Source organism: Nothobranchius furzeri, chromosome 16 (genome assembly GCF_043380555.1).
Source record: "Nothobranchius furzeri strain GRZ-AD chromosome 16, NfurGRZ-RIMD1, whole genome shotgun sequence".
NCBI classification, from domain to species: Eukaryota; Metazoa; Chordata; class Actinopteri; order Cyprinodontiformes; family Nothobranchiidae; genus Nothobranchius; species Nothobranchius furzeri.
In genome coordinates this window covers 197093-341271 of record NC_091756.1, presented here as the reverse complement: position 1 = coordinate 341271, position 144179 = coordinate 197093, and the positions used below count along the sequence as shown (strand labels likewise).

At 42.9% G+C, this 144179-nt stretch overlaps 4 protein-coding genes and 1 long non-coding RNA gene across 6 annotated transcripts; 2 read left to right on the top strand and 3 right to left on the bottom strand.

Annotated features, from left to right (window-relative positions):
* Positions 1 to 7624: 7624 nt before the first annotated feature.
* Positions 7625 to 35571, top strand: LOC107376074 (uncharacterized). The gene is made up of 2 exons (XR_011516802.1): positions 7625 to 7746; positions 35135 to 35571. It is a non-coding gene; the product is annotated as an uncharacterized lncRNA (long non-coding RNA).
* On the bottom strand, positions 30963 to 34166 carry LOC129152316 (uncharacterized). The gene is made up of 7 exons (XM_070545400.1): positions 34142 to 34166; positions 31995 to 32111; positions 31748 to 31927; positions 31599 to 31676; positions 31451 to 31522; positions 31191 to 31373; positions 30963 to 31119 (listed from the first exon to the last, which is right to left on the bottom strand). The coding sequence occupies exons 1-7, from the start codon at positions 34164 to 34166 to the stop codon at positions 30986 to 30988; spliced, it is 789 nt and encodes a 262-aa protein (XP_070401501.1). The 3' UTR covers positions 30963 to 30985.
* A 6559-nt stretch (positions 35572 to 42130) lies between the features above and the next one.
* Positions 42131 to 45078, bottom strand: LOC139063508 (uncharacterized). The gene is made up of 2 exons (XM_070545470.1): positions 43824 to 45078; positions 42131 to 43716 (listed from the first exon to the last, which is right to left on the bottom strand). The coding sequence occupies exon 2, from the start codon at positions 43706 to 43708 to the stop codon at positions 42131 to 42133; it is 1578 nt and encodes a 525-aa protein (XP_070401571.1). The 5' UTR covers positions 43709 to 43716; positions 43824 to 45078.
* A 17562-nt stretch (positions 45079 to 62640) lies between these two features.
* On the bottom strand, positions 62641 to 69996 carry LOC107372812 (uncharacterized). Its single transcript, XM_070545469.1, has 8 exons — positions 69855 to 69996; positions 68775 to 69073; positions 67749 to 67909; positions 67515 to 67611; positions 66667 to 67002; positions 66415 to 66568; positions 65127 to 65236; positions 62641 to 62967 (listed from the first exon to the last, which is right to left on the bottom strand). Exons 1-8 carry the CDS (start codon positions 69994 to 69996, stop codon positions 62641 to 62643), a joined length of 1626 nt encoding a protein of 541 aa, XP_070401570.1.
* Positions 69753 to 130468, top strand: adgra1a (adhesion G protein-coupled receptor A1a). 2 transcript variants are annotated; one of them, XM_070545321.1, is made up of 7 exons: positions 69753 to 69972; positions 70131 to 70334; positions 82677 to 82804; positions 91240 to 91363; positions 102361 to 102512; positions 126852 to 126947; positions 127037 to 130468. In XM_070545321.1, exons 2-7 carry the CDS (start codon positions 70332 to 70334, stop codon positions 128508 to 128510), a joined length of 1977 nt encoding a protein of 658 aa, XP_070401422.1. In that variant the 5' UTR covers positions 69753 to 69972; positions 70131 to 70331; the 3' UTR covers positions 128511 to 130468. The 2 variants fall into 2 exon arrangements, with proteins under 2 accessions (XP_070401422.1, XP_070401421.1); XM_070545320.1 differs by lacking the exons at positions 69753 to 69972; positions 70131 to 70334 and having other exon boundaries at positions 82668 to 82804.
* The last annotated feature ends 13711 nt before the right edge of the window (positions 130469 to 144179 follow it).

Genomic DNA, 144179 nt, shown 5'->3' with positions numbered 1-144179 from the left:
TAATCCGAATAAGGTTAAGAACAATGCTTTGAATTATGGAGGGTTGTTGCTGCCATCTTAATTTTAATCTTTAACTTTAAGTTCCAATACTAATCTTAATCAAGACTTCTTGTGTTCAGTCCTGATAAGGTTAAAAACAATGGTTTGAATTATGGAGGGGTGTTAGTACCACCTTAGTTTTATCTTTAACTTTAAGCTCCAACTCTAATCTTAACCAAAACTTTTTGGGTTTAATCTTGATAAGGTTAAGAACAATGTTTTGAATTATGGAGGGTTGTTACTGCCATCTTAAATTTAATCTTTAACTCTAAGCTCCAACTTTAATCTTAACCAAGACTTTTTGTACTTAGACTTGAGAGGGTTACGAATAAGGTTTGAATTATGGACGGTTGTTAGTGCCACCCACCCACCTTAATTTTAGTCTCTAACCCTAAACTCCAGTTCTAGCCCTGAGGTCCGTGGGTCTAGTACGTGATGACTTTGGTCTTTACCTGTAGGTTTATTAGTCTCCTACCTACCATCTGCCTAAAAATCTAACCCTCACCCTAAAACCCTACTCTAACCCTAACCCTAAGGTCAGTGGGTCTGATGCGTGACTACATTAGCCTTTACCGGTATGTTTATTAGTCTCCTACTCACCCTACACCTAATAATCTAACCCTCACCCTAAAACCCTACTCTAACCCTAAGGTCAGTGAGTCTGATGCGTGACTACATTAGCCTTTACCGGATAAATATTTTAAACTATGGAGGTCGGTTAATGCCATCCACTCACCTTACTTTCAGCCTCTAAACCTGAACTTTAGTTCTAACCCTAATTAAGATTCTGGTGCTTAGTCTGGCTCAAATTATGAATAAGGTTTTGAAATATGGAGATACTTTAGTGCTACCTGCCCATCTTAATCTGCAATTTTAACCCTAACCCTATAAATTATTCTAATAGAGCACGGTCGAATCATTACGCCTGAAGCGTTATTTTAATTATATGGGGTCTGAATTTTACGATGAACTGCGTGAACATAAGTCCAGGGTTACAAAGATATGCGCTACCACATACGGTTCTATGCTTTAAAATCCTGTGGAATAATAACAGATTCAAATAATTCTAACACATCAGGGTGATAGGATTTCTCTTTGGACCAGCTAGAACCATATTAAACGTGACTTATTTATATTACAGGAAAGTTCTGCAAAGTCCTTTACTTAAAAATGGAGTGGAGACCACATCACAAACTATGCTTTCTCCCTGCTCACCTCTTTTACTCTCCCATTCCCTCTCTGGCACGAAGGATTGGGAATTGGGGGAACCAGGTTTAGCCTACTCCGGCTCGGATGTGTTTGAGCGTGACACCACGACACCACATCTGTTACCTGGACCACATAACCCCTTTAGGTTAGGGTTAAAACATACACAGGTTTATACTTGAAAATACGGTTAATACCACACTACAAATTGTGCTGTTCTCTTTCCCACCACTGTTCCTCTCCCATTCCCTCTCCCACACTCAGGACTGGGAATTGGGGGAGCCAAGTTTAGCCTACTCCGGCTCGGATGTGGTTGAGCGTAACACTACGACACCATGTCTGTTACTTGGTCTCTACCAAATCTGGGTCCACCTTGGTTTCCTCCTTGTTTCCTCTGGTTCTCCATTCTGTTCTTCTTCTCACTTTTTTCTTTATTCTGTTTTTTCATGTTTTTCTACTTTACTCTTTTACTGTTCATTAAGACGAACCAACAACTGGAGGGGAGTTCTAGAGTGACACGCGACGGCCCGTGCATTGCCAGTGACTCCCTATTCAACTGTTTCGGTTAAGCTACTGATTCAGGGGGAACTCACTGAGATTTATCTACTCCATCTACTCCACCTAACCCTAACTCGACTCTACTCAGAGAACCATCTGCCACTCTTGTTCCCAAGGTCTGGTTTGAAGATGGGGAGGGATAGAGCTTTCTCAGTGGCAGGACAAAAGCATTGGATCAAGCTTCCTCTTGGTAATCAGGGCTTCTACCTTTGTGGTGGTTTTTAAACGAAGGCTGAAGACCTACTGGTATGCTCTTGCTGTTAGCTTCTACCTGTTCCTATCTTATGCAACTTGACTTATTGCGTTCTTGTGCTTTTGCATGTTTGTTTTTATTTGTTATGTTATGTCTGTTCAGCACTTTGGAGGCTAATTTGAAGTCTATAAGCATTGGCGGTTTTAAACAGGGGCCCACAGGGGCCTGGGCCCCTATAGAACCGGCCCTGGCCCCTGTGCTGAAGAGATCGGAGTTTTCTTCCCACGCTGCCTCAGAGACGGGAACTAATGCGCTGCAGCGTTTCACACGGAGCCTTTAGAGCGCAGCACACTCTGTGGACAGAACTGTTTACCCGGTGGATTTTTGAATAAAAGATAAAAAATAGTTTAAATGGGACCCGAAGAAATTCTTGAGCAAGACTAATGGAAAAGACGCAAAGAGACGAAGGTAAGCAATACAGTTTATTTTCCTGACATCAGTGTTTTGATCGTAGTCGCGCGTTTCTGTCATTTACTTTTAAGTTCCTAACTGAGTCTATCCACAGTTAATACTGATTTGTTGTTCCTTTGTAACATTAACTGTAACAAACATGAAGTTGCTGCATTTTAAGCCTTAGACACGTTGAGATTAGATCACAGTATTCATTTATCTATGACTCTCTCGCAGCACTGACTGGAAGCATCAGCGGCCATGAAAAGAAAAAGGGACATTTTGTCCTTTTTTACCGCTGTTAATAAAGAACAGCGTAGACAGAGAGAGGATGAAAGTCACGAGGGAGCTGAGAAGCAGGATGAAAGAGAGAAGGAGGAGTTGGTTGGAGAGGAACCAGAGAGGTCAGAGGCTGTCCACCCTGAGAGTGAGGAGGAAGATGTAGGCTGTGAGGGAGAGAGTGAGGAGCAAAAAGAGGGACATCTTCTTTCATGTGCACCGTGTACACTACCGTCAGGTTTGAGGGTGTTGAACAAGCCCTCTGTGATTGCAGCTCATATTGTGTGTAAAATGCATTTGAGGCATGCTGACTCTGGACCAAAATTTCTGTTGTTTATATTTAATAAATAGATAAAATAAGACTCTGAATTAACTAATTATGACTTTATCCTCATGCTAACATTTATTTTCTTTCAGATATCAGCAAGTGCAAGGATGACCCACCTACTCAGCCTCATTTGAGGGCATTTCCAGTGACATTAATAGGAGACAGAAGACACAGCTTTCAGCCAAGCTGGTATGAAAGTCATCCTTGGGTTGAATATTCTGTTACTATGGACTCTACTTATTGTCATGCATGCAGACATTTTAGCTCGCCAAGTAGCGCAGGAAGTGTGTTTGACTCACCATGTGGATTTAGGAACTGGAAAAAAGCAACTGGGGGGGGGGGGGGGGGGGTTCAGTACGTGCAAAGTACTTTTGTTACGGCTTTATATAATGCTGTTCTGTGTGTGTGTGTGTGTGTGTGCGTGCGCGCGTTTGTGTGTGTGTGTGTGTGTGTGTGTTTTGACTACAAAAAGCACTGCACTAAGAAATTGTATTGTGCACATATTTAATTTATTTGAATGTTTATTTTTCATATGTACAGTACATGTAGTCTTCAAATAAAATCACAAACTATAATAATCAACTAGAATTATTTTTTACTCAAGTCTCGTGTTGCGTTGAAGCATTCAGAATTGTTATCTGAGTACCATAAAAACATGCCAGTTTTACTTTCACAAGTAAACCATTACTGCATTCACTGTAATAGTTTACTTGTTCATTGTCTTTACTCATGAATTTATTTGAATCTTATTTTAGTAAAATACAGCTGTAAAAGATCATAGATGAAAAAAGTAAAGGAAAATTTTTGATAAAGTTGATCCCCAAAATATAGTAAAGATAGAAATGAAAAAGAAGAGAACAAAAAAGTGAGTAGTTTCACAGTACTAGGAATTTCCGTTGGCAAAATTGTGCACAAGCACAAAATTAGTCATATGGCAGAGACAAAAAACAATTTTGATATTGCCCTAATTTTTCCCTTTTTTTGTCTTGCGCCCCCATGAAAAAATACTGGCCCCACTGTGGCCCCCCCTGGAAAATGTGGTCTAGAACCGCCCCGTCCCCTTAAGTAGAACTGTGCCTTAGTTCTAATGGAAATCACCTGTGTTGCTGCGCGCGCGCACACACACACACACACACACACACACACACACACACACACACACACACACACACACACACACACACACACACACATCGATGTTCAAAGTCATGTTATCCTTGAGAAATGAGGAAAAGGACATCCTGTTATGTTTCCTTCGAGCTGTATAGGTGGAAACTCCAAGCCCACAACAACAGGAATGGGCCGGCTGTTCCCCAGCAGACAAATCCAGCAATGCAGTCCTCAAAGGAAGACTCTGTGGAACAACAGACTGTTGTAAGGCCGTAGAACATGCAACATGTGATCTTATGATCTCTCTCTGAGTGTTAGGGGAACACAGACCCAAAACAAATAGATTAATGGCTCCATCTGGTGTGCAACAGAAGCAAAACATGGTCTAGACCAGGGTTGTTTTCTGTTTCTTTAAACTAACAGGTCTGGTTTGAATCACTGGATGATTAATAAGCGTTTATTCAGGTGAAGAGGTGATTAAGTCATTGGATCAGGTGTGTTGGAGCAGAGCACTGGCTCTCCAGGGCCAGGCCTGAATAACCTAAAGTACCATGCTTTCGTTCTTTTTTAAACACAGAAACAGTTTTGTTTACCTGTTTGTAGCTACAGTTTCGCCGACGGCTTCCGGCTTCTTCAGGCTGACGCTGATGGTGGCGCGTCACTTCCTTCTCCGTTTATCTGCGGGCAGCAGAGGACGTTGTCGCCCTCTACTGCCCGCTCTCCCCTCTCCGATGATGCAGTCCCATGCGTGGTCCAGCGTGTAAACTCCGTCGTCCCTGTTCATGGTCCCACATCCACGTCTCCTTATCTCGATTGCTTCCTTGATCCATCTTTTGTATTTTTGTTGTTCAGTGGTTATGATCCGTGTGCTGTCCCAGTCCATTATATGGTTTTCTCTTAAGCAATGATCTGTTACGGCTGACTTTTTTATTGTACTTTCTGCTTCTTCTTTTGCTGCTCTTGTGTGTTTACGATTTGCCTCTTTCTCGCACTCCTTTCTGTGTTCTATTGTCCGTGTATTGAGTTGGCGTCCGGTTTCTCCTATGTATGTTTTATTGCAGAGTTTGCATGGGATTTCGTAGATGACTCCACATTTAAGTCCAGCTGGTATCTTGTCTTTTGGGTGTACTAGTCTGTTTCTAACTGTTGTGTATGGCTTTGTTGGTGTGTTTATGTTGTGAGGCAACTTCACACCAAACTCATGGGTATGTAACATTTCACAATACAAACTAACAGAAGCAGAAGAGAGCATATTAAAGAAAGGTTTAAACTTTGCAGTCACACCAAAATAAATACCATATGATGAATTTATTGTAGCAACAGAACTAGCATGTCAACAGATCACAGATGAGGGAAGGAAAACAGAACTCAGAAATAACGTAGTTGGGATATTAAAAAACAGCCAAATTCAACACAGCAATATTACAAAAGAAGAACAATCAGCCATGATAGCTTTATCCAAAAATGAACAGATAATTATTCTACCGGCAGATAAAGGAAGAACTACAGTAGTTATGGACAGAGAAAAATATAAACAACAGATGAAACAGATGCTAGAGGACAAAAATACATATGAAATACTTAAAAAAGATCCAACAGAAAACATTAAGAAAAACATGAAAAAATTACTGAAGCCACTGCACGAAAAAGGCAAAATAACAGAAAAAATGTACAAACACTGGATTCCCACAGCAAACATAACACCAAGAATATATGGAACACCAAAAATACACAAACAAAACACCACTTAGACCAATAGTAGACAGCATAGGTACACCAACGTACAACATGGCAAAAGATATCAGCAGAATCATCAGCCCGTTATTAGGAAACACAGACCAACACTGCAAAAACAGCATAGGACTGGTAAAAGAACTAAAGGAAATTACAATAGAAGACAACGACATACTCATCTCACATGACGACACATCCCTGTTCACAAACACACCAACCCAAAAAACCATAGACATAGTAGTTAACAGAATCAGACAGGACAAGACTTTACACAAAAGAACAAACCTCACAGCAGATGACATAGCACAACTGATAGCACTGGTAGCTAACTCCACTTACTTCACGTACGATAACACAACATACAAACAACTGGAAGGCTTCGCCATGGGTAACCCGTTATCAGCCACCCTGTGCCACTTTTTCATGGAAGACCTGGAACAAAAAGCCATAGCCACCGCCCCCCCCAACTGCAAAATAAAACTATGGAAACGCTACGTAGACGACATACTGGAAATCATACCAAAAGGTCAAGCAGAAACACTAACACAACACTTAAACAATATTGACGACACGGGCAGCATAAAATTCACTTATGAGTTAGAAACAGAAGGCAGCATAGCATTTATGGATATGAAAATCACCAGGCAGACCGACGGGACCCTGAACATAAACACATACAGGAAACCAACACACACAGACCAATATCTATTATGGACATCAGAACACCCCACCATACACAACATGCCAGTAATCAGAACATTATATCACCGAGCAAACATAATAACAGAAGAGAGAGACCGTAAACAAGAGGACAAACACATACAACACGCTTTAAAGACCTGCGCATACCCGACATGGGCAATAAACAAAGGAAAACAACAAACAACAACAGAAAGCAAAGAACAACCCAAAAAAAGAACCAGAATCCCAGAAAGACAAGAACCAAAACCAGTGATAACCCTACCATACATCAGAGGCATAACAGAAAAAATAAGAGCAACAATGAAAAAACACAACATAAACACACCAACGAAGCCATACACAACAGTTAGAAACAGACTAGTACACCCAAAAGACAAGATACCAGCTGGACTTAAATGTGGAGTCATCTACGAAATCCCATGCAAACTCTGCAATAAAACATACATAGGAGAAACCGGACGCCAACTCAATACACGAACAATAGAACACAGAAAGGAGTGCGAGAAAGAGGCAAATCGTAAACACACAAGAGCAGCAAAAGAAGAAGCAGAAAGTACAATAAAAAAGTCAGCCGTAACAGATCATTGCTTAAGAGAAAACCATATAATGGACTGGGACAACACACGGATCATAACCACCGAACAACAAAAATACAAAAGATGGATCAAGGGAGCAATCGAGATAAGGAGACGTGGATGTGGGACCATGAACAGGGACGACGGAGTTTACACGCTGGACCACGCATGGGACTGCATCGTCGGAGAGGGGAGAGCGGGCAGTAGAGGGCGACAACGTCCTCTGCTGCCCGCAGATAAACGGAGAAGGAAGTGACGCGCCACCATCAGCGTCAGCCTGAAGAAGCCGGCAGCCGTCGGCGAAACTGTAGCTACAAACAGGTAAACAAAACTGTTTCTGTGTTTAAAAAAGAACGAAAGCATGGATTTAGAAAGACACAGCAAGAACACACCTAAGATGAACCTAAAGTACCGGTAGTGTTTCTCAACTATTTTTGATTTCTCCTGACAGAAGAGGAATGGAATCCATCACAGGACCTCCAAGCAGGGCGGTGGTGGTCTCTTGTGCCCCCTACCCCTACGCAAACATCGAGACCATTTGAGACATGTTTATTGGGGTTGTGTGCCTCCAGGTGAGAACCACTGGCCTAAAGCCTCATTTAGTACATTTATTTTTAATAGCACTCGTCACAGACACAGAATCACAGCGCTTCACACAGATAAAAACAAAATAAAACATTAAGTCATGAAATCATAACGAAGTAGATTGACATCAGAAAAAAGTATAGTCATAGAATTATCCATCCTCCCATCCATTTCCAGCCTCTTGCCCAGGGTTGGGTCATGGGGGCAGCAGCCTAAGCAGGGAGGCCCAGACTTCCCTCTCCCCAGCCACATGGACCAGCTCCTCCGTGGAATCCTAAGGCGTTCCCTGGCCCGCAAAGAAACATAGGGTGTGTCCGAATCCATGGGAAGGATGCTTGTAAGAGTGCATTTTGAGGTCGATGACATCACAGCGCAGCGACGAGTACTGTCTGAATTCCAAGAATACTCATTCTTGCGTCCTCAAATGTGTCCTCGCTCCGCCCACATTTCGAGGACGGGTCTGTTGTATCCTTACAGAACAAGGCTATCCCAGCATGCTTTGCGCGCCGGCTGTGGATTTTCAGCAGGAAGAGAAAATGGGGAGAGCTACGAAGTTTTAAACGTAAGTTTGTTAAAAACTAGCCGTAGAAACCTAAGAAGCTTAAAGCGGTTCAGTTTATAAACATTTTTCGTTTGTATATTTGTTTTTTAAATTACATTTTGGGCAGAAATCAGCCAGAACGAGATTGTTTCGCGGGTCCCAGTTATTCCTCTGTGTGTGTGTGTGTGTGTGTGTGTGTGTGTAATTAAACTTGTCATTTGTTTTAAGGACAACAGAGCAAAGAAGCATTTTTATTAAGCTTAGAGGTGAAGAGTGAAGCTGTTTACACACAACCACAGAAGTTCTTCCTTGTTCTGCTGTGAAAAGTTTTACATTCAGGGATTTACACAGCTGGCACATTTTAATGAAGTAAAAATTGTTTGTGTGAAGAATATAATTTTTATCTTTGTGTAATGCTCTGTTTGAGGAATTTCAGTCTGGTTTTAGAGAGTATCACAGCACTGAAACTGCATTAGTGAGAGTTACAAATGATATTCTTATGGCCTCAGATAAGAATCTTGTGCCTGTTCTAGTCTTGTTAGATCTCAGTGCTGCCTTTGACACAGTTGATCACAATGTTCTTTTAGAAAGACTTGAACATGTTGTAGGGATCAAAGGAACAGCGTTAGGCTGGTTTAAATCCTACCTGTCTGACAGATTTCATTTTGTAAATGTACAAGACAAATCGTCTTCATACTCCAGGGTTACTTGTGGAGTACCACAGGGTTCAGTGCTTGGACCAATTCTTTTTACTATATATATGCTCCCAATTGGTAAAATCATTAGACAGCATGGGATAAACTTCCACTGTTATGCTGATGATACTCAGCTATATTTATCCATTAACCCTGATGAACCTAATCGGTTGGGTACATTACAGGCTTGTCTTGAGGACATAAAAAATTGGATGACTCTAAACTTTTTGCTTTTAAATCAAGACAAGACGGAAGTTCTCATCTTTGGACCAGAAATCCAGAAAAGGAAATTGCTTAGCCAATCACCTGACCTTAATGGCATTACATTAATCTCCTAGAACAAAGTAAGGAACCTTGGTGTTATCTTTGACCAGGACATGTCATTCAAATCCCAGGTTTCACAAGTTTGTAGGTTTTCCTTTTTCCACCTTCGGAATATTGCTAAGATTAGAAGCATCCTTTCCAGGAGTGATGCTGAAAAACTAGTTCATGCATTTATTACATCAAGACTGGATTACTGTAATTCATTACTCTCAGGATGTCCACAGAATGTAGTTAAAAGTCTTCAGCTTGTCCAAAATGCTGCAGCTAGAGTTCTGATGAGAATTAAAAAGAGAGATCATATCTCTCCTGTCTTAGCTTCCCTACATTGGCTACCTGTTAAATTCAGAATAGATTTTAAGATCCTTCTTCTCAAATATAAAGTTCTTATTAATCAAGCTCCATCATACATCAGTGATCTGATTGTTCCATACGTTCCTAACCGAGCACTTCGCTCTCAGACTGCAGGTTTACTGGTGGTTCCCAGAATATCTCAAATTAGGATGGGAGGCAGATCTTTTAGTTATCAGGCTCCTCTCCTGTTGAACCAGCTCCCAGCTTTAGTCCGTGAGGCAGACACTTTGTCTACTTTTAAGAATAGGCTTAAAACATTTTTATTTGATGGGGCCTATGGTTAAAATCTGATGTTAGCCTAAATCTGGACAAGTGGGGGAGTAGAGGGAGGTGGAGTGTACAGTCGGTAAAGACGGCTCTCCCTTGCCCTGCCTCCAATATGCCTCCATCTAAAAGGCTAGGTTATCCAGAGTTATCTCTGTAGTTATGCTGCTATAGGCTTAGACTGCTGGAGGACACACTGACCACTTCTCACACTCTACTGCTTTCTTCTACAGTCTGCTTTTTAACTGTATTATTTCCTGCTATTTCAGCTGTTAACTTTATTTTCTCTCTAAGTGTTTTTCTCCCCAGAAGAAGCTACAACGATGTTCTGCTGAGCTGTGGTGGCCTCATGGAGGGGGCCATCGACTAGCACACTGCTGCTAACCACTTAAACATTCTCCCTCTCCTGATAATAACTTTTTGCTTTCCTTGACGTTTGATGTGCTACTACTAGTTTACCCGTTTAATTATAGATTCACTAGGATAAATACAATAAAGTTTATCTCTCACCAAATAGAATATTTACTAAGACATCACAATATAACTATAGACACGTGTGTGTGTGTGTGTGTGTGTGTGTGTGTGCGTGTCTGCTTTGTCTTCTCCATCCCCAGTGAGTCGTGGAGGATGGCTGCTTATACTGAGCCAGGATTCTCTGGAGGTTTCTTCCTCTTAAAAGGGAGTTTTCCTCTCCACTGTCACTGTATGCTTGCTTAGTATGAGGATTGATGTCATTTGCTGGGTTCCTTATATAGGAAACATTATTTCTGATTGGCTTAATGAACTGTGAATTGGAATGTTTATTATGTTAAGTGCCTTGAGACGACTCTTGTTGTGATTTGGCGCTATATAAATAAACTTGAATTGAAATTGAATTGAATTGAATTAATCGCCACATATGTCTTTTAGGACATGTGGATCGGTCTACTCCATCATGTGACTGGAGAACATGAGTGGCCTCTGGATGCTTGTCAGCATGATCCTTTACTAGTGACAGAGAGAAAGATTGGATTCAGAAAGGCTCCACTCCACACAAAGCCCTCAGTGACATCATTCTCAGTGAACACTGGCTGAAAGAAGTCCCAAAATATTTTAAATTCAGGTACTGTATTTAATTATAGCTATAAATAATAATATAATTGTTCTAAATGTTAAATTCTTGTTTTAGATCTACAGCAAATTTATATGAGGCCAGAACAGTCTCAATAAGAATTAAGTCACACAACGTTTTCCACAAATGCACACGTTCATTCGGAAATCCACATTCTGTGTTTCACAAATATAATTCGGAGGAACACAAATGCACACGCTCATTCGGAAATTCACACTCTTTGACTCATAAATATAATGTGAAAAAATGAGTCACGCAACATTTTCCACAAATGCACACGCTAATTCTGAAGTTCACACTCTGTGGTTCACAAATATAATTTGTAAGAATACTTGTAATATAAACTCAGATCATACGAATTGCTGAACGTGCATTCACGGACAGCTTCTCATTTGTGAACCTTCCTGCATTCGTGAGAGAAATCGGTGTGCTGAATTTTGACTCTCCTAACGTCGCAGGTCAACAAACGTCACCATTGGCTAATGAACCTGTCAATCAAATATATGCTTCTGCCAGGGCTGTTCGCTTTCAGCCAATGGCTTCTTATGTTACAGAACAGATCTGCTGTGCGCATAAGTCGGACACAATTTCCTGCATGTGTAGCTCGGGGGTGACGATGGATGAAGATATCGCGTTAGCGTTCATACTTGTTTAATTTTCAATTTTAATTCTGGTGCCTGTTAGCAGCTGAAACACATCCTCACGTGCTTGTGGATATCATATATCGAATATGAAAACATGACTGTAATAATAAGTAAAGGTTAGCAGCTGTAGCTTCAGTGTGCTCATAGGAAACATGACAAAAGAACACAAACCACATTTCTCTTTATGGCCTATATAGTTGTCATCATTAACGTTACATGATTTACAGAATACATGTGAACAACTAACATTTCATGTTCTACCACCGGATGTTTGGATCAAAATATGAACCAATCAGATCTTAGATCAGGTGAGAGCCAGGCGTTTCCCATCATGCCCAAGGTTTTGCAGCCAAGGGAGAACAACTGCAGCGCCTTGCTCCAAAATCTGCGGCCGCCTTGATCTCAAGTGGTTATCGTTGCCTACGTATGCATGACGTCAGAGCAAGTCGGCGTCAAGTCGGACACAAATCTAACCGGTTACATTACATTACCAACGCTCCACCATATGGGTGGCCTCTTAATAATCTTATTCAGAAAAATTATGCATTTTTACTAAGTGAAAGCAAACCCGTTAGGGGCAGAGACCTCTTGAAGCTCATATTAAACATTGTCTGCAGAGAAGGTAAGAGAAGCTAGTAAATCATCCGGCCTATTCCATGGGAGTGACTCTGAAAAGGAGCAAAAGCTCCAGCTCTTTATCTTGGCAGGTGTCTCTATTCTCCTGTGTTCAGGCTTTTGGTTACATCAGTTACTTTTCCTTTTAATGAGCTGCATATTTCTAACACAGCCTTCAGTGACATCAAGAAAAAAAAATAACTTTTTAATTGTAAAAGACATTATTCTCATTCTGAGAACAAATGAACAAACTGTGTGTGGGTATATGTGTGTCCAGTTGCAACTTAACACAGACTCAGAAGCATTGAGAATCTTCTCACAACACCTAATCATCCCTTGATCAAAAAACCAGTAGATAGAATCTTGTCATGTTATTCCATTTAATAAGTAGACGGACGGAGGTATAGTACAAGTTTTCAAGTGTAATGAAGATGATCGCAGGGTAACACAGTTCCCCTTAAATGTTGAGCAAAAGTTATGAAACGAGACAAAATTCAAACAATAACATGTAAAAATAAATGGATCTCCTGATAAGTAGGTGCTTCACCTTTAAATGTTTTTATTAGAGCTGGATACACAGGAAGATGTATGTTACTAAACCAACACTAGCAATGATAGCACATTTACATTTTGAAGAATTGTAGCATAGATGAAGTGAACAGCAGCCTTTTCAAATACATTCCTGGTCTAAAATAAATCAGGCTGACAAAGACTTTAAGGAAATACACAACTATAAATGAATTTAGACATCTATTTTGGGGTCTATCCTTTAGCATTTCATATTTACAAAGGCAAATCCCTTGAATAACAATATACAGTACATTAACCTTAAAAGGGACCACTCCTTCACTTTTTAACTTCCTTCCTTCCTGTCTCATTAATTGTTTTCTTTCTTCCTAACTCCCTACCTTCTCTCTCCTTCCTTCTTCACACATGTAATCATCTAGCCTCAAGTAAGTTCTCAACATACTGGACAGTGTGAAGATATATGTCCACTCCCAAAAGAGTCTGAATGTTGCAACGGATTAATGTTGTCCTGCAGTTCCAACATTTCATGATCTGAAAGAGGACTGTCCAGTAGAGAGACATTGATCCCAGGATGAGGTTCAGTCATGTATCCATTCTCCTCCCATTCAATCTCTGGTGTCGGTATACCCTGGAAAAGGAAAGTGTGTATGAGCATTGTGCATAATGAATCTCAAGAAAACACATTTAATAAAGCCCTATCATGACCTTTTAACAATTACTTAACATCAATGATGTCAGGCAGAACCTAGCATCTCCATTATTTCATAAATTATTATTTTTTTAATTAATGGGCTACTTTTATGTTAAAACAGCAGTGAGAATATCACATCTGGAAGGTCTAAATGCCTTGCATTTTGAACTTGCAGATGTGTCATGACTTTGTAATGTCATGACATTATAGTTGAGTGTCCATTTCAGTAGAGGTGCACACAAACAGAACTGTAATTTCAACAGCCATTTTGTCTTGAATCCAAGAAGCATAGAGCAGAGGTAGATTATCAAAGTGTTGAACATTTGATTTTTAGTTAAGGATCAACTTGACATGTGATCAGTCATTTTAACAGAACATACATCTGCCCCTGGATCAGAAACAGGATTCAGAGCCTGGCCCAGATGCCACAGCTGATTTGGTGTCATGTTTTCCTCTGTCCTGATTGGATGGTTGTCCCACGCATCTCTAAAGACATCCAGGCTGGCCTGGATGCGAGACAAGAAAATATAGTGGCAACAAAACAGGTGAAGGATGTTACTGATGTCGAGCAAGTCTTGGTCTTCCAGAGAGTGCAGGATGTTGTAATATAAACCAGTAACACTCATGAAGACATCACGCCACAGGCGCTCGATCCTGGATTTGGAGGGGGATTAAATAAAAGAAAATTATAACATACACACACATTTACATGTCCATACATCCGTTTTCAACTTGAGTTATCTCTTGAATGGTCGCAGGGGGACTGGTGCCTATCTCTAGCAGTCACAGTGTGAGACGAAGGGTGCACCCTGGGCAGGTCAACAGGCACAGGCACGCGCGCACAGACACAAAGCTTCCAAATTAGGTTAAACTCACCGTTGATAGTGTACACTTTTTCCTGCAATGAAGCTGTTGGTGTCAGTTCCACAAACTGAGAACATTAATTCTGCAACACCTACATTTTCTCCGCCATGATCTCCTCTCACCATGAAAAAAAAAAACATTAGAATCTTGCTTCAAACATTTTTAATGCACATCTATAACAATCTACATCAATTTGAGTCTCACAGAAATTTCCTTATGTACCTTGCTACTAAGTGAGTAAACAATGTGGCATTATTAACCCTCTGCTGGGGAAATATTTTTGAAAGAGGGAAATGTTCACCCCCCCCCCCCCCCACCCCCCATAGATTTTACTATATGACCTCAAATGGCATGTTATCTTTGGTCAATAACACACTTTAGGCAAAAGCAGATTTGTAACAGGGTAACAGAGGGTAAAGTTGAGAATAACATGAATACCTCAGAGGAAAGCCATGCTCATTCACAGCTTCACTGAAGAAGGCAAGGTGGGTGTCTGCCTGGTTGTTGTCAGCTACCTTCAGGTACATGATCTATGTAATTCAAGCACAAACACTCTCATATGACACATTTTTATAGGGGTCAAAACAATCAATTACCAAATGAAAGGTACAACAGCCATACAATAACATGTTAGATAATTAAATAAGTTAAGATCTGTGAAAACCAAAAATAGCAATTATCTTCTATGAAAATATCTCAGTTATTAACGTTCATGCTTTGGAGCAGAAAAAGTTCATGACAATTAAATATTTCAAGCTCAGTTCGCTCCACTCTGATGGTCACCTGTTCCAGCCAGATACCTTCTTTCTAGGCGTTCAAAGTCGGAAACTCGCTGAGTAAACTGGGTGCTTAGAGGAGTATCTTCAGTTGTTTAAGACTGAGGGTAACGCTGCACACGCTGATTCGACTAGCATGGATGCTAATGATGTAAACATAAAAAAGGGCTTGCTTCGTCTCGGGCGCTAACGCCGCAAAGCACTATGGGATTAGTAGTCTTATTAGCAAAATCGCCCGGCGGGCCAGTTTAATATTATATATTTGATATTTGATTTCGCGGGGCAAATAAAAATAGACCAAGGCCTTGAGTTTGACAACCGTGGCCTAAAAAATGGTACCTAGATACGCTAACTAAACAAATGTTCACTTGAGTTTAGCTTGATGTTAAACTAGATGAAGAATGGACCAGACTTCACGTAACGTCTGGACTGAATTTAACATAAAACATTTTACTTGATCATGAAGGACGCTTCTACTCATAATTCTATAACATTGCATAAATTACAAAGAGGGAATAAGATAAAACTATTACTCACAGATCGTGACCGGTCCATCCTGCTCTGCCGTGTGAACTGCAATGCGCATGCGCACAGCAGATCTGTTCTGTGACATAAGGAGCCATATGATTGGCTGAAAGCGAACAGCCCTGGCAGAAGCATATATTTGATTGACAGGTTCATTAGCCAATGGTGACGTTTGTTGACCTGCGACGTTAGGAGAGTCTCAAAATTCAGCACACCGATTTCTCTCACGAATGCAGGAAGGTTCACAAATGAGAAGCTGTCCGTGAATGCACCACACAGATTTCACTCACAAACGCAGAAAGGTTCACAAATGAGAAGCTGTTCGTAAATGCACATTCAGCAGTTCGCATGATCTGAGTCTATATTACAAGTGTTCTTACAAATTATATTTGTGAACCACAGAGTGTGAACTTCAGAATTAGCGTGTGCATTTGTGGAAAATGTTGCGTGACTTATTTTTTCACATTATATTTATGAGTCAAAGAGTGTGAATTTCCGAATGAGCGTGTGCATTTGTGTTCCTCCGAATTATATTTGTGAAACACAGAATGTGGATTTCCGAATGAACGTGTGCATTTGTGGAAAACGTTGTGTGACTTAATTCTTATTGAGACTGTTCTGGCCTCATATAAATTTGCTGTAGATCTAAAACAAGAATTTAACATTTAGAACAATTATATTATTATTTATAGCTATAATTAAATACAGTACCTGAATTTAAAATATTTTGGGACTTCTTTCAGCCAGTGTTCACTGAGAATGATGTCACTGAGGGCTTTGTGTGGAGTGGAGCCTTTCTGAATCCAATCTTTCTCTCTGTCACTAGTAAAGGATCATGCTGACAAGCATCCAGAGGCCACTCATGTTCTCCAGTCACATGATGGAGTAGACCGATCCACATGTCCTAAAAGACATATGTGGCGATTAATTCAATTCAATTCAATTTCAATTCAAGTTTATTTTGTTTATACTGTTCTGGCCTCATAAATTTAGAAGCGTTTCACAACCATCTCCTTTGCAAGCAAAAGATTCAGTTACATCCCACCTGTTTACGAGGCACGGATACTGCTTGCTGCATTGGTGTCATGTTGTGGTGAAGATATCTAACCCACGACATACAGAATCAGATCAGAGACGGGGTGAAATGTTTAAACAAGGATTTATTAAAGGAAAACCAAGGAAGCAGCATAAACGTAGCTGAGTTCTTGCACAAGGACGCTGGTGCGGGAAATCTGTGGACAGATCGGAGTTAGATCCAATATGAGGAGGGAATAAGGAACCGGACTAGTGCGGAGGGCTTACGGTCTGGAGAGGAGGGAACTAGTTTGAGGGGGGAGTGGTCCGGTCTGGGTTGAGAGGCTTTGCAGGGACTGAGATCCAAGAAGTGAGACGTGGAGGGAGCTGAGCTTGTGGAGGTCCAGGAAGTTTAGGTGGGCAGCTGGAGGTGGTTCTGGCCAGGGGAGAGGCTGAGAGACGAGCAGGGGTTGGAGTTCAAGGTGGTTTGGGCTCCAGAGTTCTGCCAGTCTAAGATGAGTGTGAAGGTTTGTCTGGAGACAAGAGCAGGAGGTCAAAAGGCAAAAATCCAATATCCAAAACTCATTTAATTCTTAAAATCCAAATTCCAAAAACACATCTAATTCTCAAAAGGTTAAAGAGCTCGAATAAGACATACAAGTGGCTGTTAGAAGGTACCCAGGTAGAGTAATCATCCAGCGAAGTGTAGAAGTCTCTCAGCTGCTTAAGTACCCCTGGCCAGCTGATGAGCAGATCTGCTGCAGCTTGGTCAACCTCCAGACACGCCCACCTGCAGAGGGAAAACTCAAAGACAGGGAGTGACAGCAGGAATACACCTCAGACCGTGACAATTGGACTACAATCACCACTCACATCGAGAAGTGAAGAGGAGAGCAGATGGATCGATACAGTATGTATGTATTTATTTATATTTTAAATGAAACATACACTCATGAATTCATAATTCACTGGCCCAGTTTTAGTCATTTTTTATTAACAACTTCCTCAGATGAACAACCACAACGCTCCTAACTGCGCTGTACAGTGTCCAGCTCAGATGTTCAGATGGGAATCTTTTTTTGAGTGATTTAGCTACGTCTGCGATGTGCGTAGAATAAAATGTCAGTTTGTCTGCATGCGTCGGGGTAATTCTTTCTATTCTTTCTCCGTCAAAATAAACGGTCAAATACGGGAACTATCCGGTCAACACAAGCCCTGCTTTTAACTGTTCTGTTTTCTTGTGAAAATTGTTGCAAATAGATATAATTAAACTTGATTAACACCAGAGCCAGGCGCACTGCGCCGTTATCTCCGTCGCTGTAAATGAGGGAAAAACAAAATGATCGGATCCTTTTCCGACCTTCCCCACCTACAAAGTTTAATTACAACAATCAAACGTGACAGAGCCGGGATTTGTATTCTGAACAGTCTAAACATGTTTTAAAAAGAAACGTATGACAAAAGTGGCGCCTGCTCAGTAAAACCACCAACAGGGTGAAAAATATCTAAATATTGTCGGCAGAGACGGGCTACAACTTCTGGATCCACTTTATATAAATTGTTTTATTGATTATCTTCTTATGAAAGATAGCTTTGACGTACACGAGCGACGGGTACCGGCTGATGTCACCTGTTGTGAGCAGCGCTCTGCTGTCTGAGGGTAGGCCCCGCCCACAACGCCATGGCTGCTGTGGCTCCCAGTGTTTTCTTTAATGTGGGAAATGGGTAATAATGGCTCTTTGATGGGAACAGGTTGCTGACCCCTAGAGAGAATTATAAGATACCTTTCGTCAAACTTTTTGACAGGTCTATTGTTCTTTGACCTTTCTGACCTTTCAGTCCTATTGTTCATTTGACCCTTGACCTTGCCCCCCTTTCCTATCATTAATCAAATGGACAGGTGTATTGTTCAATCTTTGCCCCCCCTTCCGTATCATTAATCAAATGGACATGTGTATTGTTGATCGTCCAGATGGGCTAGACCCCCCACGCCGCATCATCAATGGCGTATTGTTGAACGTGTCCAGATGTCCATGATTCCCCACGTCATAGGCTAATGTGTGTAATGGCGTGTGAAGTTTCTTATTGTGTTACCCATCGGTTCCCACAGCCCCCCTCCCTTCTGAGTGTAATCCTATTGTGTATAACTCTTTAAAAGCTCAGATCTGTCCGAATGGTGAAAAGCCGAGCTCTAAGAAAAAATGATGAACCACGAGGAGATGCATGAAGCACCAAGCCACGAGGAAGAGGTGCATACTACATCCGACGCTTCAACTTCAACTCAAAAAGTGAAAGATGAGAGCGTGGATATGCCGCTGTCAAAAACCATGCTTTGTGAAAAATCCATCGCTATACATCAGATGCCGGCTGGAATTGGTGCCCCCCGCAAATCTACATTTTACATCTGCAGAGTGCAGGTTCCTCCTTTCGGCGGTAAAGAGATCTTGGAGCAAATATGGCAGTTGGAACCTTACGGCTATACCGGTAGTTTTGGGTACCGGTTCAGCTACGACACTAAGGAACTGTGTTTAATCCAAGATGTGGCTGAGGGCGAACCTCTTAAATCCTATTTATCAAACTCACCAGCGGTTCTCTCCTACAACGATTGGGCTGTGCTCAGGCTGGCTGTTCCACGCAAGGTGCACAGAGATGATCCTGAGAGACCTCGTCCGCCTGTCAATCGCAGTGGGCCGCAAGCTCTTCCAACGTTGGATGAAATCCAGAACGCTGTGACAGCATTCAGCGCTTCATGGGAGGGGGAAGAGGATGCTGATGGAGAGTGGATGTTCAAGGCCTCGGTCCGTGTGAGAGGATTTGAGCTCTTTTTTGTGCTGGAGAATGTGCATTCTGTATGCGGAATTTACCGCCTTCTACAGGTTGTACCTTTCGAAGCCTGGTGTGAAAAAATAAATGAAGTGGAGGATCGTATTACTTCATTTTTTCGTACCAGCCGCTGTTGGAACGACATTCTGACAGTGCGAAAAAAGCTGGAGTTCTAAGACCTGCCTTAGGAGGAGGAGGAGGAGGTTGCATCATCATACCACGCCCCCCACCCAGCACTAGTTATAAAGAGCTTACAGTTAGAAACCATTTCATCCAGACGATCTAGGCATCAGCATGACGGGGTTCTACAATCAGACGACCCTTAAAGACCTTTGGAGCCCACCACCGAGCTGGGTACTAACGGATTCATCACCACCGAGATACAACACCAGTCCGAGGTCCAGATCGCTACCATCACCACCACAGCCGAGATACAACGGCAGTCCGAGGCCCGCATCGGCACCATCGTGTTTTCCAGAGGATAACCTACCACGACTCCCCACCATCATGGAGGTTCCGGAGAACGTACCATTCAGGCCCTGGGTCGATGGGGCTGATCCACCTTTGGTGACATCAAACCCTGAGCCGCCGCCAGGTCATGAGGAGGAGGAGGAGGATGTGCAACCCCTCGACATCCAGAGCACCGATGAGGAGCCTCACCGTCTGCCTGACTGGGTGTTTTCAGAAGACAAAGTAGACCGTGTGAAAATGGGTCTTCTTCACTTGGTCAACATGGCGATCAAAGCTCACTTACCAACCATCTGCCACGGATGCAAGATCGATCACCCCAGTCAACGGCAACACGAATGTCTTTACGTAGCTGAAAATGAATTATTTTACGATTTTCACTTTACGGACATTATTCGCAGGGTTTTAACACCTAAACTGATTCCGGCTCTTCAAAGTTTTCTCAGTCTGCACGGCTTCCAGTCTCTGGACACTGAGATTCTGTTCACCATGGCTGTGACGCAGCTGCACGGATTCAGGGCTGTGATGCCCATTCACAAAGACATTTTTCCGGTGTACGATCGCCTGTCCAAAGCTGACCTGGACGCGCTGTCCGGGGTGGTGATGGAGTGAGCGAGCTGCGGAGGGTCTCTTCTACAACTTTATTATTATATTTGACGACAGTATGATTAGTTTTTAGTTCTGACTAGTGTTTAGATTATATTTGTAGACTGTGTGATTTTATTCATTATATTTGACGGCTGTTTTTTACAGTATGATTAGACTGTGTGATTATATTTGATGACTGCTGTTTTTTACAGTATGATTAGATTGTGTGATTAGATTGTGTGTACAATTTATGAAATAAAAAGAACTAATGAAAACAAATGTGCATCATTTTTGCCAACCATTCATCAGAGATGGAGGAGGTAATGAAAAAGGTTTATTTTACACCAGAACATCAGGGTAGTTACGGTGGTGTGGAAAGGTTTAGAACCGGTTTACAACAAGATATTGGGGAGAAAGTTTCATCGGATAAGGCTCGCGATTTTCTCTCAGAACAAGACGCCTATACACTTCACAAACCTGCAAGAGTTCATTTTCCGAGAAATAAGGTTTTTGTCTCAGGGCCGCTAAAACAGTTTCAAGCTGACTTATGCGACATGCAGGCCTTGTCAAAATCAAACGACGGCTTTAATTACCTATTAACCGTCATAGATGTATTTTCAAAGAAAGCCTATGTACGAGCCCTGAAAAACAAATCGGGGAAAGATGTTACAGAAGCTTTTGCTTCAGTTTTGAAAGACAGCGGTGTCCCTAAAAAATTGCAAACGGATTCCGGTAAAGAATTTTTTAATAAGAAATTTGAAGCCCTCATGAAGAAACACGAAATTGTGCATTTTGCCACAGCCAGCAGCGTAAAGGCCAGCGTTGTGGAGAGATTTAACAGGACTCTAAAAGGTAGAATGTGGAGATATTTCACAGCCAAAAACACCCATCGCTACATAGATGTGATTCAAGATTTGGTGAAAGGTTATAATCATAGCTACCACACTTCTATCAAAATGGCCCCCTTTGAAGTTAACACGGAAAATCAATGGCAAGTGTTTCGCAACCTTTACGGGACCACCGCACCGAAGCCTGCAAAGAAAATGAAGTTTAACAGGGGTGACGTTGTGAGAATTTCCAAACTCAGAGGTGTTTTTGATAAAAAATATGAGCAGAGTTTCACGCACGAGCTGTTCACAGTGGACCAGTGTCTTCATCGAGCACCGCCGGTTTATAAACTCAAAGATTTTGATGGGGAAAAAATTGAAGGGTCATTTTCTGAACCCGAATTGCAGAAAGTAAACTTATCGACCGAACGATCCTTCCACGTTGAAAAAATTTTAAAGCGCAGAACTTACAGAGGCCAGAAGCAAGTTTTTGTTAAATGGCTTGGCTGGCCTCAAAAATTTTCCAGTTGGATTAAAGCCTCAGACCTGCACGACGTTTAAAAAAACAGATACAATAAAAAAATGGATCTGAGACAAGAGGAGGGTTTTTATATCACATTGCCCTCTAACGCCAGTAACGAAGTGTTTAAAAATAACACGATTGCCAGTTACAGAACCGATCTAGCCCGTCACATCAATCTCAATGGCAGGTGGCAAGTGGGACTGTCTGAAATCACTTACGTGCACTCGTGGTTTAATTTACCGAACGATCGTGCGTTTGTTGAATGGCGACGAGTGAAAGAACCTAAGAAAATCAACAGAGCTCCGATTACTCCCGGATATTATAAAGCTATCCAAACACTTAGAATGGAATGTGAGACTGCTATGAGAAAGATTGATCCTGATTTCTATCTCATTCACAGATTCCCCGACCCCATTCTCAAATATCAGATCGGTGATGAAATAGAATTTAGATTTTTAGCGCCTCTGGCCTATCTGTTAGGTTTCAACGCGGGTGAGTGGTTGACGCCTGAAGGTACTTCAGGCCTCGATGAACCGATCAAATCGGCGCCTCACCCACCCGATTTAACAGGCGGTCTATATCAGTTTTACTGCTACACGGATGTCGTGACCGAGCAGTTGGTCGGGGACGTCTTTGCGCCTTTATTACGTACGGTGAAAGTTGAAGGGACCTTCGGTCACACGGTCACTCATGTGTTTAATCCTGTGGATTACATCAGCGTTTCTACGAATCATATAGAAAGCATTCATATCGAAATAAAATCTGATCAGAATGAGCCGATTCACTTCTTATACGGAAAAACAACGGTGAGGCTTCATTTCAGGCCCGCACATCAGAGAAATACAATAATATAACGCTCGTGAAACAGGGTGAGAGAGTCAGTTACGCTCGTACGTCTTGCAGACATGATTTATCACCTGCAGAGAAACGATCCCAACCATTTTATCAATTATTACGTCACTCAGGCCGGTCATGGTTTACCAGGTTTTAGCGGTGTTCCTTATATTTACGGACGTGGCTTTGGATCGATATTTTCAAGACTGTTTCGATTCATATCACCTTTTGTTAAAAAAGGATTTGCTCTGGCTAAACCGCATCTCAAAAAGGCCGCTACAGGAATCGTGTCAGATGTGTTGACGAGAGCCGTCGGTAAAATCAATGACCCTAATGCCCAAAAGGGGTCAGGCCTCATGGTTCTGTCGAGGCGTGTTCACAAAAGACCCCCCGGCAGGCGTTTAAAGACATCTACATCACGAAGCGACCGACGCATCAAAGCTCCAGTTACAAAACGCAAGCAAAAGAGGAAGAAGTCTCGTCAGACAGGCTCTGATATTTTTTAATCATGTCACTGCTCCACAGCAAATCGTCAGAATGTACGCTGAGTGAACTGGATCTCTTCACCGTACCCATGACGCAGTTGTCTATCGAAGATAAGATCTACAGCGAAATTTTACCCATAGCGGCCCTGACGGACGGCGGGCCTGTAGAATTTTTTGTCCCCGGAGATGGAGAAAAATATTTGGATTTAAACGACACTCTTCTATTTTTGCGGGTGAAAATTACAAACGATGACGGCAGCCCGCTAGATGATGGTGCTGCCACCGGTCTGATTAATTACCCGATAAACACGATTTTCTCACAATGTGACGTGGTTCTCGGCGATCGTCTGATTTCACAGTCCAGCGCCACACACCCCTACAGAGCGATCATCGAAACCCTGCTGAACTTTTCTGAAGCGAGTTTGAATTCCCAATTCAGCGCGGGATTGTTCTTCAAAGACACCGCAGGCGCGCACGATTCCACCGTTGTAATTAACGGACGCAATTTAGGCCTTAATCAACGAGCGACTTTTACAGAAAACTCCAGAGAAGTGGATCTGATAGGACCCCTGCATTCTGATATATTTTTCTGTGAAAGACTTCTTTTAAATTCTGTCAATCTCAGAATTAAACTGACACGCGCGTGTGATGCTTTTTGCCTGATGGGGGCGCGTGATTCCACCTACAAGCTGAAACTGCTAGGTGCATCGCTTTTTGTGAAGAAAGTTAATATTTCACCCGCCGTACGTTTGGGTCACGAGTCTGCTTTACTAAAAGCAAACGCCATGTACCCGCTCTCACGCGTGACCGTCAAAACTTATTCCATTCCACAAAATTCGAGGATATGTAATCTGGAGAACCTCTTTCTCGGCGCCATTCCGAAATATATCGTCTTAGGATTAGTGGATCACGAAGCTTACACAGGACGTCGAGATCTTTCGCCTTTTAATTTTCGCCACATGAATGTGGAATATCTGGCGTTGTCCAGAGACGGAAAACAGATTCCATCGAAAGCCTTCCAACCTACTTTTTACCAGGGAACATCGGTCAGAGAATTTTATAATCTGTTTACAGCCACTTCAAGACAATTGAAAGATTTGCCTCTATCGATTAATAGGTTGGAATATCAACAGGGGTATACACTCTTTGCCTTTAATCTGAACACAGCGGATGACTCGGAGGCGCTTTCAACCGTTTCCACCGGCAACCTGAGGATGGAGATGCGCTTTGGAGAACCTCTGAGAGCCACGGCTACACTCATTGTGTATGCGTGTTACGACTCCATTCTGGAGATAAACTCAAAGAGAGAGGTATTGGTGGATTATTATTAATGGATAATCACGAATTGGACGGAATATTATCGAGCCTGCTGGGAGATTATTTTGGTGGCGTGTACGCGTCTGATCAGCTGTCTACCGTCCCAAAAAACATTCGACTACCGGCCTACTTTGTGGTAAACACTCATCCTGTCCATTTACCCGGTGAACACTGGTTGGCGCTAGCTGTGGAACAAAATGGCCTCGGGACATTTTTTGACACTTACGGTCTATCGCCTGAATTTAAATATTACCCTGAAAACATCCTGAATTTTCTAACAGAACGTTGTTCACGAATACAATATCAGGATCGTCAGCTACAGAGTTTTGCATCCGACCGTTGTGGCCAGCATTGTGTTTTTTTCCTGTGTCATAAGGCTTGTGGACTTTCTCTGAAACAAATTCTGTCTAAATATCATAAAAATGTAGATAAAAATGATGCTATGGTTTATCATTTTGTTAAAAAATTTTCAAATTGCATCAAACGTCATGATGTATACTTCACACAGGTGAATTGTACTCTTGAAATGTTTAAAGAATGTCACGGACTGTGAAATTTGTTTTGAATAAAGTTTTATTGAACAAACAAGAGAGTTAAGGTGTAAAGCTGATCCATTTCTTCAAAGTGGGGACATCGCTCCAGCTTGGTGATAAAATGATATTTCTCCTCGGTTTTTTCTTTTTTTTTCTTCAAAACACCGTCTTCAGAATCCGGAAGCACAATCCCTCCGTTCCTGAGTTGCGTAATCTGACGTTTCGCTAGCGGATTGGACACGATAGATAAGGGCACATTTTTTTCTACTAGAGTTTTTAGGAAAGGAGTCCAACCCGTCGGTTCTGATTGTGGATGTTTTTTTAACGGGTTGCTGATGCTTTTAATCAAGTCAAGGATGTGCGATCCTTTCTGCACATCGCCTTTATATTTAAACTCCCCCGTCGGAGTCCAGTTTAATCGTGTCATTTTCAGCAGGTACTCGGCATTTTTTCTTCCGCGCACAGGAAGATTCTGTAGCGTTTCATTAATGAGTGTGTCAGCTGCTGTTTCTACAGCTGACGTAGGCTCAGCCGTCACAGTGGGCGGTTCAGTGGGAGGTGCGCTTTCGTGTAATCCGCTTCTCATCAACTTTAAATAACGCTGAAGCAGCGCATTGTATTTTTTAATTTTCTCATACGGCGTTAATCCCGTCTCCTGCATAATTAATTTCATTTCAGAGTCAAGATTCTCTTCAGCCACGTCCCGTATCGTAGGTTTAACAAGCTGACGTAATTGTTGGGGGGTCACCATAAACATTTTTTGAGAAGCCATCGTTTATTTCCTTATTAAGCCACCTATCAGTTCGCCGATCAGAGGCGCAGCGGCTGCTAAGAGTATGGGTAGAAATCCACCTTTCTGGCCGACTAAAAGCTTCTTTTTTTTTTAAAAGGCTAGTTTTGTTATGAGTCAACTGTCTGAGCAATTCTTTGCTTTTAGACAACTTTTGAAATTGACGCGGCGACAGACGTATATTTCCTTTGATCACGTTTAAAGCTATCTCGCACAAAGCCTTCAGAACGTCCTCGGAGCACCCTTTTAAAACCTCCCGACGTTGGCGAGGCTTCATACGTGACAAAGCACGTAGAATCTTGGCGTTGCGTTTTATCCGGGCTGACATGGCTCTGTTTTAGACAAATACACCGCAGTGAGCTGATCCGGAAGTAAACCCGTACGGAGACGGAAAGATTCTGGCGTTTCCGCTTTTAAATCCACAATTAAATAACCGTACGGTTCTGACGTAGCGTCTTGAAAACTCTCCATGAAATATCTTTTTTGGGTAGGATATATTTGATTTGCTAAAACATTGATTTGCAATTTGTCTCGAGGGTTTTTAAACAAAATCAAATAATTGGTGTTTAAGCTGATGGAACGACTATGTTTTCCTTGATGAAAAACATTTTGAGTGATTAAAATGACGCTCATATTTCTGTGATGTCTCAGCTGCGTAAATAATTTTAGCACTCCAGGATGGCTGGACGTTTGAGACATCATGTCATCCAAGATCACCAAGTGATTATGACCCGATGGAAATAAATCATCATCCTCGAATGAAAGCGGGAGACCTTGAACGAATCGAATACTTTTATTACAAAGATCATCATACATAGGTTGATAAGATGTAAAAAACCACACGATGTTTTCAGGCATTTCAGTTAAACATTGCATACAATTTTCCAAAATACTTTTTACAAAAAAGGTTTTTCCACAGCCTGACGGACCAGCAATTTGTACACTGAATGGAAATTTTAGTCTAGCGTCAAAATCAGTTTCCATTTTTAATACCCAAATGGTTCTGTACTGCCGTCAGCAAATAACCTCCGCTTATCAAAAATCACACGAAACCTTTTCACAAATGAAACATTTGAGAGAGTGAGACCTTTTTCATCTCTCTTGACGATCTCCTGCCGAGTTTGCAAAAATCTTCCCCTTTCTCCAGACACGTACCCCTCAACCAGCAGTGCTAAGCTGTCAAAATTGATGTGATCAGATGAAATGAATGACTGTGTGATACCCTTAGCCTTTAGCACCACCTGCTGGCGGTCCCGGGTTTTGTAAGCATACGTTTTTGGACCGGCTGATGCAAATTCCGTGATGGAATCGCCGTGCAGTTCATCGGTTAAATCCCCCAGCAGCGGTCCTGTTGGTAAAACACACTCATTCTCTTTGACAGAATAAATTATAGAATCTGTATCGTAATAAATGACGCGATTTCCCAGTTTGTTCAACGCATTTAATAATTTCAATCTGGCATAAGTTGTGGTGAATGCAGCGATAAAAATGTTGTTGCTTCTGCCAGGAGTCGTTAGGCATTTTTCTGCCAAACTGTGTTGCACCAGAACGGCTCCTGAAGTGAGAAAACTGAAGAATTTAACATTGTATCTCCCTGAAAACAGAATGTCAAAAAATTCATCAGGTTTTTGAACAAATGTGGTTTGTACAAGATCATCTCTTTGACCAAACTTTCCCCAGAGTGAATTGAGACATAATTTTGAAATGGCACGCTTAGCAGGATTGTGCTGAATCTTAGACGCATCTAATAGTATTCCCTGACGAAGTTGGTAGTCCTGAATGTATTTTCTTTTCGACTCATCGTCAATCAATCCTTCAGGAAAACCAGACGCTTGTTGTTTCTGCTTCAAAAACGTGTTAATGTAACCTGCGAACACATCTTTACTGCTTTTCTCAAAATCCCAGACTTCAATCATTTTCACCAGACTGTAACCTGAATCCAAAGCGTAATTGAACTCTACACTCACCCAAACGCCCGTCAAAGCTCGTTGAGACGCGCTGTGTGAACAAGAATCAGATTGATTATTCATTTCAGCGCATGTGCGACACAGTGTAAAAACGAGTTTACCTTTGGATGTTTTAAAAGGCAGAACAGGGAAAAACAGTTTTCTGGGTGGCAAAACGACAGCTTTAATCAAACCAAAATAGTGACTCGGATCTCTGAAATTTTTAACATGAATTTTGGGATGGCCTATGGGGTAAGTCTGTGTGGCGTTTACATAAGGGTACAGGCTCGTAAAATCCACATAGTGGATTTTTTCACCGCTCTGAGCAGAATGCCTCAGCCGAACCGGACAAGTTCTGCCTCCATACAGGGCTTCACGAGGTAAAAGAGGAGCCGGCGGTGGATCAAATCTTGAGACAAACCTTTTTCACGTCCGGATCAGTTTTTACCATCTCCTGCCAATCATGTTCCCAAATGACATTCATTTTTAATCGATGCACAGTTTCCAACGACTGAAGCTTTTCGACGGTTTTGTCATAAATTTCACCAAAAGTGATTTTTCTCAGAGGACATATGGATGACTGTAAGAAACATTTTGGACAGCCGTGGAAAAAACAACCCATATACTCAAACCCTTGCTCGACGCCTGAAATCACAGCATATCCGTCGAGATAAAAATCTCCCACTTTATACTCCCCCAAAGGCGTTTAAGCGTGTTGAATGTCTACATTTTGACTGCGTGAAACCCATTCCAACCACACGATGCTTGAACTTGAAAATGGTTTTTGTTGCGGTCGATAGCCGAGCGGACAAGGAATGGCCAATGTGTCTGGTTTTAGGAATTTTGATCTAAACACACGCATGCAAGCTGAAGCGATCGTGACAGATTTCAGCGGGTCGATACCTGTTTCATTAAAAAACTCCTCTGAAAATACCGCATGCTTTACGCAGAATTTCCACATCGTTTCTACAATAAAACACGGCCTCCTTTCTGAAATCAAACAGCTGCTGTTTAGACACATCGGTGTACCATTCTAAAAATATTTTTTTATGCTCCGGAGACATTTGTTCAAACCCATAATGGCTGACATCTGGGTAAGGTCCTTTATAATTCAGATGTTCAAGCGATGAAAATCTGTGAGGAAAATAACCTTTAGTTTTATCTGTAAAGCCCAAAGCAGCTGGAAGGTTGGCTAATTTCATCATGAGGAAACTTAAGGAATCAATGAATCTCAGCCCAAAGTCTGGATCGTGAAAACTCAGTATTTTACAGCCTTGCATGAGTATATTTTTGGGAACAATTTTTAATTGACACATAGCGCTCAAAATTATATAAGCATCAAATCCACGCGCATTGTGTGCAACAAATGTATAATTGCTGAATTTAGGACGACACATCTGCATAATAAAATCTTTAATGCAATCTAAACCAAATTTCTCCCAAACGTCGCCTGAATCGGATTTTGCACAGATTAAAAAAGGTGTATGCACACCGTTCTGATCCGTAAACGTTTCAGTGTCGTAATAAATAACCTTTTCCGTTAAACCGTCATCTTTTTTTTCAAGCTGAATAAAACAGCGATGATCATCCGTGACCACCGACTGTTTGCAAACGATGCATTTGGTCGCTGAGCAAACGTGCTGTGAACCATTTCCACCCATGGCGATGTAATAAGTTTGTTTACAAATGGTGCATTTTTTAAACATTTCGCAAGGAGAAACTAACCTGTTTGCTTGAGGCCTTAAAACAGGTGTTTTGTGAGTTTGAAAACATATTACATTTTGGCATATTCGATTACAATCAGAACATGTGATGAGAGACGTTTCTGTTCGTTTGCATAAATCGGTATTACATACGCGACAGAACCATTTACAATGATGTCCGTTCATGTTATTATAAGCGGAAAAGCACCATGAACAAAAATATTTGGCTCCTAAGAAACCTTTAATATTTTTTATGCCGTAATAATGTTGATTCAGTAGCAAAATGAACAACGGATTTGACCGATCGCTAAAATCTGTTTCAAATTTAGAAATGATTCTGTTGGATCTGTAAAAAATGATTATTTTTCTTTGAACAATATTTTCAAATTGAATCACGTCGCTAAATGAAACGGTTGATTGCTCCTGAAGCCCTGCCTGTTGATGAATATTTTTAGCCACATTCAATAATTCTGTATCTCTCGCTGAGGGATTTAACAGTCCGGCTATGCTTAGCGCAAAACACAACGGCTGATTGGCCTCTGGAGGGCAAATGAGATGGTTTCGTTTTTTATTGACTAATTCGTGATCCAGAATGGTTTCGATTTTTCGTTTCCCACCGCCGGAAGGATTATTTATCACTTGCAGTCTGAAATTAAATTCGTTGTCGGCCTCTAATGCTTCATTTGATTGGACTAACAGATCCAGTAAATACTGAAGCTGATTTAACATATTTGATCCGTCATAATTAAAATTAACGTGGTGCGTCGTGTGCAAAGTATTAATTTCAAACTGGACTCTATCGTTGGGACGCGCGATCTGGCTTCCTCTTTCAGCAAACCTGTTTAATATTTCCATCAGATTAATATAAAACTCGGCTGGGTCGTTGATTGCTTGAAAAGACACTCTCTCTCTAATTTCACGCTGGTTAAAAGCTGCGTTTACGCTCCCTCCGATCTGTCGGTGTTCTATTTGTCTCAAAATTTCATCTACAGCTTGTGGAGATGGGTCATCTGAATTTGCTAGTATTTGATCGATCTCCTTTACGCGCTGCTGGTGTTCTATTTGTCTCAAAATTTCGTTTATTGCTTCTGATGAAGGCTCATCTGAATTTGCTAGTATTTGATCGACCTCGTTTGAAACGGCTTGGGATGCTAAAATATCGTCTAAGATCTCACTATCTGAAGCTAATTCATCTACTTCACTCAGTCCGCTTAAATCAAACCAGTCAGTTAACACCAAATTATCGGCCTCCTCCACTGAGGGATTTTGGCTGGCTAAAATTCTATCTAACATTTCATCATCAACTACGTTTAATTCATCATCAACTACGTTTAATTCATCATCTACTTCAAACAAATCTGAAAGGTCATCAAACCAATTTTCACTCATGATACAAAAGACATTAAAAACCTACTAAAAATGAAGAAAAAAAAATCTGCGTCGTCCTTACAAAGTGAGCACTTGTTGGACCACATCCACCAGGCCGGAATTCACTTGCAGGAGCAGGTAGCCAAGCTTCATCCTGTTTAATCTCTGCAATGGCGTAAATCTGCCCCGCTTCTTCTTCTTCAACCGTTTTTCTGATGAAAAAATAAATAAAAATAAATAAAATGAACGAGCTTTTAATAAATTATATATAGATTTAACTTACTCTGTACAGGTGCAGGAGGTGGGGCGTTCTCTTCGTCCGTCGTGGGTTGTTCTGAAAGGATAAAAAACATCATCTTTTTTACTTCAAAATTTAATATACTCTGCGGAGCGGTTTTGTGAAACAGCTTACCGGCTGGCTGCTCAGGAGCACGTTCAGCGGTTTCAGAGTCGCTGTCGGATTGTTCTGAAAGAATAAAAATAATGAAAAATATGAACGAATCATCTTTGAAGTAAATAACCACCTTTTTATATATCTCTTACCCTGTGCAGGAGAAGGGGGAGGAGGAGGAGGAGGTGTGGGCGGAGATATTGAAGCGGCTGTCGGATGTTGTTCTGAAAGGATAAAAAACAACGGTAAATGTGAACGAGTCATCTTTGACTTATTAATCAGTTGTTTTTTTATCGTTACCATCCGTCTGCGCATGAGAAGGGGTTGGAGGTGGTGGGGGCTGAGATATTGGGGGTGCGTAGGCCGTCGGCCGTTGCTCTGGAGAATAAAAACGATAAATATGAACGACACATCTCTGACTTATTAATCGCTATTTTGTAATCACTTACCAGCTTCGAGGATCGTCTGTGGCGTGATGTTCCTGTAACGAACAGCTTTCACGTTCGCATTCGCGTGTGATCTGACGGTATGGCTGGGCTGATACGGATGTAAGACGGTTCGGCTGGTGGATGGAGGCGTGGTTGGGTAAAAGTTATCACTTCCGGGGTAAGGTTGAACCCCCTCCTTTTCTGTAAAATGAGATATTTCTCAGCTGAAGAAAAGAACGTTACGTATATATTTATAAAATCCACTCACTCAGATTCTCGACCGCACGATTAATTTTAGACAAATCATCGAGAGGGATCGGAGTTTTACAAGTTAATTCCTCAATAGGAATTTCTTCCCACTCGCCGTCCGATATGACAATAGCGTCTGAAAATAAAGATGTTAAACCAGAAAGAGAAAAAAAGATTTGCGTCTTAAGTTAAAAACTTACCCGTCATCTTAGCTCGTTACACCTCAAATCACGATTCCGAAAATGCGGTTTTACATTTTATACAGCTGTTTAAAAAAATCTTGAATAGAAAACGGTTGCGATTGGTCGAAAAAAAATGTTTATAAACAATACATAGTCATTTGCTTTGTTGTATAGGTAGACAAATGTCTGAATGGGTGTTTAGAGTTGTGTGTGTGTGTGTGTGTGTGTGTGTGTGTGTGTGTGTGTGTGTGTGTGCGTGTGTGTGTGCAGATCCAAAAAAATAATACCTGAAATCGCTTATGAAAAATCTGTTGTCAAGCCAATCTCATCATGTCTCAATTCGAACGTTGTTTTTAGCAGAGGAAGGCTATATTCAAAACACGTATCCATCGGTTCTTCTTCTTCGCTCGTGTGTAAATCCGTTTACGACATGCATGTGCCTTAGTTTAACTATTCTGAGAGGTATGACATTAAAGGTTTGACCAGAGGTACGTCTGCTCTGAGACTTTACTAATCCACCCCTCCCAAAAAACAAACCTCATAAACAGCTTTTTATTTATTTCAGCTGTTATAGGTCCTACAAAAAGGATCAAATCTTTTCTTTGAGGCAGGAAGCAATGTGTGTGTGTGTGTGTGTGTGTGTGTGTGTGTGTGTGTGTGTGTGTGTGTGTGTGTGTGTGACAGTGAAAACAAAATGTGACACTAAAGGCAGGAGGCTATGGTTAAGCTTTCACTGCTGATGATTACGAACCAAAGATGCTGTTCACCTAAATAGCTCTTTGAAACAATAGCAAGTCATTTGCTTTTGTGAATTGTTTCCATGCCGACTAGGTTAGAATGAACCAAATCTTTGTTTTAAAACTTCCCCGCCACCTGCAAAAAAAAAAAAGAAGTCATTTGCTTTGTCAGAAGTCGCTGGCCGTGTAAAATTGTTTAGAATGAACTTTAAGAAAGCTCAACAGATCTTTGTTGAACCAACTTCCCGCCACTCTTTCAATTCAGCCCACCTGCAAAACAATACATAGTCATTTGCTTTGTGAGTTGTCGACTAAAAGCGTCACACTGAGGTAAGGATCAACTTTTATTCTTATAGGCTTGAGTATGCAGGGTGGTTTACAACAGAACCATAAATGGTTTAGGATGGCAAACCATTGCTTTTCTGAAGTGAGAGAAATGTATGAATGGTGTTTAGAGTTGGTAACAGAGAGAGTCAGACATTTTCTGAAAGGGGAAAGTGCTTTAAATGTGTGTGTGTGTGTGTGTGTGTGTGTGTGTGTGTGTGTGTGTGTGTGTGTGTGTGTGTGTGTGTGTGTGTGTGTGTGTAAGTGTGTGTGTGTGTGTGTGTGTGTGTGTGTGTTTACAGCCTCTGATGATTCATCCATTATTTGAGGTGCTGCTAGACAGAAAGTTTTACACAATAGTTTTAGTTCTGGTCAAAAAGTGTCAGTGAGCTGCATGTAAATAACACATTTAAACACAAAGTTTAAGACTGAACATACGAAATCCAACGTGAACATCTGCCAGATGGCTGAGTAAATCAAAGAGAGTATTAATGACATAGACAATGTGTCACTCTGAAGAGTTTGTGTGTGTTCAGCAAAAGGCTGCAAAAGTTCTTGCATTGACTTCAGCTTATGCCACCCACTCGAGAGCAAGCAGACCATCCCATCTTGTTTGCTACTTCACAAACAGATTCTTTAACTTTGAGGAGACGTACAACCATTTCATAAGTACTTGACCAGCGTGTGGGGCTGTCATTCACAGCAGTTAGGACGCACTCATCCACTGTCAGTGAGCCATGTCTGTAGGCACCTCTTCCTCGTGGCTTGGTGCTTCATGCATCTCCTCGTGGTTCATCATTTTTTCTTAGAGCTCGGCTTTTCACCATTCGGACAGATCTGAGCTTTTAAAGAGTTATACACAATAGGATTACACTCAGAAGGGAGGGGGGCTGTGGGAACCGATCAGAACAAGAAGCCTATACACTTCACAAACCTGCAAGAGTTCATTTTCCGAGAAATAAGGTTTTTGACAAGGCCTGCATGTCGCATAAGTCAGCGCAAAACTACCGGTATAGCCGTAAGGTTCCAACTGCCATATTTGCTCCAAGATCTCTTTACCGCCGAAAGGAGGAACCTGCACTCTGCAGATGTAAAATGTAGATTTGCGGGGGGCACCAATTCCAGCCGGCATCTGATGTATAGCGATGGATTTTTCACAAAGCATGGTTTTTGACAGCGGCATATCCACGCTCTCTTCTTTCACTTTTTGAGTTGAAGTTGAAGCGTCGGATGTAGTAGGCACCTCTTCCTCGTGGCTTGGTGCTTCATGCATCTCCTCGTGGTTCATCATTTTTTCTTAGAGCTCGGCTTTTCACCATTCGGACAGATCTGAGCTTTTAAAGAGTTATACACAATAGGATTACACTCAGAAGGGAGGGGGGCTGTGGGAACCGATGGGTAACACAATAAGAAACTTCACACGCCATTACACACATTAGCCTATGACGTGGGGAATCATGGACATCTGGACACGTTCAACAATACGCCGTTGATGATGCGGCGTGGGGGGTCTAGGCCATCTGGACAATTAACAATACACATGTCCATTTGATTAATGATACGGAAGGGGGGCAAAGATTGAACAATACACCTGTCCATTTGATTAATGATAGGAAAGGGGGGCAAGGTCAAGGGTCAAATGAACAATAGGACTGAAAGGTCAGAAAGGTCAAAGAACAATAGACCTGTCAAAAAGTTTGACGAAAGGTATCTTATAATTCTCTCTACCCCTGTTTTAAGTGTTTCAAAATTTTTTTATGAATTCGATTAAAAATAAAGGAGCCCGGCCCGTGTCCGAGGTAATTACACAGTCATTGGCCCGAAGCCCGGCCCAACAGCCCTTGGGCAGGGCCAACCCGAGGGCCTTGGGCTTCAGTGCAGGGCTCTACTACAAGTTATGGCATGTGTCATTTCAGATACCATAAAATATTCAACAAAAAATCAAGATGCTGGAGGCTGTATTCTGAGAAGGTGGTAAAAGACTACTCCTACATCCCAGAGATCCAAACCATGATCGTCAGCCAACGTTTGACAAGCAAGAAAGGTCTTCCTCGACGCTACAAGCTAAGGCCTGAGGATCCAAGGAGTTACGGTTTGCTGTCCGGAGTCCCTGCACCATCAACAGAGGAACTTCTACAACACCTAAGGACTTGAGGTGATGGTATAATAAAACATTATCTGTCTTACATCTTCCACACAATAGTCCATTGCTAACTAAGTTTATTTTTTATTTACAGGTAAAACTTTGCCACAGACATAGGTGTTGGGGGAGGCAAGAGAAAACCCAAAACCTTCTTTATTTTTGTTTCCTGTGTTTTTTTTTGTTTGAAAATAAAGATATATTTTGGGGAAATGAGGACTAATAATTTATAAATGTATGTAAAATGCTGGAGGTAGACATAAGTTCTTGTTGTTGTGCAGGAGTTTAACATTTATGGTATTTTTACAAATGCAACACAGAGTTGTGCTTTAGAACACTTTATTAGAGCATCAAACAAAAATATATAAAAACAAACTGATGTAAAATATTAAATATATAAATTTATTTACAATCATCTTGGAATAAAACCAGTGTAGTTACCATTGGGGTCAGGGAATTTTTCCCTTATCCTCCAGACAACAGCTTGGGATTACTACTCTGCGCCCTCCACCAAGTTTTCCATGCTGCCATGCTACAAATTGTCTGTAAGCTGCATGGCGGAACTGTCTGTTGTCCTCACCAGGGTCCGGGTCATCATAAACTACTCGAAACTCATTCCACAATGTTCTGGCCAGGCGAAGAACACCATTTTGCAAAATAAACTCCTCCATGTGTGGTACAGTTGAAATACATGTCTGGGGAGGCTGTTGGCAGCATTTCTTTTCCAAATCAGTTGGCATCTCTCTGCAGTGGGAGCATACACACCATGAAGGTTGATTGGATGTTGGAGGTGTTGTGGCAGGTGGACCAGAGAGGGCAAGTACATCAAAGAGAACACCAGGGTCTCTGTCCAGCACTATGGTAAGGATGTCAATAGCCTGCTGAGGGTTCAGGTTCTGTATGTGTTGCTACAAAAGTGGAAAGAGATGCTACAGCAACAGTTTTTAGGATAATTTAGTGTAATTTTGTTATGCTTACACGTTCAAAGTCTATTCGCTCTCTTCGAGACATCTTCAACTCCAAGGTCCACAGCTGAGTGTCTCGCACTTCTTCGGCCTCTGGATGCACCACGGCCTCTGGATTCACCACGGCTTTGAGATGATGATGGGCATCTCCTTTTTGCACCACGTCTTGAGGATGCAATGGGAGGTTCAAACTCTTCCTCAGAGGATTCCTCAATCACTGAACTCTAAATTGTATTAGAATAAAAAAATATACTATTATAAAAAGTACTCTTGCATATTAATCAATTTTGACACAGATCAGGTTTACATCTAGTCAAAATTAGGGCTAAACCAACAATAAACAGAAACCCTATGAAAACAACCATGATTATAGGAGGACTACACAGAATGCAGTGTTTATTCATGATTTCCACATAAATTATATGCTTTGATATATTCATCCCATCTTGAATGGCAAAGCAATTAAAAATAAGCTAATTACTCGTAATAAAATGCTAACAATTTGATAGGATTAATTTTATTTACAATATAGATTGTCAACTGTTACTGGTATTTTAAAATATGTATATATTTAAAGATATTCTTTATAAAATGCCTTTTGTAAACAGTAAGTGTTTAATGTGCTGGTTAAAAACAACTTTCTTACCTCAGATAACTCTCCATTGCTAACACTAGCTCAGCTCTATTATGAAGAAGCAATGCTCTGGTGTTGACTCGGCTTTTCCTGCGCGTGCACATTAGGAGGTGTGGCTTTCAGCTCTTTCAGGAAGGGCGGGGGAGTGAGCAACAGGCGTTCGAATTAAAAAATCTCCTCCTCACCCTGACGGTGTCATCTTACGGACCATGCCTTTAAGGTGCTGTGATCAACAGTGTCAAAAGCTGCAGAAAGATCTAACAATACTAACACTGTGAACTCCCCGTTCTCTGCAGCCATCATGATGTCACTGGAAACTTTTAGCAAAACTGTTTCTGTTGAACGCTTTTTACGAAAACCAGAATGGAATTCATCAAAACTGTTGTGTAGTTCAAGAAAAGTAATCAGTAGATCTGCCACAACCTTTTCCAATATTTTAGAGATAAAGGGTCATTTAGAAATGGGTCTGTAGTTTTTAGGCTGAGATGAGTCCAAACTTGTTTTTTAAGGACAGGTTCAATAACTGCATGTTTGAAAACAGATGGTACAGAGCAGGGGTGGTTCTAGACCAAATTTTCCAGGGGGGCCACAGTGGGGCCAGTATTTTTTCATGGGGGCACAAGAAAAAAAATCATAATAAAAGACAATGAACAAGTAAACTATTACGGCAAATGCAGTAATGGTTTACTTGTGAAAGTAAAACTGGCATGTTTTTATGGTACTCAGATAACAATTCTGAATGCTTCACAGTAACATGAGACTTGAGTAAAACAACAATTCTAGTCAATTATTATAGTTTGTGACTTTATTAGATTATATGAACTGTACATATGAAAAATAAACATTGAAACAAATAAAATATCTGCACATGAACTGTACATATGAAAAATAACCATTCAAACAAATAAAATATCTGCACAATACAATTTGCTTTTTGTAGTCAACACACACACACACACACACAAACACACACACACACACACACACACACACACACACACACACACACACACACACACACACCTATACGGGTTTTGCTGTATTAGAGGGACATTTTTTTCAAACCAACTTTTTGCAACATTAAACAGACACCACTTTCCATCTATGCTAGAAAGATGTGGGAAAGCTTAAAAAATTCTATTTGAGCTATATAACACAAAACTCCCTTCAAAGTTTCAATACACACTTCAGAACTCAAAATACAAGAACCTGGCACCATGCTGTATTAAGAGGACAATTGATAATGAGGTACTTGGCTCCACCCCTGACACAAACCGTAATTACCAAGGCCAACATTATTTATCAGGACAATGGTGATACACATACACAAACATGTCATTGGTATGTTTTGACAGGTCCAAACATGGATTAAAAGGAACAAAGGAACTGCAGCTTACAGAATCTTTTATTTGTTAGAATTTCTTAATAAAATTTGTCATATCGACATTTTATATAAAATTGGAACTTTTTCAAATAAGTGGACTGCATTTTACAGTGCTTTTCATCAACAATTGTAAATTTAATAAATTAAAATTCCTATATGTAAACAAATTATTGAACGGAAAATTTTAATTGTCAATAAAATAAACAGACCTAAAAACAAAAACAGCCATTTGGCCTTATAGCTCAAAAATTTTCACTGTCCAAACCTCCTGAAAACATCAGGAACAGTGTAGTGAATCTTGGTACGCTACAACAGGTTCATTAATCATGGTACCACTGTTTACCCAGGACTTTCTTTTTTTTCCCAAAGTGAATCCTCGGTTACTAACAAAATCCCAGATGTTTTGAGTAGAGCGACCAGCCAGAGTAGGATCTTCTGCTTTTTTGCATTGCTGGTATTCAATCATAGTGGCCAGTTTTCCTTTTTTAATGTGTTCATTGAAATGTCTCAATACAGCAGCAACCTCCACAGGAGACCATGGATTATTTTTTGCTCTTCTCGCATTTTCCAGGGAAACTAGAAAAGACACAAACAATTAATGTAAAACTACATTTTAAACGTTTTAAAGAAAATTTTTGTATCAGTGTTTCTTGGTTTTAAATAATGTATTGACACCTGTTTATTCCCCCTTCAAAATGTGAATCCAAAAATAAATAAATAAATAAAGACATACATTCATGGGACAAGCTGCAGCATTTTGTCCACATAGATGAGAATTGTCACCACAATGCCTTCAGTGTATATTCTGTGTCCGTACTTCAAATGGGTCAGGTAAGAAAGCTGGCATTTAATGATGTGTGTAGCTGTATTTACCAAATTGTTTATTTGTTGTCTTGTTTCTTTCATCATATCCAGAAACTTTCTTGACTGCACTGATAACCACATCAAAATTAGCAGGTCTCAAAGCATCTTCAAAGGTGTGTATTGAGAAATCCTTGCAAAGCATAAGTAGAAGTCTTCCAGATTCTCTGAGTCTCTGGTGAATGTAGTCATATTTAGTGGGATCCTGTCCATGTTTGTTAAAGGACTGGGCAAGCTGAAGAATAGATAGATCACTTCGTACAGTAGAAGATATCTCATCATCTTTCATGCGAGTTAATATCTTCCAAACACCTGGGGAAATTTGCTGACACAGAGCTGACTCATTCATGGAGGCTGTAGCGTTATGGATTTATGCTCTTTTATGAAAGAGAAACCATGCTACGTATTAATTCGGAATATTAATTTTAATAAATCAATAACCAAATTTTATATTGTTCAGAAGACTCAAAGGTTGTTTTCATCCATAAACTGCCGATAATATCTGAGTGTCTGTGTTTCAGTTCAATGAGGAAACAAGTTTGAAGGATTAAAAGTTTTAATTTTTCAAGTTAAACTAATGATTTTGAAAATTGACAAACAGGAAATAACAATCACATTGGCAACTTTGTGGGACAATCTTTTAACAGTTTCTATGCTGTTCTTGCTCAAATAGACCTTCTGGTGAATTTATGAAGATTGAGAATGTTGTGACATGAATGCGTGTGTGAGTCTGATTTTGCTTCAGGAAAAAACAGGTGTCTGAGTGAAGTGATGGTTTGGATAAACTTAGGTCTTATCAGAGAACTGCATCAAACGCTAAAACCGTGCTCTGTCTCACCGAACTCTTGTGGACCCTCTTTCGGATCCGGGCCGTGGAGGATATTGTGGTTCATCCAGATGACACCGGCGGCTGACAGGAGACGTAGGTGTCGAACGGAACCGGTCCAGAGTTGCCCTCGGTACACGTGGATGGTAGAGCGTTTTATCGATGCGCTTTCTTAAGTTAATTCACTCAGAAATCAAAAGACTCGGTAATGAGTCTTCGTTAGAAGTCGCGATTCAGCTGTTCTGCCTGGCTTGGCAGAAACAGCGTGAAAGGGGGGAAGAACGAGCCAACAGGCTCTGCCCCCCCTTTGGTTTTCAGGTCTGTTCTCTCCCGTTGTCCAACACGAACTGCCTCATAATACTGAAAACTTACCAAAAACCTCTCTTCTCAAAGCAAAACATGTGCGTCATCAAATGTGTCTGAAGTTTACTGTGGGCAGATGTGTGTGGGTGTGTGTGAATGTTTGTGTGCTTGAGTGTGAAGGTCAGTACCACACATTCAACATTATCTACTTAAGTGTGGATTCATTAATCCATTATAATTACCCCAAAGCATAATAGTCATTCATTTGATTAAACACATTTATAATGAGCAAAATGATAATGGTTATTTTAACATTAAAATCAAGAAAAAGAAGTTTAAACTTTATGTTTTGACTTGGTCTGGGTACAACTCATGTAAACACATCTTCGTGTAGACTGCAGGTGGCAGATGTTATGGTTTCCTCCCAAACTCGCTGGCGTTCAGGTCTTAATCTGTGGGTGAAAGTTCTCAGCGACCCAGCTATGACCCAACTGCGTCCAACACCACCATTGTGACAGAAAACCCATATTTCCTCACGTTACATTCCCCCCTTTTTGTGACGACATGGAGGTCAAGCAGAGGCCACCTGACGTCACAACCACAATAACGTGATGTACTCGTGAAGGTAGACATCCCAGATGAAGGCAGGAACGATGAAGCGTCACCACAGGTCTCGTGTAGAAGGGAGTCTATCCTGATCAGATGATTAAGGCCAAAACTGTTGCAATCATTGTAAAGTAATCCACTTAGGGAATCTTGAAAGCAGAGCTATTTCAATAGCAGTTAATTTTCATCAGCAATAATGCAAAGGTATTCAAAGGATAAGCAGCTCGTGTGTCACACGGAGCTGGGCAGGTGATGTGTTCCCCAGGCGTAGTCCAGGCGAAGTCCAGTGACGACCTCGACACCGCTCGAACCACGACCGAAGCCCCATGCGACAGGAAACCAGTTGAAGGATGGTGAAGACGACCCCTCTGATGGAATGTAGTCCATACGAGCTCGGAGAAGGAGACAAAGTGAGACAGCCCACACGATAGATAGCATTTGATGCAAAACAAAGAAATCAATCAAAACCTATCTATGGGTGCCTCTGGGAAAATGTGGGTGCCTTTTGTGAATTATCTAAAGAAGAAATGTACTGCACCCTGTTCAACGTGTCATGTAAAAACGTGATGCAGAGAAAACACAAATAAAAGAAAGTAAATCCTAACTGATATGTGAGACTCAGCAGGCTGCATTAATTAAAGGCATATATATAAAGGAAATAATCATGAAAATGAAGGGCAAATTGGCTTGTGGCCCTTTAAGGGAAATAGTAACAAAATAAAACCAAATTTGTAATCAAATATAATCATGCTACACAAAGCACTAATAAAAAGATAGAGATGTAAATCAGTTCTAAAAATGTAAATCAGTAGGTTAGTAATCCCTAAAGATGTGAGTTAGTAACAGGACCCTGGCTGGAGGCAGGTAACCTGAAAAAAAAAACAAAGGATATCACATTTGTTAAAAATTCATCCCACAAACGAGAGAATTTGTAACAGTCCACCAGTCAGTGGAAAAGAATCCGGTCAGAATAGAGTCGGTCAGAATAGAGTTTTGAATCTGGTATTGCGGACCCACAGAGACACGAGTTTGGACGTATCTGTGGGAGCAGGCTCATAAGCGATTTGGTTATCAAACTGTTTGTATCTTGTGTTACGAACCCACAGGGAAACTTGTTTGAATTTACCTGAGGGTTCCGTCCGGAACACGAGTGAAGCTGATGGTTTAGCTGTTAGATCAGAGCCTGATTTTACCTACTCAAAGTTGTGTTGCAGCTTTACGGAGGCGACTTTGTTGTGATCAGAAATTGGAGTGAACTGGAAATGCGAAAATGATGCTCGCAAAGCAGGAGGAGGCTCTCCACCCCCCTTTTGTTGCTCAAACCTATGCCATGTCTGTGAGACAGGAGAAGCATAACAAACAGTTCTTAAGCTCTTAAAAGCCCTATTACCAAGAAGATGCACAGTGTCACCTGGATCGTGCTGAAAGAGTAGGTGTTCAGATGTCCAAAGACCTGGAGGTGTTGGACTTGGAGGTTCTGAAAAGGAGTGATCCAAGGATGGTTGTGTCACGGGTGTCAAAGCAAACCTAGCTATGTTTAGAATCAGATACAGACATGACACTAGCTTTAGGAACATGGTCTGTCCTGAAAACTGAAGCCAAGAATACTTTATTCCCAAGAATGATGGAGGTTCCCACACTGAATCAGAAAAACCCGGTTTAACCAGAGTATTTACAGACTGACTAGAACTCCGCCCCGTAGAAGGTGCAGCACCTAACTCCGGGTCGGAGGTCAATGTTGTCAGCTGAATTGGTGGAAGGTCAGTGTCGATTTCTGCAATGACCCGCCCGCTCGGAGGAGGCGTTCCCCCGAACCGGTTGAAGTCCGCAACGGAAAACTCAGAGCCACTCAGCACCCCCCCTTTGTCAGGAGGGGCCCCGAGCATAGCATCACTGCACGCACCTACACCTCCCGGGCCGGGTTGCCTTCCCGAGCCCGTGAGAGAGGTGTGCGCAGCAACCACCGAGCCACCTTTAATATCGCCACTGACCACAGGACTGCTGGAAACCGCAGGGTTTTCTGTGTCGTCATGGTCACCTGTAAGAGAAATCACAGGAAAGAGAGCACAGAGGCCCGAGACTAAGTCACACCCCTGTGAAAGGAGAAAGGAATTGGCCACCGTATTAGCAGAGGTCACAAACTGAAAAGTGACAAGGTCATTCACATAAAGGTCAAGATGTCCGGGCACAAACCCCTTAAATGGCATGGTAGCTCCGTCCGGAGACCACAAGTGTTTCACGGCGGCTGACTTTTCCATCACGCCCCGATAAAGAAGCTGGTTTGTGCATGAGGCGGACTGACGAGTAAAACAGACCTCTGACTGAAGCGGTGGGTCACAGCCTGAAGATTTCACACCCATGCTGGAGAGATGTTCAGCCTTTAACATGGATGACAGAGGAGAAGCATTAGGAAACAAAGGGTTAAGCACAACCTGTTTGTCAGAGAGGTTAACCATAGGCTCAAGAGATTTATTCAGCCTAAAAGCAGCAGAGAAAGTGTTGTTTATTTCAAACCTTGATATTGATGGTGGGTTTTTGACCCCCTGGAAGAAATAAAAGTAAAGAAAAAGCGTTATGACTGTAAACAGCATGTTGCATGAATTCACGTCATGAATTGCAGACCAGAACCACCTCCGACCCCAAGCAGCTGGCACCGAACCGCAGCCACTAGTCCCCACTGCTCCCGACCGGCGGCACCCGCCTAAAACGGGCCCGTTCGGGCGGGCGGAGGGACCAGCGATGCTCGGCCGGTGAACAGTCTCCTGCGTCATGGCATGTTCTGGAAGCAGAACGTCAGAGAACCTTACACCAGGTGTAACAGTGCAAGAAAGATTTTGTCGTGTCTCGTCCATCTCCCATTAAGTTCAGAGCAACTCGCGTTTTTACCTTCTGAGCCGACGTAAAACTCCGGGCAGATTCCTTAATATGTCTCACACAAACAAGGACTGTCCGTAGCCTACTTAACTTTATGACACAGGGTAAAACAAGGAATTGTTGATAGAGAAATGAATACACACAACTTCACAAGATGGAAGAAAAAGGCATGGAACCGAGCAACGGAGGCTGTGAAAGCCGACCCGTCCACCGGTCCAAAAAAAAAATAATAAAAAAATAATAAACCCTACGCTGCCGAGATGCTATCAGACGGACAAACGTAGCAAAATGTAGATTCTACACACCGTAGCGATTTACAAGAACCACCGCCAATGCGGGTTTTGTGAGGACACAGACTGACTGTGTCAGAAATGGTTTGACAATCTAACGGGACTTTAAAAAACGCACGCAATCTGAATGCAGTAACGCGGGACGGCCATGCTTCGCTTTACGACGTTTACCTAGCAATCAAGATACGGTAGGAGTCACCGAGCATTCCGTCTAAAAAGCGCACGCAATCTGAATGCAGTAACGCGTGACGGCCATGCTTCGCTTTACGACGTTTACCTAGCAATCAAGCTACGGTAGGAGTCACCGAGCATTCAGTTTAAAAAGCGCACGCAATCTGAATGCAGTAACGCGTGACGGCCATGCTTCGCTTTACGACGTTTACCTAGCAATCAAGCTACGGTAGGAGTCACCGAGCATTCCGTTCAGATTCGGTTTCTATAAGTCGCCCATGCAATGGAGATATTTTCCACAATAGCTCGCCCACAGTGTCAACACACTGAGACGAAAGGTGTCCGAGAATTTAGTCTCGGTTCTGAGGTTCGGAGAATTTATTGATAATTTTAGGAACTGAGGATAAGCTGCTCACGGTAGCTCACCCAGCAATGGTCAGAGCGGAAACGTAGCTTTCCGACCTGAGGTTAGACTAGAGACGCGGCGGCGCGTCAAAATGGACAGAATTGAGTCAAAAGCACAACTCACACGTTCGCTCCGAAGGCGAAGATGGGATAAATCAAAGTTAGGTCTGTAATTTGCGGTCAATTTGAGATCGGAGATCTTCCCGGTCAAGTTTCCACCAGGACGCCTCCCGGAAGAGTGACTTCAGCGGAACAATTTCCGGTTAATTTCAAAATAAGACATCAAAGTGAAACACAGAGAAAAGCGTTGTTTGTAGCTTTTAGATGTAAGAAAGCAGACATATCGCAGATATAGAAGACTGGATACGCTCGCCATTAAATGTAGCGTTATGGATTTATGCTCTTTTATGAAAGAGAAGCCATGCTACGTATTAATTCGGAATATTAATTTTAATAAATCAATAACCAAATTTTATATTGTTCAGAAGACTCAAAGGTTGTTTTCATCCATAAACTGCCGATAATATCTGAGTGTCTGTGTTTCAGTTCAATGAGGAAACAAGTTTGAAGGATTAAAAGTTTTAATTTTTCAAGTTAAACTAATGATTTTGAAAATTGACAAACAGGAAATAACAATCACATTGGCAACTTTGTGGGACAATCTTTTAACAGTTTATATGCTGTTCTTGCTCAAATAGACCTTCTGGTGAATTTATGAAGATTGAGAATGTTGTGACATGAATGCGTGTGTGAGTCTGATTTTGCTTCAGGAAGAAACAGGTGTCTGAGTGAAGTGATGGTTTGGATAAACTTAGGTCTTATCAGGGAACTGCATCAAACGCTAAAACCGTGCTCTGTCTCACCGAACTCTTGTGGACCCTCTTTCGGATCCGGGCCGTGGAGGATGTTGTGGTTCATCCAGATGACACCGGCGGCTGACAGGAGACGTAGGTGTCGAACGGAACCGGTCCAGAGTTGCCCTCGGTACACGTGGATGGTAGAGCGTTTTATCGATGCGCTTTCTTAAGTTAATTCACTCAGAAATCAAAAGACTCGGTAATGAGTCTTCGTTAGAAGTCGCGATTCAGCTATTCTGCCTGGCTTGGCAGAAACAGCGTGAAAGGGGGGAAGAATGAGCCAACAGGCTCTGCCCCCCCTTTGGTTTTCAGGTCTGTTCTCTCCCGTTGTCCAACACGAACTGCCTCATAATACTGAAAACTTACCAAAAACCTCTCTTCTCAAAGCAAAACATGTGCGTCATCAAATGTGTCTGAAGTTTACTGTGGGCAGATGTGTGTGGGTGTGTGTGAATGTTTGTGTGCTTGAGTGTGAAGGTCAGTACCACACATTCAACATTATCTACTTAAGTGTGGATTCATTAATCCATTATAATTACCCCAAAGCATAATAGTCATTCATTTGATTAAACACATTTATAATGAGCAAAATGATAATGGTTATTTTAACATTAAAATCAAGAAAAAGAAGTTTAAACTTTATGTTTTGACTTGGTCTGGGTACAACTCATGTAAACACATCTTCTGGTAGACTGCAGGTGGCAGATGTTATGGTTTCCTCCCAGACTCGCTGGCGTTCAGGTCTTAATCTGTGGGTGAAAGTTCTCAGCGACCCAGCTATGACCCAACTGCGTCCAACACCACCATTGTGACAGAAAACCCATATTTCCTCACGTTACAAGGCCAAAGACAATACATTTTTCGTCCAACCTCAGAATTGGCTTCAACTGGTTTTGAAGAACATTTTCGAACATGTCACCACAGATCTCTTCTGAGATATAATGCCTGGCAGTACATGCAGTGAATGTAGTCTCTTCCTTCACAGTTCTTTTTTGCAGTGCGTCTCAGTTTTAAAGACCCAATTCCACTTGCTAAGACCTCAGAGTTATGACTGTGGTTTCCCTTGTTGCGTAGCTTTGTAAGCATTTTCATGCGGCCTTTGGACTTTTTAGGAAGGCTTAAAACTCTAGCAACATCTGCATGTGTTTTCTCATGAGTTTGAAGATGACGCGTGAACTTTGTAGTTTTCCACATATGTAGCAGTAAGTTTTATTTTTGAGTGAGGGTGTGTATGATGAATCTTCAACCCTAGCATTAGAAATGTTGGCAACAGCATCAGGATTTCTTTCTTTGGCAGTAACCTCAGACCTTTCAAGCAGACCTGTGCTAATCCCATCTTTAGTTAATGATTCTGCAGCTTCAGAAGCTCTCTGAGACCGAGACGGAACCGAATCAGCCCGACCGGTTCAGTTGGATTTGGGCCGTGAATTATGTTAATTGAGTGGGTTGCCACGCTTCGCTTGCTCGCACAGCAACAGAGGGAGGGGGAGAGAGAGAGAGAGAGAGTGTTGAATCGTTGACCCAATAATCGTAATCGAATCGAATCAGGAGAAAAGTGAAGATTCACACCTCTACTATTATTACAGTCCTGCTAATGTCGGACCCTGTCTGGCTGAGTAATACACAGGACGTGTGTGTCTCGGTGATTATGATAAGTTCCATTATTAGTAACTTCTTACTTCAAAACTCGTACCACCCAAACCGTGAATCTTGCATGGTGTAGATTACACAGTACATGTGTACCAGAAAACCAATCAAAATCTATCTCATGAGTGTGTACTGTAAAAAATAGGTGTGTTATTGAAATTCAAATTTACCTTTCGACATTTGTCTGGAGAGTAACTGCATGCGTCCACATTGGTAGCCTGACACACCATTTCTATGGGCATCTACAACGAGAAGTAGAACAATGAATAAAAGTCTATGATGGTTTATCTAACATGCTATATATTAGAGCTGAGGAAAATAATGAAATAATCGATGCATCGGGATGCGGACATAAACAATTCTGCATCGTAGAAGAGTACGCCATAATCGTTTATAGTGGAATGTGGTTTTGTTTTTTAACAGCGGCACCAGCGCAGCATCCAAATCTGTCAGAGTGAGTGTCCTCCACATTTACCAAGTGGTTCCGCCTTTATGTGGAACTGCAGGGCTGAGCGCTAGTTATAACCTGAGACCGAGCAGGAACCGAATCAGCCCGACCGGTTCTGTTGGATTTGGGCCGTGAATTATGTTAATTGAGTGGTTTGCCAAGGGGAGCTTTGCTCTCTCGAACAGCAACTGAGAGAGAGAGAGAGAGAGAGAGAGAGAGAGAGAGAGAGAGAGAGAGAGAGAGAGAGAGAGAGAGAGAGAGAAAGAGAGCGAGAGAGTGTGAGTGTTTAATCGTTGACCCAATAATCGTAATATAATTGAATCGGTAGACAAGTGAAGATTCACACCTCTACAATTATTACAGTCCTGCTAATGTCTGACCCTGTCTGGCTGAGTAATACACAGGACGTGTGTGTCTCTGCGATTATAAATGAAGTTCCATTCTTTGTAACTTCTTAGTTCAAAACTCGTACCACCTAAAGCGTGAATCTTGAATGGTGTTGATTACAGAGTACATGTGAGTCACATCTCATTCCGCAATATCAAAAACATTAACCCAGACACCCTGTCATCTATCATTAACACTATATGCATCCCTAGTTCTGCTTCACCTGACCATCTTGTTTCTCATTATAACTCCACACTCCACAATATCTTGGATTCTCTTGCCCCAGTCAAAACTCTGTCCGTCTCCTTTACTAACTCTGCCCCCTGGTTTACCCCTGAACTCCGACAGATGAAAGCCAAAGGACGTCAAGTCGAACTTCTCCATAAACGAACTGGTCTTGCAATACACAAAGAAATGCACAAAACTCATCTGCTTCAATACTTGGACTTTATTAAACATACAAAATCTGCTTTCTTCTCTGGATTGGTTTCCTCCAATGAAGGCAACTCCAGGACTCTGTTCTCAATAATGCGCAAAATTTTTCATCCCCCGGACTCTCTACCGCCCCACCTGTATTCTGCTGACTCATGTAACTCTTTATTAACCTTCTTTATTCAGAAAATTGCTTCCATACACCAGCAATTAATTCCAAGTTCTTCCCCTCCCCCTGAGATTTTTTCACCCGGCCAGTCATTTTGTTCCTTTCTTCTTCCCACCTCATCCGAAATATCTGATATTATCTGTAAATCCAAGCCCACCACCTGCTCTCTCGACCCCCTCCCTACAGTTTTGGTTAAAACATGTCTCACCTCCCTTCTCCCTCTCTTAACCGCCATAATCCACTCCTCCCTCTCTACCGGTATTGTTCCCTCACTTTTCAAAACTGCATCTATTACTCCAATATTAAAGAAACCCGGCACTGATCCCAATAATTTCAATAATCTTCGTCCCATCTCAAATCTTCCCTTTCTTTCAAAAATCCTTGAAAAAATAATCTCTGCTCAACTCCATGCTCATCTCACGCTCAATAGCCTCTAAGAGCCCTTCCAGTCTGGCTTTCGTCCTGGCCACAGTACAGAAACTGCACTCATAAAAATCACTAATGACCTCCTCACTGCTGCCGATACTGGACTGCTCTCCACTTTCATCCTCCTTGACTTGAGTTCAGCCTTCGATACCATCTCTCACACCACCCTCCTCCATAGATTGTCTTCCCTTGGCATTTCTCATACCCCGCTTGATTGGTTCCGTTCATATCTCTCTGGCCGTACTCAGTCTATTCAACTAAAATCCTTCACTTCCCGTCCCTTCCCTGTCACTACTGGCGTCCCCCAAGGCTCTGTTCTCGGTCCACTCCTTTTCATCACTTACCTTCTTCCCCTGTGAAATATTTTCCGTAAATTTGACATCCATTTTCATTGTTAAGCGGATGACACCCAGCTCTATGTATCCTCCAAACCCTCCTCTTCACTTCTTCCTTCCTCCCTCACCAATTGTTTATCTGAAATCAAAGACTGGTTCACATCAAACTTTCTCAAACTTAACAGTGATAAAACAGAATTGTTACTTGTCGGCACTAAATCTTTACTATCCAAAATCCACAGCTTTACACTTCCCGTCGACAACTCCTTAGTTTCCCCCTCCCCTCAGGTCAAGAGTCTGGGTTTCATCCTCGACTCCTCACTATCCTTCCAGTCCCACATAAACAATATTACCCGGTCTGCCTACTTCCATCTACGTAACATTAACCGCCTATGCCCCTCCCTCACTACTCACTAGGTCACCATCCTTGTCCACAGCCTCATCACTTCCCGTATTGACTACTGCAACGCTCTTGTCTTCAGTCTTCCTCACAAATCCCTCCATAAACTCCAACTTCTCCAGAACTCGGCAGCCTGCATCATTTCCAGAACTCCCTCCTTCCACCACATCACCCCTGTTCTTCAGCAGCTCCACTGGCTCCCAGTCACTTTCAGAATCCAATTCAAAATTCTGCTATGTACATTCAAAGCCATCCATAACCTAGCTCTACCGTACCTCTCAGACCTCCTTCATCCTTCAACCTCCACCCGTTCCCTCAGGTCCTCCTCCTCCATCCACCTCTCTGTCCCACCTTTCCGTCTGGTCACTCTGGGGAGCAGGGCCTTCAGCCGCTCTGCTCCCCAGCTCTGGAACTCACTCCCTCCTGACCTCCATAACATCGATTCCCTCACTCTCTTTAAAACCAGACTCAAAACTCACCTGTTCCGTCTAGCATTCCAATAGTTACTCTCTTTGCTCCATTCTGTCTGTTTTATGCTGTCTTATCTTTTATTGTTGTGTATTTTATCTCTGTCTGTAAAGTGTCCTTGAGTGTTTAGAAAGGCGCTGTTGAAATAAAATGTATTATTATTATTATATGTACCTGAATGCCAATCAAAATCCATCTCGTGAGTGTGTACTGTAAAAATAGGTGTGTTATTGAAGCTCAAATTTGCCTTTGGACATTTGTCTGGAGAAGAATTGCATGCGTCCACATTGGTAGCCTGACACACTGTCTTTCTTGGCATCTACAATGAGAAGAAGAACACTGAATAAAAGTCTATGATGGTTTATCATACATGCTATTAATACAGTCCTGCTAATGTCAGACCCTGTCTGGCTGAGTAATACACAGGACGTGTGTGTCTCCGCAATTATAAATGAAGTTCCATTCTTTGTAACTTTAGTTCAAAATTTGTATCACCTAAAGCATGAATCTTGCATGGTGTAGGTCATTGGCAGTGTTGGGAGTAACGCCGTTTAAGTATAACGGCGTTTCTAACGGCGTTCTTTTATATGTAACGGAATAATCTAATTAATTACTTTTACCGCCGTTGCAACGCCATTACCGTTACTGGGGATGGAAGGTTGTGCGTTACTATGTGCTTGTCGAACGTTGAGCAACAGTGTGAGGCTTTCCGACCGCCACACTTCAGCTGCAGCCAGGGAGAGAGAGGTGTCGGTAACGCACTTACAAACACGATGATGATTGGCCGGGTGGGTGGAGACCCTCACTGTCTCAGTCGCTGCCTGCTGTAGTGTAGACACAGCAAGTGTCACGATCTGCCCCTGCCCTCCTGACTGTGTTCCTCTCCTGCCATGATTACCCTTATTGTTCTCACCTGTCCCTCTTTTACCTGCCCATGTTTCCCTAATTAGCCCTCTGTATTCATACCACCTGTTTTGCCCCTGTCTTTTGTCAGATCATTGTTGTTGTTTGTCGTGTTGTTCCTGACGTATCCTACTATTAAATCTATTTTTATTTCATCCGTGCCTGCTCTTCTGTCTCCTGGAACCCTCCACCACACATGGTCCACCGTCTCCACCTCGTTCAACGTGACAAAATGATCTGACCAACCTGGACCTGTGGTGAGCACTTATACATCTCCCTGGAGGATTTATTTTTACTTTTTTTTCCTTTAGCAGAAGGAGATTCTGGCCCAGGGTGTTGGCGCATCCTACCTGTTCTCCGGGGTGGTCAAGCCTCTGGGTGGGTTTCGGCGCATCCAGTTCGTTTCCTGTGGTGGTCGAGCCCTTCTCCCCTCCTGCTTTCTGCCCCCGTCCTGTTTTTCTCATGGAAGCTGCGGATCCTGGAGCTTTGAGGGAGTTACACCCCCTACGCACGCCATCATTCTCCGGGGTGGTAGGGCTGGTCTCCCCGCTCTTCTCCTGCTTCCCTGCACCCAAGCCTCTGCCTGAGACCCAGCGAATCGTGCTGTGCACCTGCTCAGACCGGTTGTCGAGCACCTGCCGCCGAGCTGGGTTTCCTCGCGTCGCTCCTGCTGTTCATCCACTTCCTGGTCCACGCTGTGGGGCTTTTGCCTGCAGGTCTCATGGTGCTGCAGCCTCTGCTGGGTCCTGCGCCTGCTCCTGCAGTTCTCTGCCTGGGTCCCACGCCTACTGCTGCAGCCCCTGCTGGGTCCCACGCCTGCTCCTGCAGTTCTCTGCCTGGGTCCCACGCCTGCTCCTGCAGTTCTCTGCCTGGGTCCCACGCCTGCTCCTGCAGTTCTCTGCCCGGGTCCCACGCCTGCTCCTGCAGTGCTCCGCCTGGGTTTCTCGTTCCAGTCAAGTCTTCAAGGTCCAGTCAAGTCTTCAAGGTCCAGTCAAGTCTTCAAGGTCCAGTCAAGTCCCGTTCCAGTCAAGTCTTCGAGTCCCCGTCTCCTGTGTTGTATAGCCTTGTGGTCGTCTGGTATCCGCCCTTGGGGGGGGGGGGGGGGGGGTACTGTCACGATCTGCCCCTGCCCTGCTGACTGTGTTCCTCTCCTGCCATGATTACCCTTATTGTTCTATTGTTCTCACCTGTCCCTCGTTTACCTGCCCATGTTTCCCTAATTAGCCCTCTGTATTTATACCACCTGTTTTGCCCCTGTCCTTTGTCAGATCATTGTTGTTGTTTGTTGGTGTCGTTCCTGTTCATTCCATCCTGCCATTAAACCATTTTTACTTTATCCGAAGCCTGCATTTTTACCTCCTGCTCAGCTCATCCACACATGGTGCGCCGTCTCCACCTCCTACACCGTGACACATCCAGACTTCCTCTTCAGCCAAAAGAACCTTGACAAGCTGGATAAAATCTGTTGCAGTTACACCTGACCACAACGGTTCCTTCAGAATAAAAGCTGGACCTCACGACCCCTTCAGGGTCTTGGAGATGCCAGTGATAACCTGTCATGACCTGGAAGCATTCCAAGACTAGTTTGGTCGGCACCGCTGCTTTTCTACCGGCTTCGGTACCAAGGAGGGTCCAAGAGGACCTCGGCATTCTGGATCTAACGGAGGCTTCCCCTGGGGTACGTAGACCGACAGATGGCGTCCTTATGTGTGTTATAAATCTCCTACTAAAGCTTAGAGCGAAACGTTCACTCCCACTCAGAACTAACCGCTTCTCCGGATCTGCTGGTTCTGAATAACATTCCACACACACAACATCATTCATCTCACGTCTCACTCCACCTTAGTCCATCAGTACACAGAGTGTTTAAGTTAGTCTTGTTTAAATTGTGTAGAAATAAATTTCTTACCTATTTTGAACCTGACTCTCACTCTTTCCTTGGAGTTAATACGAAGTGTCGCTTAATCCCTGCAATAAAAAGTTCTGATCTTCTGGTTAAAATAGTCAAAGATCCATCAGAGTGATAATTCATACACAGCAAAAACACGTGTCAAAAATGACACATGTTGTGTTATTTTTTAATAATAATAATAATAATACATTTTATTTCAAAGCGCCTTTCAGGACACCCAAGGTTAACACATGTGCGGAGTGTGATAAGGGACAACACGTGTTAATTTCAACACATTAAATGTGTAAGCCATTTTAACACATAAATTGTGTTAGTTAGCTTAATGCTGTAGCGGAATATAGTTGGTATATTCTTTACACTTTTATTATGTCCAGAGATTTATCTATGAACTGGGCCCTTATAATCAGAAGAGGTTGTTTTTACTTCAGGGAGTTTTATTCAAACACTTTGTATTGACTTAGAGACAAGAAAAGAGAGAGTTGGGATCGTTTAAGAATATTTAATTTCTATAATTATAAATTCAAACGATCACCACGACTAACTCTATATGATGGATGCATATGGATTTGAATGTTGAAGTGTTGGTGTGTGTGTGTGTGTGTCAGTTCAGAATCTCCAGCTGAAGCAGGCGGATCTGGGTGTCAGATGTTTTGACTACGAACCACGAGGGCTTCAGGAGGAAGTAACATGAAACGCCATCTTGCCGAGTCTACGTACCGTGTAGGAGACTACCGTGGTCAGATCAGGAATGTCAGGTCCTCGGACCTTCCTTGGTACTGGAACTGATGAAACAGTGTTGCAGCACGACAAAACCCGTCTACGGATAGCTCCCGGTAGCAGCGGCAGGTGTCAGCGCGTTCAGCTTTTATTTTGAAGGAACCGTCGTCTTGTTGTTAAAACGACAGAATTTTCCAGCTTGACAGTTCTCAGCTTAAAAGTAGAAATACAGCTGGCCAGTCTGTAATCCCCTTTAGCGATGATGGATTTGAGAGCTGATTGAAACTACGTTGAGTCTCTGATGTAACTCAGATGGAGCTGAGATGGAACTCAGATGTAACTGAAGTTAAAATGGCGTTGTTCGGGTTAGGGTTAGGGTGAACTCAGTTATTAAACTCAGTTGTTTATAATTCTTAGCCAATCGGAGTGGACAGATTAAATAAACACTACAGAACTCTGCCCCGCAACAGACCGGAGGTTCTGATTGGAATGAGCGAACAATGTGTCCTGTGTTTACCTTATGTGAATCAGAATGTCTGGCATAGTTAGTCCTGTTATTCAATAAACACATAAATCATTACATTGATTTCACAGATCAGTCACCTGATTATTATTGACTAACATTTGTTTTGATTAGCTTTATTAGAAATAAAGTTATTTGATTAATTAATGAAAAGCGTTCTTCATCCTTCTTCTGTCTTCTTTCCTGGAATGTAAACACCAAAAGCAAGCACACGACCATGGCAATTCATGCACACTGTTACTGTGGAAAAGGGCAGCTGCTAAGGGCAGAAAATAGCATGTTCATAACGCTACAATGCTAAAATGTGTTGTTTTTACACATTAAATGTGTAAGCCAAGTGTAGCTTTTAATGTAAATTAGTCAAACAAAATAAAATTAGGACTGCTTTAAAACAAAGTTTATTTTTGATTTTCACATAAAAACACAACATGAAAGATGAAAATACTTTTTGAAATGTAATTATCTTAGCATATGCATAGAAACACAATGAAATAAGAAATTACTGCTACAAAACCATAGCAAATAAACACATTCCCACTGTATTGAATAAGTCTTTTGGAAGTGTAAAAACATATTACAAACCTTTGTGCTTTTTTTTAAAACCATTTAGTGCTTTAAACTCAGTTTAAAACTTTAACCATGCAATACCAGCAATCAACTGATTACTAAACAATATAAAACAAATTAACCAAACAACAAAGACTTTTTGCAGTAATGATACCTTTTCTAAGTTTATTACATGCTGAGAACAATAGACATTTTTAATCCCACCAATCATAACTTTTTGTTTCAAGTGTCAGAAAATGTAAATGTTTCATTTGCAGAAGTATCACTTCTCTGTTTGTTATACATTTTGTTGGGTCTTAAGAATGTATTGTCTTTTTAAAACATGTTCAATAATACAGGTGCTGGCCAGTAAATTAGAATATCATCAAAAGGTTGAAAATATTTCAGTAATTCCATTCAAAACGTGAAACTTGTACATTATATTCATGCAATGCACACAGACCAATGTATTTCCAATGTTCATTACATTTAAATTTGATATTCATAAGTGACAACTAATGAAAACTCCAAATTTGGTATCTCAAAAAATTAGAATATTCTGAAAAGGCTGAATATAGAAGACACCTGCTGCCACTCTAATCAGCTGATTTACTCAAAACACCTGCAAAGGCCTTTAAAAGGTCCCTCAGTCTTGTTTTGAAGGCACCACAATCATGGGGAAGACTTCTGACTTAACAGCTGTCCAAAAGACAATCATTGACACCTTGCACAAGGAGGGCAAGACACAAAAGGTGATTGCTAAAGAAGCTGGCTGTTCGCAGAGCTCTGTGTCCAAGCACATTAACAGACAGGCGAAGGGATGGAAAAAATGTGGTAGAAAAAAGTGTACAAGCTCTAGGGATAACCGCACCCTGCAGAGAATTGTGACGACAAACCCATTCAAAAATGTGGGGGAGATCCACAAAGAGTGGACTGCAGCTGGAGTCAGCGCTTCAAGAACCACCACGAGGAGACTCATGAAAGACATGGGATTCAGGTGTCGCATTCCGTGTGTCAAGCCACTCTTGAACATGAAACAGCGCAAGAAGCGTCTCGCCTGGGCCAAGGACAAAAAGGACTGGACTGATGCTGAGTGGTCCAAAGTTATGTTTTCTGATGAAAGCAAGTTCTGCATTTCCTTTGGAAATCAAGGACCCAGAGTCTCGAGGAAGAGCGGAGAAGCACAGAATCCACGTTGCATGAGGTCCAGTGTAAAGTTTCCACCGTCAGTGATGGTGTGGGGTGCCATGTCATCTGCCGGTGTTGGCCCACTCTGTTTCCTGAGGTCCAGGGTCAATGCAGCCGTCTACCAGGAAGTTTTAGAGCACTTCATGCTTCCTGCTGCTGACCAACTTTATGGGGATGCAGACTTCACCTTTCAACAGGACTTGGCACCTGCACACAGTGCCAAAACCACCAGCACCTGGTTCAAGGACCATGGTATCCCTGTCCTTGATTGGCCAGCAAACTCGTCTGACCTTAACCCCATAGAAAATCTATGGGGTATTGTGAAGCGGAGGATGCAATACGCTAGACCCAACAATGCAGAGGAGCTGAAGATGACTATCAGAGCAACCTGGGCTCTCATAACACCTGAGCAGTGCCACAGACTGATCGAGTCCATGCCACGCCGCATTACTGCAGTTATTGAGGCAAAAGGAGCCCCGACTAAGTATTGAGTGCTATACATGCACATTCTTTTCATGTTCATTCTTTTCAGTTGGCCAACATTAGAGAAACAAACATTTTTTCATTGGCCTTTAGAATATTCTAATTTTCTGAGATACCAGATTTGATGTTTTCATTGGTTGTCAACTATAAATATCAAAATTAAACGTAATAAACATCGGAAATACATTGGTCTGTGTGCATTGCATGAATATAATGTACAAGTTTCACGTTTTGAATGGAATTACTGAAATATTTTCAACCTTTTGATGATATTCTAATTTACTGGCCAGCACCTGTATATCTGTTCATCCTGTTTTAAGAAACTAAAACATTTTGTATCTTGGGCTCAAATACATTTCATCTGTTTTAAAAGCTATTATGCCTAAAGGCTTATAATGTGCCAAATCAGCCATGCTGATCATTTCATAGTAGTTTGTTTCTTTTACAGCAAACGCATAAAAATGTTCATCAAAGTACTTTACTGTTATGATTTTCACAAATATCATAACTGATCCTGTATCGGTCTGTGGCATGATACAGATGATCTCGCCAAACAAAGGGTGTCCTTTATTGTTTACTTTAAGTGTCAGTACAGTGCCTGTTTTGTAAGTTTGCCCAAGCACACCAACAGTGTGAGTAACATAAACACTGCTGTTCAAAGTCAAGTCATGGTGTATTGTTCTGAGATTGTCCAGTATTACTTCTGCTTTCTCCAAAGAGCTGATTGTAACAAGATATGTGTTAGTGACATCTATTTTCTGAGAAAAAGGGTCACTTAACTTGAAACTATACATCTGCTGAACCTGATGCTTATAGCTCAGTGTTTTAGAAATATTTTTAAAGTTGCCAACCACATGGGCATGTCTTTTTAATGGATTGTGTTTTGCCTCAAATCTCATACACCATAGTTGAGAAATGGGTCCAAACATAACAATCATCCTTGGATAGTGAATCATAAAGTGGTGTTTAGGAATCAAATCAAATCAAATCGCTTTTATTGTCACGTCACATGTGCAAGTACACTGGTACAGTACATGTGAGTGAAATTCTTGTGTGCGAGCTTCACAGCAACAGTTGTGCAAAATACAATAACGTAAAAACAAGCAAAATATAAAAATGGCTGATCTAAGTAATAATATGTATAGTATGTCAGGTATATACATTCCTAAATGTGTGTGCTAAGCATTTTATTTTTTATTTTTCTACGTGTGTGCATGTGAGTGTGTGTATAATGCGTACATACATATTTAACAAATAAATAAAGTAAACAATAAAATAAGAGATATGTACAGAGGTTGGTATGTGCAAAACAGTGGCATTAATGTACAGTATAGAGTGTGTAATGTTGGAGTTTCAGTAGTGAGGGTGAGGTGTCTGTGAGGTGTTCAGCAGTCTGATGGCCTGATGGAAAAAGCTGTCTCTCAGTCTGCTGGTTCTGGACCAGATGCTGCAGAACCTCCTTCCTGATGGAAGTAGTCTGAACAGTTAATGTCTGGGGTGACTTGAGTCCTTGATGATCCTCCCCGCTTTCCTCAGGCACCGCTTCCTGTAGATGTCCTGGAGGGAGGGAAGCTCACCTCCAGTAATCCTTTCTGCACACCACACTACTCTCTGGAGAGCTTTGCGGTTGTAAGCGGTGCTGTTGCCATACCAGGCGGAGATGCATCCTGTGAGGATGCTCTCAATGGCACAGCGATAGAAGGTCCTGAGGATGCGGTGGCTCATGCCAAATCTTTTCAGTCTCCTGAGAAAGAAGAGGCGCTGCTGTGCCTTCTTCACTGTATTTTCCGTGTGCACTGACCACGTAAGATCCTCAGTCAGGTGAACTCCAAGGAAACGGAAGCTTCTCACCCTCTCCACAGCGTCGCTGTTGATGGTGATGGGGGTGTGTATTTCTCTGCACCTCCGGAAGTCCACTATCATCTCCTTTGTCTTTGTGACGTTGAGGGTGAGACACCAGTGGGTCAGGGCGCTGATCTCCTCCCTGTAGGCCGTCTCATCGTCGTTGGTGATGAGACCCACCACTGTGGTGTCGTCCGCATACTTCACAATGATGTTGGAGTTTCTCGTGGCCGTGCAGTCGTGGGTGTAGAGTGAGTACAGGAGAGGGCTCAGCGCACACCCCTGTGGAGCACCAGTGTTCAGTGTGACGGGGGATGAGGTGGTGCTGCCCAGTCTGACCACCTGGCATCTGTCAGACAGAAAGTTAAGGATCCAGCTGCAGAGGGAGCTGCTCAGTCCTAGATCCTGCAGTTTCCTGTCCAGCTTCGAGGGAACAATGGTGTTGAATGCTGATCTGTAATCTACAAACAGCATTCTCACATACGTGTCTCTCTTCTCCAGGTGTGAAAGGGCAGCATGGAGTGTCAGAGCTATGGCCTCATCAGTGGACCTGTTGTGGCGGTATGCAAACTGTAGAGGGTCCAGTGAATCGGGCAGTGCAGAGCAGATGAAGTCCCTGACCAACTTCTCGAAGCATTTGCTCACGATGGGGGTCAGGGCTACAGGTCGCCAGTCATTCAATGTGGAGATGGTGGAGGATTTGGGTACAGGGACAATGATGGCCATTTTGAAGCAGGCTGGGACTACAGACAGAGAGAGGGAAAGGTTGAAGATGTGTGTAAACACTCCAGCCAGCTGACCCGCGCATGACCTGAGGACGCGGCCGGGAATCCCGTCCGGACCAGTAGCTTTGCGTGCGTTCACCCTCCTGAAGCACCTCCGCACATCCTCTTCAGACACAGTGTGCGCGCTGACGTCATCCGCAGTGCGCTCACTGTCCGGTCTCATGGTGTTCGCTGTGTCGAATCTGGCATAGAATGCGTTTAGATCCTCACACAGAGAGGCCGTGGTCTGCAGTGTGCTGGTTCTCCCTCTAAAGTCTGTGATTGTTGTTAGTCCCTGCCACATACTCCGGGGGTTGTCAAACTGTTGCTCCACCATGTCTCTGTACTCACGTTTGGCTGCTTTGATCGTCTTCCGGAGTTGGTAATGTGCGTGTTTGTAGTCTGATGTGTTCGCGGAGGCAAAGGCAGTGCTCCGTGCCGCCAGCGCCGTTCGCACATCTCCATTAATCCATGGTTTTTGATTTGGGAAGGATTTAACTGTTCTGGATGGGACAACATCTTCTACGCATTTCCTGATAAATCCGCAGACTAAGTCTGTGTACTCATCAATGTCTCTAGCAGCTGCGTGAAACATTTCCCAGTCCGCCCGATCAAAACAATCCTTCAGCGCAGACTCCGATTGGTCCGACCAACGATGCACCGCCCTCAGGGTTGGAGCTTCCCGTTTCAGCTTCTGTCTGTAGGCAGGTATAAGCAGGATGGAGTGGTGATCTGATTGGCCGAATGGGGCGCGGGGGAGGGCTTTGTACGCATCTCGGAAAGAGGTGTAGCAGTGGTCGAGTAGCCGGTCTCCACGTGTATTGAAATGGATGTGTTGGTGTAGTTTTGATGAGACTTTCTTCAGGTTAGCCTTATTAAAGTCCCCGGTTGTAATAAACGCCGCCTCTGGGTGTGCGGTTTCCTCATTGCTGATCGCGCTGCACAGTTCTCTGAGTGCTCGGTCAGTGTCGACTTGTGGGGGAATGTAAACAGCCGTAATAATCACCGCTGTGAATTCTCTCGGTAGCCAGAATGGCCGGCACTTAATCATCAGGTACTCCAGGTCTGGAGAGCAGAAGGATTTGACCGGGTGCACGTTCGCATAATCACACCAGGTGTTGTTGATCATGAAACACACACCGCCGCCTCTGCTTTTCCCTGTAAGCTCCTGTGACCTGTCCGCGGGGTGCACGGTGAACCCCGGCAGTTTTACTGCGGTGTCCGGTACTTTGTCCGATAGCCAGGTTTCTATGAGACAGATTGCGCTGCAGTCCCGCATCTCTCGCTGGAATGAGATCCGAGCCCGAAGCTCGCACAGCTTGTTCTCCAGGGACTGCACATTAGCCAGTAGTAAACTGGGTAATGGTGGTCTGTTAGTGCGTCGTCTCAGTCGAACCAGAACGCCAGATCTTCTCCCTCTGCGTCGGCGCTTGCGGCCTCCACGGGCCCATAACAAAGGCGTCTCAGGTGAGATGAATGGGGGATCTGCAAACAACGGGTCCGTGATGAAAACCCTGGACTCCGGAAAGTAATGAGAAAATCCGTCTTTTATGTCCAGTGAGGTTTGTCGGTCGTACACAAGGATACATGTGCTACTGGTGAAAAAATAAAGAAAAAGAAAAAGTAGTAAACACAAAAAACAGCTGTTGCTTGGTGGAGCTCGCGACGAGGCAGCCATACTCGGCACCATCTTGCCAGAATCTAATTTCTGTCAGATTTTTTTGAATAATACATGGTGCTCTATAATGAGCTGTTTCAGAAATACAGCAAGCCCTAGTGTGACAGTTGGTGCAAAGACAATGCTACATATTTCCCTCAGCAGGATAAACAAATGCCAATGTTGACTTTTCCTGTCAACAAGATTACCGATTAAAAAGGGCAACACCTGCAAAAGGCACCACATTTGTGATGCTGTTTGTTTAATTGCATTGTCAGAAGTTCTCAGATTGAGAATAACACTTGGCTTATTTTTTCATTTCCATATCCATAATCAAAACTGGTGATTCTATGATTAACCAGTTCAAGAGAAAATATCTTTTCTTCATAAATGAAGTGGTGTAACATTAATCTCACCTCTAAAGGGGCTACACCTTCGAGAATATCGTGCATAATGTCGACACATGCGTTCTGTCACATGGAAATACTGCAGTTTATTCAAACAGGAGTCTTCTTTAACTCCAGTTGAGCTAGGATCATTATGCCAGACATGCTGCTGATAATTTTCTCTAGTGCGTTTCTCAAGCTCATCCCCATCAAAAACAGTCTGCGCAAGATTTTTTTCAACAAGGCAGAAGTGGCAGAACTTGTTTGCAGAAAAGCTCTCAACATACCCACATAGTGAATGGACGGCCAAATTGTCTGCAGTCAAAACACAGATAGTTCCATAGAGCTGATAACTGTCTCCTTGGTTCTCTACCTGTACACCTGATCTTTCAAGAAGTTTGATGTCATCAAGCAGTGGTTCCAAAATCTTACCAAACCCATATTTCTCTCTGTCCATAGAATTAAAAAGAAGACATAAATGAATATGTGAGAGGGACGAATTATGTTTTGGTGGCAGATTCTTTAAGGCAAAATAAACAGCACCCATTTTATGAAATTAAGTTTTGGAGCCCAAGGGGTTTACAGTTTCTAAGTCATCAAAATACAACTGTATTTGAAGAGCTTGAGGACATCTGCTAAACAATGGGTGAGAGGAAAAGTGTGACCCATCACAGTAGTTGTGCATTTTACCATCAAATTGTTTGTTACTTTGCAAGTATTCTTTCTGCATCTGGACATTACTGAATAAAAATGTATTAGTATAAATTACTGAAATGTATTGACATGTGTCAGCTGCCAACACTTGTTTCATTTGTCCCTGTTTTCTTGCTGTGTCTGCCCTATGACCAAGAAATATTTATTTTGGCTTCACGAGATCAAAATTTTCTAAGAAATACTTATTCATTTTAAAAGGTGTGTCAACATCTTTAAACATATGTTTAGCACTCTCAAATTCACTCATTAATGACTGGACAGACTCACTATGAAGTGGTACTTGGAAGTTATTCAGCAATGTAGTTGTCGATTGTTGGAGACTGTCAATTGTTCTTTCAAGTACTTCTTGTGTGCAAGTAATGCTTCTTGCTACATCCATCAAAGTTGTGTTTGAAGAAGAGTACATTTTTGCTACAAAGGAAGCAACACAATCACTGGAAAGAGTAGGTGTTAATGGTACAGTTGAAACGTTTGATGTTTCCTCAATATTATAAGTGTTAGTTTCAGATGTGGCAGATGATCTGCTGTCATGAGCCTGAAATGGCACAGTGTCCATTAATGTTGTGGGTTGGTGGTCCCGCTGAAGATGTCTAGAAAAAGAATTGAAGTTCTGATATGTCCGAGGGCAGCCTTCTTGGCTGCAAATTATAGTGAAACCCTGTCCATCTGATAAGGCATGAACTTCACGCAGATGCCAAATTACTTTCTTGACTTGTGTCGATATTGTTTACACTTTGGACATGTGTACATGATAGTGCTTTACTGTGCAGCTTGAAGCTTGGAGATCAGTTCCAGTACCTTGGCTTTCCGGTTGGTTGAGATGGTAACTTCGTAGATGTATTCGAAGAAAGTGAACACAGAGCTGAGCTGGGGTGGATAGGCCAAGTTGCAAACCCAGTAGAGCTTGAACAGCTTGTCCAATGCACATGTCAGGCCATCATTTACTGGAATGGTCACACCGTCATTGCTTGCAACAATAATGTACTGGCAAGTTGCACTCTTCAAATTGCCGATGCAAATCAACTGTGGTTGGGTACCTTGTGCCACCTCAGAGTTGCTGCAGAGGGACACAATGCTGGTCCCAGCCTGCAAGATAGAATAATATATGAATTTTGTGAGATCAAAAGGAATATCCTTATTTTCCCCCCTGTGTTCTGTTTGGCTGTGAAGCAAACAGAATTAATGTCTAAAGCTGGTGACAAGCCCTACAGATTTACTCTCAGGTGGAGCATCAAAGCTTCTGCTTTAATGTCACACCTGATACTTAAAACTTTATTGTTATTGTTTTTTGAATGCTTTATAGTTTTGACCAGACACGGAGACAGAGGTGAAAGAGAAAGGAAGAAACAAGGGGGGAGGGGGTCCCACAAGAATAAGCAATCAATAACCTGCAGAAAGAGAAAAAAACACACAACAATACAAGATCAAGCTATCACTGCGTCAACCTGATGAGGAAATATAAAATCAACATTGTTTTACTGAACAATCACACGATAATAAATCAGTGCATTTAGTGCCAACCACAGCCTTAAGACGTGTTGAAAATACCCAAGTCCATACTTATGAGAGCACCATGTGAGCACCTGTGTAAGAACACGCGCTTGTAAGTGTAAGGTTTCTCTATAGGAGCATACAATAGAGAGTGTGAGGGGTCACAGATCTGCCCCCCAAAGATGTGTAGGAGATGGAGGGAGCTCCAAGTCCCAGAGATCCAGGAGCTGTCCCAGAGCACAGGGACCCCAGGGAGACTGTAGAGCCCTCCATCAGCTGATACTGGTGAGAAACAGCAGCAGAACATGTGCAACCACCCCAACCCCACCCCCGTACTCATGGAGGAGCGCTGCGGGCTATGCACTGCAGCGTGTTCATGCGACCCCCCAAAAAAGCCGCCAGGCTTAACTCATTATCTGGGGGAAACTCTGCACACCCTGTTCACTCTGGTCCAGGTACTGCTGCACAATGGTTACAACAAACACCGATTCCCAGAGTTTGCCCCTTTCTGCTGGGGGTGATGATGAGCAGGCACCCCCGCCCAACGCCGAGCAAAGCATGCCACCACCCCAGACCTCAACATGATGACCAGCTCCCCCTCATAGCCTCTAGCCCTGGCAAGCCAAGCGACGGAGGTGTGTTAAGACCCCTAGTCTTCTTCCACCTGCTCCAATACAGTGTTAGTGGGTGTTGATGAGGTGTATTCTATGGCTGTGGTGAACAGGCAGTGCAGGCATCGTCTGGCCTACGCCAGCTGATGCAACCACACAAGCCCACTTCCCCCCACAGCCCTCTGTGTCTAAGTGCAGATTAAAACTGGACGTGGGCACCAGCACTCGGGATGAGGCTAAAAGATCCCCCTGCCAAGTGCCATTGAAAGTGCTCACTCCTAAGACCCTAAGTGCGTGTTTGCGTGGAATGTCGTCGGTGGAAGTGTTTAAAGTGCAAATAAAATTGGAGGGCAGGTTGCCACAGGAATGTGAAAATGGGATCCATAGCCGCACCCCCTGACTTGTCCACCCCCCAAGGTCCTATGTGCATGATTGTGTGATGATGTGAAGGAGCAGGAGGAGAAAATGTGTGGGGATGGGGAGGAATGCCTGGTTGGCCTAAGCCCTCCAGGGAGCCAGCTCCCCCCACTGGCCCCAATAGGCACCTCCATTCCCAAAATGCCCCCCAGGGCATGGAGACCCCATCCCATCTCGCCAGGGCCCAAAGCAGCGGCATCGCAGAGCCCCACGGAGTCCGAGGGCACCAACCCAGCAGAATAGCTACTCCCATCCCTGCATTTGCACAACTTCCAGAATATTTAAGACATGAGACATCCAGGTGAGGTTGGGTCCTCCCTCTCCTGAACATCCCCCTCCCCCGTGATAAGACAGAGTTGTTATTATTCCAGAGAAGCCAAGGTCCACCTGAGGCCCTTGAGCCTAGGCCATGCACTGCCGCTTGTTCCTGTCTTCTTCCCGGCAGCTTACGAGTCAGGACCCCATCCCCAAGTCCCCTCCCAGATCCCCACAAGGGACCAGCCGCCCCCACACCCCGAGCCCCCAGGCACCCACCCAGACCTACTCAGGGGCAAGGCAGCCGCCAGGCAGCAACCCATGGCTGGGTTCCTTATATAGGTAACTTTTTTTCTGATTGACTTAATGAACTGACCTGTATTGGAATGTTTACCATGTTAAGTGTCTTGAGACGACTCTTGTCGTAATTTGGTGCTATATAAATAAACTTTAATTGAATTGAATACATACCGGTACAAAATCAACCAGGAACGATATTGCAGACTTAATGCTGCATCGACTCCCAGGCAATGGTGGCAGAAGATGTGTGAGAACAACCAGCATTGTGTAGCACTTTTCATCTGGGGAAAAAATAGAACAGGCACACAAATATATTTAAACATTTTAAATTAGGTAAATTTAAAATTAGTCACAACTCTTACAGTAGCTTTCTGGAGTTTTCACCATTCAGAAATTGATACAGGCCATTCTAACCCCCTAAATCAGCCTTGCTCTGAAAAGAGCAATTTAACCCTCCCACTTGGACAGGAAATTAATATGCTAATGACCTGCTTGCTGATTGGCTGGTTTAAACCAGAAGGCCCCAGACACTGGAGATTGCAGATTGGAGGAGGAAGGGTTCCACACGTTATTTTGAGAAGTTTCTCAGAAAAATACGTTTTTCTCTGGCATTTTTAAACTTTCTAATTTATTGTGTAATTATTATATTTTATTGAAAGGACAAATTAAGACAATATTCAAAATCAAAAGATTGCCAACACTGGTTGTGCTGCAAGTCTTTTTCTTTTTTTCCTCTCCAAAACATTGTTTTGTCAAAATGAAGGTGATGGTATTGTACATAGAATTAAAATTCATGTTGAAGTTAAGATTATTTCATCAAGTAGGACCTGTGGTTAGCTAGCTCATGTAAAACATGTCATGTCTTGATGGAATCGGGAATCGATAGGAACTGCAATCAAAATGAGGAATTTGAATCAGAATCGGAATCATTCAAAATCAAACGATGCCCAACCCTAGTAAGCGTCTGGTTGGACAGATGGATGGACAGGTAGATGCGTTGTTAAAAAGATGGAAAAATGGACAAAGTGATGGACGCATTTGGATGTATATAAAAGATGAGAAGTGCTTTTAGCAAGTTAGCACTTTGGATGCATATTTGTAGACAGGTCAACGCAGTGGGAAAGATGGATGAACAGACAGATGCATGTTTGGACAGAAAAATGGACTGGCATGTCTGTTTGGACAGATGTAAGGATGGACATATTTAGACAGATGGATGGACCATTAGATTTTCTATTTGCAGCTAATGCAGGAAAGAAGAGTTAAGACTATTTTCACGTTCTGCCTGCAAATGAAACTTGGTGACCAAAAAAACAGTTTCTGAATGGAATAGCTCTTAAAAACAGACAGAATTTTGAAAGGGCTGTACAAGATAATTTTGTACACACCAGCAGATATTCAGGATTAATACATTAATAAGTGTTACACAGCAGACACTTTCAAAGGAGAAAACACATACCATCAGTTTGGTCTTCCATCCCCTCTGTTAGCAATGAAACATCCCCTCCTTCCATGGTAGCCAAAGATTTCAGTTTTGGAATTATGCTGACTTCCCATCGTCTGATAAACAGCTCCGTCTTGCCATCAGTCATTCTTCCAAACTCAATATCCAGCTTAAATAAAAAGAGAAGTTGTTTTAAACTATACATCAACAGTTATTAATCACATCAGGCATTTGCTTCAACTAAAGAAGGAAAATGATGAGGCCTACCAGATTAGGCATGTCCAGAAAGCGTGGATATTCTTCTAAAATTTCAGCCATTGTGGGATTCTTTTTTGATATCCATGACCTACGCCTTGTGTATGTGTTTTCCATAGCAGATTTAATTGAAGAGATGTTCTCTGAAGAGGGCCTGAGTCGTTTCATGAGGGTGATCCACTCATTGGTTGCACTGCTCCCCCCCTGGTCCTGTTCTGATTGCATTCCAGTATCACAGCTTATCATGCGCTTTGAGTAACGACGCTGACCCGCTTCAAGCTTTCGACGGATATTACGCAGTCTCATTTCCAGGAATCCAGAATGTGATAATGGATCATAAAAATGCTCCTGTGTTGAAAAAGAATGAAAAAATCAAACAGCAAAACATTAGTTTGGATTACTGACAATAATAAAAGCTTAAAGACCAAGTTCCCCCATTTCCTATATATTTAGATTTTTTTCTTTCCCGTTTTAAATATCGAATCACAGAAAATGCTTATTCAAGCAGAAACTTGGGGATGTATTTGGAAAAGAGGTTCTCATGTAACATGACTACTGAATGTTCAATAAAATATAAATGGAAAAAAAAAGTGTTTAGGACAAAGCTTCAGAGCTACACACCACACCAGTGTTGTCATTTTTACACATGATCTGCAGCACAGCTGTCTGCCACTGCTGGGTAATGCTAGAGAATAGCATAAAATGGGAAGGGCTGCACTTGAGATATTTTCATCATTTTTTATCAATATTTTTCAATAATTATTGATATTGACCTGATTTTTTTAATCAATATGCTTTTTTCTATATCGTCCAGCCCTAATAATGAAGACACTTTTTTGATTTAGGCAAATTCTACTTACAAATCCCTCTCCTTTTCCTTCAATCTGAACTCTCAAGGATGGGAAAGTGGCGACGATGGTCTTGGCTAAAGTGACCTTCTCAGCACTCGTTGGGTAACTTAAGGGGTTGAATGGAATAACAGAAATCAAAATCTAAATTAGTGAATTGAATGAATGAAATAAAAATGCATATCTATGTATACACTTACACTCTATATACGTAGTATGTATGTATGTATGAAAGTATGTACTTACAATCCATGCTTCTTCACCAAGTGACTGATGCAAACTTTGACAAGGAGCTTCCTTGACTCAGTTTTAAGGCTGCCTGTTTTTTTGTGTTTCTCAAGTATTTTTGGTGCTTTTCTTTGTAATAGTATCTGCAGACTTCCCAGTTCGTTTACCACAGGAAGATGCTAGATTGAAGGCAGCAAAGGGGATATGAGAAGAAATTAGATTTATTCTAAACATTAGTTAGGACTGCTTGATTATTGCAAATATTTGTAACATACATAAATAAATCCAAAGTGTAAACTTTTATTTTGAGCTGAACCTCCACAACCTGCTGCAGAAACATGTAGTCTTGTTCAGTGGTGATGTAAGGGAGTGTGAGGGCTATAGTGCTATTAAAGATGAAATATTATTGTTCAGCCTGAGAAATTGGGAAGGGGTGGCATGAGAGCAGATGAAGACATGCTCATATGAGAGCAGCTCTGATATAAGATAAACCCACTTTAGATTTAAAAAAAATGTATCGCCCGTAAAAAAAAACACCTTGGGAAAATCTATGATGGCAAATCTGCTAAAGTCCTTAACAGAAAACTGTTGTTTTGTGGTGACTTTGTTTGATTTTACAAACTTTAAGCTCAAAACTGCAGCGAGATGTTAAAGCAACAGCACTTGATCACTGTGAACGCCGCTCTGCCTCGTCGTCTGCAGCATGCCGTCTCTTCGATTGTGATTGGTCAATTGACGACATTAGACCAACACACTAGAGCAAAGATGGTTTGTGAACAGGAGGAATCCTCCCCTACTTTTTATGATCGATTCTCATTCAGAGTGACTGAAATCCGACAGTCTGCCTGAATGTGACACAACCCTCCTAATTCTAAAAAAGAAACATTCTGGCAGAAGGCCATCACTGGAATTTAAAATCGCTTGCCATTTAATTTCACTGTTACCAAGTGTATGTGACAATATACAGTATATAGATAAGGATTTCAGGTATTTTTTCCAGTGCTCAGAAAATAATATAACACAAATAAAATGAAAATCTTATACCTGGATTTGATGGAGCTCTTCAGCAGTTGTTTGGGGTAATGCTTCGACACTTGATAGAAAGACCTGGAATTTGTCAAAATTCCTGATGTCTGTTGTACTGTCCACATCAACAAACTCTTGGAAGTCAGCATGATGTTTCAGAACTGCAAAACCTGGTCGCTCAGACAAGATGTGGGTTATTTGCTGTTCTGTAGTGTGAACAGTATAAATCTTCCTTGATGACTCGTTTCCATTTTTGAAGATGGTAGCAAGCACTCTGATTGATCCAGGTTGTAGTTCTATTTCGTCTAGTCTTAGCTCTTAAGCGAGCTGCTATTGGAAGGATGACCTCCGCATCAGCCAATCATGAAGAGCTTCAATGTACGCCCACTAATAGTGGGCCCCCTTGTGTACGTTTTTTTAAGAAGCCTAATGATTGGATGACTAAAAGCTGCCGTTAAACTTTGAAAATGTTTAGATGTGTCATCTTACCTTCGTCATTTTTTGCAGATTTTTTTTACTACGCATAGCTTTTCTGTTTGATTTCACCAGACATTTGTAAAAATTACCTTTTGTTTTTAATTACATTTGTAAAGACTTATTTAATTTCTATTTAATCTTGCAAATTTGTATACATGTCAGTGAGGTTTAACTAATTTAAATAATATGAATAAAACAAATACAAAAATACTAATACAAATTTGGGTTTCAGCAGGTTGTATTTGTGAAATCTCCTGCCACAACTCCAAGCACGGAAGATAACACTTTTACTGTGTCAGTCAGTTGATAGGAGAGTTACACAATGTGTGCGAAAATCTACACAACATGTGTCAAAATGCTGTTAACACATCCACCTGTGTTGATTTTTGACACATCTCTTTTTGGAGTGTATTGCTATGGAATCTCACATTTTATGGTTCAGATGTAAACGACCCATTCTTTACACATATTAAGAATCAGCTAAAAGTTGCTGTTTGGCCGGGCTGAACCTTCTGTCTTGTTTTCTAATCATTGATGGTCCGACTTCACATCCATCAGTGGTCTGGATAAACGCGAGACAACATCTGCATCATCTCTTCTAACAGAAACGTTGTTTTGTACCACCATCATCAGCTGCAGCCTTCCTCCAGCCCTCCCCGCCCCCCTGCGTCACATCCTCGGAGGTAAATGGAGCGGAGCCACAATCTCCTCCGACCTGGATCGAGGAGGATCTCTGCAGGTAAAGCTCTGCTCTCCCCTCCATTAAAACGGATGCAGCCTGCTCTCCGGACGGATATTTATTATTAGTTACCGTTGAAATCTCCCGTTCGGGTTCATTGACAGCGTTTCTATGGCCACCCGCCCGCTGACTCCGCTCGAATCTGTGTTGTTCTTCAGGTGCGGATGGAGCCGGTGACACCGAGACTCGAAAGCCATGACAGCTCCTGAAGCGGCCGAGCTGGAGGAGGACCATCCCCTGACACCAATCTGATCCCAGATCTGCAGCAGTGCATGGAGCTGGAGGGCGCAGGGTAGAGGTGGAGTGTGCTGCTGGAGACCTCCGAGAAGCCTGGAGTCAGGTCCAACTCTGCGAAGCTCATGGTGAGTCTTCACATCTCATCACTCGTTTCCAGCAGCTGATCGTTGTTCTGTGGGGAATCTTCTTTCCTTAGGCCGTTTCTGCGCTGAAGTTATAAATAATTCCACTGAACAGCCTCAGTTCAGAAAAATAGCTTTTGTCTTACAGGATTGATGAACTAGTAGGGCTCGTGATCATGTCGCCATCACTGATGTGGTCGCCATGTTGGCGGTCCTCCAGTCCATACTTGTTACAGACAACAGTAAAATAGAACCAAAAATGGAATTAGAAACTAGACACAGCAAGAACATACCAAAGATGTTTAAAGACAACTGCTGCTTAATTTGATCTGTTATTCATTTGATCTGTTATTCATTTGATCTGTGATATTACACAACAATCCAATCCAATTTTATTTATAAAGCGCATTCAACATGGCATTACAGCCAAACAAGGCGCTGTACACTAAAAATGTTAGTGAATTTAAACCGCGTTATACAATCATGTCGGACGAACACAGATCAAAGATTAAAAAGAAATACAACAAAAATCCCCAGAACTAACAGCTAAAAATCAATAAGACACAGGGAGATTAAAAATTAGAAAAACATTTTAAGCAGAACCTCAATAGTACGGAAGTTTAAATTGTGAATTCCATTTTTAAACAATGTTGATCAAAGTGATGTTCATAATTACGTGGTATAAGCTAGGTTGAAGTAGTGAGTTTTCAAGCGTGATTTAAAAATGCTAGCTGTTGATAAATCGTTGCTGAGTTATGGGGTGCAACATGTGATTGCCAGGGAAAAAGGTGAAAAACAGGCAAAGTTTTCACCAGCAAAACCACGGAGACCCAGTATCTAGCATAAAAATGTCTCATGGGCTCGCTTTCAGAATATTGTCATCCTGGTGAGCAACAGATGTGTACGTTTTACGTTGTTTCTTCCCTACAACCGCCACACACACACACACACACACACACACACACACACACACACACACACACACACACACACACACACACACATACACACACGCATACACACACACACACGCATACACACACACACACACACACACACACACACACACGCATACACACACACACACGCATACACACACACACACACACACACACACACTCTCTCTCACAGCCAATGTACGGAAGTGATGTTTTCTAACCCTGTAACTAGTTAGTCTTCATATTTTGAATAAAATTCTTTCTTCAGTTGTTTTAGAAAATGACAAGCAGATAGAAAAGGAAAGCCATCTTTAATAAAACATTTCTGACTTATTTTAAGTGATGCCTACCCAACGATGACCATGTAAGTTCTGTAATCTCCTTTTCTGTATAATGTGGATTATCGGACCATTTTCAGGTTCCTTGGTGTTTGAATGGTTTCTCCATTAGACACGTGAGGATGTGTGTTCAGAGCAGTGAGTTACAGGAGGATTGGTGCTCAGAGGTGGCATATCAGCCCCTCCTCCAACATGATTCAAGCGTGTCAGAAACATTTAAGATCAGCCCAAACCCTGGCCCTGGTTTCTACTCACACATAAAGACGTGCACTCAGCTGCTTTCATCCATACTCCATTCAGGAAGATGCCCGGGTTCCAGCAGGAATCTGAACGTTGTTCCTGATGACATCAAAGACAAACAGTGTAGTTAGACAGAATCAGAAGGGTTTTATTGCTGGAAGTGTGAGCTGGTTCACAATAATTAGAAAATAACTAATATATGCAAGTCAGTGTAGGTTCAGGTCAGTTCAGGTGCTAACACAACACCGGGTCATGTGACTGAAACAAAGCAGCTGGAATGGGCAGGTCTACGATTGTTGTTCTTGAGTCCGACAGCAGAGAGAAGAAACTGTTATTGTGGTGAGAGGTTCTGTTCCAGATGGATCTGAGCCTCCTGCCAGAAGGGAGCAAGTCAACAAGACCGTGTCCAAGATGACACAGGTCAGCTGTTATCTGACCTGCACACCTCAGTGACTTGGAGGTGTACAGGTCCTGTATGGAGGGGAGTTAGCAGCCAGTGATCTTCTCAGTAGAGCGTACAACACGCTGCAGCTTCTTCATGTCCCTGATGGTAGCTCCAGCGTACCACACGGTGATGGAAGAGGTGAGGAGGGACTCGATGACTGCGGTGTAGAACTGCCTCATCGACTCTGCTGATGGGTTGAATTTCTTCAGCTGCATCAGGAAGTTCAGCAACCTCCGCTGTCTTCTGGGTGTTTAGCACCAGGCTGTTGTGGCTGCACCAGGACACCAGCCGCTCCTCCTCCTCCTGTAGGCAGACTCATCCCCGTCAGAGATGAGGCCGATGCCGGTGGTGTCGGCTGTTAGCTTGATAAGCTTGACAGACTCGTGGTTGGAGGTGCAGCTGTTGGAGTACAGGGAGAAGATCAGAGGGGAGAGGACACAGCCCTGAGGAGAACCGGTGCTGATGGTCTGCAGGTCCAGCCTGACCTGCAGCTTCCTGTCAGTCAGGAAGTCAGTGATCCACCTGCAGATCAGGTCAGGCACGTTCATCTGGGACCGTTCATCCTGGAGGAAGGCTGGGAGGATTGTGTTGAAAGCAGAGCTGAAGTCCACCAACAGATAAGGCATGGTGCAGTGTGGTTACCGTGTGTGTGTGTGTGTGTGTGTGTGTGTTGCAGAAGTGTGCGTGCCAAGAACTTCCAGTGTCAGTTGAAGGAAAGCGTGGAGTCTTGGTGGTTTTATGAAGGAAACGCAGAAGGAGGGAGGAGCTGAATGTTTCTGAGTCACGTTCTCAGAACCACCTCCACGGCAGAGTTATCAGATACCACCAGAACTAGTTCAGCACTGTGGGTAGAGCCCTGCACTGAAGCCGTAGGCCCTCAGGTCAGCCCAGCCCGACGGTCCGAGGGCCGGGCTTCGGGCCAACAACTGTGCAATTACCTCGGACACGGGCCGGGCCGGGCGCCTTTATTTTTAATCGAATTCATAAAAAAATTGAAACACTTAAACGCAGCAGTAGAGCCCTGCGCGGGACTGTTTTCTTCATGCCGCTCCTGCTGAATTTCTGACCATTACCGCCCGCACCTGCAGCGTGCATGTCCACTCCCGCCCGCAACCGCAAAACTCTGAGAAATTATTACCTCACAATAAAAGAGATGTATTGAGTTTGCATCCTCTCTGGTCCTGGAGAAAACATGTCACAACCCGTGGCTCTTCCATCCATCTGATGCGGCTCTCTGTGCTTGTAAAATAATGAATGGATATTTAAATAAAATGCTTTATATTTTACTGAATTAATTTTACATCTGTAAGCTAATTCTAAATGTAAAGATTGTCTGCGTAAACCTGAACAGGTCCAACCCGGTCTTACTGTGAGACCGGGTTGACGCGTCACGCTTGTGCGTAATCATAGGCGCTTTCTGAGCTGACGAGGATGTGAGATTCTGGGATTCTCCTCAGACGGCTCCTGGATGTGTCGCCACATTGGAGACAGGAACAAGCGCTATTCAGCCAAAGTTTCATCATCAGGGAACATTTTCTAAGTGACAAGTCTCTCTGAGAGACCGGGTTTGGAAAACACTCGCTTCAGTGGGAGGAACCTTCCCGCATGCGCTCTGGTTCTGCAACGCGCTCCAAGCCCCTCTCCACATCTTCAGCTTGCTGTGCACATATGCGCTGACAGCGAGCTGCGCTGAGCAGTGTCCAGCTCAGATGTTCAGATGGGAATCTTTTAGCTAGATCTGCGATGTGCGTAGAATAAAATGTCAGTTCGTCTGCTTGCGTCGGGGTTATTCTTTCTATTCTTTCTCCGTCAAAATAAACGGTCAAATACGGGAACTGTCCGGTCAACACAAATGATAAATGACTCGCACTTGTATAGCGCCTCTCAGAGTAAGGACTCCAAAGCGCTTTACACTACAGTGTATCATTCATCCATTCACACACACATTCATACACTGGTGGGGATGAGAGGTGAGGCTGCCGAGCACATGTGCCACCGGACCCTCCGACCACCACTAGCAGGCAAGGTGGGTTAAGATTACCACCAGAGCCAGTGCGCCGTTATCTCCGTGACGGTAGATGAGGGAAAAACAAATGGATCGGATCCTGCACGTCTTTTAACACATTGGTCAGGACTGACGCACTTTGTTTTCATTTAGTTGGTTAAAAAAAAGTCGGGCTCAGGCTCGGGTCGGGCCAGAGAATCCTGAAAACCTTTTTGGACCGGGTCGGGCTGGGGCTCCACCCCCTCGGGCCGGGCCGGACACGGGCTCAGATTTTAGGCTCGTGCAGGGCTCTAACTTTGGGTCAACCTCACAGTCATCCACAAAGAGTCCTTTGTTAAAAGAATAAATACTGTGTCTAAAAGATAGTATAGTAGTTTAGTTGATGTGTCACAGGTTTTGTTTTATTGGCCACAGGAAGTCTTCTGAGACTTTTTGTCCAAGTTGAAGGATCTGCCTTATCTAAAGCCCGAATCACACTGTGCGATTTTCAGTCGTCACACAGGATTTTTCACGTCACACTGTGAGAACTCCAGAAAGGCGGCACCCTGTATGACACTAGATTTCTGTGAGCCAGACTGCACGACGTCTCTCTCCAGCAGGACACGCTGCTTCATGAGTGCTCCTCCAAAAGAACACTTCACTAAGCAGAACGCTAACCAAGACAAAGCTGCAAAGATAAAAAGTGCCCCCATGACCACTACTTTTTGGTGTTACCTCATGACCCAGCTCATCTTCCTCAAAGTGGAAGGATCTTTTTTAAAACCCTCGCTTTGGCATCAGACTCCGGCTGCAGGTCTTCTTTTCTCATCTTCCCATTAAACAGCTGATCTGTCAGCTGGACATTCATCCTTCTCCTCTTTAAACATAAAATCCCACTAAACTACAGAGATAATCTGTCACAGATCGCTGCGATATCTAAACCTTTGCCGTGAATTTGGTCTCACTGCTCCACAGCTCCGCTCCGTGACAGCTCACACCTGCTGTCATGGAGCAAAACGCTACTAAACCATCCTTATTGGTTTAATATGGGAGATTTTCACCAACAGCAAACGAATCTCATGTTTTTGTGTTTTAATTTTATGTTTGTGAGCTCATCTTCCGAGGCAGATGGCTCACCTGATGGCGTGTCATTCGTTACCTAACCCATCTGAACTCAGCCTAGTGTTTACTTATGATGTTTTGTTTTGGTTTTTAGTTTAGTGTGTGTGCATTTGTTGTTCGTGTGTGTGTGTGTGGGATGGGGGGGACTGTCATAATTATTTTTATATTTTTGGGGAAATGATGAGATTATGGGTTATATGGGGTGATTTTAACCTGTGAAGCACGTTGAGCTGTATTTAATGTATCTGAAAAGTGCTATACAAATAAAGTTTGATTGATTGGTTAATCTCCTCTGACTCTCACAGATCACAGAATCACGGTTTTCACAATTTATCTGCTGGTCTAAAAATTTGGTTAATTATTTTAGTCTAACTCCGGTTTAACTTGGGCTGTTAACAGAAGTAAAAACTGGTGTGTAGTTTATAATCCGCATTTTAAACATGAATTGAAACCAAAGCTCAGAGAGGCGGAGTCTCGCTGCCGCAGCGTCCCAAATGTTTGTTTTCATTGGTCGATTGCAGACAGGAGTCGTAGGTTTTAAGCATGCTTCAAGACTGTCGACGGATGATTTGGGTCATGAGACGGCTCAGAAAGCTGTCGTAGAGCCGGTCATATTCTACATTCACACGTACGGAAATCACCCTCATGTTCACCCTGTTTTTGCTCAGAACGAGGGATTTGGCTAAGACGGCCAGAAATCGCACAATGTGGTTCGGCTTAAGGGGACTGTAAAGCAGATGCTGATATGTTTGTGGATTTGGAAGAGGTTTTGTTGGGGGTTGTATGAGTCACGTCTAAAGACCATCTAAACTGTCTACAACCAATGCTAGCTCATCTCTAGGACATGTTCCCTTGTCTCAGATCTCGTCATTCATCAAAGTTTAAGTGCCAACCGTACATACGCACAGGTCTGTGCGTATGAACTCATTTAGTTAATGTGTGGTTTTCTTCATGTTGTACTTGTACGTGAAAATGTTCCTAAATATAAGAACAGCTCTGACCACGCGTACGAATAGCATCTAGTGGTAGAACAAGGGAACCGCGGCACTGAAGTTCTCAGTCGCCCACACGTGTTCGTCATCCACAAATATTTGTGCCCAATAAATAATTATTTCTGTGGGTTAGGGCTGGAAAAACAGCTGTCATCTATGAAAGACATCTGTGATCAACAGGAATTTGATATTGTAGCACGGCTGATCTGGTGTTCATTTTTAATCACAATTTTTCTCTTCCCAACTTTTATGAATTTTCATAAAATAAAAATTGATTTATTTATTATAATTATTTATTTTGTTGTATTTATTTTTCGTTGTGAAATGCCTCGTGATTTTTGTCTTGAGAGGCGCTATATAAAAAATCTTTTCTTAATATTATTATTGTTGGAGAACTTTGCAGAATGTTAGCACCAGAGGGAACGTGTCCTCTGTGAGCTCACTGATCTCCTCGAAGGAGATCCTTCTGGAGCTTTGCTGTGATTTGGGACTCTTTGTGGAGCGACAGACAAACCTCACAAATCCGATTCCTGTTCATATTTTATTTTACAACCACCAGAACCCGCCAGAACCTCCTCTGCTCCCCGATCATACCATGGTAACCACACTGGATGACAGCTGGCTGCAATCTCAGACAACATTCCAAATAAAACTAAATGAGAACCCGTTCCTCTACGATCTATCAGATTAGGGATTTGATGTGTTCCTGGCGGGAACCTCTCCTCTGTCCTGACCGCGTTTATAACCTTTGACACTTGTCTGGTTCTTTTGTGCATCGCTAGCCAGTGTCTCGATCTGGCTGTCAGAGTTTTTTGTGGGGGAAACCCAGGGATTCCCCTCACGTGCTGAGGACAAAGCGTGACCAAATATGGTTAATTTAGGGCGTTTGTGTGTGCAAATCACTGAACGGACACGGACACCTGGGGACACACAGGTGGATGTATTATCAGACAAGTGTGGAGGAACATGTGTACGAGAGGCCACCGCATGTTTCATAGATTTGACCTTTCGTACAAACATTCTACATCTCATTCGTAGGAAGGAATATTGGACAGTTTCTGTGGACGATTGATGAATGAGGGCCGTGGTGTTTTTCCCCTGAGTGGTCATCGTATGGGGAAGAGACCAAAGGATCAGGACTTCATCTGCAGTAAAGAGGGAGATGATCTGCTCTGGTTTTCCTGCTTTTATTGAATAAATCAAATCAATCTCTGTGAATCAACATGAAATAAAAGAAAAAGTGGACAGAGAGCCGAGTGTCACTGTCCCATGAATGAGTTTAAGAAGCCTGGCCTGGACCTGTCTCCAGTCTCTGGTTTGGTGTCTTATATGAAGAAGAAGAAGAAGAAGAAAATATCATTTCTATAGCGCCTCTCAAGATAAAAATCACGAGGCGCTTCACAAAAACAAAAAATATAAAAATTGTAAAAATAGAAAAAAAGCATTTTGAAAATGTTTAAAAATATAGTTAAAATGAGCAAGAATAAGCAATTGCGATTTAAAAGAAAACATGTTAAGAAAGAGAGAGAGTGAATAGGAAAGAGGGAAATCAGTGGATCCTGCGGAAGGTGGGATAGGTGGGGAGAGCAGAATAAAGAGAGAGAGGTGAAGAAGGTCATACAAAAGCCAGCTTGAACAAGTGAGTCTTCAGCTGCTTTTTAAAGGAGACCACTGAGTCCACTGATCTCAGGCTCAGGGGGAGAGAGGTCCAGAGTCTGGGGGCCACAGCAGCAGATGATCTGTCACCTTTGACCTTTAGCCTGGTGCTGCACAACCAGTAGGCTTTGATCACTGGACCTCAGGGACCTGCTGGGGGTGTAGGGACTAAGAAGATCACCAATGTAAGATGGTGCTTGTCCATGTAAGGCCCTATAGACCAGAACCAGGATCTTGAAATGAACCCTGAAGTTGACTGGCAGCCAGTGAAGCTGGAGGAGAAGCGGGGTGATGTGGGTGTGTTTGGAGGACTTGGTCAGAAGCCGAGCACAGGCATTCTGAACCACCTGTAGACGTTCAGGGAGGTTCTGCTCAGACACGTGAAAAGAGAGTTACAGTAGTCTAAGCGTGAGGAGATGAAGGTGTGGAGAACTGTCTCAAGTTCAGAGCGGGACAGAATGGGACTCAGCTTAGCAACGTTCCTGAGATGGAAGAAGGAAGAGCCAACAAGAGAACTGACAAGAGAATCCAGGGTGAGAGCTGGGTCAAAGGTCACGCCAAGATTCCTGACAGAAGGTTTGGTGTGCGAAGCAAGCTGACCAAGAGAGTCTCTGACTTTGGGAACCAGCTTGTCTGGGGCACAGATGAGGATCTCAGTCTTATCTTCATTCAGCTGAAGAAAGCTCCCACCATCCAGGTTTTGATAGAGTCTAAGCAGGTGTGTAACAGCTGCAGCTTAGACATCTCATGGGCTTAAAGGAGATGTACAGTTGGATGTCATCTGCATAAAGATGGTACAGGGATTCCCAAAGTGTGGTGCGCGCACCCCCGGGGGTGCGCGAGCTGCCGCTAGGGGGTGCGCGAGATGAAAAGTGTAATGGCTGCGGAGCTCAGAGAAGTCTGTCAGGTGTCACCATTAGCGTTGCCAGAAAACTCATGTGTGGGCGGGCCAAAGAAAAAGTAAGTGGGCCCAATAAATGTAATTGAAAACAAGTATATTTTACTTGTGTGTGTGTGTGTGTGTGTGTGTGTGTGTGTGTGTGTGTGTGTGTGTGTGTGTGTGTGTGTCCTCCACATGTGCCCTAGCTTCATAATAACAATGCGTCGAGCTTCAGCGCTCTGGCCTGTGCACGCCGATATGTTCCGTATTTTATCATTTTTAACGGTGTTGGAGGAATCTGAAGGTGGTGAGTCATTCTGGCAGATTGTAATTAACACCTGTCTCATGCAGGTGTTCTGACATTGTAAACCTCACACGCGCTGAAGATCTGAAGTTTAGAGTGCGTCTGTCAGAGGTCAGACACGTTCCAGCAGAACCACGGCTCACGGGTGCACAAGTGAGCACATCTGGGCTGGGCAGAAGTCATTTTACAACATTGGTTTAAATAGCGCCGATAACGAGACACAGTGACTTAAACGCTGCAAGTTGTGAAGCGCGTTCCATCCGCGAGACGCATCACCAAGCGGAAAGTGAATGCGTCAAGCATAAACCAAGCTTCGTGGAGCTGTGCCGCGCGCACGCACACACACACACACACACACACACACACACAGATTCAATAAGAGCACGCTGCGCAAACTCCGGCGCGCCAGACTGATACCGTCAGACTGAAGGCAGAAATGAGCTCTGCCTCCTCTGTGATAAAAACTTTTAAGAGGTTTTATAACAACATTTTTCATTCCAGGTCAAATTAAGATATTAGCTTCTATTTTGGGATGATGTATTAAAGTCGGGTCCGCTCCAGCCAGTGACTCCGAACCTGCAGCATTTGTTATTCCAGTCCGCGTGGCAGCGGATCGCAGATTCAGCCACACCATAAAACAGCAATAAGTCGGTCTGAGGCAAAAGTGAACCTCATGGCTAAAGCTTTTTCCTTTTCCCCTATAGACATTTGATTACGCACAAGTAGGTGATCAGTTCAGGTTTACGCAGAGCAGAAGGAAGGAGAGCGCTCTGGCCGCACAGATTAAACGTTCCTACTTTAAGAAAACCGTTAAATTGCATTTTTTATGTGCTACCTGGGCACTCTAAATATTTATTTAAAATTAAATCAAAGGAAATCGTAATGGTATCGAATGCTTATTAATTACTATTTAAAAAATGAAAGTGATGGGGAAAAAGGTCGATCATATTTTTTTTAACCCTGTCTGTTTAGCTTGACGTCTGATATATATATATATATATATATATATATATATATATATATATATATATATATATATATGTATATATATATATGTATATATAGCCATGCCGTGATGTGTGTGTGTGTGTGTGGGGGGGGGGGGGGGGGGGGTGCGTCGACATGGTCGGGACATAGAAGGGGGTGCGCGGCTAAATAAGTTTGGGAACCACTGTGGTAGGAGATTCCTTTGAAGGAGCTCAGGATGTGCTGAAGAGGAAGTAGATAGCGGAGGAAGAGTAGAGGCCCCAGCACAGAACCTTGTGGGACACCATGGGTAAGGGAGGTGGTGGAGGACCTAAACTTGGAGATGGCCACAGAAAAGGAGCGCTCAGAGAGATAAGAGGAGAACCACTCCAGAGCAGATCCTGATAGGCCTACCCAGTCTCTCAGCCTCTCCAGTAGCAGGTGATGGTCAACAGTGTCAAAGGCTGCAGTCAGGTCCAGCAGGACCAGAACAGAACAGTCCCCTGCATCACTGTGGGTCAGAATGTCATTAGAGACCCTAAGAAGAGCTGTTTCAGTAGAATGAGCTCTACGAAAACCTGACTGGAAGCTATCATAGATGTTATGTTCATCAAGAGCAGCTGTGAGTTGTTTAGCCACAACCTTTTCCAAGATCTTGGAGATGAACGGAAGTTTAGAGATGGGTCTGAAGCTGCTATGGTGAGAGGGGTCAAGACTCGTTTTTTTAAGAAGCGGGTGGATTACAGTGTTCTTAAAGTAAGCAGGGACCTGACCAGAGACCAGAGAAGCATTAATTATAGAGAGCACGCTGGGACCGATGGACTGAAAAGCACTTTTAAACAAAGATGAGGGTAAGATGTGGAGGGGGCATGCAGAGGTCTTCATAGAGTTAACTAGTTTGGTTAACTCAGGCAAAGAAACAGGAGCAAAGCTATCTAGGATGATGGGCCTGGTTGGAGTCGGGAGAGGCAGCGATAAGGCTGAAGGAGAGATGCTAGATCTAACCTTATTGACTTTGTCCACAAAGAAAGACAGAAAGTTCTCACAGTCTGTAACAGAGTGGATGGAGGCTGTAGGAGAGGCAGGAGAGACGATGCTGCTGATGGTGTTAAACAGCACCTTGGGGTTCCCTTTGCTCTGGGACACCAGGTTGGAGAAATAGGAACCCCTAGCGTCTCTGACTGCAGAGTTAAAGGATGTCAGAAGATCCTTTAGGTGCAGCAGATGGACGTGGAGATGGGTTTTCTTCCACAAACGCTCAATTTTCCTGCATTGGCGCTTCAGGCTGCGAAGCCTGTCATTAAACCAGAGAGTAGGGTTCACTGCAGGAACTGATCTGGTTCTGACAGGACAGATGTTGTCCAGAATGGAGAGGCAGTGCTCGTTAAACCGAGAAGTTAAGGAATCTGGGTCGTTAACAGAAGAACAGGGTGGATCAAAAGCAGCAGAAAAATTGCTAGCTGTGCTCTCATTAAGAAAACGAGAACTAACCATACGGCGAGCAGGAGGTGGGGATGCAGAAACGAACGAGTTAAAGAAAATGCAACGGTGATCTGAAATATAGACGTCCTCAGGACAAACACTGTCAGCATTTAGACTCAGGGTAAAAACAAGGTCTAGAGTGTGCCCCCTGGTGTGTGTGGGGCCAGAAACATGCTGGGTAAAGCTGAAGGAGTCCATAAGGCTGGAGAAATTCATGGCAAAGAGATCGGAGGGATCATCAACGTGGATGTTAAAGTCACCAACAATCACCAGTCTGGACAGCGTCACAGTGGAGGATAGAAAGTCACTAAACTCCTGAAGGAAAGAGCTGTTTGGACCAGGTGGACGATAGACCACCGCACAGTTAAACGGGTCCTTACGCCCGACTTTAATCAGCTGCAGTTCAAAGGAAGCAAAGTGACCAGAGGTTGTAGAGCTACATGGAAGATGGTCTCTGAAAACAACAGCTAGGCCTCCACCACGACCAGAACCCCGGGGCTGGCTAAGAAAAGAATAACCACTCGGGCAGAGTTCAGTCAGACCAGAATAATCAGATGTTTGCTGCCAAACTTCAGTCAGAAACAGAAAATCCAGGTTTTTAGACAGAATTAGATCATTGAGCAGGAAGGTCTTATTGTTAACAGAGCGGGAATTTAATAGAGCCATACTGAGTGAGGTGGAGGAATCAGAAACTAAATATGCAGCCATCATATTACTTAATATCTGAGCAGATACTATAACCACGCTGTACATGTGTAATGAGCTGGCCTAGGTTATTTTAAGACAGTGATGTCATTGTAGTTAGGCAACACTACGACTGGGAGTGAGAGGAAACCTCCTCCTCCTCACAGTCAAGGCAGCTCAGGAGCAGCTAACCCTACACTAATGGGATGGAGCTTGGTTGGTTCTGTTGGATTTTTATTGAATTCATACATAAAATCAACAACATCCTTTTTAAGTGAATGAATGAATGAATGTGAATGTCTTTAATGTTTCAGGATCTAAAGCGAGTGCTGTCCTTCCCTCCGTACCCTGGGGACTACCTACATCCAGTGGTCTACGCCTGCACTGCCGTCATGCTGCTCTGTCTCATCGTCTCCATCATGACTTACATTGTTAACCACAGGTCAGAGGTCACATTTACTTACATCTCATGTTTGAAGTGTTCAAACGGGTCTGACCTGTGACGAGTTTAAATGCTAAAGATGCATGTCAGTTCAAGCTGTGGTGTGAGATGATTGGAAAGCTTAATTTGACATAACTCAACCGTGGAGTAGTTTATGTAACCTGGAGCCTCGCTTATCAGCTGAACTGACACACAGGTCTGTGGGCAGGAACTCCTTTACGTAATGTGTTGTTTTCTTCATTTTGTGCTTGTAGTGAAAATGTAACTAAAGAACAGCTCTGACCATGCGTACGAAAAGCATCTAGTGGTAGAACGGGGCAACCTCAGTGCTGAAGGTCTCAGTCACCCACACATGTTCCTCATCCTTAAAGTATTTTACCCATGAAATAGTTATGTCTGTGGAAAAACAGCTGTGTCACATAACTAGTGATGAAACCTATAAAAGACACTTGAGACTGACAGACATTGTAACATGACTGAGTTATGATTGCGTTAGTTAGGACTGGTAGTAACAGACCATTTTACGCCGTACGCACAGGCGTTTCCCACTAAAGGGCAGAAGGTCATCACAGTTACTAAAGTATCGTAATACTTTACGGGTAAAATACTTTGTGCATCATTGATTACCAGCCAGAATTCATTCTGTTCAAGGCAGAAAGTTTGAGATCAGTTGGATCAAAGAGCTTCTTTCTATGTTGGGTATCGGGAAGTCTCACGCGTTGCCATACCATCCTCGAGGTGACGCCCAACCAGAAGGCTTCCACCACACTGTATTGTCCATGCTTGGAACAAGGGCTGGACGATAATTCAACAGTTCAGTATATCTATCTATAGACTTGTGGCACAATAGATTTAAAAAAATGGGTCGATAAAACTTCGATAAAAAAAGTTTTCTTTTTCATTTTAACCTATCAGGTTGCAGCATACTGTCATGTTCCTGGAAACGTGTTTAACCCACGACATGAAGAATCATCACAAGACAGGGTGGAAAGTTCAAAAACATTGATTTATTACAGGAATCTAACAAAAGGTGTCCCTGGAATAAACCCAGAGTAGTTGGAGCCAGAGAGAGTCCAAGTTCTGCAGGTGGAGGAGGTCGAGGAGGGCAGGTGGAGTGACGGGGTGAGTCCAGGAGAGGGAGCCAGGCAGGGTGACAGAGGAATAAGAGGAGAGGCGAACCGTGAAGTCCAGGAAGGTTATGGTTCTTTCCAGGTGAATAATCCAGTAAGGTTCTGCTTCTCGGATGGAGGATCATATCCAACAAACCCAGAGTGTCAGGGAAGAATGTCCAGTAATCCTGGAGAGATAATACAAAACGTGAGTCCAAAAATCCAACACAAGAGTCCAAGAATAATCCAAGAGATTTTCCAAGTCAATCACCAACTTAGAAACCAAGCAACCTAGAACGAGAGGCCAAATACTATCATGAGTAGCTAATCATCCAGCGCTGTGCAGTGGTTCCCTCTCCTCTTAAATAGAGCTCTGCTGCGGATGACCTGAGAAGCTGCAGCTGCCGCTGATTGCTAATAACCCGCAGCTGGTGAGCTCCCTCTCCTGAAATGAAGAGCTCAAAGATGTTATAGAGATGAGGAGTACTCACCCCACCACACAACAGTGTGCCCCCCCCCCCCCCCCCCCCCCCCTCAACGGACGCCACCTGGCGTCCTAGCAACCGTCTCCTCATACTCCCGGATGAGGTCAGGGTCCTCGATGAAGGAGCGTGGGACCCAGGAGCGCTCCTCCGGGCCATACCCCTCCCAGTCGACCAGGTACTGGACTCCACGACCGCGGGGACGGGAGTCGAGGATCCTCCGGACGGTGTAGACCAGCCCACCCTTGTAGAGCCGGGCCGGCGGCGGAGGTGCAGGAGTGGGGCACAGAGGACTGGATCCAACGGGCTTGACCAAGGAGATGTGAAAAATGGGGTGTACCTTCATGTTCCTGGGGAGGTCCAGCCTGACCGTGGAGGGAGTGGGCGTATCCAGGATCTTGAAGAGACCGATGTACCTGGGAGTGAGCTTCCACGTAGAGGCCTTGAGCGGAATGTCCCGGGAAGACAACCAAACGTCCTGTCCAGGAGAGTACAGCGGGGCGGGACGCCGGTGTCGGTCCGCCAGCTGCTTATTCCTGGCAGCAGTACGCTCCAAAGCCGCCCGGGTAGCGGCCCATGCCCGTCTGGCCCCGCTGAGAAACTGCGGGATGGAGACTGAAGCCGAGGCCTGCTATGGAAACAGTGAGGGTTGGTAACCCAGTGATGCTTCGAACGGTGACTGACCTGTGGAGGTGGATACATGGCAGTTGTGAGCATACTCAATCCATGCTAGATGTGTGCTCCAGGCGGTAGGCTGGGAGGAGCAGACACAACGTAGCATGGCACCCAGTTCTTGATTCATACGCTCACACTGCCCATTGGTCTGAGGATGGTGACCGTAGGTGAGGGCGACCCTGGCGCCCAGAGCCTCTGCAAACTCCTTCCAGACCCGAGCCACAAATTGGGGACCCTGGTCTAACAGAATCTCTGTGGGAATACCATGCAGTCTAAAAACATGCTTCACGAGGAGCTTAGCAGTAACGGTTGAAGAAGGAAGGCCTTTAAGAGGCACCAAATGACACGCCTTAGAAAACCTGTCAACCATAGTCATAATACATGTGAACCCCTGGGATTCTGGAAGACCTACTACAAAGTCAAGCGCAATGTGTGACCAGGGACGTGACGGACTGGGAAGGGGACAGAGGAGCCCAGCTGGGGCTCGGTGGTCCCCCTTTTGCTGAGCGCACACATGGCATGCAGAAATATAGTTCTTAACGTCCCTATACATGGAGGGCCACCAGAAGGTCCGTTTAATAAGGGTTAGGGTGCGACCTACACCCGGATGAATGGAAAACCTCCCCGTGTGTGCCCAATGGATGACCTGTCCCCTAAGCGCCTGAGGAACGAATAGCCTTCCCGGAGGCCCCTTTGGGCCAGGCTCGGTCTTCAGTGTGTCCAACACCCTGTCCCGAATCTCCCAGGTGACCCCACCCACAACACATGATGAAGGGAGGATGGGTTCGGGCTCGGGCTCTTTGTCTGGTGCGTACAGTCTGGACAGGGCATCGGGTTTGGTGTTCTTAGAACCAGGGCGATAGGAGATCTGGAAGTTGAAGCGAAAGAAAAACAACGACCACCTATACTGGCGGGGATTAAGACGCTTAGCTTCCTTCAAATAAATCAAGTTCTTGTGATCTGTCCAGATAAGGAACGGCGTTTCCGCTCCTTCCAACCAATGTCTCCATTCCTCGATGGCGAGTTTCACTGCGAGCAGCTCCCGGTCTCCCACGTCATAACGGCTCTCTGTCGGGGACAGCCGCCTGGAGAAAAATGCACAGGGGTGAAGCTTATTGTCCGCGGGTGCTACCTGTGATAGGACCGCCCCCACCCCGGTGTCAGATGCATCCACCTCCAGCACGAACTGTCTCTGGGGATCAGGTCTGTGGAGTACCGGAGCGTCTGTGAAGCGCCTCTTAAGTTCCTGGAAAGCAGCCTCGGCTTCTGGGGACCAGACAAATGGGCGTTTCACAGACGTTAGGTTAGTCAGAGGTGCAGCTACCTGGCTGTATCCTTTAATGAAGCGCCGGTAAAAGTTTGCGAAGCCAAGGAAACGCTGCAGCTGCTTCCGTGATGAGGGAGTAGGCCACTCCGTGACCCCGCTGACTTTCTCCGGATCCGCTCGGAGTCTCCCGTGTTCCACAATGAACCCTAGAAACTTGACCTGAGGAACATGAAACAAGCACTTCTCTGCTTTGACATATAAACGATTCTCCAACAACTGCTGGAGAACCGCTCTAACATGTTTCACGTGCTGTGCAGAGTCCTCAGAAAAAATCAAAATGTCATCTAAGTACACAGTCACAAACTTATTCAAGAAATCGCCCAACACAAAATTTACAAGCGCCTGAAACACCGCAGGAGCGTTAGTTAACCCAAAAGGCATAACTAAATATTCAAAATGTCCTATAGGTGTCTTAAAAGCAGTCTTCCACTCATCCCCCTGCCTGATGCGCACCAAGTGGTACGCATTTCGGAGATCCAGGCGGCTAAACACCCGTGCGTTCTGTACAGGCTCGAAGGTTGAACTGAGTAGAGGCAGCGGGCATTTATTCTTTATGGTGATCTGGTTAAGTCCTCTATAGTCTATACAAGGTCTGAGGGTACCTTCCTTCTTCGGGACAAAAAAGAATCCCACGCCCAGGGGAGAGGAAGAGGGACGAATGAGTCCGGCAGACAGAGACTCTTGAATGTAGGTCTCCATGCTCTCCTGCTCAGGTCTGGAGAGATGGTAGAGACGGCTGCTGGGAGGAGGAGCTCCAGGCAGCAGTTCTATGCTACAATCGAAGGGCCTGTGTGGAGGGAGAGAAGTAGCTCTGTCTTTACTGAATACCTGAGCGAGGTCATGATACTCCTGGGGTACGTTGGACAAGTCTATCTTCTCTGCTGGCAGCGATCGGGACACGCTGCTGTCAGGGGAAGCAGCTCCGAGGCAGGACAGGGAGCATCTCGGGCTCCACCCCTCCACGCTTCCCGTCTCCCAGTTCACCTGGGGATTGTGGCGGAGGAGCCAAGGGTGACCAAGTACTAACGCGGTCTGCAGGGAGGGAAAAACAAAGAACTCTATTTCTTCCCAGTGATTTCCCGACACCCTGAGTCTTACCGGGACCGTCCGATGCGTGATGGTGGTTAGGCTGCGTCCATCCAGAGCCGCCACCGCGAGAGGACTGGAGAGCCGGGTCGTGGGAATTCCCCACTGACGTACCAGTTCAGTGTCAATCAAAGACTGTTCACATCCTGAGTCCAATAATGCATCTACAGGAAACTGTTTAGCATTAACATACAACATGCAAGGTAAAACACTACGGGACCCTTCAGCGTTCTGATTACCCACCAGTAGTCCCGACCTTACCGGTGGGCACCCCCCTTTTAACAGAACAAGGCAAGTTCTAGCAAAATGCCCAGACCCCCCACAGTACATGCAAAGACCCGACCTCATGCGATGTTCACGCTCCTCCTGGCTGAGTCTGGTCTTCCCTAGTTGCATGGGTTCCTCCGGGGTGAGAACCTCAGGTGGGGGATGACTTACTGACCCCGACCGGCCCTCCACCACTCGACTTGATCTGATCGCCGGTGCAGAAGTAGGTACGTGGAGCTCCCGGTGTCTCTTATCGAGGGAGATGGCCAGCTTGATGAACCCCTCCAGGGACTGAGGTTCCGGGCACATAGCGAGCTGGTTCCTGATGCGGCTGTTTAGGGCCTCCGTGAAAGCGGCGATGAGAGCTTCATCGTTCCAGGCGGATCGAGCAGCCAGCGTTCGGAACTCTAGGGTCATCTCTGCCACCGTCCTCTGCCCTTGAGACAGCGTCCATAGCCTCCTGCTTATATCCATGGGGGACACGTCAGAGCCAAAAGTCAGTTTAAAATCTGCCAGGAAAGTCTCCAAGGGACCTGCCAAAAAGGCAGGGTTGTGGCTCTTAGCCTCTGCCCACCGTAAAGCCTTCCCACGTAGCAGTCCAACAATATAAGAAATTCGATTAACCTCAGTCTGGAAAGCACCTGGACATCGAGCAAACGCCAGCCTACGCTGTAGGAGGAAACTGTGGCACTCCTCAAATTCCCCGTTGTAAGTCTGAGCAGGTGGTGCAGGGGCGGCGTGGAAGTAGGTAGGTTCCGGGGCAGCGGCCCCCTCAGCGTTGGGTTCAGGAACAGCAGGGTGTCCTTGGGAGGTGGAGGCGCCTCCCAGAGAGGGATTCTGTGCCTGGAGCTGGGTGAGACCCTGTTGGAGTTGGCGGATCATGACCTCCAGCTGTTGAGATCTTCGATTCACTCCCTGGAGCTGCTCAATTAAGATTGGTAGGACCTGTTCCTGCTGAGTTAACCTGGAGCCAAAATTGGTTAGTGATGATTCCACGGGGTTAGAGTTCTGGCTGGATGATTCTGTCATGTTCCTGGGAATGTGTTTAACCCACGACATGAAGAATCATCACAAGACAGGGTGGAAAGTTCAAGAACAATGATTTATTACAGGAATCTAACAAAAGGTGTCCCTGGAATAAACCCAGAGTAGTTGGAGCCAGAGAGAGTCCAAGTTCTGCAGGTGGAGGAGGTCGAGGAGGGCAGGTGGAGTGACGGGGTGAGTCCAGGAGAGGGAGCCAGGCAGGGTGACAGAGGAATAAGAGGAGAGGCGAACCGTGAAGTCCAGGAAGGTTATGGTTCTTTCCAGGTGAGTAATCCAGTAAGGTTCTGCTTCTCAGATGGAGGATCATATCCAACAAACCCAGAGCGTCAGGGAAGAATGTCCAGCAATCCTGGAGAGATAATACAAAACGTGAGTCCAAAAATCCAACACATCCCTTTGCAGATGTTCCGGAATGGAGGGCAGGGCCTTCAGCCAGATCGCTCGCTGGATGAGGGTCTGCCAGGCAGCGATGCGAGCAGAACCGGTGAGCACAGCAGCACACAGATTGAGGATAGCATCAGCAGTCTTAGTTATGACGGCTTTCGACTCCTCGGGAGCTTCCAGCTCCTCAATCATCTTGGAGACGCCGAAGGCAAGAAGGGCGATGTTATTGCCTGCAGCGCCGGTCTGAAAGGCACACTGATGTGCGCGGTCGGTGAGCCGCGTCAGCAGCTGGTCATGTTTTGAAGCGGGAACAGCTCGCGGGCCAGCGAGGTGGTTCTTGGCGCCGAACAGCGAGGCCAAATCCGGCTCTAGCGGAGGAATGGACGGCCAGCCTTGGTCGGAAAACCCCTCGACCTTGGTGATGGGCGCATACATGGAGACTGGCGCCTTGAGCTTGGCAGGCTCGGAGAAGGCGGCAGACCAGCAGCTCATAGCAGCGGGGAAGCGCGGCCAGATAGGGTCTGGACAGCGTGTCTGAGTTGCCCCGAAAATTCCCGCCAAATCATCCGCTTCAGGCAGGGCCGGTTCTGGCACAGCTAGCCCCTTGCGGGCTGCTGCCGCAGAAATGATGGCGGGCAGCTCCTGGAGCAGTGCTCTTACTGCTGGCAGGGAGGAGCGAGAAGCCACTGGGGCAGAAGGACCCGCTGAGCGAAGCTCGTCGACCTCCGTTATGTCTAGGAGGGATGCCGCCTCATCGTAGTTTTCGCTGTCGGTGACGTCATCCAGCCGGTTGAAGCCAGCCTTCCCTGACCGGCATCGAAGAAAACCAAAGCCTTGTCCAGCGGGTAGGAGTCAGCCACCGGAAATTCTTCGGCGGCGGCGGGAGTGAAGTACTCAACCCGGCGAATCTTCTCCGCCACGGGCAGACCGGCACAGAACGGGCACGAGGCCTGCGGGGTCAAGGCCAGGCCAGCGTGGTGAGCCCCGAGACAGACCTCACACTTAGCGTGCTGGTCGCCGCTGGAAATGGAGCCCGTCTGATAGGTCGGGCAGGGTCTGGCGTCGCTGGACATGGCTGGTAAGTCGTCTTCGGATAATTTTGCTCTTTTGGGATAATATTTGCTCTTTAATAAAGCTCTCAAGCTTGGCATGAAGAGAAAAAGGAGGTGAGCAGTGGGGTCACTGCGGTTATATACCACAAGGGGGCCCACTATTGGTGGGCGTACATTTTAGCTCTTCATGATTGGCTGATGCGGAGATCATCCTTCCAATAGCAGCTAGCTTAAGGGCTAAGACTAGACGAAATAGAACTGTCTAATTGTTTGTTGTTACTCCGGTCGCGCCACTCCTTTCCCCGCAAAGCGGCTCCTTTTTGCACACATCTCGTTGCTCGTGCGGCCTTCCTCTCTCTCTCAGATACACAATGATGCTTTTTATCAGTTGAGTATGTGAGACTTCCACCAACAGCAAAAGGATCTCATGTTTTTGTGTGGGTTTTTTTATGTTCACAAACACATTCCCGCTCACGGATTACTAAACTGCTGTTTTGACAAGTTATCAGATTGTCTAAAAATAGGTCGTTTTTTAGTTTAGTATAACTCCGCTTTTACGTTGCCTGTTAACAACATTTAAAAACTGGGGTGTAGTTTATAATCTCCTTTTTAAAGCCGAATTGAAACCGAAACTCAGGGAGGCGGAGTCTTGCTCCCACAGCGTCCCAAATAAGACCTGTTCAAAAGACGCGTATACTCGTCCATGGACCCCAGAGGTTTAATGTGACGTAGCCAATGAAACGGTCAATGGTTAAGATAAACATTGTCACTATTTTTAGTTAATTAATAAATATTGAAACAAATTGTAGATAGGAGTCCTAGCTACAAATTCTATCATAGGACATTTGTACATTTCATTTTTAATTTATTTATTTTTAATTTTGTTCCTCTGTCTGGGCCCCATCCAGCCAATCAGGCCCTAGGCACGTGCCTACTTTGCCTTTGCGTTAATCTGGCTCTGGCCGCCATAGAGTTTTCTGTCTTCATAAAATTGTTTTTCTGCTTTCAGAGTCATTCGCATCAGCAGGAATGGATGGCACACGTTGCTCAACTTCCTATTTCACACAGGACTGACGTTTGCAGTTTTTGCTGGAGGCATCAATCAGATCAACTTCCCTGTTGTTTGTCAAATTGTAAGTGTGTGCTATGTTTATTTACTTTATTGTGTGTGTGCGTGTTTGTGCACACGCGTGTGTGTGTGTGTGTGTCAGGTGCGCAGATAGGGTGGGGGATGATTGACTCCGATCCCCAAAAACAAAATCGCTTGAAGCTCCTTTTCCCAATTACATTGAATGCAGCATGACATAAGCAAACACCGACTCCAGAGGAACCAAAGGATGCAGGATGAAGCGAAAAAGACAAGCAACAATTACTGTGTTTTTAAAAAAGACCAACAGTGTAAGCAGCCTGGACCGATCTGTCTGTTCATGCATGTTGGTTCTAGTTTCAGTACATCGTTGTCAGTGTTGGGACTTACTCCTTATAAGCGCCAAAGTCGCAATATTATGACAAGCGTCCTTGCTGACTTTAACAGAGGTGGAAAGAGTACTAAAATTTCCTACTTAAGTACGAGTACAGTACTTTGATAATTTTTACTCAAGTACAAGTAAAAGTACTTGCCTACATTTTACTCAAGTAAAAGTAAAAAGTATCGTAAATAAAATGTACTCAAAGTAAAAGTTACTTAGTTACGTTTTTGTCAGCGTAAAGATGGTTACATCAGTGCAAAACCACAACACCAGTTCACAACACGCTCGTGTGTGCACGCACACACACGGACACACACAGTTTGATGGAAGGATTTCTATCCAATCAGTGAGAACAGGACGTGCACATTGATTGGACGAGGTTTTCCTAGGATTGTACGTTTCAACCGTGATTAAAATTATTCTTTATTTTGAGAAAAAAAAATGTTGATTTTTAGATGCCATCAGCATGTGAGGTATCTCAATGTCCTCATGACAAAACTCTAACATGAGACTGTGCTCTAACCTGTCACATAACAAGCTAAATGAAAGTCAAACATCTCAGATGGACCGTATGACAGCTGCTAACGTTGGCCCTGCCCTACTTTACCTCTACATTACAGTTCCTTTATCCATGTCCATCCTAGAGCTCCTCTCTGACCTTCATGCTCATTTACAGCAGCTGATTTTTAAAGTTAGCAGAGTTCATCTTTGGTAGTGGGTTCACTCACTCATTTAATTTATCGGCCAGAGGCAAAATTTGTTTGAACAGCATGTGTAAATGTGTATTAAAACCTCAGATGAAAAAGGTTTTTGGATTTTGACGGCTGGAATTGTAAGAAAATCTGATGTTTGTGACCGGCGAGGGAAAAACAGAAACTAACTTCTGGTCTAAGCCCTGGGCAGCTGGTGACGTTTCACAAGGAGCTCTGCTGAAACAGCTGTAGTAAACAACGCCTGGCTCCGGTGTTTCTGCGTTAGCGTTATAGCAGAGAACAATGTGTCATCAATCAGATGTAGCTTCTGAAGCCTCTGCTAGTTGGTCAGATTTGTTTATTCTCTGGGATATGGCGACAAGAACGGATATTGGATTACCAGAGAAGTTCAACCGAACTCAGACCCCGCCAGCTGGATATCACTACCAGAGGTGCAGACATGTTTTAGACCGTTTGACTCAGAAGACCTGCGACCCGATTTGGACATAGAGGAGGATTCTGTTCATCTTCAGAACCAAAATCGGTACAGTTTGTTTACTTTTCTTAAATATTTCATTTCTGTGCTCCACTGGGAGCTCTAAGCTGGTCTTAGCTCCATCATGTGTCCCAATATAGTTCAGTAATCTACAGTTTTACTGCTGTGTGTATTTATTGATATAACTCTGGAAAATAATTAACCGACAATTTACCAGAATAAATCTTCCTGATGCTGGAGTAACTCCTTAGTTCAGTTCGTTGTTTGCACTAATCCAGGATGTCATGGAGGTTTTAATGTTGAAATATAGAGATCATCTTTTAGATTATATCTGTGTGTGTGTGTGTGTGTGTGTGCGTGCGTGCGTGCGTGCGTGCGTGCGTGCATGCATGTGTGTGTGTGTCTGAGCTTTCCCAAAGGACTTGTTCTTTCCTTACCGGAGCTAACACGGTTAGCAGTTTTGCTGCAGTCATGCTAACGGGACTCGTCTGGAGTCCAGAAGTAGCGGTGCGGTTCTAGATGGATTTATAGATGTAGATTATTATTTTAGATCAGACCTGTTATTTAAAAATGCGTGTAGGACACAGACACATGGCTCAGACCTTTTGCTGCAGCTGTAAACACAATTTTACGTAATAATTAGGAGCATGAAAGTAAACAAATAACAGTGATTCACAATATTAGCATCAGCAGCTAGCTTGTTTTACGTGCTGGAGCGACGTATGCGAAACACAGTTCTTCACTGTCTGCAGGAGAGGATTTGGATTTTCTGTAATGATTTATGACAAAAGTCCTTAAAAAAATAAAAAACTGAACCCAGTACATGTTTATATAGATGGTAAAGTGTAGTTATTTGGCATTTCTATAATTTTAATGCCGAGCCAATACCTTTAACCCTTCACCACTGAAACCAGTTTGTTCATTCCAATCCTCCTAAATAATCCTCCAATCATCCAACTGGAATCCTTAAGGGTCCCGTAACGTCCATCCTGTCAGAACAGGCCTTGGGAGCCCAGGTGTTACTAGAACTAATGGATTTCTCCTCAGCAGCGTGAGCCTCCAAACTGGGAAGGTTGGTCTCCAAACATGAACTTTAAATTCATGCATTTATCTCCTCTTGTAACACTTTAACATGTTTTAAAAGGCTAGTATCATGATAAGTTACACCTCCCACACCAAAGATAAGATAAAACATTATCATAAACACTGCAGAGACGTCATTATTTATGAAATATACGTTATTTTCCTGAGCCATTACTTCAGCCAAGATATAGGATGCATGGATTTGATGAAACCACTCTGTCCTATATGTGTAACACACACACACACACACACACACACACACACACACACACACACACACACACACACACACACACACACACACACACACACACACACACACCATGACTAATTTAACTACATTGAACTGCTTTTGTAATAATTTAATCTCTTATTCTGGAGTAAAATAAAGAAACAAGCTAAATCATCACATATCTGTGGCATCAAGGAGCATCTTCTGAGTTCAGACACAGGGATGGAGCACAATGTTTACACCTGAACAGTATCAGGATGTTTTAACTCACAGAGGCCTGCAGGTCTTCTGTTTTATGAGCAAAGCGCTGAGAAGCCGCTTGTTTTAAGCACTAAACGTTATTTTGCTGCTTCCATGCGGAGCGGTAGAGAAACACATTTCCAACACGGAACCGAGTCTGGCTACCGAACCGAGCAGAATTCTGATGACGTCACACCGGTGCGCGAATGTGCGGGATCCAACCAGAGCCAGATTAAGACTTTGTTGTACCCTGGGCAACAATATTCAAGGGCTCCATCATCACGACCCAATGATCACCATAATATGGTCACATACAGAATATATTGCTGTAACATGCAGTAAATATACTCAATTCTTGAATGCCTGACATCACTTAACCCACTCAGGGTAACCTTTGACCCACCTTGTGTGGACTGACCAATAAGGAGAGGGTCTTAACTTGAGGCCCTCTCTTCATTGGTCATTCTGCATGAGACTGACTCTCAAATGACGTCCAGTCGTAGGCAGCAAAGCGTCTCTGTGCAGCACAAAAGCCCGGGTGGACAGTTTGTTTAATGTAGGGTGATCATATTTCCATTTCCAAACAAGAGGACAGGGATCTGTGCCTATGACGTCACACTATGGCAACGCCACACAAACCATGTTGAGACCCATTTTTGTAAGAACTACATTAACATCAGATTCTGCCAATAAAAAGGCTCCAAAACAATTCATATGTAAATATTTTGCATATTTAATGCAAAATCTCATTTTTCTGCTTTAGTGCTGCAACAAGGTTTTATTAATAATAAATTATTATACCTTTTGTTTTACTACAGCATCGGTAAGCTTCCTGTGCACAGATTATTAAGGATGCTTGTTTCAGCTGTGAGATTAGACGATAGGATCAATGACGAAATAAGTTGTCACACACTCCATGGAAACTTTCAGAGAATCCACAAATAGTGGCTTTCAAATGGTTTTGTTACTTTTTGCAAGTTTAGAAAAGCAGCAGATGAGACAGCATGTCTGATAATTTAGTTTTTCATCTGATAATATTAGAACATGTCAGTAATGTCTGAGGGGCTTTTATAAACACTGTATAACTAACTATTGGAGAGGGTATTAATTACCCCCAAATTCCACTAGCTCCGCTCCGGTCCGCCCCCGCCTTTCGCAGCCGCTCGCTTCCGAACTCAATTTTTACTGGTGCACGCTCTACAACGGCTCCGCTCCGGTGCGGAGACCTGAGGTGGGCAAACAAGCATGCGCGGGATTTTCGAGATCTTGCGATACAGTCCGAGCAATAAACGCGGAAGTTAGATCCAAACACCCATTGTGTGGGAGAAGCATGGCATGAACTGTTTAATCTGCCCATCATTTGTGTTGAGAGATCAGCAGTGTTTGGATCAACAAAGGGCGACTACTTTGATAGTGGAAACTGTATTTATGGCTTACTTTTGTGCATTTAAACTTCAGCCGCCATTGATAGTTGTTAAAAGTTGTTAAACCTGTGCATATGAAACAAAAAACGCCTTTTGTTTATCGATTTATTGTGAAAAACGGAAGTTGTGCTCGCTCCTTTTCCTGTTGGGCAGTTGTGATTTCTGTCCATTTACTGCGGAGGTGCTCCGGCGTCCGGCAAAAATAGGATCGATTCTATTTTTGCCGGACGCCGGAATGCCGGAGCACGGCCGCAGTAGTGGAATTGCTCTGATTGACTAGAACGGGACCGATTTTGCTCCGGAGTTCGTGTCGGAGCGGAGCGGAGGTAGTGGAATTTGGGGGTAACTCCTGTGCCACCGTCACCCAGGTGTACTTCTAGCAGTCTACACAGCGTAAATTTGCATGATTTTTCTTGCAGCTAAAAGTCACCTGACACATGGCCCTTGTCCCTGAGTATGGTGTGGCAGGTAGTTGCTGAAGCAGCCACTCTTTTTGCACCATCTTTCCTTGCATAAACTGCTTTGCAAGCCCAGTTGCAAGATGTGCCAGGAAGTCAAATGACTATGTTTTAGCCTTTATGGCCTATGTTGCATTCACAACTTGTGTGCTTCAGAAAGCATTCTGGTTTTATTAGAACAATAAACCTTCAAATGCACAGGCCTTTTGTGAAAGTTTTGTAACTGCAACTCAAACCATTTTGGAGGAATCTTGCAGGTTAACAGCAAGGTTCATAACAGCTGTGATGAAGCTGCTTTTCAGGTGTTGAAAACAAGCCAGACTCATGAAAAGGCTTCAGATGATCAGCTAAATCTGAATAGAATTTATTTTTCAGGTTCAGGGCCATTTCTAGCATTGTGGGGGCCCTATGCAAGATAATGTTCTGGGCCCCCTTATTTTGACAAACTGCAATTGATGATCTACAAACACACCATGAATTGCCACAAATTGCAAGCAAAACAACACTCACTCAAGAATTATACCTAACTTATAAAAACTAGAAAGCAGTCAGAGTGCAGACCTCCACCCTGGGAGGGGTGTTCACATCACACATACCATAAAAAAGTGGCTAAGTGCATGTGAACGAGTACAACAACTGATTAAAGATTCCTGTATCAAGACAGTGGCCAAGATCATAATTTTAACCACCTTTACCCAGGATGTGAAGTGCCACACCAGAGACAATAGGACCACTGACCTGCTGTATGCTAATGTTAAACACAAACACTTCCACCCCTTCCCTCAGCTCAGCCACTCTCATCACCATCTCATCTTCCTGAACCCAGAACACACCTAGGGTGATTAGGGAGCCTCCTCAGAAAGAAACTGTGAAAGTGTGGACTGAGGAAGCATCAAAAAGGCTGAGGGACTGTTTCCAAACCACAGACTGGGAGACGGTCTGCAGCGCTCATGGTGATGACCTTGACAACCTGACCCACTGTGTCACTGAGTATGTTAACTTCTGTGTAGAGACCACCGTCCCAACACGAAGAGTGAGGTGTTTCTCCAATAACAAACCCTGGTTGACCCCGGAGCTGAAATCCCTGCTGAATGATAAGAAAATGCTCTCATGGCTGGAGACAAAGACAAATATAAGATCAGATGAGCTAAAGACGTCTGCAGGAAGAAGCTGGAGAAACAGCTGGGGCAGAACAATGCTCATGGTGGATGGAGAGGCCTCAGAAATATCATAGGTCACAGTGGGAGGAGTGGTGCCATTGAGTCTGCTGAAGGAGACCAGAACTGGGCTAATGAGCTTCATCCGTTTTTTAACACAAGTCCAGAAGACCTCCTGTGTGGTTCCATTTCCCAGAACATCACATCCCAGGGAATCAGACCTCTACAGACCTGTCGCCTTGACCTCCCGTGTGATGAAAACTATGGAGAGACTCATCCTCACCCATCTACGTTCAGTGGTGACCCTGGAAATAGACCAACTGCAATTTGCATACAAACATAACATGGGGGTAGAGGACGTGCTCATCTATCTGCAGCACCGGGCTCTGACTCACCTCGAGATGCAAAAGAGCACTGTGAGAATCATGTTCTTCAACTTCTCAAGTGCCTTCACCACCATCCAGCTGCGTCTACCACAGTAGAAGATGAGGGGTGCGAGTGGATGAACATCTGGCTGCATGGAACATCAACTACCCCATCAACCCAGCAAATAGTCAACGTCGCATGGACGTGCAGATCATGTCTATATTGAGTCCGTCAGTCCAGACCACGTCTGTAGGACGTCCAAAATAGGTCTTTGCACAGTGGGAACAGGCCACTGTATGTGAGGCTGCACAACTGTATATCTGACGTGGTTGTGTGTAGTACCGGAGCTCCACAGGGTACGGTGCTCTCACCCTTTCTCTTCACCTTCTACACCTCGGTCTTCACCTACAACACCAGCAGCTGTCACCTCCAGAAGATCTCTGATGACTCTGCCATTGTCTGCTGTGTGTCTGAGGAGAATGACCTGCAGTACAGGTCCGTCATCATGGACTTTGTGGACTGGTGTGAGCATAACCACCTTTGCTTGAACACCAGTAAGACAAAGGAAATGGTGATGGACTTCTAGAGAAACACTCCTCCTCACTCACTAGTAAACATCTTTAAAGAGCAAATAGCAGGTTAGAGACTCTCATTAACCGATGTTTAGAGAAACATAAACTCCTTTTAAACATTTTTTACACATACATAAGTTATTTAGGCTTTTAGAGTTTTTGCCTAACCAAGTGACGTCAGCTGAGGGGGTCCTGTTAGCTTAATCCAGATAAAAATCTGGACTCTACTGCGGTTCTGACACAGAGGAAACTTTAAATGTTTATAATTCTAATTCTGATGGACCAGAACCATGAAGTTATGAGTTTGCTGCACACCCCAGAGAGCAGAGACAAACTAGAGGGAGTAACCATCGTCCAAAGCAGAGATTGGGGAGAAGCAGTGGGGGAGCAGTGGGTGAGTTAACTCGTGTGCAAACATCTAACTATATTGCAGATTACTATCATGTACCAGACAGAGTAGTATCGGTCAGTTAATACAATATTGACACTAATGAGCGTCTGTCGGCTGTCTCATACTCATTAATATCCGCTCACCTAACCTAGTTTAGCTTAGAGAGAGGGAGAGAGACGCCTGTCATCTGGTTCTGGAGCACATGTGGGCTTCTATGAGCTGGATCCGACTCAGATTCCAGCGAGCCACTCCAGCTGGGACTTTTAAAAACACGCATCCTCTTCTAGTCTAGGTGGCATTTCTGACCTGGTTCTGACCCAGAAACCAGCTCCACTGGCCCGCTGAGCTGTGCGTCTCTTCTGGTGGTCGGTTCTGACCTGGTCCTGATGGTGATCTAAGCTCCGGAAATCCATATTTAATTTTTTACTGTATGAAAAAAAAGTAAAAGCTGTAATAAACCCATCAGCTGTGCAGATGTTCTGTTTTGGTCCACAGTACAGTGACCAGTTGTTCTACTTTGTGCAGGCCCGTCCTTCATTTGCATCACTCTTTAAACTTCCAGCAAAAAGAGGCACCTGCATTGTTCTTGATAGACTCCCATGTTTGTTTAAATCTAGCATATGTAAACTGTGATGCAAAAAGCAGTGATTGCTGTCAAATCAAACTAGGAGGCAAGGCTTTACTGCAGGTCCAGATTGTCTTCTTATTTTACACACACGCACACACACATACACACACAACCAAAAAAAAAAAAAACACAGAAAATGTTGTTACAAGAAAGATAGGGATAGATATCATTAAAGCTGTTCGGAGTGTTTGGCCGTTCCTCAGTTTGCGTATCCATTTGTACTCGTGTACTCACTTCTTTGATAAACATCATCAATGATGACTGCTCCAATCCTAAGTACATACCACGGCAAGTTCACGCAAAATTCCCAGATGTGTTCTTGCTCTGCCCTTTGTGTTGAGGATATATCAGTGCATCCTGACTTGGGACAGCAAAGTATCCCATGATGCATTGCGTCACAAACTGTTAAGCTCCAGACATTAGAGCAGAAGGCTCATAACTGTAGTGTAGGAATATAAATGTGTCTGTTATTGTAAATAACTGTGTAAAAGCTGTAAAATCTGCTGTGTTTATTTTTTCGGACTCTTCATGCATGGCAGTGCCTCAGATAGCTCAATTAATGAAAAAGAAACTTTTTTCTTCATTTAACAGCTTGAAATGCAGGTATTTTATCAAATTTGAACAAAAGTGGAACAAATATAATAAAAATAATATGTATTTAAAGGCCCAGTGTGTTATATTTGTACCTGTTTATTATAAATCCTGTGTTTCCAGTTCACAAACGTGTCCTTTTTCACTAATATTTCTCACCAACATAAATTCTACATATTTCTCTCAACTTGAAATTATACATTTTTAAATACATAAACTGTGGTCGACGCTCCATGGTCATCCACCATCTTGAAATACAGTAGCTGTTTAGGGACAACGAGCTCCACGTTGCCATTTGGACTATGGCTGTAACCTGAAAGAACCAGCAGAGGGCAGCAGTGCGCCCTGGAGGCATGGAGTCTGCTAATTCAACTAAGAAGTAGAAAATAACAGCTACAACGTTGCTGTACTCGTTAGTCTGAATAATAAACAATGAAATTAAAAGACATAAAATTTGTCAGTTCGTCATCATGTCCAACACAAGGAAGCTGCGCATGTTCAAACCCCCGCCCGCTATTAGCTGGACGCCAGCCTCCGATTAGTGTCTCTGACTCCCAAACTCACCTCAAGTGGTTCATCCGTCTTTTCCTAGTACCAGAAATCCCAACCCGGTCCCAATGTGTCAGTACCAGAACTCCCGACCCTGTCCCAACGTGTTCGTTCCAAAGCCCTTCTACTCAAGTCTCCTCTCTTTCTGCAGCCTGCTGTGTGTCCTAACCAAGCCCCCATAATTCGGGCCTGGAAATGAAGCCAACATGGAAGTGACAAAAATTGCAGTTCCACCCTCATCCACTGGTGTCAGAAGCCAGCAAATCCTCATTGACTCCCATTTTAAAAATAACAATTTTACAGCCTGCAGATATTTCCAAATCCTTTGAACTTGTAGTCCATTATGAGGACTAAACTACCTCAAATATTAAACTGAGTGAGATTACATCTTTTTACATAACTTTCATAAATGATAAATAAGCTTGCTGCAAAAGAGTGAACAAGAATGTTTTTACTGTATCTTTTTTATTGTTTTTAGGAGGAAATACAGATAAAAATCACAACATTATTACATTACATCATTTTACCGTAAAAGTTAATCACAAATGTTGTGAAAATAGCCGGAAATGCGATCTCCCGATACGGGGACAGAATATTTCAGGGGAACACAATTTCTCACAACACCTGACCTCCCGGCTGACGCCACCCCTCCTCCGTGTGTGAATCATGACCGCTTCAAGATCAGAACTAGCTGCTTCCTTCAGGACTGGTAGGCTGATAAAACAGTCATGATTATAAATGCTTTTTAAAAGAAGTCGAGTAGCTCGTTTTAAGCTTTGCGTGGGTTAGGCTACACAGGTTGGAAACTGATTATACATCAAACTCATGAGTGAGCCACCTTAGCTGCAATACTTTATCTGACCTGCACGGCGCTAAAGAGTCACATTTCTATCATGATTTCAATAGATTTCACACATGGGGCCTTTAATTATTTTGTTATTCAAGGGACTTTTCTTTTTATGTCAAGTTTTTTTTTGTAACCATAGCAACAAGCAGTGCTTGTTTCCAGGATGCAGCCGAGCACAGCTCTGTTCCAAATGCCGTCCTCTTCCTCCCAAACTCGGTTGAACAGACTTCCTGGTGTACTTACCAAATAAATGGGGCGACGGTGGCACAGGAGTTAAGTGCTCGCCCCGCAATTGGAAGGTTGCAGGTTCGAGTCCCGCTCAGTCTGTTGCTGTCGTTGTGTCCTTGGGCAAGACACTTAACCCACATTGCCTGCTGGTGGTGGTCGGAGGGACCGGTGGTGCCAGTGCTCGGCAGCCTCTGTCAGTGCGCCCCAGGGCAGCTGTGGCTACATCGTAGCTCATCCCCACCAGTGTGTGAATGTGTGTGTGAATGGGTGAATGACTGATTGTGTTGTAAAGCGCCTTGGGGGGTTACAGGACTCTAGAAGGCGCTATATCAAATACAGGCCATTTACCATTTAAATACTTTGTTATGTTCATTCTGTGTTCCTTATCTGATTCCATTTTATTGGTTCTTCCCTATGCACAGAGTAAATAGAGCTTATTTTTACCTTTTTGCTGACATGAGTCCGACATGCTTGTCAAGTAAACAAGGACGTACTAGAGTACTTGGGTATTGAGAAACAGCCCTTATGATGGTTTTCTTAAACAGAGGTGGCCTCTTTGCTGTCCTCCGTGTCACCAGGCCTTCCTCCTAAACCTGAGACAAGATTTACTTTACTGGATGCATGAGCGTTGCAGAACCACATGTGAACATTGGATTAGACCTGGATTGTGATGGAGATCCAACCTCCTCTCTGTTTTTATCTGTCAGGTGGGTGTCTTGCTCCATTACGCTTCCTTATCAACCATGCTCTGGCTGACATTTACAGCGAGAAACATTTGTAAAGATGTGTCCTATGATCCGCTTCAAGGCCAGGACAGGAAGGGGCCAGTCCAGACCCACTCCAAAACCACTGTCCTCAGGTAAGCAGGTGTCAGCAGCAAACAAAAGGGCTGCAGCTAAATCAGGATATGTGTTTTACTCATGACTGAAACATCAACCAGATGTTCCAGCCTTAACGGTGGCAGCTGGTCACTTCCTAGTCCAGTACAAGCATTCAGATTAACAGTAAGAAAATGTTAAGAATCCCAGAATGAAAAATGAATAAATAATAAAATCCAAAAGTCTTACTGAAAATTTTCAAAAACAAAATACAATAAAACTACATACAAAGAGTGCTGAAAACACACGAAACCTGCTGACAGCTAACAATATTGTTATGTAAACTACAGACCACTCCACTGGAATGCTCTAACATCTCAATTCATCTGCTGCTGTCCTACTTCTATAATTTGGCTTCTGGACAATGACTCTATTTTAATGTTCAATGTCCCTTTTTATTTTGTTTTTAGGTTGATTTTAATCGCTATTTATTAACTGCTTTAACTATTCAAAGTGATTATTTTATTATTATTAGCTGTGCAGCATTGTAGGCAGCTCACATGCTGTGCTTAACCCTCTGGAGGCAGGCATTGCAGATTTGCAACAGTTAAAACCTACCTACCTGGTTACTCCACAAATTTTTCATGAGCATGTTTTAACTCAGAAGTACCCCTGAAGGACTTAGTTGTTCGTCCTTTTATCAAAACTTATTTTAAGCCTGAGAGGGTTAAATGCACTGTATAAAATAAAGTTGTTTTTTGAGGTTAGTGTGATCCAAAGTATATGACAGCACACAAGAGCAGCTGTAGAAATTTTAAAGTAAAGGAACCAAACATTACAAAAAGCCCAGGGACAGAGATGTGCAGACGATCCGACACACAACACAAAACTGACAGGGCTTAAAGACAAGAGGTGATTAGGGAACGAGAGGCAGGGGTACTCAATAACTCAAGACACAAACTGAAGCTGGGGACATAACATGACAATATGGTATGGTATGGTATAGAGCTCCGGATGTCATGTAATTCTCAGAGAGTAGACGCCATGTGGGAAAGCAACAAAGGTAAACAAAAGGAACGGGATCGGCTTGGATTTTACTCCATCGGAATTTACTTCCCACTTTAAAACCAAAGAAATCGTTTTATATAGTCAGAAATGAAATAGATTAAACATCTCCAACCCTTACCATGCCCCTGGGATACTTTTTAAAATGCCAGAAGCTGTCGGAGCGGACCTCTTACTGGATTTGAGATGCCCTGACATTTGTAATTTCCTTGTTAATTTTCCCTTGTCTTACTCCGGAGCATCGTTAATAGCACATAAAAGCCTGGAGGGATACAAATGGACTCAATCAGGGTTTGTTGTCGATATCCAGATCTGGATTCTTCCTGCAAAGGACAGCGCTGTTGTCACCGGGAGTGTATTTGGACATTTTTGTTACCTTTAGCAACAGCTCATTGCAAGGTTATCTCTGTGTGAAACGTTGTGTGTGTTCATGAACCTCAGAAAAATAACTTCAGTATTTTCTTAAAACATAGCTGTGAAACAGAGCTGTCAACTTGCATCACTTAACTCTTTAGATGCCAAAGGTGCAAAATTAAATATAATTCCAACGTCTGCGGCGTTCCGGATCTTGGGGAATACTGTAGAAGGCTCTTCCCTTATCTCGTCCGCGTCTGTTCTGGCATCCTGGGGCACAACAGGAATCTACCATATTTCCAGTTTGATTGAGTTTTCTGACAATAACAAATAGCCCAGCTGCGGGCAACTGCCTGCCAAGATGGCGCTGTTCGATTTGAACTGTTGCATGCCAGGAGAAGTGACGTCAACTCCCGGAGCTCTGTGGTATGGTATGGTGTGGTATGGTATGGTACTTCTTTCTGAGATGAATATCCTATCTGGATATCTACTGTATACCTGATTCTAAATTAGCTACACTAAAGATGTAAATCAATCAATGACATCTATAAAAATGGTAAACAAGTCTAACCCTACTTCAAATACTTTGTGTAGAGTGGCTTTCAGACCACGAGCGTACAGCTGCACCAAACTATCAGTAGATCACTCCAAATTAATTTTGTCACTGTTTGTCCCTTTTTTCATGTATTTGTGAAACCCTTGTGTAACTAGGAAGATCTCACTGAGTTTAAAATACTTCTTCACAGGAAACGTGGCCAAGATAGACATCCCTTACCATACCATACCATACCATACCATACCATACCATACCATACCATGCTTTACCATTTTATTTCTAGAGCACTTTAAACATGGCATTACAATCGACCAAAGCCTTGTAAGTGATAAAACAACACAGGCAAAATAGTCAAATGACATAAACGCAATTAAAAAGAATAATGAAATGAAACCTACAAAGTAAAACCACGATATGTGAATTTTTTATGGTTTACGAGTTAAAGGCCAGGGAGAAGTAGTGTTTTCAGGTATGATTTTAAAACGGCAATAGAATGCGCTTGCCTTACCTGGAGAGGTAGTCACTAACAAAGTTTTCCGGCACAGTTGGAAAAAGGCCTTTCCCCACGGGTCTTCAAACATTCCTTAGGGATGGTGAGGAGGAGCTGATCTGCAGACCTAACCCGGGAGGCGACGCGCTGTGCCAGAGCGTCAGTATCTGATGCCCGCCGTAAAACGGACATTTGACCGAATTGTGACCTTTACCCTCTTGCAATTTCCCCTCACCCCCATCCTAACCTTAACCAGCTTGCGCATGCAAAGCTCTGATTGTTGACACGCTCCAGACATCTGCGTCCTGAGCACGGCCACAGTAACATTATCAAATTAGGTGTCGCCACCTCAAAAACTAATTTAACACGCGATCGTTCATGTCGGCTCATTTCCTTTTATGTTTTCTGTCTTTTATTTGTGCCTGATGCGTTTTGCAGCTGTTGAGCGGAGCACATCACCTGTTTTGTCCTCTGGTGATTTCACCTCACTGATGCGGCCGCCAAGCAGCGAGCACTCCGCTGTTTTTGCGGTCAGTAGATCTTTTACAACTGCAGTTCAAAGGTAACTCATGAGGTGAATATATATGAACCCAGGTAGCAGTTTCTCTTTAGGACTGAGAGGAGATGCAGGAAGATAATAAACAGACAGGACAGAAAAATAGTCAAATAAAAACAAGTTAGTTTTTGTACCTGGTGGTTGCAACAAACAGACACCATTGAAGGTAATCAGAAGTGAGGAACAGAAAATGAAATAATTATTTTAATGTTTAGAGCAGCAGGAACTCTGAGAGGCTGCAGGCGCATCAGTGAGTTAGCGGCCGCTGCGCAGGGGGAGGGGGGAGAGGGCTGAAGCAGGGGGAGGGGGGAGAGGGCTGAAGCAGGGGAACAGTAAAAATGCAGAAACTACTGTTGTTAAAAGAGCTGTGTTTAAAGCTGGGTGGACACTGCGACTTTTTCACTCGTACCACTCAGCTTCATCTCAAACTGTACGACTTCCTCGCAGAGCAGATCTCACGAGTCATGTGCTCACACTGAACGACCAAGTTCTCGGATGCGACCTGACTGCTCACACTGTCGCCTCATTTCCTTTTATGTTTTCTGTAGCAACACGTCGGACCTACAAATATGCTAAAAATAGCAGTTTTTACACAACACGTCAGACTTTTTTTTGTGTTGTTTTGCCTGTTGTCCTTCAGGAGTGCTGCAGGAGGACATGTGGGGATTTGTGGGGATTGGATGATTTGTGATCAGTTTAATTTAACATGAACACGACGAACACGCTTTCTTGACAATCCTTGTGAGTAGAAAAACGTGTAGAAATAAAAACGAACAGCGTGTGTTACTAGGGAAATAGCGGGCGAGCTGTGTTGATGCAGGATTGCGCATGTGCCGTGAGCGGTTCTGGTACTTTTTGGGTCACAGCTGCTCGCACGCCGCTTCAACCCTCATGAGGAACGAGCAAAATATAAAACACTCCAGAAGTCCGTGCAAGCTCACGATTGCTGATCGGTAGCTGGTCACATGGTAATCGTCTCTCGTAACCCCCTGTACACTACACTACGCTCAGTGCAAAACTTGCCCCGATCTTGTGGATTTTTGCACGAGTCGAAAATCGGTTCAAAAAAGTTAAAAAGTCGCACAGTGTACGCCCGGCTTTACTTAGAAAATGTGGGCACAATATTAATTGTCAAAAACTCCAGCAACAGTGTGTGTGTGTGTGTGTGTGTGTGTGTGAGAGAGTTTTGGATGAATTCTTAATGTGTTATTTTAACAAGGCCCTAGGCCCTTCCTCTGGTGGTGGTCAGAGGGACCGGTGTCTCCAAGCCCCCACAATGCCGCTCTAAAAATGGTCCCATCCCGGAAGTAAGAAAAATTGCAGTTCCACCCTCATCCGCTGGGGGCTGGTGCCAGAAGCGAGCAAATCCTCATTGACTCCCATGTTAAAAATGCCGATTTCACAGCAGAAATAAACATGTTTACAGCCTGGTTCCAAAACATGTTTTTTGTCTAAATTATCTAGTTTATACTCATGACAACTCTGAGGGGGGTGAATGTTTTTCTCACTCTTCTGTTTAAGTGTATTAAAAGCCTAAAATTCTGTATAATTAATGAGCATCCGACACACGTGACCACAGAGCTAGCTCCGTGGAAAGGCCTCAGTACAGCCTCGGTCTCTCCTGGAAACTGTGTCGGGATTTTGAGTCTCTGTGCTTGTGAATTCTGTTTTGGATATTATTGGTGCAATTGTTGGACAAAATGACTTGCTGTGGTATTAATTGCACTAATAGAGCGTCCAAGGAGTCTCCACTTCATTTTTTTGGGTAAGTTAAAATCTATATTTGTATTTTATGTCACTGCTGCCTTTAAACTAGCTGAGTTTACCGAAGTAGCTAGCTAACTATCAGTTTAACGTGTAGCATGTACTGTTTAACCATGAAATTTAAATGTAAAATACGGTAAAAATAATTAATAGGGCATATTTCGATGGGTAAAAGGGTAAAGGTGTTTTCATCTGAACCCTTAAAATCTCCAGCAGGCTATGATGCACTATTGAAGTGTTAGCGTGCGGCGCTAACAACTTAGCGACGTGACATGTCTCTGAGAAAGCGTAAAACACGGACGCTTCTTCTGAAGCGGAAAATAACACTTCTTCTTAAGCAGAGCAGGATGTCGCCTCGGCTCGTTCACGGCCGAGCCGGACTGAGCTCGATAACATTGACCAAGCACAGCCACTGGGCCGTTGTAGCTGCCACCAGGCCTGCTGAAGGAACACCAGCGGGTTTCATCAGACTCGTAAAGTTTCTTGTTTTTGCTGGGGATTTCTGTATTTTACCGCTCCCTCCTGCAGTCTTCCCCTATTAAAATTTAAAATGTGTAACTTTATGTATTTGGATGAATGACAAATATTCATGTTGAACTAAAACGTTAGGCATTTAGGGGGAAAAAAACAAAATAATAAACATTATACAGATGTCAAATAAATCAAACTGTAATTAAACTATATATTTTCAAAGTCATATAGACAGCATGATGGTTTGTGTGATCCGCGCGGTTTCACTTACACCCCTTTAATGATCAGGCTGTTTTTTATTATTTTTATCAGCTGATAGCAGTTAAAATTATGGTAAAAAATACTTTTATCTGTTTTTGATAACTTAATGCCCAGGAAGAGCATCTTCTCTAGACATTAAATATAACCCAAATGTTTTATTATGAGCAGATCTGATGAAGGTGTAGACAAGCAGTCTGCAAAGTAAAACTTGTTTAGAGTCCAAACTCTTACTAAAGCTTTTGAAAAGAAAAAACGGTTGAATTTTGAGAAATACCCACAACAGGGGAGCAAGACCTCTGAAAAATGTATATTTTCTCTGAATTCATAGAATAATGTGAAGATTCTGGGAAAAGTTGGGATTCTGAGATTAAAACGTAAATCTTTCTAATCATAATTCTGGCAGTTTTTGTGTCCTTCTGCTGTGGAAAGTCGTGCAACATGAAGATACTGAGAAGATGCTTACAACCTGTATTTTTATTCCATCCATAAATAAAATCATGAGCTATTTTTTTAATCCAAATTTGATCCAAAGGGCCATCGTTGGTTCCAGACCCATTCTAGAACATTCCTCTAATTTAAAGTCATCATCAGTTTCTTCCTTTTAACAAATATTTATTTGTTCAAATATTTAATATTTATAACTGGAATATTTGTTCCTCCCTCTCCCACTGCAGTTAGTCCTGTCCTGCAACCCTGTTTTTGCAGCTTAGTGAAGCCAACCATCACTAACCTGGGGGTGGTTTTGGACCCAGAGATGCGGATGGACTCCCACATTAGCCAGGTGGTTAGATCCTGCTTTTCCCGGCTTCGCCAGCTACCAAAGATGAAGTCCATCCTGAAAGGTGTGTCATATTTTCTCCCCAAGCCGGACCTGACCACAGATATACTGCAGCTCGGTGAGTTGGTAGATAGTGCTTGATGTTAGAAGTCTGTATGCCATCAGATAAACTCGCTCTTTTTTGGGGGGGGGGGGGAGGAGAGGCTTATATTGCAGTACGCACGAGTCAGTAATTTCCGGTAAGTATTTTAAAGCCATATACTTAATTAGTTCTTTGTATGAATTTTTCCTCTAGGTGATCCAGAGAGGCTTGACCTTTGGGTGAGCAACCAAAAAAGAGAGTGCTGGACTCCCAATTCATTCTCCCGCTTGTGCAGTGAACACTTTGAGAGTCATCACTTCACCACGGACGCCAGGGTACAAACACATTACTTCATATTTTGGTTGAGATTTAAAAAACTGAAGCATTAGCTGTATAACATACCGACGTTACATTGCTGTGTAACTAGAAGAAAATCTTCCCCACCCTTGAATTGTCTGTGACTAGGGCTGTTTAGATGGGAAACAATCATGTTATTAATTTCCATCTAATTCTATGGTTAATTACTCAGAGAAACAAATAAATTTTTGGACAGTCTTTAATGTGTAACTTTATGTATTGGGATGAATGACAAATATTCATGTTAAACTAAAACGTTAGGCATTTAGGGGGAAAAAAACAAAATAATAAACATTATACAGATGTCAAATAAATCAAACTGTAATTAAACTATATATTTTCAAAGTCTCGATTCTGGATAAAATCCAACAACATATGCTTCATAAATAACAAACACTACACATGCCTTTTACACACACACACACACACACACACACACACACACACAAACACATTCACTCACACACACACAGTGCTCTGGTGTACCAGTGTGTTCTTCAGAAGGTGACCTTGTCTGATGTGTGTATATGTGAATCTCTCTTTTTTTTAATTAAGTTTTTATGTTTTTTTATTTTAGGGGAGAGTTTGCCTGAAGGACACAGCCGTACCTACAATCTTCTCATCCTTTAAGGTCAAAGAACCTGTTCCAAGAAGGGAAGAACAGGTAAGTAGGAATGACAAGGTAAGTTTTGAACATCATCAGCTTATCTGAAAGTAAGATTTAAAAGACCCTATCATCTTTGGTGATCTCACGCCTACACAACATCCTTTGTTCTAATGGTGAAATTAATTTAAGCTGATCTTTTACCTGCTGACCTCTATAACTTTATTCCTGTTCCTACTTACAAAGAAACACCTGTGCAGAGGAGGTGTTTTGAAGGTGACAGTTTCTGCTTATCAAGCAACAATTGACAGCTACAATAAAGCCTGATTCATGCTTCTCCGTCAGCTCCAACAGGGAGAGACACGCACGCACGGACAGAGACGTTTAGCTCTCATACTTCTCCGTCTCCTGGGGAGTGTTGCAAAGCAATTCCCGGACCGGACAGCAGAGGGCGTAGCGCTGTTCTGTGGTATCCTGTCATGTATCGGTCCAAAATAGTGTGATGATATTGTGTTTTTTGTACATAACAGACTTTTTAACAGACAAATTTGCCGCATTCTCCTACACCTCTTCACGGTCTCGCCACCTCCAAACCCATGATTCCTGTCGTTTCCGTCTACAAATAAAACGCTTGCTGTGAATCGTTTCACTCCTCCAGTCACGGGGAATAAACACGTTCATGTTTTTAGAGGTTTTTGCGAGGTGTTCTTCAAGTTTCTCCGTGTCTGTTGCTAGTTATCCTCGGCTCTTTGTTTTTGAGTGCGCAATGGCGGCGCTGTAGACGACAACGGCATCCTGACCAATCACAAGCTTGCGCTGTCCGTCTTGTTAAACAGATGTTTAAAAAAGTGGGCTCGACTCCGTGCGTACTTGCGTGCCTGCTGGGGCCCTACGCAAGGACGGATAATGGAGTTGCGTGTCTCCGCACTGACGCAGGAGAAGCATGAATCAGGCTTAAGATCAACCCTCCTATATTCATGAAACCAAAGAAGTCCAATTGCCTTCTTTAAAAATCCTTTTGATGTCATACTGAACAACTGTTGTATTTGATTCTAATTTTAATGATTCTGTTTCAGGTGGAAATGCTGTGTGATTCCTGTGTCCTGTGGCCCATGACCTGTGTCAGCCCGGTTCTGGATGTGGCATAGCTGAGTTCTCTGTAGCAAGGTTTTCTGGTGCTTGTGGCGGTTCCAGAGTGCACCTGATCCAGTGTAACACTTCACATCCCAGCACACGCACAAACACAGGCTTGTTGATGTTTGTTGTTCATGATGTTTGTGGTTCATGCTTTACATGTTTATAGTTGTTCATCCCACGTTTTCTTGATGACTCTTAGAAATGTTTCTTCACAGGTGCAGCTGCTGGTTGCTGTTTTTTATGTTGGTTTCCTAGTTGTATTAATGTTTCTCTTATTTACTTGTTTATCCTCTATCAGCAGTCTTTATTCCAGATTGGTTCAGCATTTACATGCTGATGTGGCAATACATAACCCAAACCAATATTACTCAAGGGGAACCTCGTACACATTAAGGCTCCTCTTGATGGAGCAAATCTGTTCAGCACATTCTGACAGACAGACCACCATTCTTCTGTCATGATGCTGTACAGGACATTTTTAGAGTTTTTCTTTTCTTCATTTAAAGAGCAATACTTTCACATAATCATTTTCCCACACTTTCTGTATAACTGTATTTTAATGTTTTTCAATAAAGAATGACAAATTATTTAAGTTTGGTTTTTGTTGCACACAAATATAGATCTGTAAGAAATATCTACAAAGCTAACATAACAAGTATGATTGGGTTTTGCAATACGGCACTCTGTTTATTTTAGTAAGATTTTTAAACCAAGTAAAGTTAGTAAAGAACACATTTCTATTGTCTGCTAAGAAACTGTTGGGATTTAAAATGGGCCTGTTGTACAAATAACTTGTAAATGATTATTCCTCACTTCAGAATCAGAATCAGAAGAATTTTATTGCCAGCGCTCCTTTCAGAGCGTAGGAACTTGACTCCACAGTACAACCTGACCAAGGTTACACACACACACACATATAGACAAGACAGATACAGGCAGACCATGAGAGCAGCCATAACGGCGCTCCTTTGTAGATGAGTAAGGGAATACATGAGGAAAGTTCAGGGAGGGAGAAAAAAAAGGCATTAACAGAGTTACACCAGCAGGGTGTAGCGCTCCAATGCAAAAAAAAAACCACCCGACATGTAAGCAACAAACGTCACAGTTCACAACATGAGACCCGGTAGGTAGGGGGGTGGGGCTGGGATCCTGGTTTCATCAGCGGGGGCGGCCTGTGTGGCGCTCACCAGCTGGCTCCGCAGGTGGGAGGGAGGTCAGGGGAAGCACAGAGAGCAGAGAGTCCTTCAGCTTCATGACCTCGGTAGAGAGCACAATCTGAAGGCGGGGGGGTGGGTGGATAGAGATTCACAGCATTTGTCTGCATTCCTTCCATCGTGGGAGTTTTGCATGCAACTCCAAGGCTGCTTATGGCGTCAGATTCGATAACAGAACTTTTTTTTTTGGTCAGACAGAGATAATTTTTCCTCTCTGCCTTAAGTCTGTATTGATCATTCAAGTCCTCCAGTGAAGCCAATTCAGTGATTAAACATCTCCACACCGTCCGGTGACCCTTTCCGAGATGTTATCAATCCTGCGCGCTAACACCGGTAACGCAGCCAAGACATTGTCCAGCTTGCGATTCACCTCGAGCAACGTCCCAGTCTGTGAGGTATCCACACGGACGGTGCCGTCCATGGATGCGGGTCGCCCTCCAATCGCTCCCGTCATCTCAATTTTACGGAAAGCCAGATATCCTCCCACTCCAATCAGAAGAAATCCAACGATCATCAGGCCAAATATCCACATATCTTCGACGTCCTCAATGGACAGCTGAGAGAGACAGATGACATTCCACTTTTTCCAGGAATCGAACATGTATCCCGCTGCATGTGTCCCCTGAGGACAAGCGTAAGCCCCCTCCTCCGTCCTCATTGTAGAAAAAAATCTTATCAATCGCGTTGAATGACCAATTAATTAAGTCCATATTGAAAAATAAAAGGTGATTCCAGAGGAAATGCAGAGAAGCGCTCTGTAGGCAGACGGGACAAAAAGAGCCTTGGGAAAACACAGATAAGGGAGGAGGAAAGGCAGAAGCGTCTGCTCCCTGTGAGCGCCAGAGAAGAAAAAAAAACAAAGAAATTCCAGTAATTGAGCAAAAACATTTATTTTTAAAACTACATTTTATAAAACAGGGCGCAAAGTGTCGGCACATGTATGTATGTCGATGGTCCACCCCAACCAAACCAGGAGACACAGACGTCAGGGAGGCCAAGGTTGTCTCCGAGGGTGTCTGCAGCTCTCTGGGCACCACGCCTCACGTAGCTGTCTCCAATGATCCAAATGGCTATGGAGAAAAAATATAACAGGTTTGTCATAATTGTTTAAAGTACAAAACCATACATGAAGTGGTCAAGACAGGTACTTGGAACTTACACTCTCTGCGTTGTGTAGCTGATGTTGGAGACACACAGGCTGCCCTTTTAACAGATCTAAGAAAAAAATGTAATAAAAGAATGAAACTTAAAAACTCCCAGACCTCATGTCATATTTACTAATCAGCTATGGCTGACTTATTTTTTGGATCACAGTGAGTTACACTAATTCTAATATATTTTTATTTCTATTACACATACATACTTTTTAACTGTTATTTTCACATGACTGTTATCAGGCTCTCTTGTTCTGGTTCTCATGATAATTCCGTGTCTTCCAGTAAGTTATCTTGTGCTTACTTCATCTGTATAATGTCTCTTTACTTTTGGTAAATTGTACTGAGTCCAGAATAAAGGCTAGTTGGCTGTACAAGATACAAACAGGTATTACGTTTTGGAAATATATGAAATGTATTTAGGCTGCTAATTTAGCTCGAATACTAATAACTGCCGTATTTTCCAGACTATAACTCGCACTATTTTACATAATCTGGCTGGTCCTGCTACTTATACTCCGGAGCGACTTATATAACAAAATATGTAGGCTACACCGCGCTGCTGCGGGCCGACTCCGACCCGTGGCACGCTGTTGTTCATTCTGTTATGGTTACCGGTGCTTGTCTTGCAATGTGAAACGCTTGGTCTCAGATTTTGTAAGAAAGATAATAAAATGTCCCCCCAAAATACGACTTAAATATATTTTCTCTTCTTCATGATACATTTAATGGCTGGTGCGACTCAGGAGTGATAGCGCCGAAAAAAACTACTGAAAACTTGCTCAAAGCAAAATGTTTTCATTACGGAAATAAATTATAAACTTACCGATTTAAAACTTTTTTAATACAGGTACTTCTCACGAACAGGCGCAGAAAACCTCCACCTAAACTCCGTGTAAGGTTCAGGTCGATGGGTGTTCCAGTTAGCTCCGGTTGGGTTGAAGCTAGGTGGCTACATCCGTTAGCTCGGCTCCCACCTCCGCTTTAGCTTTGGGTTAGCCAGGGTTAGCTTCAGGTTAGCTCGTAGCTAGTTCGCTTGGTTGTCGTCACTCGATCCCAGCCTTACAGACCCACCCTCAGCTCCTCCTCTCTTCCCTTTTATGGAATTGTCTGGGCTGGACGGAACCTGTGACACGGTCAAAATGGCGGTGGTGGCCACCTCCCATTATGGCCAAATAACGTGTTATTGGAGCCTATGGAATCGTTTTGTCCAGTATAAACAGTCTATGGGTGTCTCCTGTTCTCGGCAGCCTCGCCTCTGTCAGAGCGCCCCAGGGCAGCTGTGGCTCATCCCCACCAGTGTGTGAAAGGGTGAATGACTGATTGTGTTGTAAAGTGCCTTGGGGGGTTCCAAGACTCTAGAATATATGAAATACAGACCGTTTACCATCTGTTGGCTGCCCTGGATCAGTTTGCTATTTCCATAGATATGTAGATAAACACTAGATGGCAAAGCGGAACTCGAGGGCATAGCTAAACGACGACCATCTTACCTCAGACAACAGACCCCTCCGCTCTCAATGGTAGCATCTGAAAGGTGAGTGATCAGCTTAAACAAAAACACCCTTAACTCGATGAAATATTAACGGATTTACGGTTTGCCTTGTTACAAACCTTAGAACACATGGGCTTGAGACAACATACAGTACTTGTACATGTTGAAAGTAATGCTTTTGCTTTTGAAAGTGGCTTAATTGTGAACCATGTGTCCCGCCTAGGCTGCATGTTATTCAGGTTGAGACCACAATCTATATTTTATGTGGTTCTACAAAGCCAATAACGATATTACGACAGCTCAATAGTTGTGTAAATGGCTGTGTTTGTGAATGTTTTTGTATTTATTAGCTGTCTTCACTTGGCTTAGAGATGACGAGGCTACGGTGGGTGCACTGCTTAGCAAAACAAAGTTGACTATTTACCTCAGTGGGAGTCATGGACGTCACTAGGATTGAGATATCGAGGGGGCTTAGCCCCAGGAGCTTGACCTTGAACATTTTTTTCACACCCTGCAAAAACTTTGTCAATTAATTCATTATCTGAAGAACATTTAACAAAACCTATTATTTTATCACTTTCTTTTCCTTTCCTACCTTTGTGCATTTCTCTCTTCTTTTTATAAAAAATAACACATAATCAGTTCATTAGTGGGGTCTATGTTGAAGAAAGATTTTATATAAGTCCATTAAAAATTAGATGTGTTATATTTCCAAATAAAGCTATTCATTTCAGTCTACTGCACTTAACAGGGGGAAATGTTGCACTCATTTGTTTAATTTGTTTAATTACAACTTGTTTAATTATAAATGTTACTGAAATATGACAAAGAACAAATGAATAATTGTCAAACTTTTATTCTGCCAAATGAGTGTGCAGTTGACAGTTTTAATGTATGAATAACACTACTATGATATGGAATAAAGGAGTATGTAATTAACAATTACAAGACAAAATAACAGTATATATAAAAATTAGGGCTGGGACTTGATTAAAATTTTTAATCTAATTAATTAGAGGCTTTGTAATTAATTAATCTAAATTAATCGCATTTTAATCGTTCAGGATAATTTGCTCTCAAAGCAAAACTTAATTAAAATTATGAGACAGATAATCAAAAATTAGACATAGTTATTACTGTAAAACTAAAGCTTTTAATAAAAAAAATGCATTTAAATTAATCAAACGTCACTGTGTGATATGAAAAAATACCCAAATCAACTAAAATGTATAATTACTAATAGAGAACACCTGCAAAGGGTTCCTGAGCCTTTAAATAGTCTCTCTGTCTAGATGAATGACTGAAATAAATTTGACTTTGCACCAGATTCTAATTTTTCCCGTTTTACTTGTTTGTATAATTGGGAGTATTTGTTAGCATTTCTACTCATAATGTAGTAAAAACACATAAATAATAATCCTTCAAAATGGCAGTAGAACAGGCACAAATAGGATGTAGGACTTAAATGTACTAACTTTTAACACCAGAGCAGGCATGGCATATTCTGAGAATGATCAGGAACACTAACTGGTTCCATTTGGATGACTGGAGGATGATGGGAAGATAAAAGATCATGGCGAGGAAATAATGATCTGACGAACAGGTGAGCGAACCTTCCTTACATGGGAAGTCCTGATGTCATGTTAAGAAGGGGATGCTGCAGACCCGCAGATTCATTCCTGCAGCAGCAAATCTGGTGTGATCCCCAGCCTGATCACAACTTTCTCGTTCCTCGCTGCCCCTGAAACATCCGCCCCTTAGCTGATGACAGCTTCAACACACCTTGCTGCTTAATGATAGTAATGCATGTGATGTTTAGACAGAGACTCGTCTCAGAAACGTATAACTCCCTGACAGAATTGTTTAGAAAATCATCAGAAAAGTTTCAGAGTGTTTCTGTTTTAACTTAAACTTCTGTTTTCAACTTTAAGACACGTTGTTTGTGATTGTTTACAGAGTAGTGAGAACACGGAGCGTTCTCCCAGCGGCAGCCAGGTGCCTCTCGTTTGTCTGACTACTTTCATAAACTACTGTTAGGGCACAGAATTATTCTGTCTGGTGCTTTCAGCGCTGCACAGATGTTACGTAAATGTTAAAGGAGACATAACATGAAAAACCCACTTTTTTTATCCATTAACACAGTGTGTTTCACATTTTAAGTGTCTAAGTGAGCAAAAAGGCTTATATTATTCACTGGAGTTGCTATTTAGATATTTAATAATTAAGTTTTGGGCATATTTGTCCACCCGTTCAGTTTTTACATTATCCATTACGTCAGTAATTAATTTAGTCAGGATAACTACCAAATATGGTAATGGCCCTCGGCTAAACACAGAGCCAATCCGCCATTTTTTCTTCTCGCTAAGATTTTTTGTAGTCCTATTGGGAAAATGCAGAATGTCTGGTTATTTTAGCCACACACAGCTCAAAACTGTTCCTCGTTTTAAGGAAGGGTGGTGTGGCAGTATTTAAACCCAGGAGCTGATGACACTACTGCTAAAAAAACACAGAAGAAAAAGTAGTGTGTTTGTGTGTGTGTGTGTGTGCGCGCGCGCGCGCGTGGTTCGTTCGTTCCTGTCTCCAGGCTAGTAAGTACCGAGGGCTTCATCTATCTAAAAGGAGTCATTTGCATCTGAATGTGGCAGCACCGGGACACAGCAGCAGAGCGGTAAGCTTCATATCACTCTAAAATGTCGACAAACTTTACTTTAGATTTACGGGCATTAGCAGCACTAAAGCGTTAGCATCCGGCTTGCTATCGCTAGCACAGTATGCTAGTAAAGTTAGCACCCAGATCAATGTGGATTTGGCTGATTTTCGTGGAATAAAATGTGATTTCTGATCAACGCCTTCTTTTACACCAGATGATAACCTCCCACTGATTGTAGCAGCAGAGAGCCTGTGTGTTGTTCTACGTGAGTGTGATGTAATCTTAGCATCCAATAAATAAAGTCCCATATCAGCTAAAATGCAGCGTGACAAAGTCATTAAAGTGCGTCAACACAGTGGATTTAATAGTTTTAAAGAACAATCTCTGAGTGGAGTGAGGTTAGTTTTTTGTCTCACTGCAGATATAAAAACTAACTTTAATAATAATAATAATAATAATACATTTTATTTCAAAGCGCCTTTCAGGACACCCAAGGTCACTTTACACAAAACACGTAATAAAATACAATAAAACAATAATAAAACCCAAAGAAGAAAAAACAGAGAAACATTTCAATAAAATCAGAGGTTGTAGGCAGATTTAAACATATGTGTTTTGAGTTTTGATTGGAAAAGGGTAAAACTGTCGATGTTCCTGATGTCTGGGGGAAGTGAGTTCCAGAGTCGAGGAGCAGAGCGGCTGAAAGCTCTGCTCCCCATGGTAGCGAGACGGGCAGAAGGAACCGCAAGATGGATGGAAGAAGAAGATCTGAGTGAACGGGACGGGGTGTGAATACTTATAAGGTCTGAGATATATGGAGGAGAGAGGTTGTGGATTGCTTTGAAGGTATGGAGGAGAATTTTGAAGATGGGCCTGAATTTAACTGGGAGCCAGTGGAGCTGCTGGAGAACCGGCGTGATGTGGTGAAAGGAAGGGGTTCTGGTGATAATACGGGCTGCTGAATTCTGGACCAGTTGCAGTTTATGAAGGAGTTTGTTGGGGAGACCATAAAGAAGTGAATTGCAATAGTCGAGACGGGAGGTGACGAGGCTGTGGACGAGAATGGCGGCAGTGTGAGGGGTCAGTGAGGGACGAAGACGGTTTATGGAACGTAGATGGAAGTATGCTGACCGAATTAAGTTATTAATGTGAGCCTGAAAAGAAAGGGAGCTGTCGAGAATGACACCCAGACTCTTGACATGAGGTGAGGGGGAGACTGTGGCACTGTCAATAGTTAAAGAAAAGCTGTCAGATGTTGAGAGGGTGGAGTTAGTGCCAACTAGAAGAAGTTCAGTTTTATTGCCGTTGAGTTTGAGGAAATTAGAGGTGAACCATGATTTGATTTCAGAGAGGCAGAGTGTAAGGGAGGATGGTGGGAGAGTTGAGTTGGGCTTACTGGAAATGTAGAGCTGGGTGTCATCTGCAAAGCAGTGAAACTGGATATTGAATTTGCGGAAGATTTTGCCGATAGGGAGGAGATATACTATGAAGAGGAGGGGCCCCAGGACAGAGCCCTGGGGCACACCTGACTTGACTGGGGAGGGTTCTGAGGTAAAGGATTTTAACTGGATGAACTGAGTGCGGCCAGTAAGGTAAGATTGAAACCAGCGGAGGGGGGTGTGAGTGATGCCTAAGGAAGAGAGTCTATTAAGGAGGATGGGATGAGAAATGGTGTCAAAGGCCGCACTCAGATCGAGGAGAATAAGAATAGAGATTAAACCAGAATCAGCAGCAATGAGTAGGTCGTTAGTGATCTTGATGAGAGCTGTTTCTGTGCTGTGGTGGGGACGGAAGCCAGACTGAAACTGTTCATAAAGGTTATTGCGGGTGAGATGTGAATGGAGCTGAGATGCAACAGTTTTCTCAAGGACTTTGGAAATGAAGGGAAGATGGGAAATGGGACGGAGGTTATTGAAATCATTGGGATCTAAACCAGGTTTTTTTAGAATAGGGCTGACTGAAGCGGATTTGAATAGGGATGGGACCGTACCAGAGGATAGTGAGGAATGAATAATGGCTGTTATAAAAGGGAGCAGAGAAGAAAGGCAGGATTTAACTAAAACAGTTGGAATAGGGTCCAGTTGACAGGTGGAAGGTTTGGATTTGGTGATGTAATCTAATATTTCTGAGGGATGGGGAAGTTCAAAGGAGGAGAACGGAATGGTGGGTTCAAATAAATCAGGAGAGGGAGGGGAGGAATGAGGTAAAGAGAGATGGATTCTATTGACCTTCTCATTAAAAAACTGAAGGAGAGAGTTACAGGTTTCTGAAGAGTAAAGATGGATGGGTAAGGAGTCGGGAGGCTGAAAAATGCTGTTCATGATGGAAAATAATGTTTTAGTGTTGCTGGAGTTGGACGAGATGAGACCGGAGTAATACTGAGATTTGGCATGGGAGATGGAGTCCTTGTAGAGAGAAATCTGAGCAGAATATAAGTCTTTATGGATGGTGAGACCGGTTTTCTTGTAGAGTCTTTCAAGCCTCCGGTTAGTAGCTTTCAAGGAGCGAAGGGCAGGGGTGAACCATGGAGCAGACCGAGTAAAATATACAGAGCGGGATTTGATGGGAGCAAATGAATTAAGGATAGAAACCAGACCGTTATTGTACTGAATGACAAGATCATCGGGAGTAGAGGACAAATTAGGGGTCAAGGTGGCAAAACTGGAGGACAGGGAGGCTAGATCAATGTCCTTAATATTACGAAAAGAAATGATACGTGGTGACTTGATGATGGAGAGACGGAGGGGAACAGAAAAGGAGATGAGGAAGTGGTCCGTGAAAGGGAGCGGGTCAGCTGTACAGTTGGAGGGGGTCAGGCCGGAGCAGCAGATTAAATCCAGGGTGTGACCTTTAATGTGAGTGGGAAAATTGGCATATTGATGAAAATTGAGGCTGTCCAAAGATGAGGAGAAGTCTTTGCTGAGGGGGAGGGCCATATTGTCCATATGAATATTAAAATCACCAAGTAAAATTACATTTGGGGAAAGGGCGGACAGATGGGATAAAAGAGCAGAGAGTTCATTTAAAAACTCAGGGCTGAACTTGGGGGGACGATAAACAGTGACAATTATTGTGGGGGTCGGGCCGGAGAGTTGACAGGCGAGGCATTCCAGAGTGGTGAGAGGAGGAAGGTTTACGGGAAGGACCTTCCAAGTCTCGCGATACAGTATCGCGAGACCACCGCCGCGGCCCGACCCACGGGGTTTGGAGAGGTAAACAAATCCGGGAGGAGTACAGTCATTGAGTTGTGAGAAATCGCTGGGTTGTTGCCATGTTTCGTTCAGACAAAGAAAGTCTAGCTTATGGTCACTGATGGTATCTTGGAGGAGATGTCCTTTACCAGAGAGGGAGCGAATGTTGAGAAGACCAAAATTAGCAGTGCGGAAGTCCCTGGCGACAGGAGCATTAGTCCGACTAGCCAGCCGGGCTAACACGCTGGAGTCGGCAGCTCGGCAGGTATTCCTGGGTAGCCGCCGGCTAGTCGTGGACCAGAAGGAGGGTATTCCTTTGGAGCCGTCGAGATGGAGGTTCCGCCGGGACCCCCGATGGATATACCGACGGCGAGGCTGGAAGGTGATGTCGGGGAAGAGGCACAGAGCTGGTGGTGGAGATCCGGAGTAGCGAAAGCGGAGGTTGAAGAGCTCCGCCGCCGAGTACTGGAGAAGGCCATCCACGGACAGAAGAATGAGCGACAGGATGATCCAGGCCAGTGCGAGGCACACAGAAATCCTGCTGGACCACATTATGGAGTGGAGCAGGGAGGTGGTGATGTGCAACCAGAACGCAAGCTGAGCAGGTAGGTGAAAATGAGTTTTCACCGACACAGGGATGTGACCAGGGTGAAAAAGAAGAAAAAAAAATACAAAAAGTTTGTTTGCCAGCGAGCAGCGGCAGCTAGACGCGCCAGCGTTCACTCAACCGGAACCGGAAGTTTTAGAAAACTAACTTTATCAGTCAGACGCAGCAAAGCTCACCGTCTGTATGAGCGTGAGCGTCGGAAAGCTGATAAAATCGGCTGTAAAACAAAAGTAAAAATGTTCCTTTGCTTTTTAGAGTCAACATCCAGAAGACTGGAGCCGTGTTTCACTGACAGGCTGTCAGACTAAAGCCCTGATGAGCTCAGCTGGGACAAACTGGTCTGATGTTTAGGTTAGTGAAGATCTGCTTCTCCCAGATGCTAGTAAAAAATAATTTAGCCAGCTTGCTAATGTTACTTTTCTTCTCCTCTAAGGAACACAGAACGTTCAGATGTTGGCATTTCACGTCACCTACTGAGGAAGACCCACCAGTAAAGAGACGGTCTGGACCAGACCAAAGTGAGTGATGACACACCTCAGCCACCCTCATCATTAAGAACACCTCACCCCCTGAATCACTCCGTCTGATGACAGCAGAGTGATTTATTTGACGTTTTACTTGTTTAATCTGTTTAGAAATTATTGAATTACATTATTTTCTGTAATCGACCATCTGATCTGGATGTGTGCAGAATAACTTTCCCCAAATTCAGCAGCAGCTGGCCTGTAAAAACAGCTGCAGCATGTAGTAAGTCTGTCTGCACTGCTCTCTAATGAGCTTCCTTTCATAAGGAATCATTTGTATAATTTTAGTGTCACTATTTTATTACATTTGTAAGAATATGAAGTCACTGCAGCAAAGTGAACTTGTGAACAAACACAAACATGACTATAAACATGAAAGCTAAAGAAACAACTTTCCTAAAGCTGCTTGTAAACAAAATATGTCATTAAAGTTATCGTCTATCATTGCAGAATATGGCGATGACATCATGGAACTGGTCTTTGGAAAAGTTTTCCCTGAACCAACTCCATTTCTAGATGAGGTAGAGAAGATCTGCATCTCACCAACCCTCTGGTCTCAGAGACAACAGAGGTCTCCCACTGTTATCCAGGACCAGTTTGAAGCCCACATACTGCCCCTCCCTCATCATCAGGAAACATCAATCCGTATCCTGAGGACAACAGAAGACGGCAGGAGGACAGGAACTCTGAGACCTAGACACCACCAGCACCGAGACACAAAGCACCTGTGTGCACAACGCCTGTTTAACTACTAAAGCCTGTTTATTATATTGTTCTACTTATTTGCTGTGAGGTTAATACTTAGAAAATTTGTATATTAATGTAAACAATTAAAAAAATCACTGATTGTATGTTTTCTTTTAGATGTAATGGTCCAAACTCAGCCTTGTAGACATTTATTGCATCCTGTAGGTAAATACACAGAACAGGCTCAGATCCAGGATGATCCAGCATGCTCTTCTTCCATTCTGGCTGTTAGGGATTGTATCAATAACTCAATGCCTACTGATGTTTCCACCTAACGGTATTTATTTAGAATGCAGGTAAGATTTAACTATATTTGTTAGCAAAGCAGACTGATCCTGGGAATTTCACTGCAGCACTGATGTCCACCTCTCTGTACACATTAGAGAGAATTACCACTTTACAGCTAAACACATATTTAATAAAGATATAGGCTACGCATTGCAGACAATAAAAACAAAGTTGTAAGCATTAGAATTATAATGATCACATTAAAGAACATTTGGAGGAATGTTCTTTATTTTTGACTCGAATCTCAAATCTTTAAATTAAAATGTAACTGCTTTTTATCCATTTTCAGCCATTAAGACACCCAATATAAAATAAGACTACTTATAAAATTATTTATAATTATATGTATGTATATATATATATATATAGATAGAGATCTTAATAAAATGTATTCTTTTAATGGTGTTTTAATGAGCTGTATCATTTTTTAAAACATTTTTTATAGAAATAAATAAGCAAGCAGCATTCCTTGTGTGTGTGTGTGTGTGTGTGCGCGCGCGCGCGCACGTGCCTGCTAGCTGGTCCCTCCGTCGGCAGTGACGGGTGTGTGTGTGTGACTACAGACAAATGCATGAGAGAGTTAGCAGCCTTGAAACAGCTTGATGAACTACCCTCCCCACATGTTTTAAAAATGCTAATATGCTATGCTAAATCTGCTATGCTAAATAATGATTTCTCTATAGAACTACAAAGTCCGACTGGGGGAGGAGAGTACAGGTCTGCACTATGGAGGGGGGCGGAGTTTACAGCTCCTCCTCCAGTTTAAAGAGACAGTACCCAAAAACGGCTCGTTCTCAAGACTTTCCTCAGAACAGGGGTAGATGAGGGTCTGTAGAGCAACAATAATGAGGAAATCAGACCAAAGAACTGCAGTTCCACTGTATTTAGACCCCAACTGAAGGATTTAGATGTAAAAAGGAATAACTTAAAAGCATGTTATGTCTCCTTTAAAAAAATATAGCTTACCGCAACTTCTGTAAAGTTCCCGTTGCCACCGGGCAGCCGCAGCAGAGACGATCTCTGAAAAATGTCCGCGACACGGACTCCGTTGTTGTCTGGAAGTGTTTTTTTCAAGTTAAGAAAAGAGGCGTACGGATTTCCTAAATCCTGCATCAGTTCAAGCAAGGCAACTTCTTTCCGTTTTTATTCCGTTAGTAGTCATTAGCACTGTGCATTGTTGTGTGCGTCAGTGATATTCTGTCTACGAGGAAGTCGTGCAATGACAAAGGTTCCGCCGTGCTCGAAATGCAAGCTGCGATTAAATGCGTGAACATTTTTTAACGTGTCGTTTTTTTCTAATTAATCATAATAAGTCCCAGCCCTAAAATAACTCAAAATGATAGGGGGGCTTGTGATTATTTTAGGGGGGCTGAAGCAGACCTAAGGACGTCAGCGGTGGGAGTCGCTTGTTTTATTTTAAATAAATTAATGCTAAATTGCCTGTGATTTTTAAGCGTCTTGGTTTGTTACCCAAAACTTATACTGAGATATATTAAAACAGGACATTTCTGGATTTATGTTTGCACAAATACACCTTTATTAATTGTGAAGCTCGAGGGTCAACATGCCTGACTTTTGTGCAGCCTACGGATGCTCGAATCGCCGCTGTGACAAACTGAGACAACGTGGGATCACCTGTCATCTGTAACTGTTGCAAATAAAACCTATACTTGTACATTATGCATGGGCTGCATGGTGGCGCAGTGGTTAGCACTGTTGCCTCGCAGCAAGAAGGTTGCAGGTTCGAAAGTCGGCTGTGGCCTTTCTGCGTGGAGTTGCGTGTTCTCCCCATGCATGCGTGGGTTTCCTCCGGTTAATCCGGTTTCCCCTACAGATCACAACATGCCCTGTAGGTTAAAAAAGACCTTGTACGTCGCTTTGGATAAAAGCGTCTACCAAATAAATAAACATAACATTATTCTGTCTGTTAATTGTTTTTATGTAAATAAAATTATTTGAAACTGCTGTTCCATTGCTGTTGCTACCTTCTTCTATACATTGTTTATCTGGTTTTATGAATGTTAAAAATCTCCTTTGCAAGATAAATCCATCTTATTTATTACTGTAATACAGCTTATTTATTAACCTAATCTATCTTTTGATTTTTTCCTAACTTTTTCAGAAAGCATTTCCAAAGAGCTTATAATTAATAAATGAAAGTCAATAAATAAGAAAACAAAAGTTAAGAAACAGTGAAAATACAAAATAATTTGCTGGGTGAAATTTTATTGCTGGCGGGCCGGTTCTGGCTGACAGATGTGATTTGGGTGTTGTTTGTCATATTTGTTCGGGTGCACATTTCTGTTAATGTGGGCTTTACCTCAATAGAACCTTGAAATATCATTTCTAAACAAATCTTATTTCACAAACCAGGAATAAATATATATATATATATATATATATATATATATATATATATATATATATATATATATATGTCTTGGTCTGCGTCGGCCCCTTCCTTTTTTGTACCTCCTGGTGGCCTCCAGCCCTCTCTAGATTCCCTTTTGTGTCTCATAGCGCCCTCATGTGTCCTTGTCCTCGTCTCAGTCTTTGTGTCTTATGTGGTACCGGTACAATTATTCCTCCCAGGTTCCGTTTCATCTCATTCCTCCCCAGCCCTTCCAGGTCTTCATTTTCTGTGTCCTTGTAGCCTCCAGCCTCTCAGTCCCCTGCTATGTGTGTGTGTGTGTGTGTGTGCGTGTGTGTGTGTGTGTGCGTGTGTGTGTGTGTGTGTGTGTGTGTGTGTGTGTGTGTGTGTGTGTTTGCTTGGTCATTTCCCAGTTCTGTTTATAGGTGTCAGAGTTGTTGTGTTTGTGTGTGTGTGTCCTGCCCAGTTAGTGTTTGTGTGTGTATGAGTGTATATGTGTGTGTATTATGTCCTCCTCCAGATAGTTGTGTGAGCCTTTCCCCCAGTCTTTAGGTTTAAATATTGTATTTTAGGGTTTTCTGCCATTCTCTGTTCTGTTTCCCCATTAAGATTATTATCATCACCTGCCTTCCCTCCAGCAGCTCACTCCGCACACCTGCTGCCTGTTTTCCTGATTGCCTCTCCCAGTCTATTTAAGCCCTGCCTGGTCTTTGTCTTGTGTCGGTCCATTAATGTTGTTTGTAGTTCTGTCAGTGTCGTCCCTCTGTGTTTATTCCAGAGGTTTTTGACCCCAGATATTTATCTGGTTTTTGGATTTTGGATTTTTGGCTTCCAGCTTGGATATACTTGGTTTTTGGCTCACCTAAAAATAAAGAACTTCTACTTTATCATCATCCTTGCCTCGTGTCATCCTGGGTACTGCATCTTGGGTCCTCACCACCGCCTCATGACAATATATATATATATATATATATATATGTATGTGTATATATATATGATAGATCTATATAATATAATAATAGGCTATGTATAGTTTAAGTTACTGTAGCTTACAATTAAATGTGTTATGAAAGATTAAATGCTTTGTGGAGTGAAGTAACAGGAATTTCTGGGCCAAACCCATCCTATTTCATAGACACATCTCTGGCGTTTATAACAACTCAAACCTTTTGAAAATTGAGCAAGTTAGAGTTATTTAAATAGTACATGCACCATAAATCCCAATGTCAAGAAAGGGGTCAGCTGTCTGAGGTTAGATGGCCGCCACGTTGCTACGTCGCATCCCATTGGCGAGCTGCGGGGACGAGGCATCTAGTGTTTATATATACATATCTATGGCTAATTCTGCCTGACAGCATGTTTGTGAAGTCAGCGTTCTGAGAGGACGATACATAAACTAACAATATTTCATAAATTTGTTGTTGAATGCTAATAGTGCTAATATACTGCACAACTACTTAGTCATAGTCATGTCATTAAAGTAAGAGCAGAAAAAGAAGTGTTCGCTGAGCTGAATCCATATATCTGATCAAATCACATCGTGATAATCGATTCTAATTTTTGGGAATTGGAACTGAATCGATCCTTGAGTTTTGAATCGATACCCAGCTCTAACAATTCCCATGGCTGTGTGAATGATTTTGCCATTTGATTCTTTGTTGCAGGTTCTACATGGTGAGTGATGGAGTTCCTCTCATAATAGTTGGAGCCACAGCAGCGTTTGGTGGAGAGAACTATGGCAGCAGGGCCGGAGCTCTGTAGTAAGTTTTCGTGGGTTCTGAGAATCTTCATGACTGTTTGGTGTCAGCTGAGCCAGTTCAGAACTCATGTTGCTGTGCATTGTTTGCAGCTGCTGGATGGCATGGGAGGCAAGCCTGGGGGGCTTCTTTGCCCCGGTGGGTCTTCTGGTTTTGGTCATGTGCTTGTACTTCCTGTACACCTTTATCCAACTGAAGCGCCACCCAGAGAGGAAGTATGAGCTGCGGGCTGTGAGTGAAGATCAGCAGCATTTATCCACTGAGTCCAACCATCAATGCCAGACTGGTGGTAGGGGACCTTCTGGGGACTCTGTGCCCTTTGCTGCTGGAGTATCCGTGCTGGCCAACGAGCACTCATTTAAAGCCCAGCTGCGGGCCACGGCCTTCACCCTCTTCCTGTTCCTGGCCACCTGGGCTTTGGGAGCTTTAGCAGTCTCATTGGGGCACTTCCTGGATATGATCTTCAGCTGCCTGTACGGAGCTTTTTGTGTGACTCTTGGACTCTTCCTTCTCATCCAGCACTGTGCGAAACGCGATGACGTGTGGAACCGTTGGTGGGTCTGCTGCTCGTCGAAGACCAAGACAGAGGATGTGAAAGGTGATGGCACAAGTCAGAAGCCAGAGTCCCACCAACCTCACTGCCTACTGAGCTTGCCACTCCCAGGCAAGCAACCACTGCTTTCCACCCACCTTCTGCAGAGCTCAGTTGATAAAATGACTCCCCGTCCTCTGAGCCCAACTCCCAGTAACACAGCTCCCTGTTGTGTGGCTGTCATGAGTTCTGCTTCTCCCATTTCATCTCTTCTTGAGCCAGGTCCCTTACCACGTCCACATTCCCTTCCTGATGAGCTCCCCCGCCCTTCCCTCCCTCTACAGAGCTGCCTTACTGACAGAAAAAAGTCACGCTCCTTTAATCGCCCGCGGCCATGCCTCCAAGACTATCGTACCCACAGGACTTCTTTTAGTATGGATGGAAGTGTGCTCAGCTCCCACCTGGACAGCCCACAGGCTGGACATCACTTGGAAGGGTCACCACTGGTCTCTAACAGCCCACACCCAGACCTCCAGCATCCTTGTCCCAGCCCTCACCAAGAGAAGCAAATGGATTCTTGTCATGGCTTGCAATGCCAAACCTCCTGCCACAGTGAACAAGACTCAGCGACGTCCTGCCACAGCCACGTTCTCAATATGCACAACAACATTCCTTCCTATAAAAGCCTCTTCCTGCCTTCTCAGGGGGTTCCTTCGTGCCAGTGGCACATTTATAGTTCAGTCAAGTCCTCATCCAATGCAACCTGTTGTGAAGAGCCTGATTCCTTCCCTTTGCAGTATCACCAAGACCACACCCCTTACAGCTGTATGTCAGAGTCAGAAGGCAACGATGACCCATTTCTTAACTTGGAGCAGAGAGGTTTCCCAAGGAACACTCTGCCTCGACAGCAGGCTACCATCAACCGCAGAGGAGCCATTGGTCGAAACAGAAGCCTACAAGAAGATGGCCTGTTTTGTTCCGACGCCACAGGAAATATCAGAACTGGCCCTTGGAAAAATGAAACCACAGTGTAGCTCCTTATGCTCGGCATGATCTTCTAGCAACGCCCATTCTTACGGTTTAGTTTGTGTGTTCGAGTCTCATTGTGTCAATGTTCAGTCACCAGTTTTGAGATTCCTTTATGAGAAAAATAACTTTAGGTGCAATATTAAGCTCCATGACTTTTAAAGCTGCAACCAGTAGTTTGGATCCCCAGGGCCCTTCTGGGTTGGTGTCTGTTCTGTTCAGATAGGCTCCAGCTAACACTTAGCCTCCATATGAACCCTAACCCTTAGCAACAAGCAAGGGTCACACTCAGACAATTCAGCAATTTTAACATAGGCTATTAATGCTAGCATGTGGTCACAGCTAGCAGTTAAAGGTGCATTATGTAGAAATGAAGTAAAAAATGGCATCCTGTGGTAAAATGTGGTTACCACAACGACTCTGGAGCTTTTAGTCGTCCGTCGTCATATTACAATAGCGGGCGCTGCAGCATTAGCTTACAGGAAACACGACCCCACCACCACACACACACACACATACTGATGGTAAACAGTCGTTACGACCCACCTTCCTTCGTTTTAGGAAAAAAAACGGACAACCCTAGCCTAGTGATCTAGACCAAATTCTTGCTTTGCAAAGCTTGGTCTAGGCACGCTCCATTGGAACCTCCGCAGCTCCTACCAGGACTCTGGCTAGCCAATCACAGCTCTCTGGAGGGGTTTCAAACACATAAAGAGCTGTGATTGGTCTATAATGGTGGGCCAATCATAGTGCTCTATCTGCTTAGTGAACAAATCACAGAGCTTTATCTGCTTTGTGGGCCAATCGGGGCACTCTATATGCCTGGTGGGTGGGATGATGCAACAGAGTGAAACAAGAGTATGTCACATTCATTGTCCAGTGGAATGTGGAGATCATTTGAAAGACAACGGTAGAACCCGCCCCACAACCGAGAGCCGTCAATGGAGCGTGGCCAGACTAAATAATACATTTATTTAGTCTGGCTTGCCAGGCTGGAACAACCCAGCAGCTTGTCATGAAGCATGTTTCAGTAGAACCTTCCTTCCTAAATGACTGAAGCATCAGACTCTTTGGGATTTTCTCACTATATTCTACATACTGCACCTTTATTTTAAATGAGAAACTTCATTAACATTGTGAAGGCAGAAGAAATGACCAGCTAAACACAGCTTTACTTTGACCCCACCGAATGGTAGCAAAACAATGTCCAAATTGATGCGCCTATTATTTGGATTTCAGATCCTCATCTGCATTGTGGAGAAACATTCAGCCACATTTCACCATGCAATTGCATTTCCAAGCATTAGTAGGGAGCCTAACTCAATTCAAGTTTATTTATAAAGCGCGAAATCAGGACCAGAGTCGTCTCAAGGACCTTCACACACCTTCACCCTTCCAATACAGGTCAAGCCCAAGAGTAACACGTTTCCTACATAAGGAACCCAGCAGGTTGCATCGGGTCACTGAGTAGTGTCAGTCTTTACAGCAATCCTCATACTAAGCAAGCATGCAGCGACAGTGGAGAGGAAAACTTCCTTTTACAGTTTTTTTCGATTGCTAAAACGTGTTTTTCAAAACTGTACATTTCTTTCAAAACTGCACACACAAAACCCCAAACATAACATACAAATTCCTAAACCGTGGCTTCCCTTTGCAACAAAACCCTGCCATCACATATCGTAACATGTTCCCAAAATGGAACATGTGTTTTCATTTGGTAAACACAGCCACATTTACACATGACACACACATACCATTCATTGCTTAAACACAAATAGCCTTTGGGTGAACACTAGCAAGCATGGAAAGAACACTGAAGAGCTAAACTGAAAACACGATTGTCTAAAGGGAACACAATGAATTACACACTGCATGTATGACAGTGCCCACTTTTCTCTGAGACAAATATTAGACATCACACACATTTTGAGACAAAACATTTTATTTTTACAGTCCCCCCACCCCCCACCCCCCACCCCCACCCCCACACACAAATTTTGAGACGGAACATTTTATTTTTACGGTTAACCCATCTACAGGGAAATCCTGTAGATGGCTCATTCCTTATGTCGTCCGCGTCTGTTCTGCATCCTGGGGCACAACAGGAATCTACCATATTTCCCGTTTGATTGAGTTTTCTGACAATAACAAATAGTCCAGCTGCCGGCTTCTACCTGCCAATATGGCGCCGTTTCGATTTGAACTGTTGCATGCCGGGCGAAGTGACGTCAACTCCCGGAGCTCTATTGACATGACCAAAACTGTTATATATCTGTACTTTTTTATTGACACGTGGGGTCTCATGCTTCATCTTGCCATGTGAACTGGGTCTTAAACTTCATTCGTGGTGGTGATTTACACATGACTGGTTGCACCTTAAAAACTTTGATTTTTAATCAGTATTGCACCGTATAGTTGCCAGATGAGTGTTGAATCGTGTAAAAACCCACTAAAGTCAGTGTGAGCATGTGTTTTCATGTGCATGTGTAATTCCATACAGATGTATTTTTGCTTTTTGTCTTTATAAGTGTGGGTGTACCCCTGTAGTTATTGATAAATGCCCTAATGACATCTATGAGGAATTTCTACTTATGCTACCAAATGGAGTCAAACCAAATCCTGTTTAATGTTGCACTATTGTGTGAGTAGCGACCCTCACCTGGTGAGATAATGTTACTAAAAATGCAAAGTGCTACGAAGCACACCCTCTGTAGTGGCAAGATGATGTGCCAGTTTTCACTGTGATGAGAAGCTACGCACACTTTCTCAGAGTGAGATCACAGCATTTGTAGCAACGTAAAAACTCTGACTCAGATTCCAGAGCATCATCAGCAACACCTTTACCTGCTTTTGTTTCCCAGAGAAGTCCTTCTGGAGTGATGCTAGGTGTGTTTCTGTGATGTTCTCATTTGCAAAAAAAATTTAAAAAAAAATTTAAGTTATTGCGTCATCCAGCATCAATCAGGGCAGTTAGGAACGTCTCGGTTAAGTGGTAAAGTCCCAAGTTAGCATGGTCTTGCAGACCATAAGAACAGTCACCCCATTAAAGCTCATTCATCTAAGCTTCTGTGGAGGAAGAAAGTTTATTTATGCAAATCAACTGGTCTGTATTCTTGCTGATGGAGGTCGTACTTTCACCAGCTTGTTTTATAAAATCTGTTTTAAGCCACAGTTGTTGCACTGTAAAAAATTCCAAGTTGACTCAACTTAAAATAATTTGTAACCTCGCTGCCTTAAAATTTTGATTAACGCTAGCAAATCATATTGAGTAATGTCAACAAACTAGTAAGTTTCTTCAACTTATGGGATAAAGTTCACATAGCTTATTTTCTTTTGTTGAATAAATTTTCTTTTTTCAGTCAGACCAACTAATATTTTAGTTCTATCAACCACATAATCTAAGTAACTTCTACAAACCTTTGATTCAGGCTAACAAATTATTTAAAGTAATTTCAACTCACATCCAAGTTGAAATTACTTTAAATAATTTGTTTGCCTGATGTACAAGTTAGTTGAAATTACCTGAAATTATTTGTTTGCCTGATTTATAAAGTAGTAGAAATTACCAGAAATTTTTTGTTTGCCTGATTTATAAGTTAGTTGAAATGACTTGAAATAATTTGCTAGCCTTAATCAAAATATTAAGGCAGCAAGGTTACAAATTATTTTAAGTTGAGTCAACTTGACTATTTTTTTTTACATGTTTCAAAAAGATCCACTCTTAACTTCTGTTTTTGAGGATTCAAAATGTTTTAAAATATAAATAAAAACCAAATGCGTCTTTGGGTCAATTTCTAGAGATTTATTTTAAAAACATCTATTTTAACATTTAGAACTCATTTCAAAACACCAAGTTTTTTTTAACATCCTCACAAAAATCCTGTTCAACCGTATGTAAACACATAACATAAAACTACAGGATAGGACTCCAGTTTAGTTATTTTAACACTGTTCACAATCCATGTAGTTCATCGCCAAGCTGTAAAAAAACATTTTCAGCATAACTTTAACACAATTTCAGATATCTTTTAAAGTAATTAACATTTTTCAATAAACAAAAATGGCATGCTTGTTTCTGTCAGTTTGTGGGACAAAGATGTGTGTTGGGTTGTGTCGGTGACTTCGTATTTGTGATTTGGGTTGAGAGCAAACATTTATTGTAGAACAAGCATCCATGTGTGTGTATGTATGTTGGTGAGGCTGTATGTCAATGTAAATGGTGCATAATACAAAAAGCCAAGTGTAAATTTGAACAAATGGGCATTTTCCCATGTTAACGGGGTACTTGAGTTCACAAATGTTTTAATTCTTTGGAAATGTGAACAGGAATCACATTGCTCTTAAAACCAGGGATGCAATAATGTACCTCATTGTGCAGAACCGTCCGCATGTGGGTCAGCTTGTGTAATCAGGACACTTAACTGTTAAACAGTGAACATATAATACCCTTACAACTATCCTGGAACTAAAATTTATTAAAAAGTGCAAGAGAAGAAAGAAGGTGGCAGGCTACCCTGACATTAAAACATATTACTGCTGGAGCAATTTGTTGCGCAGTCCATGAACCCGAGCAGAGGAGGTGCTTCCCCCAATGTTCATTAGTACCTTCTGAATTACCTCGAAGGTGTACTTCAGTCTCTTTGGATAGCTGATGTTGAGGCAATAAAGTAGTCCAATCAACACAGCTAAAGCATTTGGTACATCGTGCAGCCCACACAAGACGATGTGCTCCTCCAGGATTACAGCTACATCCACAATGTTTGTTGATAGAGCTGCCATCTCCCCAGTTTGCTCCGTGGAAATCAGTAGGCCTACATCCACTCCTTTCCACACTGCAGGGTCCCCCACAGAGTTAGTGGTCTAAAGTTTAAAAGAACAGAGTGTGTTTACCACTAGGATTGAACAAGATCATCATGTCATACAGATGAGTCACTGTATAGTGACAATCGCCGTTCATTCATTCATTCATGCCTAGTCTAATAAGGGTGAATAATCGAGTGAATTTGAAAATTGTGTTCATAAAAAATTGGACTGAATTGAAAATCGCAATCTTTCAATACTGAAAATATAATTGTGAATGTTTTATTTTTATAATCGCCCAGCCTTACCCTCAAGAAATTACCGAACAACCAGTGGGATGGAACTGCATAGAACTAAAAACCATATTTTACAGGTGCCAGTGTGAGCATTCAATTAAATGATAATAAAAAAGAAATCATACATTTGCCAACTCATGCAGGGTTGTACAAAATAGGTTCCCTAATGTCATGGTACAGCATGTCTTCAGCATTTCCCTGCCTCTAGACATCTGACTCATTAACTTATTCGCTGCCAGCCGTTTCCTGACCGGTAAAGCTCTTCGCTGCCAGTGTTTGTCACGGTTTTTACGTTTTTTTAAGAGTCACAAAACATTGGGCGTTAGGATTATGTCAACGCCAAAACAACCAAAACAAAGCGGAGACTCACCTCTTACATCAGGAAGAATCCGCGCATTTCAAGCTTAATCTGTTCTTTCATAATCAGTTGTTGAATTGTGATGGGCAGAAGCTTTTACAGTTTGCGCCTCAATTTTTTTACAGCAGCGGCCCAAAACAATCTCCTAACACATGGATTTCTGCTTACTGATCACGTGACGTGTGACGAATGCGGATTAAGATTGGCTTTAGAGCTGAGATGGTTGTTCTCACGGTGCGGGGGCTCGTTTCGACACCCACACAGTAAAAAAATGCAAATGACGACTTTAGTCGTCATTGGCAGTGAACAGTTGGATTTAAAATGACGACTTTAGTAGTCAATGGTAGTGAATGAGTTAAGTGTCTCCAGCAGCCTATGACTGTTGTGTGTTGGAGCAGGGACACATTAAAAACCGACAGGATTGTGGCACTTGAAGACTGAAGCTGGACACTCATTCAGTATATCACGTTATTAATAACTCTGTTTTTAAACATACTTTGGAGAGCTTGAAGAAATTTGAGGGATCCTCTTTTAAGAACCATGGAAGTCCAAGAAGTGCTCTGGATCTTTTGCTCTGGTTGGAGTTCTGCAACACAGTAAAGCAAAAAAAAACAAAAAACTTTGCAATTAGAGCAAAAAAAGAAGAAGAAAGAAATCACTCAGTGCTTAAACTTGAAGGGTGGGGTGATATGCACATTACCATACCCCTCCACCACCCCAAAAGCAAAGGCACATTGTCCTCTTAATATTTCTGAAGTGCTTTGAATCATAAATGCATGTACACATGCACAATGGCGCACACAAAACAAATGAAACTGGTATTATGACTTTGCTCTGAAAATGTTTGAAAAGATATGTGTTGATAAAAGCTCTACAAAACATGACAAAAATGAAAACACACATGCCAGGGTATCCGCGGGTCCTTAAAAGTCTTAAATTTGCTTTTCCAAATTTAAGGCATTAAAAATCCTTAATGACAATCCTTAAATACAGTTTCCAAAAGTCTTAAATTACCAAAGACCCAAGAAGCAAGATTCTTTTATTTGTATAAAATTTTCATGAATTTCTAGTTAGTGTTCAGCATTTTTTGTGTATGATATTGGCATAAGCGGAACCATACACATTCAGTTGGTTGTGGAAGGGGGCTATTTTTAGATGAGCACATAAGCTGGTTAAGCTAGTGGGAGCTTGCACCAGGGGGAAGGGTAAATTTAATGTTAACTGGATGGCTAATCCCACGTTCGCGACATGGGTAACACCGGTTCTAGGAAATAGCTACGAGAACCGCTGTACTCAGTGCAAAAAGCTTTTTAAACTCGGTTCCATGGGCGTTCAAGCTGTGGAGTCGCACATGTACAGCAAGAAGCGCACAACTACAGCCAAAACCCGCTAACAGACGCATGCATTTTCTCAGTTCTGCACTGTGTCACCGGTTTCCCCGGCTTCAGAATCCCTGAACCCAGCAGCGACCACATCATGATCGGACCTCACGGGGATTTTTGGGTCCACTGCAACTCTTCAAGTAGAGGCACTGTGGTGCCTGCACAGCGTAACAAGACACCTGATGGCTGCTCTATCAACAAACATTGTGGATGTAGCATTAATCCTATATTGCACATCCCAATTTAATGTCAGAATAAAAACAAATAAAATCAACATTAATTGAAAAATCGTCTTAAATAATCGAGATCTCAATTTCAGTCACAATAATCTTGATTATTATTTTTGCCATAATCGAGCAGCCCTACCTGAGAATTTCCCAATGGCACAAACTGTGCCAAACGGTGCCCAAAATGGTCCAGGAGGGGTCCGCCTTGATTTCTATCAACTAAAACCTCTCTAACTTTTCTATACTTTGTTTTTTTTCATGATTTTTTGGTCAGCAAATGTTTAGAGCCTATTCTGTGGATTTCTAGACGTTTTAGGCTGAAACTAGGTATTTTAGAAAGAATTTTAACATCATAAAGCAGATTTTTTTAGGCAGAACATATTTTTTTCTCATTTCTGTTGTGTTCCAGATCCTGTTACTTTCAATCAGTGACATAAGTGATGCTCTTTTGAATTTCAGAGTGAACTTTAGAGTCTCACATTAATTTTGATACAAAAACAGCTCAATTAAATATTGTAGATATACTCAATTCATTTTGGTCATGTCTTTTTTTAAGAAAATGTCTGAAAAATGGCCTAGGGTTCAAGAGAATAAGACTACTAAGCAGGAGTATATTTAGAACGTTTTTAAAGGAGGCCAGCCCAGTAATGATCTGGGTGTGTTGCACTAAAATAAAAGCAGGGCTGTTATACAAAAGAGGGCGGGGCTTAGACTTTGTGACAGAAAGTTACAAAATGAGGTAAAAGATGTATTAACATCAACAAATAAAACCCATAAATAATGATTCAATGCTTCAATGGTCTCAAACTAGTAGTTTTTTTCAATCAGTTTATTATACCGAATGTTGATGATGTGTTTGCCTTTCACTTACTTCAAAATCCAGGGATTCCATTAGACTGTGGAGGTTGTCGTCATGTCCCAGTCTTGTTTCACGTCTTTTCCGTGCTTCGTACAACTCCAACAATTTTGCCATATGCTGGTCGAGTCCACTCAGGAAGGACTTCAGGAGGTCAGCAGACACAAGGCGCATAAACTCTGCAACAATCTTAAGCAAAGAACACAAATAAAATCTTCACAAAAATCATAAGTATGGTTTTTGTTACTGCATCAAGCTATGCCCTTAAACTGTTGAGCTGCACAAACGATTTAAACACACATTTCTATCACAATCTAAGGGAATTGTTTTGGACATTTCCCCATTTGTAAGATTATACATATCTGTGATTAATGTGTCCGTGTACTCCACAGCATAGATGTAAAATTTAAAATGTTCTTTTTGCATGATAAGGGATTACTATGCCAAACATCCAAGACATGGGAAAATACAGTACATGCCAAAACCAAAATCATCATTATAATGGCGGGGCGGGGGTGTGTGTGAATTCAGCTTATGTTGAAACTTGCCTGTCTTTCAGAAAACAGTGCAGGCCATCTGCTTTCAACTTCAGTCACAAGTGGCTCATTCTCAACAATTTCTTGCCTGCGTAGTGCAAATGTTCGGCCCATCAGTGAATCAATTACACTGCTGTCCGGCTTCTTCTTTTTTGCTTCATGTAGCAGTGTTTGTCTGTCATCTTCGAGGTTGTTTGGACTTTTCCCTTGGGGAAAGTCTGGAAGAAAGTTGATCTCTGACCGTCTTGCTTTCTTTATTTTTCTTGACCTTCTGACCTCTTGCGGTTCACTGCTAACTCGGGACAACCAGCGATGCAGTACTTTTGGCGAAGATTCCCCATCTTAAAGCCTAGACTAAATTTCCAACAGTAAAACCCCTCCTTGGAACCTGGCTCTTTTAAGCATGGATGCTTTTCAACAAGGGCTTTGGCAACATCTTCGATTTGTTTCTGAGTTGGATAAGCATTAAAGTCATACATTGCTCACCCAACCTTGTTAAGAATGTCTGTCTTTATGTCACTGGTGAGATGCAACAAGGAACCATCCTTTTGATAAGTGTCATTTCCTTTCCTGAGCTTCAACTCGATGTCATAAGAAAATGTGGGTATGATGAACAAATTCAGCCAGGGTTTTGAACGTCCAGATGTCTTCCCTGAGGATTGGCTTGATGTGGCCAAGCTTCCTGTGTCCACTGTGCAGTCTGATTGAGGATTACTGGGTGGTGCCTTGATGAGGACTTTCAGTTTAATCCTTTCAGCAGGTAAATCCTCCATGCTGTTTAGATTACAAAACTGACCACCAAATTCTTCATCCTGGAATTGGATGAAAATCTCATCCTCCAAGTTGAGGCATGTCTTCAGCAGTATCTTCAGATCATCCACTTTCTCTGGAAGCCTTTCAATACGAACTCTCTGGATGTTGTCATCTGCAAGGACGACGTGGAGCAACATGTTGACTTCTATATAGATGAAAACAGGGGAAACGAGATGTGAAACCAGAGCAAAAGAGCAACAAGTGAAATTTTAACATTTGTCAAATATATGAAAAATGTTTATGACTATAAGGCATACTTAATATACCTATATAGCTGTTTCAGTAGAATGAGCTCTACGAAAACCTGACTGGAAGCTATCATAGATGTTATGTTGATCAAAAGCAGCTGTGAGTTGTTTAGCCACAACCTTTTCCAAGATCTTGGAAATGAACAGAAGTTTAGAGATGGGTCTGAAGCTGCTATGGAGAGAGGTGGCAAGACTCGTTTTTCTTTAAGAAGCGGGTGGATTACAGCATTCTTAAAGCAGGGGCCTGACCAGAAACCAAAGAATTAATAATGGAGAGCAGGCTGGGACCAATTGACTGAAAAGCACTTTTAAACAAAGATGAGGGTAAGATGTGGAGGGGGCATGCAGAGGTCTTCATAGAGTTAACTAGTTTGGTTAACTCAGGCAAAGAAACAGGAGCAAAGCTATCTAGGATGATGGGCCTGGTTGGAGTCGGGAGAGGCGGCGATAAGGCTGAAGGAGAGATGCTAGATCTAACCTTATTGACTTTGTCCACAAAGAAAGACAGAAAGTTCTCACAGTCTGCAACAGAGTGGATGGAGGCTGTAGGAGAGGCAGGAGAGACGATGCTGCTGATGGTGTTAAACAGCACCTTGGGGTTCCCTTTGCTCTGGGACACCAGGTTGGAAAAAATAGGAAACCCTAGCGTCTCTAACTGCAGAGTTAAAGGATGTCAGAAGATTCTTTAGGTGCAGCATATGGACATGGAGATGGGTTTTCTTCCACAAACGCTCAATTTTTCTGCATTGGCGCTTCAGGCTGCGAAGGCTGTCATTAAACCAGGGATTAGGGTTCACTGCAGGAACTGATCTGGTTCTGACAGGACAGATGATGTCCAGAATGGTGAGGCAATGTTTGTTGAACTGAGAAGTTAAGGAATCTGGGTCGTTATCAGAAGAACAGGGTGGATCAAAAGCAGCAGAAGAATTGCTAGCTGTGCTCTCATTAAGAAAACGAGAACTAACCATACGAGAGGCAGGAGGTGGGGACGCAGAAACTGACAAGTTAAAGAAAATGCAATGGTGATCTGAAATATAAACGTCCTCAGGACAAACACTGTCAGCATTTAGACCCAGGGTAAAATAAATAAATAAATAAGGTCTAGTGTGTGCCCCCTGGTATGTGTGGGGCCAGAAACATGCTGGGTAACCTCACATTGAAAATATTTTAAGTATTCCCAACTAAAGATTCTCATTAGTTTTGTAGAATAAAAAATTTTTTTTTGCAAACATTGCCTTTTTAAGATTAAAGTGACAGTGTGTCGTTTTTGACATTAATCTCAGGAAATATCCATTTGAATGTTGTTGAAAAAATAATAAAACAAAGGCCATTCATTGAAAAATATTGGCACCTTTGTGACATATAACTATAAAAATCTGGTATAAAACACACAGGCAAGGATCTGACTCTGGTGGACGCCATAGTGGATTCCACGTTTCCTTTGCTGTATTTATGATTTTGCTGGAAGTTTTTAACTTTTGAAAAGTGCACACTTTTTCTTTTCTTGTGTTTTTTTTTGGCGGGTGGCACTCCATGTAAAAAGCTACATTTTCCACCAAATAAAGTATTTAAGTGTGAACCAGAGTCATTAACCTCATTTCCTAATTAGAGAATCGCAACTACACTCCAGAGGGGTTTTTGGCCTTTATGGGCATTAATTGGTAAGGTTCTCACTTGAACAAACCCGTTTGATTATAGATTCACTATACAATTAAGTTTATTTCTCATCAAATAGAATATTTACTAAGAAATCACAATGTAACTACAGAAACATTACTTGGTATATATGTTGTGTGTGTAGATGTGTGTGGGTGGGCTGGCAGTGTGTGTGTAACTGCTCTGTTTTCTCCATCCCCAGTGAGTCGTGGAGGATGGCTGCTTATACTGAGCCAGGATCCTCTGGAAGTTTCTTCCTGTTAAAAAGGAGTTTTCCTCTCTACTGTTGCTAAATGCTTGCTTAGTATGAGGATTGCTGTAAAGGCTCTGACACTAGTCAGTGACTTGATGCAACCTGCTGGGTTCCTTAAATAGGAAACTTTTTTCTGATTAACTTAATGAACTGACCTGTATTGGAAGGTTTGCTGTGTTAAAGTCCTTGAGACTCTTGTCGTAATTTGACGGTTTATAAATAAACTTGAATTTAATTAAGTGAATAATTTACTTACTTAAGATATAAATGGACCACAATAGACACCAAGAAGGTCTTGTGAAGTCTGGAGAGGATGCACAACCTCAACACAAATCTGTGGAAAGTTGACATAAAGCAAAACAAATATCACAAGACAGGTGATCAACTCTGCATTTGACCTCAACATCTGGTTTTCCCGAAGGCATACATGTTGACAAATCTAAGCTATATTAAAAAGTCAACATGTCGCAAAACACAATTAAATACCTTAACAAAGTAGAAAACCTTTAGGCGACACCAGGAGTCTTCCTTGAAGAAAGTAAGGAGACAGCGGACAGTAGTTGTTTAGTTCTTCTGGTTCTGCAACAATAAGGTCTGCTGTGGGATTCTTGGTAAGTTCATAGCACCTGAGATGCTCCAAAAACCAGGCCGAAAAAGGCTCAATAATGAACGATGCCTTGTCTGCAACAATGAGTACTTTGAGAATTTTGCCAAAATCTGGGAGACCACTTGTGGTGCCAAGGGAGACAAACATACCCTCGGTGTACTTTGTCCCGTGTAGAGATGCACTGGATGCAAGGGAGACGGATAGGATATCTTTGTACTTTGATTTGATGGCCTTTCTAACCGTATAATCCAAAATGTCTGGAGAAACTACAGACACATTAACAGCCTCTACTGGGGGCTTAAAAAGGCTCGGCATGTCCAGGAAGTAAGCTAGCATGAGTTGGTGCCTTGTGGCCAAAGTAAGTAAAATATTCTTGAAATTGTTTACGTCACGGACAACTTTTTAAAAAAAACTATGCTTAGCTTCAAAACGGATAGTCCAACAGTCAAGCAATGGTCCAAAGCAACGGATAAGGAGGGGATAATGTTCCACAAAATGATGTTTGGGTCTCAACTTGAAGTCCGGGAAACCATCCTGCAACAATTGCCTATGGAATGATATTTTGTGCTCCAAATAGCACAAAGATTCTGTTGTAAACACAGAGGAGGCCAAAAGTTCGACAATGTCTTTCAGTTCAAGAACTATCATCCATGTTGTGTTGTTCTCTGGAATTGGATGACCAATAATCAGGGGAAGCAGTCTCAAAAGAGTCCAATTCTCATGTCCATTTCCCCCAATTGTTCCATTTACTTTAAAAGTCTGAGGCAGTCTCTGGGGTCGATTAGTCTTATCTGTGAATGAGTATGGGAAGCTTTGAATGGCAGTGTTTAATTCTTCAAGAGTGATGTACTGATCAGAAATCAATTTTCCAAGACACAAGCTAAGTTCAACAGGCACAATTCCTTCTAAAAGGTCATGTAAAACATCAGGAGGAAATCCTGTTACTGTGTGGAAATACGTCAGGTTATTTAAAATACAGTCCCTTTTGACACCATCCACACATGACAGATCAGTGTCCTCTCTAAGCTTTGATACACTGGTTTCATAGGACAATTTATTCCGGACAGGAAAGAACGGGCTTCTGGCTTCAATGGTCTGAATATCCCTACGACTTGCCAAACAAAATCTACAAAACTTATCTACATTAAATGACTCCTGAAAACCAGCAAGAGAATGTGCTCCCAAGTTATCAGCTGAGACTAAAAGTACAGTACCTTTAATATTAGCCCCCAGCTGCTGGATAAAAACACCTTGGTTTTCAAGTACTTGTATGTCTTTCAATAGTGGATCTAAAACAATAGTATAACCAAATTTTTTTAAATCATCACTCTTACACAAAACTGCAAGGTAAATAGATGACAGAGTGGATCTATATTTGACTGGTAGATTTGCAATTACCCAATACACAGCACACACTTTATGTTTCTTTCTGGAGGTACCCAATGGATTACACACTTCAAATTCATCTATATACAAACTGATTGCAATTGATAATGCCTCTCTGGAGAGAAGCGGATTTTCTTTGAAAAACAGACCATCACGAAATGACTTGATTTGGTCAGGCTGTGAGGTAACACAGGATTCTTCTACCAACACCTTGTTAAGAATATCAGTCCTATTTAGCAATTCAGTTATCACATGCAATATGGGCACATATACAAAGCTTTTTTTAGTATCTCTATCCAATAAATACTCAACTGGCTCAATAACAATGAAATTGTCTTTGAAAAAACGCAATCTTTTGTGATCTGTTCCAAATGGACCGGTCTTTGACAGAAAACCAAGAGGATTTTTTTCCTGTATGACCTCTGTTAATAGTGCCAAGGTGGGGCCTTCAATGTTCAAGTTGTGTTCCTTCAATACCTTTTCAATTGATCTCTTGGTGCACTCTCCAGCTAAAGAACCAATTTCATAGAGTTCATCAACTATTTCCTGTGTAGCTGACTTGGATACATGTAAAATTGTCTGCATACGCAGAAATAAGGATGCAACTCTATGCTTTATTGACTCCTCATTAACATCTTCAAATTCCTCCTCTTCAAGGGCATAATTCTGAGAAACCACAGTGTTGATTGATGCTACATCATCACATTCCCCAGGCTGTATTTCTGGTGGACCATGAATTAAGTCATGTCTTAAATCCTGTAACACACAACCACTGTGATATCTACTTCTGTGTGCTGTGTAAGTGGAATACACATTTGAACGGAAAAGACAATGACGAAAAGGGCACTTCAAAGTTTCCTTATTTTTTAAATGACCTCGCAGATGAACAAAGTAATCTTTAAGTGTACACAGCTCTGAAAATTTGCATACTTCACACTTCAGTTGGTATGTCACAATGCTGCTTTTTGGCACCAAAGGATTTTGAGCTCGACCAGTCACCGCTTCATGCTTAAGTAGATGGTTTTTGAGAGCTACTTGAGTCTTGAAAGAGCAAATACAGTCAGTGTAGATGCAAGGCAAAGGACAAGACCTGCTATAATGTCCGTGTTTGAATTTGTAGTGTCTAATTATACTTCGCTGGTTAGCTGAGGAAAATGTGCAAAGCTTACATGTCCACTTCATCCACTTACATATGTATGGAAACCTCTCTTCCTGCAAAAAAAAAAAGATGACACAGTTTAGCTTACGTTTATACATAGCATGCAGTCACAGTTATTACAATATTCCGTCCCGCGGCGCTCCTCTGTGAGAGCGGGGTGGGGGTATTGCACACATTCAGCTGCTGTTTCTCACTGGTATCAGCTGATGGGAGGGCTCTAGTTTCGTTGCGCCACAGCGGACACGGTAGGGTTGGGGAGGGGGGCATGATGCTTAGCCAGGTGGGCCGCCAGGCTTATAAAGCGCTGGGGAAAACCCTGGTATTACAACACTGCTTTTATTTTGGTGAAGCATCCCAAGATCATTACTGGGGCGGCCCCCTTACAAAACGTTCTAGATACACCCCTGCATATTAGTCTTAATAAAGTATTTCTGAGCCATTTTAAAAATGTAAACTATTCTAAAAAAAACTTTTGGCATTATTACCCATTATCTTTAATTTTATTTATTTAGAACATCAAGATGCTTTACAATTAACATAAAAAGGTGCATCACTGACAGATGCAACACCTTATTTAATATTTGAAAATGGGAGGACAAATTGATCTTCCCTGCATTTACTGTGGGTGGAAGAGGCAGATAATTTTTTTATGAATATTTACAAATGGGGCATTTACAGAATAATTCTAATAGGGTGATGGTGGAAAAGTGGTAATATACGGGAGGTTATATCAGCAAAAATAAGACTTTACAAGTCAGATTAAATCTGTTGGTTAACCTTCACGGCTCAGGCATAACGGAGGCAGCTCCAATGAGCCAGCAGCCGTGGTAACCAGGCTCTTGTATTATCAAGCTGTGGCTTTGGTGAACTGGAGCAATGAAAGTCTGGGGCCACACCAGGCTTACAAAGCACTGGGAGAAACCCCTGAATAGCCAAGTTAATAAAAACATAGCACATCAACAAAAGCTTCACAGATTCAGTTCATATTTCACTTGACATTTCCCACATTAATTGATTAGGTGCTTTTCCACTATGGAACTTTTGTCTGTTGATTCGCTCCTCTCAGCTTACATCTCTCTACAAAATCTTTGAGAGATGAG

Excerpts from the sequence above, each read along its gene's own strand:
- LOC139063508 (XM_070545470.1), bottom strand. The coding sequence starts at position 43,708 with ATGACGCAGGAGACTGTTCACCGGCCGAGCATCGCTGGTCCCTCCGCC.
- LOC107372812 (XM_070545469.1), bottom strand. The coding sequence starts at position 69,996 with ATGGAGGGGAGAGCAGAGCTTTACCTGCAGAGATCCTCCTCGATCCAG. Across the intron at positions 66,569-66,666 it reads TTCTGGACATGCCTAATCTG|CTGGATATTGAGTTTGGAAG; the intron begins GTAGGCCTCATC and ends TTTTTATTTAAG. Across the intron at positions 65,237-66,414 it reads GATGGAAGACCAAACTGATG|ATGAAAAGTGCTACACAATG; the intron begins GTATGTGTTTTC and ends TTTTTTCCCCAG.
- LOC129152316 (XM_070545400.1), bottom strand. The coding sequence starts at position 34,166 with ATGAACTCTTGCAGGTTTGTGAAGT. Across the intron at positions 31,677-31,747 it reads ACAGACGATCCTCGAAGCTG|AGCAACGGCCGACGGCCTAC; the intron begins GTAAGTGATTAC and ends TTTATTCTCCAG. Across the intron at positions 31,374-31,450 it reads TCCCCCTTCTCCTGCACAGG|AACAATCCGACAGCGACTCT; the intron begins GTAAGAGATATA and ends TTATTCTTTCAG.
- adgra1a (XM_070545320.1), top strand. The coding sequence starts at position 82,668 with ATGTTTCAGGATCTAAAGCGAGTGCTGTCCTTCCCTCCGTACCCTGGG. Across the intron at positions 82,805-91,239 it reads ACTTACATTGTTAACCACAG|AGTCATTCGCATCAGCAGGA; the intron begins GTCAGAGGTCAC and ends TTCTGCTTTCAG. Across the intron at positions 102,513-126,851 it reads TCCAAAACCACTGTCCTCAG|GTTCTACATGGTGAGTGATG; the intron begins GTAAGCAGGTGT and ends TCTTTGTTGCAG.